Source organism: Mobula hypostoma, chromosome 7, assembly GCF_963921235.1.
Source record: "Mobula hypostoma chromosome 7, sMobHyp1.1, whole genome shotgun sequence".
Lineage (NCBI taxonomy): Eukaryota > Metazoa > Chordata > Chondrichthyes > Myliobatiformes > Myliobatidae > Mobula > Mobula hypostoma.
This window is the reverse complement of record NC_086103.1, coordinates 63157587-63267962: the sequence shown is the minus strand read 5'-3', so window position 1 is coordinate 63267962 and position 110376 is coordinate 63157587. Positions and strand designations below refer to the sequence as shown.

The 110376-nt window shown below is 40.7% G+C and overlaps 1 protein-coding gene across 3 annotated transcripts; it reads left to right on the top strand.

Moving 5' to 3' along the window:
• The first annotated feature begins 17822 nt into the window (after positions 1-17822).
• LOC134349355 (uncharacterized protein KIAA0232-like) lies at positions 17823-75163 on the top strand. 3 transcript variants are annotated; one of them, XM_063053538.1, is made up of 7 exons: positions 17823-18097; positions 24028-24110; positions 27885-27949; positions 54569-57611; positions 58743-58833; positions 71652-71728; positions 72413-75163. In XM_063053538.1, exons 4-7 carry the CDS (start codon positions 54777-54779, stop codon positions 72500-72502), a joined length of 3093 nt encoding a protein of 1030 aa, XP_062909608.1. In that variant the 5' UTR covers positions 17823-18097; positions 24028-24110; positions 27885-27949; positions 54569-54776; the 3' UTR covers positions 72503-75163. The 3 variants fall into 3 exon arrangements, with proteins under 3 accessions (XP_062909608.1, XP_062909607.1, XP_062909609.1); XM_063053537.1 differs by lacking the exon at positions 27885-27949; XM_063053539.1 differs by lacking the exons at positions 17823-18097; positions 24028-24110 and adding an exon at positions 30646-30715 and having other exon boundaries at positions 27900-27949.
• The last annotated feature ends 35213 nt before the right edge of the window (positions 75164-110376 follow it).

Genomic DNA, 110376 nt, shown 5'->3' with positions numbered 1-110376 from the left:
AATTTATTTGTTTTTTTATTATGTTTTATTTATTATTACTATCTTTTTCTGTCTCTGCTGGATTATGTATTGTATTGAACTGCTGCTGCTAAGCTAATAAATTTCACGTCACATGCCGGTGATGATAAACCCGATTCTGATTCTGATTCTAACAGCCCACTGGCGTAGAACTTTAGAACCCTTCTCTACTGTGCTCCATTCCACTTGGGGTCTAAAATTCCATTCAGCAAGAGTAGGATGCCTCAGTTTAACTGCTGCCATTACCCAAATTCATAGTGATGCATTGTGCTCAGGGGAAGCAAGGCGTTATTGATCATGTGTTGGGACAATAAGATCCCTAAGGTAGCCATCTCTCTAACAGGCTCACTCTAGTACCCTCTCATCCCATAACCATGTGGTCAAAAACTCCCCAGCCTTCTGTCTGTAGCTACCCCTAAACTTGCTAATTCCTTCGAGAATTCTCTGAGCTCTGTTGTGTTGAAGATGCCCATTACACCATCCCCCACACATTCCTGAACATCTTCCCCACGCCCCCACCCCCGAGAAGAATAAACTGTGGATAGATCCTCCCCCCCCCCCCCCATGGCAGTGGGAACTCGTAATTTCTGGCCTGGCCCGTACTGTTTCGGATACACAAGGGAGAGACCGTTCATTTCGAAGATTAAACTGAGGAGTCTACTCTACTCTCTCTCCCTCATTTTCATCATCCAACCAGATGTCCCTATCTCCCAACGCCCCCCAGTGGGATCATCGCCCTGTCTCAACATGGCTCAAACCTTAACGGGATTAGGTTCCCAATTAGACTTTCGAGCTGCCTTTAAATTCTGTACTTTCATTAGCCAACAGGCTATCTATGTATTCGTATCTTCTAACTTCGTAGCCCTACTCAGCTACCAATAGTGATCTGCTCAGACTCATGCTTAAGACTCACTATCATTTTATACTGATGTCTTACAATTGCTGCAAAAAAGCCAGAAAGCATACCACCACCACTCCCCCCCCCCCCCCCCGCCAGCTATCTTTTCTTTTGGGAAATATTTAATTATAGAAGCAATGTGATGTCCCATTAAAACTCCAGTGAAATCTAACTGGCCTGACCAATCCACTGGCATCCCATAACCCATCAGTAAGTTAGCGAGATTTCCAAAGCCTGCACTACTATCTGTCCAACCTAGGGCTCTGCATCTCTCATACTGAGGGCCCTCACTTTTAAATAACTTCTTAAAGAAATGCATTTCTCCTCAAGCAGCCATACTCTGCTCACAGCACCAAATGTACTATTGAATCAGGTTTGCTGGTCTGGCAAGTGAGACAGGAAATGCAATGACTTTGAATAGATATATTAGTCATTTATTCACAAACAATAAAAGTTTGACCAAACATTCGTGTTCCCCAGCTTACAGACGCTACAAAGCTGACTATTAAACAAACGTGTACTTTCAACAAACATAGCGGGGAGATTTGCGAAGGCTACTGAGGAGACTTTACACTAGAATGGTTGGGGAATGGGAATCAAATTGAAGAGACTAGGAGAGAGGAGGTTAGTTCACAAATAGAGAAAGCTAGTAGACAGTGTGTGAGGGAGGATAGGTAGGGGACACCTCAGACTGAAGATGTAGGGGAGAAGGAAGAAAAAGATAACAAAGTTGTTTGCTCCATTAGAACATAGAATAGTACAGCACAGTACAGGCCCTTTGGCCCACAATGTTGTGCCGAACCTCAAACCCTGCCTCCCATATAAGCCCCCACCTTAGATTCCTCCATATACCTGTCAAGTAGTCTCTTAAACTTCACTAGTGTATCTGCCTCCACCACTGACTCAGGCAGTGCATTCCACGCACCAAACACTCTCTGAGTAAAAAACCTTCCTCTAATATCCCCCTTGAACTTCCCACCCTTTACCTTAAAGTCATGTCCTCTTGTATTGAGCAATGGTGCCCTGGGGAAGAGGCGCTGGCTATCCACTCTATCTATTTCTCTTATTATCTTCTACACCTCTATCATGTCTCCTCTCATCCTCCTTCTCTTCAAAGAGTAAAGCCCTAGCTGCCTTAATCTCTGATCATAATGCATACTCTCTAAACCAGGCAGCATCCTGGTAAATCTCCTCTGTACCCTTTCCAATGCTTCCACATCCTTCCTATAGTGAGGTGACCAGAACTGGACACAATACTCCAAGTGTGGCCTAACCAGAGTTTTCTAGAACTGCATCATTACATCACGACTCTTAAACTCTATCCCTCAACTTACGAAAGCTAACACCCCATAAGCTTTCTTAAGTACCCTATCCACCTGTGAGGCAACTTTCAGGGATCTGTGGACATGTACCCCGAGATCCCTCTGCTTCTCCACACTACCAAGTATCCTGCCATTTACTTTGTACTCTGCCTTGGAGTTTGTCCATTAGGGATAAACAGAGAGCAAGAGGTGGAGAGTTTCTTAAGTGCATCTATTTTAATGCTAGGAGCATTGTAAGAAAGGTGGATGAGCTTAGAGCATGGATTGATAACATGGAAATATGATGTTGTAGCTATTAGTGAAACATGGTAGCAGGAGGGGTGTGATTGGCAACTAAATATTCCTGGATTTCGTTGCTTCAGGTGTGATAGAATCGGAGGGGCAAGAGGGGGAGGTGTTGCATTGCTTGTCAGAGAAAATATAACAGCAGTGCTTTGGCAGGGTAGATTAAAGGATTCGTCTAGGGAAGCTATTTGGGTGGAATTGAGGAATGGGAAAGGTGTAGTGACGCTTATAGGGGTGTATTATAGACCACCTAATGGGGAGCGAGAATTCGAGGAGCAAATTTGTAAGGAGATAGCAGGTATTTGTAGTAAGCACAAGGTTGTGATTGTGGGAGATTTTAATTTTCCGCACATTGACTGGGAAGCCCATTCTGTAAAAGGGATGGATGGTTTGGAGTTTGTAAAATGTGTGCAGGATAGTTTTTTGCAGCAATACATAGAGGTACCAACTAGAGAAGGGGCAGTATTGGATCTCCTGTTAGGGAATGAGATGGGCAGGTGACAGAGGTATGTGTTGGGGAGCAATTCGGGTCCGGTGATCACAATACCATTAGTTTCAATATAATTATGGAGAAGGATAGGACTGGACCCAGGGTTGAGATTTTTGATTGGAGAAAGGCTAACTTTGAGGAGATGGGAAAAGATTTAGAAGGAGTGGATTGGGACAACTTGTTTTATGGGAAGGATGTAATAGAGAAATGGAGGTCATTTAAAGGTGAAATTTTGAGGGTACAGAATCTTTATGTTCCTGTTAGGTTGAAAGGAAAGGTTAAGAGTTTGAGAGAGCCATGGTTTTCAAGGGATATTGGAAACTTGGTTCGGAAAAAGAGAGGAATCTACAATAAATATAGGCAGCTTGGAGTAAATGAGGTGCTCGAGGAATATAAAGAATGTAAAAAGAATCTTAAGAAAGAAATCAGAAAAGCTAAAAGAAGATATGAGGCTGCATTGGCAAGTAAGGTGAAAATAAATCCAAAGGGTTTCTACAGTTATATTAATAGCAAAAGGATAGTGAGGGATAAAATTGGTTCCTTAGAGAATCAGAGTGGACAGCTATGTGCAGAGCCAAAAGAGATGGGGGAGATTTTGAACAATTTCTTTTCTTTGATATTCACTTAGTAGAAGGATATTGAATTGTGTAAGGTAAGGGAAACAAGAAGGGTAGTTATGGAAAATACGATGATTAAAGAAGAGGAAGTACTGGCGCTTTTAAGAAATATAAAAGTGGATAAGTCTCTGGGTCCGGACAGGATATTCCCTAGGGACCTTGAGTGAAGTTAGTGTGGAAATAGCAGGGGCTCTGACAGAAATATTTCAAATGTCATGAGAAACGGGGATGGTGCCGGAGGATTGGCGTATTGCTCATGTTGTTCCATTGTTTAAAAAGGGTTCTAAGAGTAAACCTAGCAATTATTGGCATGTGAGTTTGACATCAATGGTGGGTAAATTGACGGAAAGTATTCTTAAAGATGGTATATACAATTATCTGGATAGACAGGGTCTGATTAGGAACAGTCAACATGGATTTGTGCGTGGAAGGTCATGTTTGACAAATCTTATTGAATTTTTTGATGAGGTTACTAGGAAAGTTGACGAGGGTAAAGCGGTGGATGTTGTCTATATGGACTTCAGTAAGGCCCTTGACAAGGTTCCACATGGAAGGTTAGTTAGGAAGGTTCAATCGTCAGATATTAATATCAAAGTAGTAAAATGGATTCAGCAGTGGCTGGATGGGAGATGCCAGAGAGTAGTGGTGGATAACTGTTTGTCAGATTGGAGGACAGTGTCTAGTGGTGTGCCTCAGGGATCTGTACTGGGTCCAATGTTGTTTGTCATATATATTAATGATCTGGATGATGGGATTGTAAATTGGATTAGTAAGTATGCAGATGATACTAAGATAGGTGGAGTTGTGGATAATGAAGTGGGTTTTCAAAGCTTGCAGAGAGATTTAGACCACTAAGAAGAGTGGGCTGAAAGATGGCAGATGGAGTTTAATGCTGATAAATGTGAGGTGCTACATTTTGGTAGGAGTAATCAAAATAGGACATACATGGTAAATGGTAGGGCATTGAAGAATGCAGTAGCACAGAGGGATCTAGGAGTAATGGTGCATAGTTCCCTGAAGGTGGAATCTCATGTGGATAGGGTGGTGAAGAAAGCTTTTGGTATGCTGGCCTTTATAAATCAAAGCATTGAGTATAGGAGTTGGGATGTAACGTTGAAATAGTATAAGGCATTGGTAAGGCCAAATTTGGAATATTGTGTACAGTTCTGGTCACCAAATTATAGGAAGGATGTCAACAAAATAGAGAGAGTACAGAGGAGATTTACTAGAATGTTGCCTGGGTTTCATCTCCTAAGTTACAGAGAAAGGTTGAACAAGTTGGGTCTTTATTCTTTGGAGTGTAGAAGGTTGAGGGGGGACTTGATAGAGGTATTTAAAATTATGAGGGGGATAGATAGAGCTGACATAGATAGGCTTTTTCCATTGAAAGTGGGGGAGATTCAAACAAGAGGACATGAGTTGAGAGTTAAACGGCAAAAGTTTAGGGGTAACATGAGGGGGAACTTCTTTACTTAGAGAGTGGTAGCTGTGTGGAACGAGCTTCCAGAAGAAGTGGTTGAGGCAGGTTCGATGTTGTCATTTAAAGTTAAATTGGATAGATATATGGACAGGAAAGGAATGGAGAGTTGTGGGCTGAGTGCAGGTCGGTGGGACTAGGTGAGGGTAAGAGTTCAGCACAGACTAGAAGGGCCGAGATGGCCTGTTTCCATGCTGTAATTATTATATGGTTATACTTAGTTAAAAGTGCGCCCAGAGGGAGACTACCTTCCCAATGGTCTCGCTTAAACAAAGGAAGAAGAGAGAGAGTCCCTTCCACTTGCAATTTTATACACCCAGGGTATTTGATACTGGACATCAGGCATGTATCCAATGAGAAAAGCAGCTGCAACTGCTAAACTAACGAATCACAACCGAAGCAACTTTTGACAATCAGAATAAAGCACACCCTGACAGGACAGCTATCTCAACACAACCTGGACCAGGTTTACTTCATTAGATTTTAAGTGAGAATATGAAACAATGATGTTAAAGTATTATTTATATTTATTTATATATAATGTGTTCAATATTTTAATTCTGGTAACCATTAAGATACTCAGCATCCAACTTTTCTGATTAGAAGAAACATAATTAGTTCTATATCTCAACCTGTTATAAAGAACTGATGCAGAATTGAAACATAACTAATTATTCACTATTGCTGTCAGATTTTTCAGATCAATAATATTTACACTAGGATCAGACTCAGGTTTAATATCACTGGCATATGTTGTGAAATTTGCTGTTTTGTGGTAGCAGTACATAATAAAAAGCTAAATTACAATAAGCATATTTAAAGGTATAAATTAAATAGTGCAAAAAAAGAGGAAAGAATACTGAGGTAGTGTTCATGGGTTCACTGTCCATTCAGAAATCTGATGGTGAAGGGGAAGAGGCTGTTCCTGAAACGTTGAGTGTGTGTCTTCAGGCTCCTGTAGCTCTTCCTTGATGGTAGCAATGAGAAGAGGGCAATGTCCTGGATGATGGGATCCTTAATGATGGCTGCTGACTTTTGAGGCATCGACTTTTGAAGCTGTCCTGGATGCCGGAGAGGCTAGTGCCCATGATGGTGCCGGCTGAGTTTACAACTTTCTGAAGCTTTTTGCAATCCTATGCAGTGACCCCTCCATTCCACATGGTGATACAATCAGTTACAATGCTCTCCATGGTACATCTGTAGAAGTTTGTGAGTGCCTTTGGTGACATACCAATTCTCCTCAAACTCCTAATGAAATATAGCTGTTGTCATGCTTTGTAATTACATCAGTAGGTTGGGCCCAAGGTAGCTCCTCAGAAATATTGGTCCTCAGGAAGTTGAAATTGCTCACCCTTTCCACTTCTGACCCCTCAATGAGGACTGGTATGTGGCCTAACTGACCTTGAGTGCAAGTTTTTTTGCTGCGATACCACTCAGCCAACTGATCTATCTTGCTCCTGTACACATCTTCATCACCGTCTGAAATTTTGCCGACAATAGTTGTGTCAGCGGCAAATTTATAGATGACGTTTGAGCTGTACCTGGCCATACAATTGTGGCCATAGAGAGAGTAGAGCAGTGGACTAAGCATGCATCCTTGAGGCAGGCCAGTGTTGACTGTCAGCAGGGAGGAGATATTATTTCCGATCTGCACAGACTGTGGTTTCCCAGTGAGGAAGTTGCAGAGGGAGGTGCAGAGGCCCAGGTTTTGGAACTTGTTGATTAGAACTGAGGATATGATTGTGTTGAACGCTAAATTGTAGTCAATAAACCACAGCCTGACGTAGGTATTACTAATGTCCAGGTGATCCAAGGCCAAGTGAGATTGCATCTGCTGTAGACTTACTGTGCTGATAGGGAAACCGCAACAGGTTCAGGTCCTTGCTTCTTAGGGAGTTGTTGATTCTAGCCATACCAACCTCTCAAATCACTTCATCACAGTAGATGTGAGTGCCACTGGGTGCCAGTCATTGAGGCAGCTGACACAGCTCTCCTTGGAGACTCGTATTATTGTCACCCCTTTGAAATACTTGGGAACCTCTGGCTGCAGCAGTGAGAAATTGAAGATGTCCCTAAGCACTCCAGTCAGTTGGTTGGCACAGACTTTTAGAGCCCCACTAGGTACACCATCAGGACTTGACACCTTGTGGAGATTCACTTTCTTGAAAGATGTGATAAACTTGACCTCTGCAACAGAGATCACAGAATGACCGGATGCTGCAGGAATTCACACATGTAGTTTTATATCGTGCGAACCGGGCCAGAGCTGACGTGCATCTGGTTCCTGTATCTATCGTGAATTGAATAAGTTTTTTCTTTGAATACCAGCCAGGCTAAGAGCTTTACTCCAACAGTCCAGATCCACAGAAAATTACTACTTGGATTTAGTAGTCAGAAATGCACCAATTTGGTAGGCAGGGTGAAATACATATTATACTAATGAACAGCAAAAGACTGGTGCTTTTCCAGGAAATACAATTTTTTATTGCATTGTTTCAGTTGATATTTGGGTCTTTATTTGCATCATGGTTGCTCAGATAGAATCACAGTTTATTTAGTGGCACACTGCACATGCTAATTAGTATTGGAAAGCAGCATCTTGGTATCCTTGCACAAGTATTGCTCAGATTTATGCATAATAAATTGAACAAATTGTAGAATATGCCCTGTTTGTGAAATCAATGAAATTGTAAGATGTCACAGTAGACATCACTACTCAATTGGCCAAATTGAAGAAAGGTAGATTATTTGCTTTTAATTAATGTTGCCTGTAAAACTTCTTTATAATTTATGTTCAATTTGTTTTTTTTTTGAATGCTGCTTATATGATGTTATAACGTCTGTGGTGCTGTTGCAAGTTCATTGCTCCTGTGCTTTGAAAAAGTATTCAGCCCCCAACACTTTGCTCACATAAATACCACAACCAGGAATTTTGATCAATTTAACTGAGAATTTTTATTTATGAATCATTTGTTCTGTTTTTTCACAGTGGAGCCAAAAAACATAGGGAAATTGTAAAGCATGAAAAACTAAAAATTCAAAACCTGAAATTTCAGCAGTTCAGAAGTATTCATCTCCCTTTCCTCAGTATATTAACATAAATTATAGGCAAGTTTTAAGGGCAACATTAATTAAAAGCAAATAACCAAGACTACAATAAGCATGTACTGTACTCCTAAAAGTATTCGTTTTTCTTCAGTTTGGCCAACTGAACAGTGATGTTTACTGTGACATCATACAATTTCATAGATTTCACAAACAGGGAGTGTGATTTGTTCAATATATTGTGCATAAACCTGAACAATGCTCATGCAAGGATACCGAGTACCTAGTTGAACCACTTCTCACAGCTATTACAGCCAATAGTCATTTTGGATAAGTCTATACTAACTTTGCACAATGTCATGGAGCAAGATTTGCCTATTCCCCCTTGCAAAATCACTCAAGCTGTGCCAGGTTATTTGAGGGAACAGCGGTGGACAGCAATCTTGAGGTCTTGCCAGAGATGATCGATCGGGTTAAGGTGAGGACTCTGACTGGGCCACTTAAGGACATCAACTTCTCTTCATTTGAAGCCACTCCATGGTTGCTCTGGCAGTGTGCTTTAGGTCATTTTGTCCTGCTGAAAGTCGAACTTGCTCCACACTTCAAACTTTCTGGCAATAGCATGAATCTACCTCCAGCATACTTTACAGTAGGGATGGTGTTACCTGGCTGATGCGCAGTATTAGATTTATACCACATGCACTGCTTAGTATTGAGGCCAAAATGTTCCACTTTAGTTTTATCTGACCGCAAGATCTCCTTCCACATCTTTACAGTATCTTGTAAGTGACACTTTACAAAGTTTTTTATGGGCAAGGATATGCTTTTTTTTAGCAGTGGCATAAATCTAATACAGCGCTTTAGTCAGGTAACACCATTCCTACTGTAAAGTGTGGTGGAGGTATCATCATGCTGTGGGAATGTTTTTCATCAGAAGGGACTGTAAATCTGATCAATATTGAAGGGAAAATGATTGCTGCTAAATACAGAGAGATCCTGGAGAAAAACCTGTTAGCCTCTGCCAGAAAGCTTAATCTGGGGAGGAAGTTCATCCTTCAGCAAGACAATGACCAATAGCACACTGTTGGAGCAACTATGGAGTGGCTTCAAATGAAGAAAATTGATGTCCTTGAGTGGCCCAGTCAGAGTCCTCACCTTAACCTGATAGAACATCTTTGGCATGTCCTCAAGATTGCTGTCCCTGCTGCTCCCCAACTAACTTGGCACAGCTTGAGCAACTTTCCAAGGAGGAATGGGCAAATCTTTTCCATTACATTGTGCAAAGTTAATAGAAACTTATCCAAAAATAATAGCTGTAATAGCTGCAAAAGGTTATTCAACTAAGTACTGAGCAAAGGGAAATGAATACTTTTGAAATGCTGACATTTCATTTTTTTGAATTTTTAGTTTTTCATGCTTTACAATTTTCCATTTTTTTGTTGGGCTCTACTGTGAAAAAAGGAGCCCGTGATTCATAAATAAATTAAATTGATCAAAATCCCTGGTTGTAATAATAATTTATGTGAACAAAGAGTTGGGAGCTGAATATTTTTTCAAGGCACTGTATACTTGTGTACATGACAGACTTGAGTTGACTTAATCACGAACTATCTTTCACTATCTTGTGAGGGGATCCAGGAGTGTCCCTATTAACTGTTTGAAGAGAGACAGAGAGAGAGAGATTCATCATTGATGGTTTATTTGGAAAGGAGAGAGAGACGAAGATTGACGGTTGGACTGACACGGGAATTAACTTTGGAGTTTTACTTTGCAGATAAAAATTGAGCAGCTCGAAGGTTGCTATAGTGACCAACAGGACATTATTGATGTTACTTCCAAGGACATGTGGCCTGCTCGCATTCCTTTACAGACAAAGGAAGGAGAGACTCTTTGAATGACAGGTAATGCTCAGCCTGGTGAAGTAAATAGGAGGTCAGATGATACAGACCTCAGACACATGATCTGGACACTGAATGAGCATTGTTGTGCCTGCAGAGAAAGTGGGTTTTGTAGGATCGATCAGGCAGATCGATCCAAATTGCTCTTCCAGTGAAGGAGAAGGGGTTGACTGGTGGGGAGTTGTCTTTGTGTCAACCCTTGCTGGGGTGATAACTCCACCACAGGAAAACCGGTCCCCCTGGTTAAAGTCACAGTCAGTGACTTGTGAAGGATTTCGGAGGACAACGAGAAAATCGACGGCAACAGCTCACCTGAAGACTCAGCTCACTCTCTCTCTACATCGCTATTCAAGAACACCACAAACTGAACTGAACTGAACTTTACTCAACATCGTAAGACTGTATCTTTTTACCCCTAGACTTAAAGAAGCTTGGTTTTTCATATATCTATTTCCACACTTACTGATTTACTTACTTATGTATGTAATCATTGCTAACCTGTTTGATTTATTTACATTGATATTTACTGTATTGCGCAGTTATTAATAAATATAATTAGTTTATAGCAATACTAGATTCCAAAGTGGTTTCTATTTCTGCTGGTTTCTTTATCCCCGTCACTGTGTACGTGACAATCTGAATGTAATTTCAAACACAAATATACCCTATCTTTATAACTTTTCACTCCCTTGCTTCTCAAAACACTATCTTACTTGTGCATTATACAACAAATCTGCTTGTATTGCCCTTTGAAGAAGAATTTCAAAGACTTATGACTCTATGAGAGGAAAGAAAACTCACCTCATCCCCATCTTAATTGGTAATTCAAGTTTTTCCCATGATCCATCTCTGTCTATCCTGTCAATACCTCCTCAGGATTTTGACGATTTCAATAAAGTTACTTCACTGTTGCTACCACAAAGCAATATATCAAGTAAATCAGTGATAATAAATCTGATTCTGGTTCTTCTACATTCTTTTCAGATAATAAGCTGAAATTAATGGCTTTGATATAAAACATTGTCCACAAGGAAAAATTCCACTACTAGTTTTTCCCAGTCCCAAATCTTCACTGTACCAATTATCAATTAGAAATGAGTGAACAGCAAATATCTCCCTCCAACCTAATGCTTATTCTAGTTAGCCCCTCTTCACCCTCCTCTATCTATTATTTCAGGGCAGTGCACTGCAATAAACATTTTAAGCCACTTTTTATAATGCCGCTTACATTGTAAATGAATGCTGCTATTTATACACATTTTATTCCATATTGATACTTTAACCTCTAAGTTTATTTTTATATAATTCCTCTCTCTGTATAATTTTTGAATCTTATTGCTGTTTGTTGCACTTCACGCCAAAAACCTCGTCAAGTCCGGTAAGGGTTAAATAGGTGGGTTGCTGGGCGGAAGGGACTTTGCCACACTGAATTTCTAAATAAAATAAATAAATAATAGATTCCCCATACATGTAAACATATATGGTGAATAAAGTTGATCCTTGATCCGAAGAAATACCTCAGTCTGAAATATTTGAATTTAATTTCAAAGTTTTTGCTATTTCTAAAGCATGCACCAGGTGGAGCACTGTGTCGATATAATAGAATAGAGATGAGAAGGGAGAGCAAAAGTAGAAGGCAATAGTAGTAAATTACTGTAAAGTCGAAATTTATATGGGAGTCCTTGTGAACTGCAACTAAATTGCTAACTGCATTGGGTATTGCAAAAATTGTCTTACTGAGATAAATCACTGATAGCTTTAATTTTCAAGCAGCACATTCCATTGATCCCACCTAAATTGCTATGGAAATATTGAGTTGAATCTGAATTGGAATCTAGTGGGATATAATTTACCACTTGCTTGTTGTTAGGCACCATGAATCACTGGATCTACAAGCTGTATATCTTTCACCAATTAGGATTTAAGAAAGCAAATGGAATGATCGAGAAACTATTGTCAATTGGATTGGGCGCATTGGAGTCAAATCTGGCGCAGTTTATAGTTGGAAGGAGATTGGATTGGATGAAGGCAAAACAAGGGGCACATCATTCATCAAATTCCCACCAGAAGCAAAGTGGTCACACAGGTAAAGTTGTTGAACTGGACCAGAGAGTTTGATTTTATTAATGATTATAAAACCATTAATAATAGCAGCAATATGGCATGCTTAACATTTAAGAGTGTGATCAGACAAAGTTTGACCATGAATTCCATGGTGTTATTAAGACTGATAATTAAACTTTAGTTGAAAATGTAAGTGATACTGGTGCAACAGGCCTGCTGTTGTGCGTGAATCCAGCAAACTAGGTTCGATCCTGACTTCTGATGCTGTCACTGTGGAATTTGTGCATACATCCTGTGAAAATCTGGATTTTCAAGAGATACTCTGGTGCACTTCCATACCACAAAGATGCTGGTTGGTAGGTTAATTGGTTACTGTGAGTTCCTGCTGGTGGATATTGGGTAAAATCAAGGTGGAGTTGATGAACATGTGAGAAAGAATAGATTACAAGGAAGTGTGGGAGAATGGGATTAATGTGAGAGCCATAATTGACTCTGTGGGCTGAATAGTCTCATGGCAAGAAAGAGAGAATCCTTGAATTGAGGTTACATCCAGAACAGATGAAAGTCCATTTCCCAAAAACACACCAGGTTGCACATGTACACTGATGACCCCTTGGTCAATTCCATGACATCTTTAGTTGCTTTCCACTGTTACAATGTTCTCCAGCTAAACACAATTAAATGCTGGGGTTTAATTCATTTCTGTTCAGGTGAAGGTTATCCTAGATAATGGTAAAAGGTCTATTATTGAGCAAATCACCGGTTTACTTCTTGGTTTGTGCTGACATTGATTAGGTTAATAGTAGCATGTAATTTCCAACCCCTGTTTAAATTCAGTTACGATAAATGGATCGGCATTCTTATTTCTGATCCCATATAATTGGGCATACATGAACACTGGCTCTCACCATTAGTGATTAGCTTTCTGTCACATTTCTCATTGAATCCTACTGAATATTGAAAGGCCTAGATAGAATGGACATGGAGAGGATGTTTCCAATAGTGGCAGTGTCTAGAACCATTGGGACAGTCTCAGACTAGAAGGACATTTCTTTAGAACAAAAATGAAGAGGAATTTCTTAAGCCAGAAAGTGGTAAATTTTTGGTATCATTGGAATTTATTCCCACAGATGGCTGTGGAGACCAAGTCATTGGTTATATTTAAAGCAGAGGTTGAAAGGTTCTTGAATAAATTATCTTTAAAACATTTGAACAGTAGTTACAATGGCAGCATTTTTTTAAACTGATGTGAATGGAACCAGGATCGCTAAGAAACATTAGCTATTGAGTGGTGAGAATGTGGAACTCTTTCCTGTAGAGTAATAGAAGCAAATATGTATACAGCACAACAAGGTAGTGAGATATATTGAAATGCCAGTCACTGTGATATATATCATCCACGTACTTCTTACATATTGTCCATATAGAATTATGTAAGCAAACAAGAATATTTAATCAAACAATATATTTAAAATATTACTGAAATATTATATACACTGCTCTCCTCCTTGCTTAGAAATAAACTCCAACTCAGTAACTCAATATAGAATAAACTCCATCTCAATTCATATATATATGAATCTATGTCGGATCTCACCAATATACAAGAGGCCACACTGGGAGCACTGAACAAGTATATGACCCCAACAGACTCACAGCTGAAATGTCACCTCATCTGGAAGGACTGTTTGGTGACACTTCACCTGTGAGTCTGTTGCAGTCATATACTGTGTTAGGTGTTCCCAGTGTGGCCTTTCGTATATCGGTAGAGACCCAACGTAGATTGGGAGACTGCTTTGCCGAGTTTCTGTGCTCCGTCCGCCAGAACAAGCCAGATCTCCCAGCGGCCACCCATTTTAATTCCACTTCCCATTCCCATCCTGATATACCCATCCATGGTCTCCTCCTGTACCGGGATAAGGCCACACTTAGGTTGGAGGAACAACACCTTATATTCTGTTTGGGTAGCCTCCAAACTGATGTCATGACCATCGATTTCTCAGACTTCCAGTAATACCTCTATCTCCCCCACCCCTTCACCACTTCCCATCCCCTTGTCCCTCTCTCATGTTATCTCCTTGCCGGCCCATTGCCTCCCACTGGTGCTCCTCCCCCTTTCTTCTTTCTTCCATGGCTGTCTGTCTCTTTCACCAATTAACTTCCTAGCTCTTTGCTTCATCCCTCCCCCTCCAAGTTTCACCTATCGCCTGGTGTTTCTTTCTCCCCTCCCTTCAGCTTTCAACTCTACACTTCAGCTTTTTTCTCTTCACTCCTGCTGAAGGGTTTCGGCTTGAAACGTCGGCTGTACTTTTTTCCATAGATGCTCCCCGGCCTACTGAGTTCCTCCAGCATTTTGTGTGAGTTGCTGAGATACATTTTCCTGCTATCATACTCAGCACGTCTATAGGATAGTAACTATAACAGGATCAATGAAAGTTCTATCAGAGTGCAGAGGACAACAAACTGCAAATGCAAATCTAAATAAATAGCAATATATAATGAGAATATGAGATAAAGAATTCTCAGAGATCATTGGTTATGGGAACATCTCAATGGATAGGCAAGTGAGTGCAGTTATCCCCTTTTGTTCAAGAGCCTGATAGTTGAGAGGTAGTAACTGTTCTTGAAGCTGGTGGTGCAAGTCCTGAGGCTCCTGTACCTTACACCTGATAACATCAGCGAGAAAAGAGCATGGCCTGGGTGGTGGTGATCTATGATAATGGATGGTGCTTTCCGACAACTGCATTTCATATAGATGTGCTCAATGGTTGGAAAGGCTTTACCCATGACATACTGGGCTGAATCCACTACCTTTTGTAAGATTTTCCATTTAAAGGCATTGGTGTTTCCTTGCCGGGCCATGATGTAGCCAACCATTTCTGCTCTTTTTAAATTTGTAATTATTAACACTCACTTTTTACAAACTGTGCCCATACATGTTGCTTGTTACTTTTGACTGTTTTCTGCCTTTTCTTTAACTCGACTCTTTTCTCCCCTTCCAAAGAAACACATGTTGCACTTCAATAGGTAGGTAGTCGTCTCAGGTTCAATTCTGAAGCTTACTCATCACCACTGTTATACTTGTAACTCCAGAAACTCATCAATGTCTGTGAGTGTCAGGGAGCAGAAATGAATGCCATTGCTATTACAAAGGAAAAAGTGCTAGGCAAACTCAAAGGTCTTAAGGTGGATAAGTCACCTGGACCGGATGGACTACATCCAGAGTCCTGAGAGAGGTTGCTGAAGAGATAATGGATGCATTGGTCATGACCTTTCAAGAATCACTTGATTCTGGCATGGTTCCAGAGGACTGGAAGATTGTAAATGTCACTACACTATTTAAGAAGGGAGGAAGGCAAAATAATGGAAATTATAAATTAGCCTAATCTCAGCGGTTGGCAATGTGTTGGAATCTATTATGAAGGGTGAGGTTTTGGGATACTTGGAGACTAATGATAAAATAAGTCAAATTCATCATGGTTTCTGTGAAGAGAAATCATGTCTTTCATATCTGTTAGAATTCTTTGAGGAAGTAGCAAATGGAGTGGACAAAGGAAAGGTAGTAGATGTCACTTACTTGGATTTTCAGAAGGCATTTGATAAGGTGCCACACATGAGGATGCTTAACAAGATAAAATCCTGTGGCATTACAGGAAAGATACTGGCATGGATAGACGAATTGCTGACAGGAAGGAGGCAGTGAGTGGGTGGCTGCCAGTGACTCGTGGTGTTTCTCAGGGGTCAGTATTGGAACCATTACTTTTCATATTGTCAATGATTTAGATAATGGAAGTGTTAGCTTTGTGGCAATGTTTGCAGATGATACGATGATAGGTGGAGGGATAGGAAGTGGTGATGAAGCAATTTGATTGCAGCAGGACTTAGACAACATGGAAGAATGTGCAAAAAACTGGCAGTTGGAGTACAGCGTTGGGAAATGTTTGATAATGCATTTTGATGAAAGGAACAATAGTGCAGACTATTATCTAAATGGGGAGAAGGTTCAAACACCAGAGATGCAGAAGAACTTAAGAGTCATCGTGCAAGACTCCCAGAAGGTTAATTTACAGGTTGAGTCTGTGGTGTAGAAAGCAAATGCAATGTTGGCCTTTATTTCAAGGTGAATAGAATATAAAAGCAAGGAGATAATGCTGAGATTTTATAGACACTAGTCAGGCTGCACTTGGAGTATTGTCAATAGTTTTGAGCCCCATATCTCAGAAAAGATGTGTTGTCTTTGGAGAGAGTCCAGAGGAGGTTCACGAGGATGTTTCCGGGAATGAAGGGGTTAATATATGAGGAGCGTTTGGCAGTTTTGGGCCTGTACTCACTGGAATTTAGAAGAATGCGGGGGGGGGGGCATCTCATTGAAACCTACTGAATGTTGAAAGGACTAGATAGGGTAGATCTGGAGAGGATATTTCCTGTGCTGGGGGTATCCAGAATCAGCGGGTGAACTTTTAGAATAGAGGTTAGGAAGATTTTTTTAGCCAGAGAGTGGTGAATTTGCGGAATGCTCTGCCACAGATTGCGGTGGAGGCCAAGTACACGGGTATGCTTAAGATGGAACTTGATAGTTTCCTGATCAGGCAGGGCATCAAAGAATATAAGGCAAGAAGGCAGGTGTATGGGGTTGAGTGGGATCCGGGATCATCATGAGTGGAGCAGACTCGATGGGCTGGGGCTGAATAGCTTAATTCTGCTCCTATGTCTTATGGTCTAATTACAAAGAAGATGCGCTAGCAGTTATACTTCATTCGGAGGTTGAGGAGATTTGATATGTCACTAAAGACTCTAGAAAATTTCTGCAAATGTACTGTGTAGAGCATTTAAACTAGTTGCATCACCGTCTGGTTCGGAGGGGTCACTGCACAAGATCGGAAAAAGCTCAGTCAGCTCTATCGTAGGCACTCCCCAGCATTGAGGACGTTTTCAAAAGGCGACGCCTCAGAAAGACAGCATTCATCATTAAGGACCCTCATCATCCAGAACATGCCCTCTTCTCATTGCTAACGTCCTGGAGGGTCTATAGGAGTGTAACGACACACATTCAAGAACTGCTTCTTTGCCTCCACAATCAGACTGTAATTTTTAGTATTTATGTATTACACTGCACTACTGCGGCAAAACAACTAGTTTTACCACATATGCCAGTGATATCAGAACTGATTCTGAATGGCTTGATTGTGGTTGTAATGATGAAGAGGGCTAAGTAATTACCGTGAAAATGTTTGGAAAGTACAACAAATCATCCTGGTGTGTCAAACTGAAATATTAGCGTTGTTTCTCTGCCCTATTGAATACATCCAGAACCTATTTTAGATTTCCGGTAACTGCGGTTTTTTTTTAACTAATTACCCTAAATTGAGATATTAACTTTATGTACCCAAGAGTAAATATTGGATATTATACAATTACATCTTAAGTTGTATTATTTTAAGTGGAATTTTATTGTCGTTTTGTAGAAAGTTGATTTGAGTAATCTGCAGTAACTTGTTTTTTTCTCTAAATCCCCTTCTTTCTAAAATAGTTATGAATTAAATTTATTGCATTCGATGTAAAATTAAATCATCAAACGTGTTCGTTCCTTCGTAGCATGCATATAGTACACTGCTGAGAAACCAGTGTACAAACCATCTGAAATTTTGAATTGTAATATATCCCGTGTAAAAGGTTGGGGTGTTCAATTGCTGTCCCTTTGTCCTGGGGTATAGGGGAATTAGCCCCGGCGACCCGCGACTCTCCCGCAAACCGAGCTGCCGCCCCTCACGTGCCTCGCCCGCTGGAATGTTCACGGGGTGGGTGGGTCGTCCGGCAGTCTCACCGCGCCGTTCTGTTGGCTGAGGAGTCCAGTGCATTGTGACGTGTGGTGCCAGACGATTCCCCCCAGCCGTGCTGCACGATTCACGGATCCGCGCGTTCGAAACGGACACGAGCCGGAGGGAGCGGCGAGGCCGAGAGAGTGGGAGCCGCGGCACTGCTGGTGAATGAGCGAGCGAGGGGGGCGGGAGGAGCCAGGCCCGGCGGCGGCGGCGCTCAGCGCCCGCCTGTCAGCCCTCGGGCCTTTGATCGGGGAGGGGGAGGGGTGAGGAGTGGCGCAACGGTTAGCCGGTGGTTTGATGTGCCCTGCTGGGGAGGAGACGTCGGAAGATAACGGTCTCGGTTGGCGGCCGGCCGACTGCTGGAGGTGTGGCTGTCCTCCCGGGCCGTGTCGGGATGAAAACTGCCTGGGATTTGCGTGGCGGTGGGCTGGGGTCGTCGGGCTGGGCGCTAGGGGTCAGTGTGTGGCGTCGCATCCTGTCCGCACGTCTTTCTCGGTCGGTCCCCGCCACATGGGGGTGGGGATGAGGAGGAGTGGGAGAGGAGGGCGTTGGAATACGCGGCCTTCCAGGCAGCTTCCCCTTCCCCGATAAATAAAAAGTTTGTCAGCCGCCGGCGCCCCTCTCCAGCCTATTGTGTAGCCGCACCCCACCAATGATAACGTGCGTCTTTTTAATGAGCCGACACGAAAATATTGTTACAGTAAGCTGGGTTCTGTGGTTCTATTGAAGACATCAGATGGAGGAGATCGTCCCCACTTGCCACTGCGGCTTTAGATACTGAATTTCAACCATTAATTCTACTTTTCTCCCCACCCGCCCGCAATTGGGTAAACTAAAATCCTTGATGTCACTTGTTTGAGATCGATTGATTTAATTCTTCAGATTGGTTTGGCCCTTCACTGTTTTTCTACCATTTGCTGCATGTGTGAAATCAGTAGCATAATTGCATGAATGATTTGTCTTCCCGTGCCTATAACAGGTGATTGATCTTTGATTTATTTTGCTTGTGGAAAAAAATATCATTTTCTGTTTACAAGCAGGAAAATCTCTAGGACATGCAGAATAAAAAAAATTAGATCATTTATTCAATTGAATGTAGCCAGTATATCTTTTTTGGAGTATCCAATTTTGACATACATCAAATCCTTTTTTTAAAAAGTAGAAAATGAATCAGCAACAGTTCACATGCTGTCCATCTCCTCAACAGTTTGCAGTTTCCTGGCCTTGACTGCCTGATTTTCACCATGAATGTCCAGTACCCGCATACTTTTATCCCCCATCAAGAAAGCCTTAAAGCTCCCCACTTGCCTGTGTTTCATTGGCTACATAGAACAGTCTGTGTTCCAAGCTTTCCCTGATAATGCTCCCTAGCTCTTCCTGTGCTACATTGACAACTGCACTGGTGCTGCTTCGTGCTCCCATGCTGAGCTCATCAATTTCAACAACTTTTCCTCTAACTTCCACCCTGCCCTTAAATTCGCAGTCTATTTCTGACACCCTTAACCCCTTTTTTGATCTATCTCCATCTCTGAAGACAAACTGCCTACCAACATCATTTATAAAACTATTGGTTCCCATAGCTATTTTGACTAGACCTCTTTCCACCCTGTCTCCTGATTTTAAAAAAATGCTACTTTTCTCAGTTCCTTTGTCTCTGCCTCATCTGTTCTCAGGATGAGGCTTTCCTTTGAAAGTGGCTAACCATTTTAATTCCTGTCCCCATTCCCATTCCGACATGTCTATCCATGGCCCTCTCTTTCACCACGATGAGGTCACTCTGTCAGAGCAGAGCAGCAATGCCTCATATTTTGTCTAGGTAGTCTCCAACCTGATGTCATGAGCATCAATTCCTCCTTCCAGTATTTTTTTCCCCTTTACCCCTTCTAGTCTCCATTCCAGCTTTTACACCTTCTCTTCACCTCCTGGTGCCCTTCCTTCTTCCCTTTCTCTCCTCTCCTATCAGATCTGTTTTTCTCCAGCCCTTTACCTTCCCCAGCTACCTGGCTTCACCTGCCACCTTCCTAGCTAGTCCTCCTTCCCTTGCCCCCACCTTTTTATTCTGGCGTCTTCCCTCTTTGTTTCCTGTCCTGAAGAAGGGTCTCAACCCGAAACACCAGCTGTTTATTCATTTCCATAGATGCTGCCTGACCTGCTGAGTTCCTCCAGTGTTTTCTATGTGTCAAGCATCTGAAGAATCTCTTGTGAAAATGGATGGCTGATCAATAACTCATAAGCAAAACAAAATTGCTCACCTCATCATCACTAATCGCTCACCTTTCTGAAATTGGATGGCAGAGGGAAAGAAGCTTCTAGGGAATACAGATCTCTTTTCTGGGTGGTAGTCAGTCATTGTGAAGACATGTAGGGATCAATGCTTGGGGCCCACCTGTCAAAAGGATGTATCAGTTATTTGGATGAGCGAATTTAATGTGATATTTCCAAGTATGTGAATGGCACAGAGCTGGGTGGAATGTGAGCTGTGAGAGGATGCAAGAAGACTCTGGTGATCTATATAAATTGGGTGAGTAGGCAAATGTGTGGCAGTTGCAGCTTAACATGGATGAAGTTATTCACCTTGGTTCTAAAAGCAGAAAGAAATTATCTGAATGATGATAGGTTAGGGAATGGAAAAGTGCTACTAGACTCCAGTCCTTTAAAAACAAGCCTCCTTGATGCAGCAAGTAGTTGGAAAGGCAAATGGAATATTGGCATTTATTTCAGAAGGAATTGAGCAAGGAACAAGGATGACTTGGGGTATTAGGGTCTTCATGAGAACCCATCTGGAATTTTGTGCATTATTTTGATCTCATTACTTGAGGGAGTGTGTTCTTTCCTTGGCAAAAATATTATGGAGTTTTGCCACACTGACTGATCCTTGGGATTACAAAATTGATATTTGGGTTATTTATGCCTATATACACTGTAGTAGAGTGAGAGGGGAGCTCATAGAAACAAAAAAAAATCTCAAACGCGAGGAAATCTGCAGATGCTGGAATTTCAAGCAACACACATAAAAAAAAATCTGATGGGATTAGATAGAGTAGATGCAAAGGGGAGATTTCCAATTGCTGGCGAGCCCAGAATCAGGTGTTACAGCTTCAGTAGTTGGGGAATGCTGCTTAGAATAGAGATTTTTTTTTCCCCGAAGTGCTGTACCTATAGAATTCTCAACCACTGAAGGCCAAGTTATTAACTATGTTCAAGGAGGTACCTATATTCATTAGTATAGGGAGAAGTTTGAAACAGGGTACCATGATCATGTTAAATGATAGAGAGGAGCTGATTGGCCTATTCATATTCTATATTTTTATTAAAACTCACAAAACTCAAGCAGTTTTAGCAATATGTCATGAAAAGACACAGCTAAGGGACAATAACTTTGGCCCAAGTCTTCTGCAGTTCCATTTAAAAGTCCTTCTGAAAACTGATCCATCTGGTCTCCTGAATTTATTCATTTATATATGCAAGTAATCAAAGGTACAGGCATGCTATTAACTATTGTTCTGACTGCTGAAAGTGTAGTATCATTAGTGATTCCATGATTCAGAAATGCATGTTCTCTTTCATATCACAGGCCCCTACACCTGTGGAACTTGGTATTATAAATCCCATTTTGATCTGGGTCTGAGGAAATTTGAGCTCAACAGCAAAGAATTCCATAGCACATTTCCCACTATCTCTTGCTCTGTTGTCACCACCTTGAGATTTTTTTAACAAGAGATGCCCCTAAAGATTCAGTGACTAGATGACGTATGAAATCCTTAAATTTTTCCAAATCACCTTTGATGTTTGTTGCTTAGAGTGGCACTAGGGCTTATAAAACTGTCTATGGTCCTCTGGGGAAAACTTTGGCCATTCCTGAAAATTTGTGTAGGGTTTGTGAGGAAAATAAAGTTCTAGAATATTTGAAACTGCTTTTCTTGTGGGTCTGTTCCTTTGACCTTTATAAATTTGCATAAAAATCCTTGCTTGGGATACTTATTTTCCCCCACTGCATGTTAAAACAATAGATTAGTCAATGCAGTGTTACTAAAAGCAAAACAATAATAAGTAAATCATTGATTTAAAATATCTAATGTGATAATTATTTTGATATTTAACAAGAACGTATGTTAAAAATAGCTGCTTTGGTTGTTAGAAATTGAGATTTGTCTGATTTCAATATGAACAATGATTCGAGACTAAATTGCATTGGTGAGGGATCTTGCAAAACTTTAATGGGAAAAAGACAGTCACTCCTCACTTGTAAAATGATAACACGCAGTTTATTAGCAGCTGCGACATCACCTAGTTTAAGTCACACATACAGATGCATTCCTGGTATTAAGTTTTATGGCCGGAGGAGGGTTAATCAATTGCTTGTGTGATTCATTAGCAGTGAGTGTAGTAGTTGGGGTTTAGTCTTTATACCTTACTGCCTTTTGATGGAATATACAATTATTCCACCCTATTGCACATGACCATCAAATAGCAATGTTCCTTCAAGCAATGCACTTAATCAAAGTTATTGTTATGTTGCAGTTTTTAAGGATGTATAAAGGTCACTTGGCAGCTGGTGATGCCATTCCCGTTTAGTCTATGTTTATACTATGTTTGCTTTTTGATCATTTGGTCAGAAGCTGCTTGTTTAGCTCATTATTTATTACATACTGCTTGTTTTTGATTGTCAACCCCTAACCTATTAGCAACTGATTCCAAATATCTTACTTGCCTTGAAAGCGTTAGATATAGAAGCAGAATTGGGCCACTCAACACATCGAGACTGCTCTGCCATTCTGTTATGTTGATTTATTATCCCCCCCAACCCTATTCTCCTGCCTTCTCTCTGTAACCTTTGACACCGTTATAAATCAGGAGCCCATCAACTTCTGCTTTAAATATATCCAATGACTTGGCTTCCACAGCTGTCTGTGGCGATGGATTCCACAGATTCACCTCCCTCTGGCCAAAGAAATTCCTTCTGATCTGTTCCAAAGTGATGTCCTTGGATGCTGAGGCTGTACTGTCTAGTCTTTGACTCCCCCACCATAGGAAACGCCCTTTCCACATTCCATTCGATCAGGGGTTCCCAACTTTTTTATGCCATGGACCAATACCATTAAGAAAGGGATCTGTGGATCCCAGGTTCGGAACCCCTAGTCTAGGCCTTTCAATATTTGATATCTTTCACTAAGATCCCCCCCCGCATTCTCCTAAACACCAGCAAGTACAAGCTAGAACCATTAAGTACTCCTCATAAGTTAACCCTTCATTCCCGAGATCTTTCTTGTGAACTTCTCTGGACCCTCTCCAACGTCTTTTCTGAGATATGGGGCCCAAAACTGCTCACTGTATTTCAAAAATGGACAGACCAGTGCCTTATAAAGTCTCAGCAATACAAAATCCTTTTGCTATGAGAGCAAAAGCTGTCCAAAGTTGGAAATCTGAAATAAAGAAATCAAAATTGCTGGAAATACTCAGCAGGGCAAGCAGCATTTATGGAGAAAGCTCTTCCAGGTCGATCATCTTCCATCATTTGAGTATCAAGTGCTCAGTTATACTGCCTTCCTGGTATTCAGTTCTGTGTAACTTTGGCAGATAACCTCGACAGCTATTTAGTGCTGGGAACTTGAGACAAATTTCTTTTGGGCTATTATTTTATTACAAGAAAAAAAAACTTAGTATTTTCCAATATTCTATTTGCTATTGAGGTGAAGGTGTAAAGATCTGATCCAAAAAAGCAGGCAAGATTATAATCAGGGATCATGTGAACACTTACAATTCTGGCTCTCCAATCAAAGTTTAGTAAGTCAATAGGGCCTGAGCATCTGCATTACTATTTTATCAATTTTGGTGTGTGCACTTGGAAATTCGCTATTTATAACCAGAACTTGCTCCATCAGAATGACCCCCATTTCATTTGATGTTGCTTACTCTATTTTGCGCATTAATTGAATGCATTCAATATTTTAGCCCAGTGAAAATATGGTTTTGTACATTTTGCAGTTATAAAATTTGATACTATTTAGGACTTTAGTCAGAAGGTTCAAATAATTACAAATTTTACAAAAGGTACAAGACTAACTAAACTCCTTGTGTTCTTTCTTTCTAGGGAAAAGACTTAATCCTGTGTAATTTCAAGTTTCTGCCAAAATACACGTGGTATTAGTGTGTGCTTTTTAGACTGGAGTTCTGGTAAGTGAAGCTCCACTGGCAATAAGTTTTAATGTGGTGGCACTGACTTTAGCAGAACATTAATAATGGGCTGTAATTATTTACTATTTTCATTATGCCACATTTGGAATGAATGCAATTGACTTGAAACTGGACCCAATCACACCTTGCTTTACACATGTAAATAACATTTTAAAAAGATGTTTTTGCATATTTTGAAGCATTTGTGCTCATTTCCTACTGAAGTATGACCAACTGGAAAATTGGATAGAGCACGTCTTCCCATGGTTCATCTTAACTTAGATGTCATTTCCCTGTATTATTTTGTAAGAGATGAAGTCAACAATGTTTCTATTAATTACTTGCCATTGAAAACTGGATCAATAACTTGTGATTTATAATCTTTGTTTTTTTTAAATAAGAATAATTTTCTGCTGAAAGTTATGAATCGTGTGATTTAATGAGTTGCTGCTGGGCTATCGTTTTTATACTTCATAAATTCCATGCCAGTCATTCTAATATACAGGTATGCATTGCTTAACGTCCACGATACGTTCTGTGAAATGGGATGTTATGTGATTTGGATGTTGTGCAAACACCATATTAAAAACTTAGCAAACCTATATGGAGTACTGTAATATACCTGTATTGACTAAATAGCCAAGAACTTACACTAAAACTGTATACTGTACACTATACACATAACGCTACTACACTCGAGACGCGTGATGCACGAGATTGGTTACATCCGCTATGTCACGTTCTCCGATCGGGACTATGGATGTATGTGCGATCGGAGGTTGTCCAAATGGACATTAAGCGGCACACACCTGTATTAAAAGTCTCACTGCTACTGTGCTGCTGTTCACAGATGGAAGTAGCTGTGAACTAACAACTGTCACATCCTGCTCCATGTCTCCTCCCGGTACCCTTCACTTTTTCCCTCGTCTATAGGATAGCCAATCTTAAGTAGTAATGACTTGTTTCCAGTCAGTTAACTCATAAATGAATAGGCAGCTTAGAATTATATTAGATATTACTTTAAATCTTGGCGATTTAAAAAAAAGAGATGATCGTCTTAGCTATTCAGTGAATGTCTACCACCACACTCAAAAGAATAGGGCTGTCCAGATGTGGTATAAAGCTGAAATACAGACATGCTGTGTATGTCTCCTTTCAGTTCAGTAGTTTACAGACATTTGGTCTGATTGAGCTCAGGGCAGAGCAATATTTTCAGTACCTGAATTTGACCTCCGTGCAATACACAGGCACAGATGTCGGGAACATACTGACATACACTGGAGCTAGCCATTAATGGCATGTATCTGAGAGGAATAGTACTGTTTTGTATAAAACCTGAAGGTTTTTCCTTTTGAGTTATTTAGCTTTCTGCTATGTGTATGTTACATTTTTACACTTTCTTGGTATACTTTCAGCTAATGTAGTATTGGAGAAACTAGACATTGAATAATTTAATTGGTTTATTTCTCATGGTGGCATAGTGGCATCAGCGTCAGACTTCAGGATGAAAGGTCCCAGGTTTGAATCCAGCCAGCCAGCTCCCCTGCACGCTTTCCATCCTTGCTGGGTTATGAGCTGGTGATCTCTTTGGAAACTCACCTGGCAGAAGGCAATGGCAAACCACTGCTGTAAGTTGCCTCGTACGCAATTCCCCACTACATCAGAGAGGCGTGGAGGGAAATCGTTCGCTAACTGGAGAAACTCCGGTTGCGACGTACCTTTCCTTTCCTATTTCTCAAGCAGTATTTAACGATTTGTTTACATAAACCCTTAGAGGTTCATTTGGTTCAGATCCCACCTGTTAAATTGTTATTTGTTAAATTCTGTAAACAAAATTTGAGGTAACGATTATAATTGTATAGTTTTCACCTTGTATTACACATATGAAATATGGAGGAAATGTGATGGGCTCTAATTGCATGAGTAAACTTCTAATATTGCTAACAGATCCCTGATAAATTATGCATTAGAATAATTTCGATAATACTGTGTAATTCCAATTTTAATCATACTTTTAAGGTGATGCTTTCTTAATCTAAATTATAATTAAATGTGAAAGATGCTTATTCTAATAGCTGCACTATTCAGTACTTCATTTACTAGCAGTTTAAAATAAACTCCAGACTTTAAATGATTATTAGGGTGATTTTGTGATGTTAGTGAGGCCTATTGTTGTATTAAATTTTTGGAAACTTAGGTTGCTGTTAACTGTCTGAAAGCAGAACAAGTAGCTGACTTAATATTTGTGTTTTTTTAGCTCTGCCTTTGTAAAAGTGTCTTCATTTCTCCTCTTCACACTTCATCAGTTTTTATCTTCTTTTGATGCTTTTGAGCATTTTTGGTCATGGAATATTTTGCCTTATTCTTGTGTTTACATTGGGCATCTTCTCAAATGCTACGTGTGCTCATTCCAGAGATTCTATTCTTTCATGTAGACCCTACCTTGTAGTTCTAACATGTAGACAAATATTCTCTTTCATATGTACACTCCTTTGCACTGTTCCCTTAGTCTAAGCCCACCATCTTTCTCTTACTCTAAAATGTGCACTAGCCTTTTTAAGCAACACACATAAAAATTCCTGGTGAACGCAGCAGGCTAGGCAGCATCTCTAGGAAGAGGTACAGTCGACGTTTCAGGCCGAGACCCTTCGTCAGGACTAACTGAAAGAAGAGATTAAGAGATTAACGTCGACTGTACCTCTTCCTATAGATGCTCCCTGGCCTGCTGCGTTCACCAGCAGTTTTTATGTGTATTGCTTGAAGTTCCAGCATCTGCAGATTTCCTCGTGCTAGCCTTTTTAAGCTCTTATTTATGCAGGTCATTCTGATTTGACCTAAATAAATACTAGAATAATTGACTTCCAAAAAATTGTACATTTTAGTGGTATTTGTTAGCAGAATGCAGCCAAACTAACTGGGCAGTTTATACCTATGCATGACAAAAGTGTTGAGTATCTTTGTTGAGTTTTAACATTCACTTTGTAGGATAGCATGTGCTGTGGAAAGAACATAAAGTACAAGAAGAACCAGTTAGTGTCACTTGCTTTAAAAGAAACTCTGGTAATACCGTCACTCTCACACTCATAGGGAGCTAAGTAACATTTAGTGCAGCAGAATCCAACCCATAAAACAATCTAAATGAATTATTGGTTTTGATTGTTGTGAGATGGGAAAAATCCTGTCCACAGTGGCCTTACAAGTTGGTTGTTTTCTCTGTCTGAGGCAAGCGAGGCTTGGTTTAAGTTGTGTGTCGAAAAGACAGTGCCTCTGATATTACGGCTTTTATCAGTGCAGCATTGAAGCAACAATCTAAGTTACCTGCTTTGGTTTTGGGAAAGGGTTTGAACTCCACATAATTCTGCCACCTTAAAAGGTTAAACCTTATTTGTTCTCATTATTTTATTCTCAAAAAACTAATAGAATCTTTTGAGAACAATAAAAGGTTTAGTCCACATTATTCTTGCCTGCAATTAGTTACCACTTTGCATAATTCTAATATGCTTTATGCCTAAAGTTTCATTTATGTTTCTTCTGATCTAGTAGTGAATCCCATGAGTGTAGTTTTCTTTCAAGCCTTGTAGTTCGAAGCATTTGATGTTTCATTTTTTTTATATATACCTGCTTTAAATAGATGAGCATTGGACTTCAGTTGCACAACTTAGGTAGAATTTTAAGTGCTTTAATCCTGTAAAAGTTACCAAAATAAATCAGATCCATGTTCAATACTTTGTTGCAAGTAGTGACTGAAGTTCAGTATATTTCACTTCATTGCAGTTCAGTTCTCAACTTGACTTTCTGCTGTGTTGGTTGACTTTTGTTCTGGCATCTTTCTTCAATTGGTAAGTAGGTTACTTTTGCAATCAGGCTAGAATACTGAAGTATAAGACCAACTTTAATTGTGGAATAATAGTGTAATGCATAAATACAAGAGACTGCAGATGATGGATATCCAGGGAAACACACACAAAATGGTGGAGGAACTCAGCAGGTCAGGCAGCATCTATGGAAATGAATAAACAGTTGACAGAGTAATGCTCCTTTCATGAAATAGACTTGCAGTAATTTGCAGTTAGCCAATTCACTAATTGGCAGTTCACTAAATGCATTAACAAAGTTTTAAAATGGCCAGTGTAAAGTTTTGATGAGAAGCCAACTTTTTCAAGTTTATTATAATCTGACTACATGTATGCCAAACAGATCAATGGGTAGAGGCCAGACTAAGAGTGGTCCACTGGTCCTCCAGGTTTGGGGGTTCAGCTCGAGGCTAACAGCCCTGACTGGTCAAAAAATTTGTAATGGAAACAGCAGCAAAGAATCCTATATCTGTACGATAGTACAAACAGAGATAGAGGACCATCATTGCTCCCCTAAACACCAATGGCGTTACAGGCATTGATTGTCATATGTACAACCAAACAAAACATTGTTCCTCCAGACCATGGTGCACCCACAATACATATATCACACACAGCACATATTTATTACTACAAATAAATTAATAAAATTTAATTCAAAATGCATGTGAAGTGTGCAGTACAGGTAAACACTGAACAGCTCACTGTCCTAGTAATGAGACCTCAGTGGTGGGGAAGAAGCTGTTGATCAGTTTGACAGTCCAAGTCCTGATGCTTCTGTACTTCCTGTCTGACAGTAATGGGTGAAAAAGATTGTGGGTAGGGTGGTAGGGATCCTCAATAATGCTTCTGGCCCTTCATATACAATGCTCCTGGTAAATGTCATAAATAGGGGGGGAGAAGAGTTTTTTTTTACTTTCATCTGTATGGTCATGTGGTTCGATGACTTGCAGCTTCCATACCACACAATGATGTAGCCAGACAAGACGTTCTCACTCCTTTGGCAAGATGGTAGAATGGGGGCAGGGAACCTTGCACTGTCATCATCTTCCCTATCTTTGTTTTCTATTTTCTTGATGGCTGCAATAGTCTGAAAGCAAGTACAAGTTTAATTATGGCATTGAATTCTGCCTCACTCTTCACCTGATCCCTACTGCTATACTTGTTATTGGGTTAATTGTCCTTTTTTCATTTATTACTTTATTTTCATTAATAGCAAGTACTTGTATATTGAATTTGTTAAATACTTAATTTTCAATATTCAAACTAGAATAATCACCACATGGTAAAATTGATGACGTGCACTCTTTTAAATTTTTTTTTCTTTTGCTTAATAAAACTTTTTGAATTCTTGCATAAATGGATTTTCAAAGTTACAATTCTAGTTTTTTCCTGAGGCAGTCCAGTTTTGAGTGACTGTTTTCCAGCTCTTGAGTACAATTGTGAGAGTAAGTGAAAGGTTTCAGCCAATTTGAATTGGTTTACACATTCCTATCTGTGTTTCTTCTATATATGGGTTCTTCTCCATTTAACACCACCTCTTTTCAGTAATAACATTAGCTGTTTTCCAGGAACTTCTCAAATTCCATTTACAGTTTGTGTACCATGTCACCAAAACATAATGTTCACAGCACAGAGATGGCAACTTATTGAGCATTGCTTTAATGTAAGCAACAAGATTGTGTTACAGATGAAAATTTTCAATGTGAGTTATAATATGCTATCTAAAATATCCACAATATTGTGCGGTTAGGCGGTTTAGTGTGTAGGGTGGGTGTGATAAGTTGCAGCTGCCATTTGAAGATCTTGTTTTTAACAAAGATTTGTCATCTTTATTTGCAGGGGAATGTTATTTATATACATGAATAAAAATAAAAATTATCTGCTAATGGCGAATGGTGATCTGTTGTACCATATAATTTCTGTCACTTTATAGCTCTGATTGTATTTAGCACTCGCAAATTCACCTAAGTATTTGAGATATTCTTCCCCTTTCAACCTTCCCACCAAAAACTGCCCAAAACTTAATGTATGTAAATGTGATGCTGTTTCCTATCCATTTTTACCCATGCCCTTCCCCTAGCTCATCATGACAAAATTATTTCAAATGTGCATCTTTCTTAGGTTTAGGTTCTTCCATTTTCCTCCTTGTGCCTGCTCATGTCCTATTGTCTTTTTAAGCCAGCTCATTCTCCCTTGATCTCATTTGTTCCTAACCTGACCAACAAAGTTCTTTCTCCTGTACTTTATGCTTGCAGATACTTTTTCAAGCAGTTTCACCACACTGCCTCTTTTTTTATCTCCCCATATGTTTCTGCTGCTTCTCTGAATTGTCCCTAAATAGTTTTACAAATGACACAGTTCTTTGTTTGTAGTCTGTCTGAATCCCTAGACATTGCTGGCCACATCATTCTTTCTCAGTGAGTTTTGTCTATAATATAACTCTGTTGGATTACCCTTTTTGTTTCCCTTTTGTCTCATTTGTAGCCTCAAGTTCCCAACAAGCTATTTCTTGCTCTTTCATCTACGTTTTTTCATTTTGGATGTATTTAGAGACTGAAGGAGGAAAAGTGAAGGGAAGTCAGCATTAACGTATATGAACAAGTCACTGAACTCCACTTTTCCTCTGCTAAATGTATCTTTAGACTGCTAAACTGATGCAATATTGTTTTATTTTTCAGTTGAACACTGAAACTATTGTCTCTAGCCCTTGACACCTACTCCCATATCTCTTCCAAGTAATTTTCTCAGGTGAACAAAACTTTATGCACATGACATTTGTTTAACCTCTGTTGAACTCCAAACCTCCACAGACCAAACTTTTGGTAAAGTTGAAAGTGTAGACATAGCTTATAAGCAACAGAACAAGGAAAGATGTGATTACATATATAAAAAAACTCAGCCTTCAAATGCAGAATATACAATGGTTAATAAATGGAGTTGATACTGTTAGAGAAATGGCAGCAGTGGGGGTGGTAGATCATATGCAAGACCCAGCACATTTGTGACCATTTCAAGCAGTTTGTTGACTTGAGGGGAGTCATGAATACCTAACAAAGCAGAACAGGCTTGGGTGTTGGTGAAAGACAAAGACAAGTCAGTGTAATATTACACACATAACTCGGTGTGGTTGCAAAATTCAGTATTATTTTGAATTCCTCATGCATCAATGTCAGCTGGTCTGTTTTTAATGGACCAAGATTTAGTTGCTAGTATGTTTCTTGTTTTATCCTTCCATTTATATGCAACTTCTAGTGAAAATTCTTACATCCATGTAAAAATGATTCTAATAAGAAAAGACCAGCAACCCCTTTGTTATTGTCTGAAGAAATGATCCTGGTGTGACTGAGGTTCTAAACACTAGCTTAGAACATCAGTGAACATATCTTTTTGATTCATTTGATTCAAAAATGTACTTAATTGTTATACCCTTGTTTGTCTCTCCATTTAAAAGATTTCTGAATATTTCTGTCAAAATAAAGCAGAAAAAACGTGAAATTAAACAATCAGTTTGCTTATGTGAAGTAATGGGAAATAACGTACACTCGTGCTACGATTTTCAGACTCAAAATACTTTAGGAATGCACCTTAAAATCTGTGTTGGGGGAGTAGGGAAGACTATTGAAACTGAGATCCACTATAAAAAGCAATCTTGTAAGAGTAGTTTAAACATGCTAGTTTTTTTAAAGAAATAATGGTCTTAAATTTGTGTCAAACAATACTAGCAGGTGAAGACTTTATGCATCTGAAGTTCCTCTCCTATTTTAGTACCTGTTTAAACTCTTCTACTATTTAGTCAAAGCTCTCAGTGCACAACTCACCTTTAAATTGGATGAGGATTTCTATCAATCAAATTGTTCTAGAATTTGTATAATTGCTTAGCTTCATGTATACAGTTCAGAACCTGAGCTGGTCCTTCATTCCACCATGTTTGGGCTAACCATGATGCCAATCTAAACTAATCCCATCTGCCCGCACACGGTGCTTATCTGTCTATTCCCTGACTGTTCATATGTACGTCTAAATGTCTCTTGATCATTACTATTGCATCTTCTTCTGCTATCTCATCCGGCAATATCTTCCAAGCACCAACCTTTTTGTGCTTTTTTAAAAAAAAAGCTTGCCTTACAAATCATTAACTTTTCCCCTCACCTTAAACCTATGCCCTTTCATATATGATATTTCCGCACTTGTAAAAAGACTCTGGGTATCTATCCTACCTGTGCCTCTCAATTTTTATATGCTGCTATTAGATCAACCCCTCAGCCACTGCAGAAGAAACAATCCAAGTTTATCTGGCTGCTCATTCTAGTTAATACTTTCCGATTTAGGCCATATCCACTTCTGCACCCTTTAAAACCACCACATTCTCCCTGTAGTGTGGCAACTAGAACTGCACATGATACTCCAAATGTGGCCTGATCAAAGTTTCATGCAGCTGCAGCATGAATTCCCAACTTTTATACCCAGTATCTCGAATGAAAGCAAATATGCCATAGCCACCTTTACTACCCTACCCACACTTGCTATGAACTGGAGTTCCAAAGCTGCATTGTAAATCAATGCTGCTCCTAAGGGTCCTGCCATGTACTTGATATTTTCCTCTTGCATTTGACTTCCCAAAAAGGCAACAGCAATGCTTGTTCAAAGTAAACGTATTATCAAAGCATGTCAAAGTGCTGGGTTAGTTTTTTTTGGACTGCAGATCATGGGTTCTTTGGGGGCTTTGCTATTGCTTACTTGAGTGGTGGGCACTGATGCTTCCTGCTAGAATAAGTGGGCAGAGGGAGAAGAGGAAGGGTTGATGCTTGTGCGTGGGAGGGGGTGGGGGGTCTTTGAAGTTCGAATGTTTTTCCGTTGTCCATTCTTTGGGCTGTTTGCAAAGAGTAAGAATTTCAGGTGTATACTGTATACCATTGAACCATATGTCAGCATATACAACACTTGAGATTCATTTCCTTGCAGGCATACTTAAATCTATAGCATAATAACTATAACAGAACTGATGAAAATCTATGCCAATTTGGGTGTTCAACTAGAATGCAAAAGGCAACAAACTGTGCAAGTACTAAAAGAAAGAATAATAATAGGAAAGCAATAAATATTGAGAACATGAGATGAAGAGTCTTTAAAAGTGAGTCCATAATTTGTGGGGAATCTTTCAATGATGGACCAAGTAAAGTTGAGTGAAGTTATCCCCTTTGGTTGAAGAGCCTGATGGTGATATCTTAAGTTCAAACTGCCATTTCTCCAGTCAAGTTTCCATTCTCTATCTCTGCTGTACCCTTAGACAACATTCCTCACTGTCCACAACTCCATTTACTTTGGCATGATCTGCAAAGTAATCAGATCACTGACATTTTCACCAAACCATTAACATGTATATTCCAGACAGCAGAGGAACCAGCACTGATCTGTGTGAAATGCGACTGGAGACAGAGCTGCAATCAGAAAAAGAGCCATCTAGCATTGTCCCTTTATTATGACAAAGGTTCAGCAAAGAAATTAAAGAAAATATGCTTGAATTCAAATAGATTGTGGACTTTATGAGACTTCATTGCTAACTTTAAGGAGTATAGTATTTCAGATTTAGTTACTTAAAAGAGCAACAATCAAGTGAGGCTCTTCCAGGTTGAGACCCCTAAAACAGTCAAGAATTATCAACTGTTCTCAAGAAAATGAGGCATTCTACAAATGTTTATCCTTTCTTAATCATGAATGGAATACAATTAAGAATTTATTAGAATATGGAGTACATGTTTAAAAAAAATGTTTGAAATGAATATTGAGCTTGCAAGTTTTAATACTGTTAACTAATTAGGCCCCAAGATATTGCTTGCCATAACTATTTTTGTGTGGATTTTATTTGCAAGTGTGACAATTACAGTCCATATTCTGGTGACAAATGAGCTTTTTTTTTACAGGCATCAATTTTGTCTGTAGTGCCATTTAATATACTAACAATACCTCCACAGTGTTGGCCATTTATTTAAAAATTCAAGAAAGAATAATTACTAAATATTGGAACTGGTTTACTATTGTCATATATGCTAAAGTACAGTGAAAAGCTTGTACAGATCAGATCATTACACAGTACATTCAGATCAAGCAAGATAAAATAATAGAAACACAGAAACCCTACAGCACAGTACAGGCCCTTCGGCCCACAAAGCTGTGCCGACCATGTCCTTACCTTAGAAATTTCCAAGGGTTACCCATAGCCTTCTATTTTTCTGAGCTCCATGTACCCTATCCAGGAGTCTCTTAAAAGACCCAATCATATCCGCCTCCACCACTGTCACCGGCAGTCCATTCCACGCACTCGCCACTCTCTGCGTTTTTTTTTAAAACTTACCCCTGACGTCTCTTCTGTACCTACTTCCAAGTACCTTAAAACTGTGCCCCCTCGTGCTAGCCATTTCAGCCCTGGGAAAAAGCCTCTGGCTATCCATGCGATCAATGCCTCTTGTCATCTTATACACCTCCATCAAGTCACCTCTCATCCACATCCTTCCTGTAGTGAGGCGATCAGAACTGAGCACAGTACTCCAAGTGGGGTCTGACAAGGGTCCTATATAGCTGCAACATTACCTCTTGGCTTCTAAACTCAGTCCCACGATTAATGAAGGCCAATGCACTGCATGCTTTCTTAACCACAGAGTCAACCTGCGCAGCAGCTTTGAGTGTCCTATGGACTTGGACCCCAAGATCCCTCTGATCCTTCACACTGCCAAGAGTCTTACCATTAATAAGATATTCTGCCAACATATTTGACCTACCAAAATGAACCACCTCACACTTATCTGGTTTGGACTCCATCTGCCACTTCTCAGCCCAGTTTTGCTTCCTGTCAGTGTCCCGCTGTAACCTCTGACAGCCCTCCACACTATCCACAACACCCGCAACCTTTTGTGTCATCAACAGATTTACTAACCCATCCCTCCACTTCCTCATCCAGGTCATTTATAAAAATCACAAATAGTAGGGGTCCCAGAACAGATCCCTGAGGCACACCACTGGTGACCGACCTCCATGCAGAATATGACTCGTCTACAACCACTCTTTGCCTTCTGTGGGCAAGCCAATTCTGGATCCGCAAAGCAATGTCCCCTTGGATCCCATGCCTCCTTAGTTCCTCAATAAGCCTTGCATTGGGTACCTTGTCAAATGCCTTGCTGAAATCCATATACGCTACATCTACTGCTCTATCTCCATCAATGTGCTAAGTCACATCCTCAAAAAATTTAATCATGCTCATAAGGCACGAACTGCCTTTGATAAAGCCATGCTGACTATTCCTAATCATATTATGCCTGTCCAAATGTACAGAAATCCTGTGTCTCAGTATCTTCTGCATCAACTTACCAACCACTGAAGTAAGACCCACTGGTCTATAATTTCCTGGGCGATCTCTACTCCCTTTCTTGAATAATGGAACAACAACCGCAACCCTCCAATCCTTGGGAACCTCTCCCGTCCCCATTGATAATGCAAAGATTATAGCCAGAGGCTCAACAATCTCCTCCCTCGCCTCCCAAAGTAGCCTGGGGTACATCACATCCGGTCCTTTTGATTTATCCAACTTGATGCTTTCCGAAAGCTCCAGTGCATCCTCTTTCTTAATATCTATATGCTCAAGCTTTTCAGTCCACTGTAAGTCATCCCTACAATCGCCAAGATCCTTTTCCTTAGTGAATACTGAAACAAAGTATTCATTAAGTACCTCTGCTATCTCCTCCGGTTCCATACACACTTTCCCACTGTCACACTTGATTGGTCCTATTCTCTCACGTCTTATCCTCTTGTTCTTCACATACTTGTAGAATGCCTTGGAGTTTTCCTTATCCCTATCCGCCAAGGCCTTCTCACAGCCCTTTCTGGCTCCCTAATTTCTTTCTTAAGCTCCTTCCTGCTAGCCTTGTAATCTTCTAGATCTCTATCATTACCTAGTTTTCTGAACCTTTCGTAAGCTCTTCTTCTTGACTAGATTTACAACAGCCTTTGTACACCACGGTTCTTGTACCCTACCATACTTTCCCTGTCTCATTGGAACATACCTATGCAGAACTCCACGCAAATATCCCCTGAACATTTGCCACATTTCTTCAGTACATTTCCCTGAGAACATCTGTTCCCAATTTATGCTTCCAAGTTCCTGCCTGATAGCCTCATATTTCCCCTTACTCCAGTTAAACGCTTTCCTAACTTGTCTGTTGCTATCCCTCTCCAATGCTACGGTAAAGGAAATAGCATTGTGATCACTATCTCCAAAATGCTCTCCCACTGAGAGATCTGATACCTGACCAGGTTCATTTCCCAATACCAGATCAAGTACAGCCTCTCCTCTTGTAGGCTTATCTATCTGTTGTGTCAAGAAACCTTTCTGAACACACCTAACAATCTCCACGCCATCTAAACCACTCGCTCTAGGGACATGCCAGTCGATATTTGGGGAAATTAAAATCTCCCACCACGACAACCCTGTTATCATTATACTTTTCCAGAATCTGTCTTCCTATCTGTTCCTTGATGTCCCTGTTACTATTGGGTGGTCTATAAAAAAAACAACTCCCAGTAGAGTTATTGACCCCTTCCTGTTTCTAACTTCCACCCACAGAGACTCCATAGATAATCCCTCCATGACTTTCTCCTTTTCTGCAGCCATGACACTATCTCTGATCAGCAGTGCCATGCCCCCACCTCTTTTGCCTCCCTCCCTGTCCTTTCTGAAACATCCAAAGCCTGACACTTGAAGTAACCATTCCTGCCCCTGAGGCATCCAAGTCTCTGTAATGGCCACATCATCTTAGCTCCAAGTACTGATCCACGCTCTTAAGCTTATCCAATTTATTCGTAATACTCCTTGCATTAAAATAGACACATCTCAAACTATCGATCTGAGCGTATCCCTTCTCTATCACCTGCCTATCCTCCCCCTCGCACTGTCACCAAGCTTTCTCTATTTGTGAGCCAAATGCCTCTTCCTCTGTCTCTTCAGTTTGGTTCCCACCCCCCAGCAATCCTAGTTTAACCTCTCCCCAATAGCCTTAGCAAACCTCCCTGCCAGGATATTGGTCCCCCTGGGATTCAAGTGCAACTCATCCTTTTTGTACAGATCACTCCTGCCCCAAAAGATGTCCCAATGATCCAGAAATCTGAATCCCTGCCCCCTGCTCCAATCCCTCATATAATGTAGAATTTATCCTCCAATAGCATAGAATAAAGCATAATAGCTGCAGAGAAAGTGCAATCCGTGGGTAAGGGGTTGGAAACTAGTTTTCCCATTCTATCGAAACAAACATGTATATACTTTGGACTTCTCAGTTTAATACTATTATGGGAGCTTGTTCGTATATGGGGTTTTCTTTAAGTCGGGCATTCATAACTCGAGTGCAGCCTGTGTGTATCACAAGGGAAATCTGAACATAAATTTTGCAAGCCTTGCATTCAGATTTTATAACAGTACGTGTTGCCTTTGCACATAATACAAACACCCATCTTTATACTGGACATGCCCTGAAATGAAATTTGTATTGATCAGCTGCCATGTCATGGACGATATTCATTATCATTTGATTAAGTGCCAAATTTTTCTGTCTATTTCCTACTTGGATTCTGAGCTCCAAGTCCTGAGCTAGCATTAAATATATTAAATGATTAGTACTGTACTTTAAGTTCTCTGCTCTCCCATGTAGATAGCACTGAGAAGACACCACCTCACTCTATTCTAAAAAGTAGCCTGTTTAAAGGTATTTCTTGTTTTTGCTAATATGAATTTAATGTAGAAAATGTCCAGAAAGCATAGAAAAGTGAGAGTTTTAAGAGAGCAGTGACTGATGTGGTAACTTGAAGATGGACAACATCGAGCAGGAAGGTTTTGGGGGATCAGTTAGAAATGAAGTTAAGGTGGCTAGTGACAATTGTCAGTTGCATAACGTTTGGTGGGAGTACACAAAATTGGAAGACTGATCATTACAGGACAAGATGTAAGACTGTTGGAATTTGTAGAAGTAATCATGGCAGTATTTAAGATACCTAATGAGCAATTTGAATTAAAAACAGGAGAGAAAATAATGCTTTGAGGAAAGAGTTCTAAGACTAACTATAATAGTGAAGAAATTGAATGGAAGTATCAAAAGTCTGGATGAAGTCTTCAAAATTAGGAGCTAGAGCAAGTAAAATTGTAGTTCTCTTGATGCACCTTGTGATATAGTTGTACTTTGTGTTTTGTTAGTGCTTAAGTGAGAATTGAGTAGCCTAGTGTTAAATAGGAATATCTACAAGCAGGAAATGGATTTTTTTTTAAAGGTTGGGGAGGGGAGGGAGCAAAACTGGTGTGACTAGGGATTGGGAATAGTGGTTGGAATACTGGAGCTGCAAAAAAGAACAAGAAATTGTGCATGAATGGTCTCAGTCTTTGAAATTCATCTGAACTGATGATTTAAGAAGTTACAATGGAGTAAGCGGGAAATGAAATTGAACAAATTTAATTGTGTCAAAAGCAGTTGCAGATTATCTTAACCCTCTGGATCCTCCTGAAGTGGTGCAAACTAGGGAAATTAATAGGTGGGCTAAAGTATTGCTTTGAAAGGGAATTGATGGACAAGATGTAGTTGGGGCAGGATGAGGGGTAAGTTTCAGATGTTAGATTGGCGGAGATAGCAACAATCAAGTTAGATATTTGAAACTACAAATGGCCCAACCTGCGTCTAGATGTAATCAGATTCAGGGAATAGACTGAATGGCAGTAGAACAAGTATGTGGATTTGTAAACCAGAGAATTAGCTAAAGCAATAAGAGCCAACAAAAGTATCATGCATTGAATTACACACATGTTGTGAAACTTGCTATGTCAGTACATTATTTTTCCCCTCGAAATGAACAGGTGTTTAATTTTCAGCTCTCAGTCCATATTATATGAGCAGGAATGGGGTGCTGGGACCCATGACTTAATATCTCAATATCACACGTTCACCAGCTACAGAGTGGTGAACCCTCGTGATTCATTTGTCTGTTACCATAAGCTGGAAGAACACCATTGACTTGTGACAAATACAGAGATGAGTAATTTTGGGTTTGACATAAGCACTGAAGTTATTTTTACCTAGACTGAGGTTGCTCATTTGATATTTAATCAGTGTACGTCTATGCTGACTGCAGTTTGATTGCTTTTTGAAAAGCAACCAGTAGACCATATCAAGATGAAACAGTTTCAAATTTAACCATAATAAATTGATTTTTTTATTGGTAATAATAACTACTTGGGCAATGAAATAAAAAAACTCAACACCTTCTCAGTGTATTGTTAACTTTAACTTTATTTTTAGTTCCAAATCAAATTAATCCATTTGATTTTTCTTCTGAGAGTTGTCATAAATCAGTGATTTGTTTTTAAAATAATGTTTGATATATTGATAACAAAAACAAGTAATGCATTGACTGATTTGTAAATGTAGTCTCTCAGTGGCATGATTGTATTTCATTTCCAATTAGTTCTTTTTAACTTTTCATATACCAAAACTATAACTTATGAAGATGCACATTTAATCTATTAATTCCTCAGTTGAATTAACCAAGGTAAATTATGTAGATCAGTTTGTTAAAAGCAGTGTTGTTGTCCTTGATATTTTAATTAAATCATGGTTCAGTAATTACATGTAAAAAGATGAGAAAATAAGACTACTGTACTCTTGAAGAAATATACACAAAAAAGTCCAGAATATGCTAGTATTTTATATTTTAAAAAATGGCTTTGTATGCTATCCCAATGAATTGATGTAGAGTTTTTATTTCACGTAAAGCAGGGGTGTCAAATTACTGGCCTGCGGGATGATTTGGTTGGGGGGGGGGGAGAAAAGTATATTCACGACCATTTATTATATATCTGTACGGCAGCAGCTCTCTCCCACCGCTGTCTGTGCCGCCTGCTGCACCGGCAGCTTGTTGTGTGTACTTAGAAAACAATAGGGGGCAGTTAACCACCCGCTGTGCATAAGCACCTGCCACCCTGCACTGAAGACCACTAGGGCTCCACTTACGTCATCAGACACAGTATAAACACACAGAGTACTCAGGTAAGTAACACCTGTAGCAAGACTGAGACTGTTTGCTGCTGTGGTTCAAAATGCTTTCCAAGAAAAGTTGATATCGAAGGTCGGATATTCAACGATAATTGGAAAGATCGTTTTTTCTTCTGAGGTCAACGGCAAACCTGTGTGTCTGATATGCTCGCAACAAGTGGCTGTGGCAAAAGAGTACAGTATCAAACGACACTATGGGATGTCACATGGAGAAAAATATGACAAGTACGCAGGACGGTTCAGAACGCAAAAGGTAAACGAGCTTGAAACAGCTCTGAATAAACAGCAATCAGTGTTCACCAAAAGTCGAGAGACTTGTGATGGAGCTGTCAGGGCCAGCTATATTATTGCGAACAAAATAGCTGCTGCGTTGAAGCCATACTCAAGAGGGGGAATTCATCAAAGCATGCATGCTGATGGCGGCTGAGCTGGTGTGCCCTGAGAAGAGACAGGCTTTTGGTAATATCAGCTTGTCAAGAAATACTGTGGCAGAGAGAATCGGGGACCTTGCAGGAGATTTGAACAGTCAACTAAAAGACAAAGTGAAGTCATTTATTGCCTTCTCTATTGCAATTGATGAGAGCACCAACGTGACTGATGTAGCTCAATTGGGAATATTTATTCGTGGTGTTGATGCATCTGTGACCGTCACCGAGGAGTTTGTGGAGATGGTGCCCATGACAAACACCACAACAGCGAACGACGTTTTCTCCAGCCTCATCGAGGCCTTGGACAGACTGGGGGTTGACTGGAGTCACGCTGTCAGCGTGGCAACAGACGGCGCACCGCCCATGGTCGGGAAAAAGGCAGGTGTTGTTGTGAAACTCCAAGAGAAAGTTCAGACGGAGAATCCAGAGCAGGAATTCTGGAATTTTCATTGTATAATACACCAAGAGGCGTTATGTAGCAGGAGCCTGAAAATAGACAATGTCATGGATGTAGTAATCAAAACAGTTAATTTTATTAGAGCCAAGGGACTCAACCATTGGCAATTTGACACTCTTTTGTCTGAAAGTAATATCGGACACGGCCTGCCCTACCACACTGAAGTCCACTGGTTGAGCAGAGGGGTTGTGCTCAAACGTTTTTTTCAATTATGCGCGGAAATTGGACTACTCATGAACGAGAAAGGGAAGCCAGTGGCAGAGTTGGATTACCCAGACTGGCTTCATAATCTTGCATTTTTGGTGGATACAACAGAGCACTTAAATGTGCTTAATGTTAACATGCAAGGCCGCAACAAAATTGTTTCGGAATACTACGACAGCATTCGTGCCTTTCAAATTAAATTAGGCTTGTGGGAGATGCAACTATCCCGGAGCAACCCAGCTCATTTCCCCTCTTTGCGGTCTGTGCGTGTCGCTCATGGGAATAGTGACAACATGGACAGGTACGAGGACAAAATATCACGACTGAAGAGTGAGTTTCAGAATCGTTTCCAAGTATTCACTCAGCTCGAGAAGGAATTCTCACTATTTTGCTCGCCGTTTGCCATCAACGCAGCATCAGTTGTGCCAGAGGAATTCCAAATGGAACTAATTGAAATTCAGTGTAACTCGGCTTTGAAATATAAATTTGAGACTGTGGGTCTAGACTCATTCTATCAATACTTGGGACTGATGTACCCCAAGATGACAGACTTTGCCTCAAAGATCCTTTGCATGTTTGGGACAACAGATCTCTGTGAGCAGGCGTTCTCCATAATGAACATTAACAAATCCAAACTGCACTCACAGCTGACACACAGACTTCTAAATGACATGAAAATCACAACTGCCCAGAAACTGGTCCCTGATGTTGACAGGCTGGTTAAAGCCAAGAGATGTCAGGTGTCTGGAAGCAGCAAGTGAAAAATGAGTGACACTGTTCAATGCACTGCGACGTGTAAGCAAAATATATTATGAAATATTGAATAGGTTTGCTACCATGGTTCTGGAGGGTTTAAACTAATTTGCAAGGGGGATGGAATCCGGAGTGATAGAGCAGTGAAAGAAGTGCATGGAGTAAAGCCAGATCTAACACAGAGAGGCTTTGAGGAAAGAGAAGCAGAATAAAGGGTGTTAAGGTAGGAATGTAGAAGGACTAAAGTGTGTAAAGATGCAAGAAGCATCAGGAACAAAGGTGATGAACTGAGAGCTTGGATACATACATGGAATTATGATGTAGTGGCCATTACAGAGACTTGGCTGGCACCAGGGCAGGAATGGATTCTCAATATTCCTGGATTTCAGTGCTTTAAAAGGGATAGAGAGGGGGAAAAAGAGGAGGAGGGGTGGCATTACTGGTCAGGGATACTAATACAGCTATAGAAAGGGTGGGTAACGTACCAGGATCCTCTTTTGAGTCAGTATGGGTGGAAGTCAGGAACAGGAAGGGAGCAGTTACTTTATTGGGAGTACTCTATAGGCCCCCTGGTAGCAGCAGAGATACCGAGGAGCAGATTGGGAGGCAGATTTTGGAAAGGTGCGAAAATAACAGGGTGGTTATCATAGGTGACTTTAACTTCCCTAATATTGATTGGCACCTGATTAGTTCCAAAGGTTTGGACGGGGCAAAGTTTAAGTATGTCCAGGATGGATTCCTGTCACAGTATGTTGACAGGCTGACTAGGGGGATTGCCATACTAGATCTAGTATTAGGTAACGAACAGGGTCAGGTCACAGATCTCTCAGTGGGTGAACATCTGGGGGACAGTGACCACCACTCCCTGGCCTTCAGCATTATCATGGAAAAGGATAGAGTTAGGACAGGAAAATTTTTAATTGGGGAAGGGCAAATTATGAGGCTATAAGGCTAGAACTTATGGGTGTGAAGTGGGATGATGTTTTTGCAGGGAAATGTACTACGGACATGTGGTTGATGTTTAGAGATCTCTTGCAGGACGTTAGGGATAAATTTGTCCCTGTGAGGAAGATACAAGAATGGTAGGGTGAAGGAACCATGGGTGACAAGTGAGGTGGAAGAAGGCAGCGTACATGAAGTTTAGGAAGCAAGGATCAGGTGGGTCTATTGAGGAATATAGGGAAGCAAGAAGGGGCTGAGAAGAGCAAGAAGGGGGCATGAGAAGGCCTTGGTGAGTTGGGTAAAGGAAAACCCCAAGGCATTCTTCAGTGATGTGAAGAACAAAAGGATGACAAGAGTGAAGGTAGGACCGATTAGAGATAAAGGTGGGAAGATGTGCCTGGAGGCTGTGAAAGTGAGCGAGGTTCTCAATGAATACTTCTCTTCGGTATTCACCACTGAGAGGGAACTTGGTGACGGCAAGGACAATATGAGTGAGGTTGATGTTCTGGAGCATGTTGATATTAAGGGAGAGGAGGTGTTGGAGTTATTAAAATACATTAGGACGGACAAGTCCCTGGGACCTGATGGAATATTCCCCAGGCTGCTCCACGAGGCAAGGGAAGAGATTGTTGAGCCTCTGGCTAGGATCTTTATGTCCTTGTTGTCTACAGGAATGGTACCGGAGGATTGGAGGGAGGCGAATGTTGTCCCCTTGTTCAAAAAAGGTAGTAGGGATAGTCCGGGTAATTATAGACCAGTGAGCCTTACGTTTGTGGTGGGAAAGCTGTTGGAAAAGATTCTTAGAGATAGGATCTATGGGCATTTAGAGAATCATGGTCTGATCAGGGACAGTCAGCATGGCTTTGTGAAGGGCAGATCATGTCTAACAAGCCTGATAAAGTTCTTTGAGGAGGTGACCAGGTATATAGATAAGGGTAGTGCAGTGGATGTGATCTATATGGATTTTAGTAAGGCATTTGACAAGGTTTCACACGGTAAGCTTATTCAGAAAGTCAGAAGGCATGGGATCCAGGGAAGCTTGGCCAGGTGGATTCAGAATTGGCTTGCCTGCAGAAAGCAGAGGGTTGTGGTGGAGGGAGTACATTCGGATTGGAGGGTTGTGACTAGTGGTGTTCCACAAGGATGGGTTCTGGGACCTCTGCTTTTTGTGATTTTTATTAACGACCTGGATGTGGGGGTAGAAGGGTGGGTTGGCAAGTTTGCAGACGACACAAAGGTTGGTGGTGTTGTAGATAGTGTAGAGGATTGTCAAAGATTGCAGAGAGACATTGATAGGTTGCAGAAGTGGGCTAAGAAGTGGCAGATGGAGTTCAACCCGGAGAAGTGTGAGGTGGTACACTTTGGAAGGATTTACTTTGTACTCTGCCTTGAAGTAAATGGCAGGATACTTGGTAGTGTGGAGGAGCAGAGGGATCTGGGGGTACATGTCCACAGATCCCTGAAAGTTGCCTCACGGGTGGATAGGATAGTTAAGAAAGCTTATGGGGTGTTAGCTTTCATAAGTCGAGGGATAGAGTTTAAGAGTCGCGAGGTAATAATGCAGCTCTATCAAACTCTGGTTAGGCCACATTTGGAGTACTGTGTCCAGTTCTGGTCGCCTCACTATAGGAAGGATGTGGAAGCATTGGAAAGGGTACAGAGGAGCTTCACCAGGATGCTGCCTGGTTTGGATTATGATCAGAGATTAAGGGAGCTAGGGCTTTACTCTTTGGCGAGAAGGAGGATGAGAGGAGACATGATAGAGGTATAGAAGATATTAGGAGGAATAGATAGAGTGGATAGCCAGCACCTCCTCCCCAGGGCACCACTGCTCAGTACAAGAGGACATGGCTTTACGGTAACAGGTGGGAAGTTCAAGGGGGATATTAGAGGAAGGTTTTTACTCAGAGAGTGGTTGGTGCATGGAATGCATTGCCTGAGTCGCGGGTGGAGGCAGATACACTAGTGAAATTTAAGAGACTACTAGACAGGTATATGAAGGAACTTAAATGGGGGGTTATATGGGAGCAGGGTTTGAAGGTTGGCACAACAATGTGGGCCGAAGGGCCTGTACTGTGCTGTGCTATGTTCTATGAGTGTCATAATATTGTGATTCATTCATTTTCTGACTCCTATTATTGTAAAGGTGATCACTTCAATAAAAATTAGAGGCTAACTCTGTTCATTGAGTTTGATTGCTAGAAGCAGGCTAATAAAAATCAGGTGCAGTTGTGTAGCCTACATTTACAATTTGTTTTGTTAAGTCTACATTTGTTTCTGCTAATGTTGGATTTCAAATGGCTTTTATTAATGGAAAAGCTGTGGCTCCCAAAACAATCTTAGCCAAAATAGCATAGTTTTTTTTCTCTCTCTCATCACAACTTTCCTGTAGCCTACTATTGTAAGTTAATACCAATCATAAAAATAATGCTTGCTAGGCAGTCTTCTTCATAAGAAATTAAATTCATTAAGTGAAACACCTTGTAGTTATAGCAGAGTCTGAGACACATGAGAGCAGGTTGAAAAAACGAAGGCAACGAAAGCTGTGGGAGCATGCGCACTTGGATTCGTGTGTGCACAACTGATCTGGCCCGCATGAAGTCGCATTTTGCCCAATCTGGCTCGTGACCTAAAATGAGTTTGACACCACTGACGTAAAGGCTATGTGGCATTTAGTAAGAGTGCAATCTGAAGAACTGTTTGAGAATGGTATTTTTGCTTTCATTTAATTTCAAACATACTTACATTCTTTAAAAAAAATGCTCCATACCGCCTCTTTCGTTTCCTAAATATTAGCTTAAGAAATGGAAGTGTAAGCTTGCCTACTTCAGAGAAGTGCTACAGTATACACTTGCAGATTTATATTTTAAATTCATATCATTAAGATCTTGAATTGTTCCATGTTACAACTCCTGTATTTACTAAGACTTCATTCTTGATGTCATCGGCTGTTTGAGATTTAAGTGATTTCTGTGTTTTCCACTGTTTTGCAACACAGTACACTGCTTGCTGTAGAGAATTAATGGCTGAACCTCTACACTTCACATGTTTATATCAGACATTTTAATGACTGTAGCTTCACATCATCAGAGGTTGTATTAAATTGATCTCAGCAAATCAGATCTACAATAACTGATGCAAACCAGGTACTTAACTGTGTAGTAGGAACAGCTCAGATGAATCCATTGTCTGTTTCTAGAAATCGTATGTATTCAGTGCAAAACATTCCTAATCAAAAATGTACATCCAAATACCCCAGGTGATATGCTAGTGGAGCAATTAATGCTGTGTCCCTCTTGGTTCCAGGGACTTGAATTCAGTCCTGACTTTGAGTGCATTCTGTCTGGAACAGCTGTTTTCCAGATGATCATATTGGTTTCTCTGGGTGCTCCAATTTCCTCTAACATCACAAAGATTAAATAGCTAAGTTAATTAGCTGTTTTAAATTGCCCCTAGTGCAGGCAAGCCCAAAGTGATTGGGGGTGGGGAGGGGGCATAGTTAATGGGCATGAGAATGAAACGTTGCAGAATGACATGAAATTGCTCTGCTGGAAGCTTTTGCAGACAGTGGGCTGAATGATAGCTTCATTAAAGATAAAAGAAAAGGCAAAAACAATTCATGGATATATTCATTCCCTCCCATTTGCAAATTCTAGATAAATATTTTTTTAAGACTTTTGACCTTTTCAGCTTCTAGATCTGAGGTTATTGTAATGAGGATTTTCATTATCTTTCCTAATAAAATCCTGAGGTTGCATCTGTTTGAAATTCCCCCATCCTCCTCTATGTTTGGGCCTTGCCCTTCTGTTTTAAGCGGCTTGAACTTGATCTTTTGCTGAATCTGATCTGTTATGAGTATCATAAAACAATTAAAGGAAATAGTTAATTTATTCAGTAATATGTCTACGTATGTCAGGTTTACCACATTGACTTCTAGTGAGATTATGAAAATAAAATTTTTACTGCAGGGGGCTGGGAACAAGAGCAGTGGGTTTCTGAGTAGAAGGATATAGGGGAAAGTGGAGCTTGGATCAAGTAAAGCTGAAATGAAGAGCAGGCAAGTCAAGTTACGGTAGCATAGTAGTTAACACAACACTATTACAGTTCAGCACACTCTGGAGTTTGGAGTTGAACTCTGGCACCAGCGCCATCTGTAAGGAGCTTGTATGTTCTCCCTGTAGCTGCGTTGGTTTCCTCTAGGTGCTCTGGATTCCTCCCACAATCCAGAGACACACCAGTTAGGTTAACTGGCCATTGTAAATTGTTGTGTGATTAGGCTAGTGTTAAATAGGTGGGTTGCTAGGTGATGCAACTTGAGGGTTAGAGGGGCCTGTCCTGCACAGTATCTCTAAATAAAATAAATAATGTTTAATGAACAAGGTGGGACTGATAGAAGTGTGATCATTTCAATAGGAGTATTACAGATAGGGCACTTAGAAGCTTTTGTTCATTCATGGAACTACAGTGTTGTAAACATTACAAATACTTTATTGAGGAAAAGGGCATGATACATTCCAGGATTGGGGTGTTTCAGATATTGGAGGGAAAGGAGATGGGGGAATTGCAGTATTGATCAGGGAGGATGTCACAGCAGCAATTGGAGAGGCATCCTGCAGTGCTCATCTCATTTCGTAAAGAAGTGTGGTAGACCTCAGGAATAAAAAAAGATGCCATCATCATGAGGAAATTATACTATTCTTAATGGCCAGCAGGAGAGAGGAAAGAGTTGTCAACAGATTATGGAGGACAGAATAGTTGTAGTGGGTGTCTTCAATTTCCACAACATTGACTAGGACTCTTTACGACACAGGTTTGGAATAGGGCATAGTTTGTTGCGTGCATTAGGAGGATTTCTTAACAAAAGAACCACATATAACATTTAGGAATCTGAAATCAGACAAAGCCTGTGAAGGAAAAGAAGGAACCAGGAGAGAGATTGAAAATATGACTGAATGGTGCCACAACAACCTCTTATTCAATGTCTGTAAAACTAAGGAGTGGATTATTGACTTCGGGAAGAGGTAATCGGGTGTCCATGAGCTATTCCTCATCAGAGGTGAAGAGGGTCAGCAACTTCAGATTCCTTATTTCGGAGGATCTATCCTGGGCCCAGCACACAAGTACAATGAAGAAGAAAGCACGGCAGCACCTCTACTTTCCTAGGAGTTTGCAAAGATTTGGCATGACATTTAAAATTTTGACAAACTTTTATAGATGTGTTGTGGAGAGTATATTGATTGGTTGCATCACAAAAAGTAGTGCATATCGAGTAAAGGTCTCCCCCACCATTGAGCACATCTACACAGTGTTGTTGCAGGAAAGCGTCGGGGTCCTCCACCACCCAGGTCATGCTCTCTGCTCACTGAAGCTCTCAGGAAGAAGGTACAGGAGCCTCAGGTCTCACCACCACCAGATTACCCCTCAACCATCAGGCCCTTGAACTAAAAGGGATAACTTCACTGAACTTCCCTTGCCCCATCGCTGAAATGTTCCCACTACCTATGGACTCACTTTCAAGGACTCTTCATTTCATGTTCTCAATATTTATTGCTTATTTACTTACTATTTCTTTTGGTATTTATAAAGTTTGTTGCCTTTTGCACAATGATTGAACTCCCAGTTCGTGTGGTTTTTCATTGATTCTATTATGGTTATACTTCTGTAGTGGATTTGAGTATGCCCACAAGAAAATGAATCTCAGGATAGTATATAGTAACATGTATGTGATAATAAATTTACTTTGAACTTTGAGAGAACTTGGCAGAGAGTCAGGAAAGATCAGGAGGGGCTGTGAAGTGTCCTTAGCAAGTAGGGTGTAAAGACATTTAGTACATATATTAAAAGCAAGAATGTACCTCAAGAGGCAGAAACACTGAAGGACAAAGGAAGGAATTTACGTTTAAAGTCAGGGGAAGTGGGTGGGTTATTAAATGAGTACTTTGCATCTGTAATTACTGGGAGAAGGGCATGAATATAGTGAGATTGATGGGGAAAGATTATGTTCATATTTTAGGCCATATTGATGTCAAGAAGGAGATGGTGTTGGAGCACATTTAAAAACATCAGGTTAGATAAGTTCCAAAGGCCTAATTAGATTCATCCCAAGTTATTAAGAGATGAGATTTGCTGGGGCCTTAAGGCATAACTTTTTATCATCTTTAGTCAGAGGACTGAAGAGCAGCCAAAGATGTTCCTCTTTAAGACGAGCAATGGAAACGAAACAGGAAATTATAGGCCGGCAAACCTCTATCAGTGTTGGAGAAATTATTGAAAAAGATACTTATGGATAGAATCTATTCTCATCTAGAAAAGCATGGCTTTGTGCAGAGGATATGTTTACATTTTTTTAAGGAAGTGACAAAGATGATTGAGGGTAGGTAGGACAAATCTGTAAGTCAGTTTAGAATTTTGAAGAAATAGATCCGGTAGTAACATTGTTGTAGCAGAGTATCCATATATATAGTAAATACTATGGTTTATGTAAGCAAATTTCATATTATAAGTGTACGACAACCAGTATTGCCAGTCAGTTTGAAGCATTGGTGTAGAGAAATTGGGTTAATTTCCTGATGAGCAGTTTTTTTGTGGCATTTTGTAAAATAAAGACACACGGTATCCTAATTTTTTTTTGGAAATGAGTTGTCGATGAAATCTCAGATAATTTAAACTTCAAAACTGTGAGAATGATCTGACATAGAAGAACTATAAAATGGAGTTAAAAATATCCAAAAACATGACATAATTAGAACTAGAGTTGTGAAGGAAAGTAGGCTTATTTATTGGTCTTGGCTGTATTAGACATGAGCAGTTATACTTTTTGTAAATAGAAATCCATTAAGCAAAAAAAGTTGCATTCCTGATTGAGATACTTGTTTTTTAAATTTCTTTACAGAATCTCATTCCTTGGTATCATCCATCTGAGGAACAAATATAATCAGATTATAGATATTGATCTTTGTTTATCTTCAGTGGTGATAACAATGTACATCTGGTGAAATTTTAACCTTTTAAAATACAATGCTTTTTTATATAAATCAATACTGTATTTGCCCAAAATAATTCTGCTTCCAGCAAAAGCAGAAATCCTGAATGCACCTGCATTCAATTTTATGTTTGTTCTTGTTCTGTATATTAGGACTAGAAATCTTCAATTGTCTTTATTTGTAAATGCTAAGGGGTAAATTTATATGCAGTATGTCATACTCTCAGTGAGGAGACATGTTTAAATTAGGGTCAACCAAAGAGAGAACTCCAGTATAATAGCATCAAATCATCAAGCTTCAATCATTACACTGGTGAATTTTATCTGTAATTTATGCTTACTATGACTTTTTTTTCTCAAGAATTATACTGGAGCAGCTATTTCATGTTGAGTTGAGATAAAATAAAATTTCTTCTTTACATTGGTATTGAAAATTAATTGCAATTTTATCAATTTTTGTAAATAGAAATCCATTAACCAAGAAGGTTGCACTTTTGATTGAGGTATTTGTTTTTGCCCATTTTTGTGTCGTTTTAGAGACGCAAAATCTTTTTTTATTGGATGTTCGTCTATTCCTGTTTTCATCCACTTGTAACTCGTTTCCTTCATACTTGGAGTTTCATTCGTTCATTATGTGCTGTGTCATATGACATGAGTGTTCATGGTCTTTCCGTGACCATGATTGTTCTTGGCAATTTTTTCTATAGAAGTGGCTTGCCTTTGCCACCTTCTGGGCAGTGTTTTTTATAAAACTGGTGACCCCAGCCATTATCAATACTCTTAAGAAGATTGTCTGCTTGGTGTCAGTGGCCACATAACCAGGATATGATATAAACTCACTGCTCATACGATCATCCACCACCTGCTCCCGTAGCTTCATGTGACCCAGATTTTGGGGGGGGGGGGCTGGGGTTTAAGCAGGTGCTACACATTGCAGGCTAGTGGAGGGAGGGAGGGCCTTACACTTCCTTTGGTAGAGACGTATCTCCACTCCACCATCTCCTTTGCAGTATTCCATTCTTAAAAACTTGATAAAATGTGTGGTGTCAGATTGAAAGACCTATATTAAGACAGCAGTAAGACACTTTCAAGGTAAAATAGGCTGCAGATGCTGGAATCTAGAACAAAAACAGAAAACCTGAAAGAACTCATTTGGTCATTCAGCATCTGTGGAGGCAGAAAGTGTTTTGTCAGTATTTTAGATTGAGACCCTGCATCAGGACTGAGAGGGAACAGGAACGATTGCTAGGATTTAGCTGTGACCAGCAGTTGGATAAAGGCTGGTAGGTGATTGAGGGGGATTCTAATGGAGTTTAGTGGGGGCAGAGGTGATGGTTAGATAGAAGCAGGTGTGGTTGAGAGGATAGGAAGACTGAACAATAGGAGAAGGAAACTAGCTAGATACGAGTGTTAGTCACTGTAAGTGTACGCACGCACATACAGACACCCACCCCTGCCCATTAACTCCTCCCCATATTCAGCCCCTTCACTCTCATTATCTAGTTCAACGTGCCCATCTCAACAACTTATGCCTTTTGCCTCCTTGGGTGTTGGTTGACCTGAGTTTAACTGTTTTGCTTTTGTTCTGTGTCTTTGTTCTAAAGGGGATTATTTACTTATTTCAATATTCGGTGATGTAAAAATAACTTCTGTTATAATTTTCAAGAATGATGTATTCCTAACATATTCATTTAAATCAGATATTTTTAAGAGATTTCATGCCATTCATGTTGCCTATGATGATGTGTTTAACTTAGCCAGACAACTCTAGGACTGAGTTAATTATTTCACCAGAAAGTTTTAGTTATGAACATTTTTCTCCTGCTATAGACTCAAAAGGTAGTGCACAAAATCTGATCTAGAAAAAACAAAACCTACATCAGCTAAAGACAAGATAGACAGTAAGTAGCCTGGTAGGCATAAGAAAGGGTGAGAATTAGAGCTGTACCTTAATCAGATGATGGAATAACTTGTAAAGGTGGTGAAAAACCTCATTTGAGGCCAAGGTTTTCATTGGAGGCCTTGGTGGGTTTTAGGATAAGCAGCCGCCTCAGGTTTTAATGAATGAGCCTAAAGCAGTACCAGAGGTGAAGTTGGGGGAGGAGCAATCAAAGCCTAAATAGGGACTTAACCTGACACAAGTCTGACACCTCTTTTGCAACACAAAACATGGTTGTTCCAAGGATTGCTTATTCTAAGGTTTTATGAAAATGTTTCACACCACCGTATGTATCAATAGCTCCGAAATTATGTTAGGATGTAAGAAGGGCTTGCGCCCATTTGAACTTCTGAAGTGATACAAGATATCCTTGAAATAGTCTTTATTGCATATCTGAAAAAATATCAATTCTCAGTTTCGCAATACTGAAAAAGTGCTTAGCTTAGCAATGAATAAAGGTTTATCTATCTAGGAATGTTCAATTAATGCATTTCAGTTTCTTCACACAACAAAACTGAATAATTGTTTTCACTTTACTAGAGTAGGAAGAAATGGCAGCAGTTCTGACTGTCTGTGATTGTAGAGCAGGGAGTAGTTTGAAGTAAGTGGTTGTGGTTCAGTGATTTCTGCTGCTTCATTCTCCCCACCACAGGTGTTCAAGCAACCCTCACTCCCTGCTGCTGTGCCATTTTCATCTTTAGCACATACTCAATAGCCTGTCCACCTGTTTAAGCTCAGTTGAGTCAAGTGCATTTGCTGCAAGTTCTTTAACTTTCCTCAATGTGTGCACTGGCATGGCTCCTGTGAGATTTTCATTTTATGGCCGTGAGATTCCAAAATATTAAAAACAGTCCATGGGAAACTTAGCCACTCATTAAGACTTGGCATGTATATAGTGCTAAGAGACATGTTTTTAGTAAGTTAATTTGTGAAGTTTTTAAAAGTTAGTTTACACTAAAATTGAAGTAAATTATAGACTTAATGGATCTGAACTTTATCAAAATTGTAATTGCTGTTACTACAACATGTTATATGGGTACTTGGTGTTTAAAAATGTACCATATCTCTTCATTCCTTCAAGCCAGTATTCAGTAAAGTTACTGGTCTGAGATATTGGCATCAAATCTCAATGAGCAATTTAATATTTGCTCATTTCTTCCAATTTTTTTAAAAAAGTTTGTTATCCTTTAAATCACATGCCACCGGGTTTGTAGTTTACTAATCGTATTTGGTTAACTACCAAACAGGAACATTAGCAAGACTTGATAGAAAATCTTTAGTCATCATTTTCAACACACTTCACATCATCATTTTTGTTTATTTTAAGCACACTACTCTATAACAAGTGGAAAGCAATTTTTTATTCCATCACACCATCTTCAGTGTGAGAAAGTGCTTTAAATTATTGCGTTTAATATATTGATCTTTACCTAGGCATGTCAGATGATTGTTGTTTCTGCATTCAGCCATTCCTGGCCAGGTTACACACATCTCTCACATTGCTACATTACTTGGTGTATATGTGAATCTAACATGACTTGCATAGCTAACTCCAGAGAGCTGACATTATGCTTTTCCTTTTAGAAGGCCCAGCCAACATTTTCCTTTCAATATGTATAGAATTTAATGGCTGACCTTTATATTTCAAAAGTGTGTGTATGTATGTGTATATATATATATATATATATATATATATATATATATATATAGCATTTTCAGTATTTACTTGCCCTATATTTATATAAACTTACTCAAATTGTCATATAAAGCCTATCTTACATTAATGTTCTTCGCTGGTGTGTCTTCAGACCCATAGGAATATCTTCTAAAATAGTTCATCAAGCCAATTTATTTAAGGGGCAATTAGTCGCAAGCAAAATTGTTCATCCCTAAAAACAAAGTGATTGAATCTGAAATGTGTTTGGTCCTTGTCTTCAGAGGCTGCATTTGTCTTTTTAAAAACGGGAAAACTAGTAAATGGCCTTTTTTGTGTGTGTGTAGTGGCTGAATTGTGATCATTGGTAAACATTTTCATCTTGTATTCATTTCACAACTACACTAGGTCACAATCTTACCCAGAATTCGTGGATACATTTTGGTTGTGATTATCAGCATGAAAACAAACTGATTTATTTCAATTTAGTGACACAGTGATACAGCTAGCAGAGCTGCCTCCTCATAGCACTACTGGCCTAAGCTCAATTCTATGGAGGCGAATGGACACTCAGTGTTCCATAAATGCTGACTGACCAGCTAAGTGCCTCCAGCTTTTCATGCATTGCTCCAGATTCCAGCATTTGTTGTATCCTGTGGTCCCAGGTTTGACTCTGATCTCCATTGCTGTCTGTTTAGAATTAGCTCATTTTTCCTGTCACTGCATTATTTCTTATGGCTACTTCAGATTTCTCCACATCCCAGCGCCGTGTGGCTTGGTAGATTGGACATGCTACCTTGTTCCTAGAGCATGGTGGAGCAGTAGAACTTGGGGGTATGGTGGCAGTAGGTTGCTTTGAAGGAAATCTTGGGAAAATAAAATAAGATAAATGTAACTCAGTATTTCATGGTTGGCACATACAATGTAGGCCAAAGGGCCTATTTCTGTGCTGTATGACTCTAGTTTTTTGATCTAATTGCAGTACCTGCACATTCCAACCCCAATGATAAGCAGAATATGATTAACTAAACTGGCATAAGTATGTATCAGACAGATAAATGGTTTTTGTTTTCCACTTGATGATCAATTTCTCTATTAAGCCATACAAAAACGTGTTCTTACTTTTGGAAATGAAACTTAACATCTGTTATATCCTTATTTTTAGGTTAAAAATAAAGCAATTCCACAATTCGCTGAGAAAATTCCTGCTTGATCATAAGGAAGAACGACTCGGGGGGTAAAATCTGAGGTGCTTTTTTTTGCAAGTCAAGGTGTAGATTATACACCAGAATAGAAGAACAAATCAAGTTTCACAAGAAACGGTCTTTTTATTTTTCCAGTGCAATTAATCTTGGTTATTTTTCAAGGGAAAAATGATGCATGGTATCCTGGGTTTTGAGAAAACAAAATCAATGCAAGATAATTCTCTTCAAGCACCAGCTCATTCAAGTTCTGTTTCTTCTGACTCCAGTGAAGCTGAAAACTACTTGTATGAAAATCCTGAGGAAATTAAAACTTCCAAAGTTCCACAAACCCAATGCAAGAGATGGGTGACAGATAGAAAACAAACACATAAAGAAAGTCATGTTAGATCAAACCTGTGCTCTGTTGATAAACCCTCATTAAGAAAGAATACAAGCAAAGTCACCGGGTTGAACAAACAACGACATAATAAAAGATGGAAAAAGTCTTCAAAAGTTGGAGGTAGAAAAAGTACAGATTTGAACATAGCACCTGAGCCAAAGTTTAAGGATCATGGGCAGGAGTTCAAAGAAGAACCACAGTGGTATACAGAGCCACTGTCAGACAATGTAACCTGTAATAATTTAAAAAGTAAATTAGAAACTGCTTATAAGAGTAGTTTACCTTCATTTGATGCTGAGCTGTTAGAAAAGTTGCCAGCATCCATTCGGGATCTGTGTATTGATGACAGTTGTCCTCAAGATCATCTCTGGACAGGTGCATTTGTTGATGGTCACTTTGTAGATTTACCAACATTACTTGATAAAACCGAGCTCAGTGAGATTTTAGATTGTTCTAAATCAAACTCTGATTCCTTAGTTAATCTTGAAAAGTCAGTGGATCTCTTCTGTGAAGAAGGTGCTAATCAATCCTTGGTGGATTCTTGTGGCTTTGATTTCAAAAAAGAAAATGAAATCCTTAACATTGGAAGGAAAAATGAAGATCAAGTGCAGTTTCAAGGAGAACATAATGTAATATTAGATGGATTACCTTTGAATATCTGGGAGGATGGCTCAACAGTGGGTGGACTAGAAAGAAGTTCTCCATTGGCTATATCCAGTACAAACCAGCTTGGTTCTGATCATGTAAAATTGTGGTTATCATCCACTACCAGTTCATCTTTAATTAATAAGACAGGAATTGAACCATTTTGCAAAGACACTATTCTCTTGTCAGACAAGGACGATGGCTGGCCTGATCGCTCGGATGCCAGTGAAACACAACCATATTTTTCAGTTATAACAGATCAGAATGATGCTCTATTTTCTTGTGAAAGTAATCGGCAAAGTGAGAATCCTTCATCACTAGAATCTCAAACTTCAGTGTTAAATGCCACTAAAGATAAGGATTCAATTCAAAATGAAACTACTTTTTCAAATATATTCAAAGAAGACTGTGGTTCTTGGTCAGTTTTGTGTAAATCTAATAATAAAATGTCCCCTTTCACTTTAAGAAATATTGATTCAGTAACATTTCCTATTGAATTAAATGTAAACATGACAACTGGCATCCCAACTGCTTGCTCAGAGGATGACCTACTTAGTTTGCTACCTGGCAGTGAGTATCTACAGTTAGATGACAGCTTTTTAATTGAACTTCCAGTCATGACTTCAAAAGAAAAAATGGACATCACAAAATATAATAATCAAGCAGACAAGATTGAAACAGGAAAATGGAATCCAATTTTTGGAATTTGTCATGAGAGCCTTTCTGAAAAGAAGGACAACTTAAATGCCAGAATAATTGAAGAGATATGGAAAGCTACACCAGAGGAAGATAAAGCAGCACCTTCCCAGGATGGGATAAATACTGACAAATGCCGCATTTGTTCCTTAGGAAAAGACACACCTATGAAACATGTGAATATTACGAAACTTAAATGCCCTCTCCAAACATCAGAAAGTAATTTTTGGGAGGATGAACTAGGAAACACCCAAATTTTGGATTCTACAAAAGTTGACATCACGATGCACTGTTGTGAGTGGAAAACTGGTTCTGATCATACTGATACTTCAGTTACAGAGAACATTCAACATTCAATGAGTAACACAAAACAAAGTGAATTTCCATCTTCTGAGAATACCTTTCTGAAACCTACAGTAACTCCTAGTACATTGCAGCCCAGTAGCTTTACTGCAGATTTAAAGTCCATGATAAACTGTGATTTTCAACAAAATGGTAATGAAGAATCTATAGAACAAAACATAATTAATGACATTTCTATAGTCTTACCTGAAGATCTGTGGGGAAATTTAAATGATTATCTAAATGACTTCACAGAGCCAAGTGAAAATTCCTTCCTCCCCTTTGAGCTCAATTGTTCTGTTCCACAAATGCTTAGTCTGACCAGTACATTAGAAATTGACAATGGCAAGATGAATCAACAACCCAGCACTATATCCCAAGTCAGTTCAGATTTAATAATAACCAACAATGAAAAATTACAGAGTCCAGTACATCAAGACCACATCAGCATAGCTACACAGACCCTTTATCCCACCTCAGAACAATTATTTACAAAAGAAGTGGTTCTTACACGATTGCAGGACAATCCTGTTCAAAACTCAGAATGTAATGTTTCCCAACATCAATGTGGTTCTGAAGTAATATCTCATTCTATTTCTGTGTTAAATAAACAGAAATCTAAACGTAGCAGAATTTCTAAACAAGACACGCAGAGTCATCAAATGGAGTGTGAAGTGAAGTTCAATAAAGAGACTGATCAGGATAAAAGCAGTTTAATATCAGTGGATGCTGATGGAGATGAACTGAAAATTTTCCAGGGAAGGTTACAGGAAAGGCATCCAGAACATGGGGATTCTAAGATGCCTCAGCAAATAGCAAATCTTAATGTTTGTGCTTCCAACTCAACAATGAAAGTAGAAGATGATCTACAGCATTTAGAAAATAAAGATGACCATGAAGTGTGTCAGGAAAGTTGTTCATTTTTGTGCAGTAATTTAGAGGTATGTAAATTTATTTTTTTAATTATTCATTATCTATTTAATGCTTACAATATTATTTTGATTTAAGTTGTCTGAATCTAAATTCAATTCTTGTTATTAATCAAAATTATCAACAATATACTGGTTCTGTAATGTTTGAATAAGTGCAGAAAACCTGAAAGACTTTAAAAAAATGTTTCATTTGTTTAAGTTAAATGCATGCATTTATTAAGAATTTGACACTAAGATAGCTTGTAAATGTAGGCTGACAGTTCCTAAGGTTTAGAGGCAGCTCAAAATGTTCCATCTGGGTTGCCTCCAACCTGATGGCATGAACATCAATTCCTCAAACTTCCGGTAATTACCCCCCCCCCCTCACCATTCACCATTCCTGTGTCTCCCCACCCACCCCCCCCAACATTATCTCTTTACTTACACATTACCTCCTTTGGTTTTCCTCCCCCTTCCTTTTCTTCCATGGTCTTTTGTCCTCTCCTGTTAGGTTCCCCCTTCTCCAGTCCTTTACCTCTTGCCAATCAACTTCCCAGCTCCTTACTTCATCCCTCTCTCTCACCCAGTTTCACCTAACACCTACCGCTTTGTACTACTTCCGCCCCTTAACCGACTTTCTTAATCTGACTTCTTTCTTTCCATTCCTGATGAAAGGTCTCGGCCCAAAATATCGACTGTTCTCTCTTTTCCATAGATGCTGCCTGACCTGCTGAGTTCCTCCAGCATTTTGTGTGTGTGTTGCTTCCTTTTTCAGAATTTGATTACAACCTGACTAATTAGAACTACAATCAGTAGTTACAGAGTTGAAGCAGCAGCGTATTAGCAGCTTCCATCTGTTGCTCTACCATACAATCACGTATTCAATTTCCAAATACCACTATCCAGCATCATTTACCACTTGCATTTGTTGAAGCATCTGCCATTGGTGTTTATAGAACTGTTAGCAGAGTTCAAGGATCTTAATTTTTCTTGACTCTCAATTACATTGACAGGCAGTATAGTTCTGAATTATGTAGGCAAGATGTAGTTTAGATGCATTCAGTTGAATAAAGTCTTAACTGTGCTGTAAATATGTATGCTTATAAATGTATTGTGTATTAGATTTTCCAAATTAAGTTGTACAAAAAAATGTTCATCTAGGTTTCTCTACCTGAATCAGAAAGACACAATGAATATCTCGGAGAAAACTGTTGCCCACTTCTTGAAGACCACCTTTCTGCAAAAAATACTGGTTAGTAGTAACTTGGCAGGTTTGTCAGTCTATTCATTTTTTAATATAACATTTGGTGAGTAAATGTCTAGATTTTTCAATAGATAGTGTTTAATGCAAAATTATACAAATTATGGAACCACAATGGAAAATAACTGGCACCATTTTAAAAAGCCTGCAAGAACCAGAGATTTTGTAGTATATGACTTTAACATAGAACATTACAGCATAGTACAGGCTGGTCCACAATGTTATGCTGACCTTTTAACCTACTCTAAGATCAAGCTAACCCTTCCCTCTCACATAGCCTTCCAATTTTCATCCATGTGCCTAAGAGGATCTTAAATGTCCCTAATGTATCTGATTCTATCACCACCACTGGCAGTGTGTTCCACCCACCCACAACTCTGTGTTTTTTTAAAAAAAAATTATTTGCCTCTGACATGCCCCCTATAATTTCTTTAAAATCATACCCCTCGCACATTAGCTACTTCCACCTGGGAAAAATGTATCTGGCTGTCCACTCGATCTGTGCCTCTTAGCATCTTGTACACCTCTATGAAGTCACCTTTCATCCTCCTTTGGTCCAAAGAGCAAAGCCCTAGCTCACTTATATGACATGCTTACCATTTGAGGCAGCATCCCGGTAAATCGCTTCCACACCCTCTCTAAAGCTTCTTTGTGAAAGGTTAAGTTGCAAAACTTTATTTCTAAAGGTCATATATCACCAAGGGCCCCATCTACAAAGCAGTTACTAAACCTTTACAAAACATGCTGTAACTGAAATATTACCCATATTTGTGATTTAAGGCCTTAGTTAAAAGATGCTATTGATTTAGTAGAACAGTATCAAGGTTAAATGATTTCAGTTACATTCAGAGTGTGGTAGTAATATTCTTAGAGAAAAGTTCTTGGAGCAGAGGTTGATTTGGTGGATATGTTTGAGATGTGATGAAAACTTCCTCTGGCAGGATATTAACAGTGGATAGGGGTAGTAAGGTTTTAAAAAAAAAGTATTTGATTACCTACAGAGATAATGATCTGAAAATTTTTTTTATTTGTTCACTAACACAGCCAAGACTGACCAATGGCTGCTTCCTATACTGTATGATTCTGTGAGAATAAGCTGTTTCTTGCAGAGTATCAACATTGCTTTTATTTTAGTTCTCACAAACCAATTATAGTTGCTCATTGTCAGTTAAACCCGTCAAGAACATAGAACAGTATAGTACAAGCACTTCAGCCCATGATGTTATGCTATCCTTTTAACTTACTCTAGGGTCAATCTGTGCCAAAGATATCACCAATCTAACACTTTCGTCCACATAGCCCTCCATTTCATCCATGTGCCTACTTAAGCAGCTCTTAAATCTCCCTAATATAGTTGGGTGCAAAAGTTTGGGCACCCTGGTCAAAATTTCTGTTACTGTGAATAGTCAAGCAAGTAAAAGATGACCTGATTTCCAAAAGGCATAAAGTTAAAGATGGCACATTTCTTTAATATTTTAAGCAAGATTACTTTTTTATTTCCATCTTTTACAGTTTCAAAATAACAAAAAGGGAAAATGGCCCGAAGCAAAGGTTTGGGCACCCTGCATGGTCAGTACTTAGTAACACCCCCTTTTGGCAAGTATCACAGCTTGTAAACACTTCCTGTAGCTAGCTAAGATTCTTTCAATTCTTGTTTGGGGGATTTTCGCCCATTCTTCCTTGCAAAAGGCTTCCAGTTCTGTGAGATTCTTGGGCCGTCTTGCATGCAGTGCTCTTTTGAGGTCTATCCACAGATTTTCGATGACATTTAGGTCAGGGGACTGTGAGGGCCATGGCAAAACCTTCCGTATGCGCATCTTGAGGTAGTCCATTGTGGATTTTGAGGTGTGTTTAGGAACATTATCCTGTTGTAGAAGCCATCCTCTTTTCATCTTCAGCTTTTTTACAGACGGTGTGATGTTTGCTTCCAGAATTTGCTGGCATTTAATTGAATTCATTCTTCCCTCTACCAGTGAAATGTTCCCCGTGCCACTGGCTGCAACACCAAGCCCAAAGCATGATCGATCCACCCCTGTGCATAACAGTTGGAGAGGTGTTCTTTTCATGAAATTCTGCACCCTTTTTTCTCCAAACATACCTTTGCTCATTTCGGCCAAGAAGTTCTATTTTAACTTCATCAGCCCACAGAACTTGTTTCCAAAATGCATCAGCCTTGTTTAGATGTTCCTTTGCAAACTTCTGACACTGAATTTTGTGGTGAGGACACAGGAAAGGTTTTCTTCTGATGACTCTTCCATGAAGATCATATTTGTGCAGGTGTCGCTGCACAGTAGAACAGTGTACCACCACTCCAGAGTCTGCTAAATCTCCCTGAAGGTCTTTTGCAGTCAAATGGGGATTTTGATTTGCCTTTTTAGCAATCCTACGAGCAGTTCTCTTGGAACGTTTTCGTAGTCTTCCAGATCTTAACTTGACCTCCACCATCCCTGTTAACTGCCATTAATTACATTACGAACTGAGGAAACGGCACCTGAAAACACTTTGCTATCTTCTTATAGCCTTCTCCTGCTTTGTGGGCATCATTTATTTTAATTTTCAGAGTGCTAGGCAGCTGCTTAGAGGAGTCCATGGCTGCTGATTGTTGGGACAAGGTTTGAGGAGTCAGGGTATTTATAAAGCTTTGAAATTTGCATCACCTGGCCTTTCTTAACGATGACTGTGAACAAGCCATAGCCCTAACAAGCTAATTAAGGTCTGAGACCTTGGTAAAAGTTATCTGAGTGCTCAAATCTCTTGGGGCGCCCAAATGTTTGCATGGTGCTCCTTTTTTCACTCTAAAATTGTACAAAACAAAAATAATACTCTATTCTTAAAATGTTGAAAAGAATGTTTCATCTTTAACTTCACACATCAAAGTTGCTGGTGAACGCAGCAGGCCAAGCAGCATCTATAGGAAGAGGCGCAGTCAACATTTCAGGCCGAGACCCTTCGTCAGGACTAACTGAAGGAAGAGTGAGTAAGGGATTTGAAAGCTGGAGGGGGAGGGGGAGATGCAAAATGATAGGAGAAGACAGGAGGGGGAGGGATAGAGCCGAGAGCTGGACAGGTGATAAGGCAAAAGGGGATACGAGAGGATCATGGGACAGGAGGTCCGGGAAGAAAGACGGGGGGGGGGGGGTGACCCAGAGGATGGGCAAGAGGTATATTCAGAGGGACAGAGGGAGAAAAAGGAGAGTGAGAGAAAGAATGTGTGCATAAAAATGAGTGACAGCTGGGGTACGAGGGGGAGGTGGGGCCTAGCAGAAGTTAGAGAAGTCAATGTTCATGCCATCAGGTTGGAGGCTACCCAGACGGAATATAAGGTGTTGTTCCTCCAACCTGAGTGTGGCTTCATCTTTACTGGGAGACCGCTTTGCTGAACATCTATGCTCTGTCCGCCAGAGAAAGCAGGATCTCCCAGTGGCCACACATTTTAATTCCACATCCCATTCCCATTCTGACATGTCTATCCACGGCCTCCTCTACTGTAAAGATGAAGCCACACTCAGGTTGGAGGAACAACACCTTATATTCCGTCTGGGTAGCCTCCAACCTGATGGCATGAACATTGACTTCTCTAACTTCCGCTAGGCCCCACCTCCCCCTCGTACCCCAGCTGTTACTCATTTTTATGCACACATTCTTTCTCTCACTCTCCTTTTTCTCCCTCTGTCCCTCTGAATATACCTCTTGCCCATCCTCTGGGTCACCCCCCCTCCCCCGTCTTTCTTCCCGGACCTCCTGTCCCATGATCCTCTCGTATCCCCTTTTGCCTATCACCTGTCCAGCTCTCGGCTCTATCCCTCCCCCTCTTGTCTTCTCCTATCATTTTGCATCTCCCCCTCCCCCTCCAGCTTTCAAATCCCTTACTCACTCTTCCTTCAGTTAGTCCTGACGAAGGGTCTCGGCCTGAAACGTCGACTGCGCCTCTTCCTATAGATGCTGCCTGGCCTGCTGCGTTCACCAGCAACTTTGATGTGTGTTGCTTGAATTTCCAGCATCTGCAGAATTCCTGTTGTTTGCCTTCATCTTTAACTTTATGACTTTTGGAGATCAGTTCATCTTCTACTCACACCATTCACAGTAACAGAAATTTTGACCAGGGGTGCCCAAACCTTTGCATACCACTGTATATCTGTCCCAACCATCACCCCCAGCAATGTGTTACATGTACTTACCAGTCTGTGTAAAATAAAAACTATCTCTGACATCCCGCACCCCCCACCTTATAATTTCTTTCAGTCACCTTAAAATTATGTTCTCTTGTATTAGCCCTATTGTTCAGAATCAGGTTTATTATCATTGACCCATGTCATGTAATTTGTTGTTTTGTGGCAACAGTACAGTGCTTAAAAAAAGTACAAATTACAATAAGAAATATGCACACAGTGGTCATTTTATTAGGTACCTTATGTACCTAATAAAATGGCCGCTGAGTAAATGTTAATGTTCTTCTGTTGCTGTTGCCCATCCACTTCATGGTTGGATGTTTTTTGAGCACTCAGCGATGCTCTACTGCACACCATTGTTGTAACACATGATTATTTGAAATTCTGTCGGCTTCCTGTCAGCTTGAACAGTCTGGCCATTCTCCTCTGACAACTGTCATTAATAAGGTCTTGTCACCCACAAACACTGCTCTCTGGATTTTTTTTTTGTTTTTCATACCATTCTCTGTAAACTCAAGATTTGTCCATGAAAATCCCAGGAGATCTGCAGTTTCTGAGATACTCAAGCCTGGCACCAACAATTATTCCACAGTCAAAGTGACTTAGATCACACTTTTTTCCTGTTCTGATGTTTTCTGTGAACAATAACTGACTCTTGACCATGTATGCATGATTTTGTGCATTGATATGCTGCCACATGATTGTCTGACTAGGCATTTGTATTAATGAACAGGTGTACCTAATAAAGTAGCCACTGAGTGCAAGGTTTAAAAATTAAACTAGTGCAGAAGAGAACAAAAATAGTGAGGTAGTGTTCATGAGTTGGTTCGTTGTCCATTCAGAAATTTGATGGCAGAGGGGAAGAAACTGTTCTAAACCATTTAGTGTGTGTCTTCAGGTTCATCCTCTCTGAAGGTAGTAATAAAAGAGCATGTCCTGTGTGATGGGGGTGCTTCATGATGGATACCATCTTTTGAAGATATTTTCTATGCTGGAGAGGCTAGTGCCCATTAAGTAACTGGTTGAGTTTAAAACCCTCTGCAGCTTTTTCCAATCTTGTGCAGTGGCCACCTCATACCAGATGGTGATGCAACCAGTTAGAATGTTCTCCACGGTAAATCTAAAAATTTGTTAAAAGTCTTTGGTGACATTCAAATCTCCTCAAACTTCTGATGAAGTACAGTCGCTGCTCCACCTTTTTGTATAAATATGATAGAAGAACTTGTTAACTTGACTCTGGGTAAATGGGATTAGCTTAGTTGGGAATCTTAATCTCGAGACCATTTGGGCAGAAGGATATGTTTCTGTGCAGTATGACTACATAGTTCACAAAAATCCATTCATAGGAACATTTTAAATAAGAAACTGAAGCCTCAGAAATCTACCATACTATCAGGATTCAGATTATCCACTGACATAACATGGTACCATTCAGTGTTACTGGCTCATGGGCAGCTAACAACACAACAGCTCTGGCATCCTACTGTGCCTCTTTGCCCTTTGAAAGTGTTAGCCAAAGGTTCCCACACCCACATTTCTCCTCCATAAGTCTACAAATTCCTCCCTGTCCAGTCATATTTTGAAAGTTCTTGTTGGGATCAGATTCCATCACCTTTTAGTCCATTCCAGAACTTAACAATCCTCTGTTTAAAGTTAAAACTGCCTGTGCTTTTGCCAATTATTATAAATCTGTGATTCTGGTTACTGATCACTTGTACAGGAAAAATATATACATAACTGTACTGATTCTAAGAAAACCTCTCATAATTCTGAAAGCCTCCATCTGATCTTTGTTTTAGGAGTCTCTGCTCTGAGAGTAGCATCAGAGTCTCTCATTCCTCCACATAAGGATGAGAAACTGCAATTAATATTCTGATAAACTCCTGTATCCTTGCCTAGACCATGACGACCTTTCTGAGGCATAACTAATTTCTTTAGCAAATGACTAATCAGTTACTTGTTAAAACTTATCACAACTTTGTTTTTGTATTTAGTGCCCAAAGTATCCCAAATTCTTAGCTTCCTTACTAAATTGTTCTGCCATTGTTAAAACTGTAAACATGATTGCTTGTGTGTAACCAATCTTAATTGAGTTTTGCAAGGAGGATACCAGTAAAATTGATGAAGGAAGGTCAATGGATGTAGTCTACATGGATTTTAGCAAGACCTTTGAGAACGTCCCACGTGGGATGTTGGTCAAGAAGGTTCATTAAATTGAAATTCAAGATGACATAGTAAATTGGATTCAACATTGGATTTGTGGGAGAAGCCAGAGAGCTGTGGTAGATGGTTGCATCTCTGACTTCAAGCCTATCTATAGTGGTGTACCGCAGGGATCGGCACTGGGTCCATTGTTGTCATTTAGTGTATCAACGTTCTGGATGATAAAATGGTAAATTAGATTAGCAAATTTGCAGATGATGTCAAGCTTGGAGGCATAGTGGACAATGAAGAAGTCTATCAAAGCTTGCAGTGGGATCTGGGCCAGCTGGAAAAATAGGCAGAGAAAAGGAAGATGAAATTCAATGCAAACAAGTATGAGGTGTTGCACTTTGGGGGGAAATAAAACGGGTACGTCTTACATAGTGAATGGTAGGACACTGAGGAGAGCAGTAGAACAGGGATCTGGAAATACAGATCTATAAGTCCTTGAAAGTGGTGTCACAGGTAGATAGGATCGTAAAGAGAGCTTTTTGTACATTGGCCCTCATAAATAAAAGTATTGAATACAGGAGTTGGGATATTATGTTGAAGTTGTATAAGACATTGGTGAAGCTACTTCGGAGTTTTTGATGCAGTTCTAGTCCCTTACCTACAGAAGAGATATCAATAAGATTGAAAGAGTACAGAGAAATTTTAAAAGGTTGTTGCCAGGACTTGAGTTATAGGGAAAGATTGCAAAGGTTATGACTTTATTTCACTGGAGCATAGAAGAATGAGGGGAGATTTGAGAGGTACATAAAATAATAAGGGGTATAGATCAGTTAAATCCAAGCAGGCTTTTCCACTGAAGTTGGGTGAGAGAAGAACTAGAGGTCATCAGTTAAGGGTGAAAGGTTAAATGTTTACAGGAAACATGAGGGGGGACTTCTTCACTCAGAGTGGTGAGAGTGAAATGAGCTACCAGCGGAGCTGGTGGATGCAGGTTTGATTTCAACATTTAAGAGAAGTTTGGATAAGAACATGGTTGGGAGGGCTATGGTCCAGATGCAGGTCAATGGAACATGGCAGAACATTAATTTGGCACAGACTAGATGGGCCGAATCTGTTTCTGTGCTGTAATTTTCTATGACTCTGCTTCCTTTATATCAGTTTCCTTTACCACACTCAACAAATTAGCTTTCTTTATCTCCCCCAAGTAGCTCATATTTATGTGCATTAATTCCAGATGCCTGCTCAGTTCGCCATTTTATGCCATCCTGAAGTCTGCCCTATCCTGTTCACTGTTTACTACATTGCTAATACTGCTTCATTCACAAGCAAACAGTAATATAATTTATCTGAAGTACATAAACAATAAGAACAGTGGTCGTAATGGAAATCTGTAGGGACCTGCTGCACAATAGTCATGTTTCAATTTCCAAATATATTCTGATGTACATTTCTTGTATCCCTGTTGAAAGCCCAAAAAGTAATGTGTGTTTAAGGGACGCGAAAACTGTATAAGTTTTCATTAGCATCAAGAAACACTCAAGCTCTTGGAATTTACTGGTGCTGAAAAAATAATATCCCAGCATCAGAATTTCAACTCAGTATTAATGCCAAATTCAATGCAAATCATATACAGGTTGCCCCTAACTTTTCCAAGGAAACAAACTGCTCTAGTAACGGGACTACCCTTCTTGAGCTATTCAGCTCAGGTTTCAGTTGGGTGGAGTGGCAGTAGTGAAAGATAATAGATGTTTCAAGTTCTGTAGCACAGAAACATCCCCTTCACCCTAACTTGTCCGTGTTGACCAAGTGGCCCATCTATGCTAGTCACACCTTGCCTACATTTGGTCCATTTAATCTAAACCTTTCCTGTCAAAATGACTTTGAAGCATTATAATTGTATCTGTCTCTACCATCTCCTGTGGCAACTTGGTCCATAAAAACACTACTCTCTGAAAAATTTGCCCCTCAGATTTCCTTTAAATACTTCCCTTCTCATCTTAAATCTATGCCTCTTAGTTTTTAGGCTCCCCCGCCCTGGAAAAAAGACTTGCTTTCTGCCCATTTTAATTTTATAAACTTCTATAAGGTCATCCCTTAGTGTGCTTCACTCCAGGGAAACTGTCCCAGCCTATCCTGTTTTCTTATAACTCAGGCTCGCCGAGCCCATATTCTTGTGAATCTTATTAGCACCCTCTCTAGCTTAATCACATCTTTTCTGTAGTGTGGTGACCAAAATTACACACACTACTCAGAGTAAAGTGTAGCCTAACCACCCATTTGTACATGATACTCTGATTCCTATACTCCATGCCTCAGCTGCTGAATGCAAACATACCATACACCTTCAGCATCTGCAGATGCTCGAAATCAAAGTAATACACAGAAAATGTTGGAGGAACTCTATTCCTGATGAAGGGTCTTGGCCCAAAACATCAACTGTTTACTGTCTTCCTTAGATGCTGTCCGGCCTGCTGAGTTCCTCCAGCATTTTGTGTGTAATACTCTACATCTTTTTTGCCACTCTGTCCACTTGTCAGGAAACTATTGACTAGTATGTACCCCAATTTATCATTGTTCAAAAACATTCCCCAGAGCACTGCCATTCACTGCATATATTGTTCTAGTTTATCTTCCAAAAATATATTCCTTATCCAAGTTAAATTCCATCTGCCATTCCTTTGCTCACCTCTCCAGTTTATCTAGATCTTGTAACCTAGACAGATTTCTTCACTGTCCTCCATATGCTAATTTTGTAAATGTTAAACCATTGCCACCTATATTCTCTTCCAAATTATTAATGTATACAACAAACAATAACAGTCTCAGCACTGACCACTGTGCTACACTATTGGTTATAGGTTCCTTATCTGAAAAGCTACCTTCCATAGCCAGCCTCTGACTCCTACCATGAATCCATTTACTGTCTTGCCCTGGATCCCATTTATTTGTAAAATTCTGACATTGAGTGCAAGGTTGTTGCTGCGACACCACTCAACTAGCAAGTATATCTCACTCCTGTACGCTCTTTCATCTCCATCTGAGATTCTGCCAACAATGGTTTTATCATCAAAAAATTCATAGGTGGCATTTGAGTTATGCCTCGTCACACAGTCATCCACCACTTTATCAGGACATAGCCTTGGCCCAAATTTCCCCACTGTGGAAAGCTGGCACATTGCTTTAACACCAGAGGCAGGAACGTCCTCCCACTCTCCATCTATGCCCTGCAACTCATGTAACTTCGTGACAGTGCACCGACGTCAATGTTCTGACTCCGTGGCTGAAACCATAAGCAAACAACACCAACACAATGATCTGTGGCGTCCAACTTCGCCATGATCAGAATATACAGTGGTCAGTTCATTGTTTTCAGTCCTCACCTCAAAATTGTCCACCATGGCTGATTTTAATGCCAGAAACTCCAGGGTAGTTTCATTCGGATGGTGATGGACTCCAGCTAAAAAAAAGCAACAGGTGTCAACCCTTTACCTTGGTCTTAATATAGAACACCACCTAATCGCTTATGGCTGGTATCTGTGTGCAGTACATGCAGCAACTGGGGAGTTGAAAAAGGCCAGCACAGGTGCTTTAGTCAGCAACTCTTTCAGCACCTGAAGTGCCTCTTCACACTCTGAAGGTTTATTGTGGCTCTTGCCTCCTCTTGTTCTCCTCCCTTTCTTCCCCAAGGGAGGGTAACCACTTAGAAACTGATTCAAAGTGTGGCTTCACAAATCTCCGGTATTACCCACAGGACCCAGGGAATGAACGTAGGGCACACACATTCTTGGGCCTTGGCCATGTGGTTACCACCTTTATCTTGGACAGATCCATAGCCACTCCATCCTGAGAGACTAGGTGACCGACATAGTTGACTGACATCTTACAGATCCGGCACTTGTGCGGTAACAGTTTCAAACCTTCAGCTTTTAGGCTGGCTAACACCTTCAGTAGCCTCGTCTCATGCTCCTCCAGTGTTGACCCGAACACTGAAATCATCCATGTACACCAGTACCTTAAGCAGGTTCATGTCCCCAATGGTCTTCTCTAATGACGCGTTGAAGAGTAGCTGGTGCTCCTGATGTGCCCTGAGGCATTCTTTCAAACTGAAAGAATCCAAGTGGACATATGAAAGCTGTCTTCTCCTTATCAGCTTTACTCATGGATATCTGATGATGCCCACTCCTTGGATCTGACACTGAACCATTTTGCTCTGCTCAGGTGGACAGAGCATCCTTGATCTGTGGAACAGTAAATTGCTCTGGGACCATATTTCTGTTGTGTTTGATAATAAACACACATTTGTACGTTCCCATTATTCTTCTTCACCACCACTGTGGGTGACTCAGTGATATTTCCAGCTTCCTTCTGTTTCAGCAGATGCTGCCGAATATCTTCAACCTCCACTGGTGCTCACCATCAAGACTTATCTCTGAAAGGAGTATCCTCCATCGCTCTAATCTCTAATAGTGTTCACCAGAAAATTAATGTGTCTTACACCAGTATAAAAATTATAAAGAAATATATTTACCAAATTTAAAGTTACAGGAAAAAAAAAGAGAAATGCAAGGGCCTATTCCAGCTAATACTGTTCAAAGTGCACATAAGTATTATAGAGTCTGTTTCTGGAGTAGTCAGGTGTATTGTTTTACTTGTGTGCTACCCCATGGTCTGTGTGAAGGCACCTTCCACAGTCCAGATTTCCCTCAAAGACCATCTCGAACAAACTGGCTGTCTCAGGAGTATTAGCCCTTCCTCCTTGGACCTATTTATCTGCACAAAGCACTTCTTACAACAGGGACTTCCCTTTGAGCGGCATTCTGCAGCATCTTCCCTTGTGCCCTGCTCCACAGCTCCTACCACAAAACAAAAAAAAACGCCCTGAAGCCAGACTGCTGTCCTTCAGAAAACTGCGCCTTCCCAGCACTCCACCCCCCACCCCCCCAATGTTCCACCGGGCAGAGTTACAGCACATACCAAGACTGACACCACATTCCTAAGTTGGGCAGCATGGCTTCTTTATCTTTAACTGAAGCCAAAGTACTATTACTAGCAGAACACACCGGTTTTACAGAAATTTGTTAAAATAGAAGTACCACACAGCATAGCAGTAGAACTCTTACCCAGGGCAGTACAAAATAATGTTTTACTAAAATCAGCGGACCGGTGCTAAAGGTGATAGGAACAGAAATCTTTTGTGGGGAGAAGGAGCACATCACATAAAGATGGCAGTTGCATTGTTAGTTTTAACTACAGATACATATGTATTCATTGAAAGGGGTACCAGAGCCTTAGTTTAAATATCTTCACACCTGGTGAGTTATTTTTGAAGTATAGTCATATTTGCAATATAAACAAACACTCTGGCCACTTTATTAGGTACCTCTGTACCTAATAAAGTGGCTCCTGAGTGTGTGTAGTCTTCTGTTGCTGTAAACCATTCACTTTGAGGTTCACCTTGTGTGTTCAGAGATGCTCTTCTGCACACCACTATTGTAAAGTGTTGTTGCCTTCCTGTCAGCTTGAACCAGTCTGGCCATTCTCCTCTGACCTCTCATTCATAAGTTTTCACTGGATGTTTTTTTTTGTTTTATGCACCATCCCTCTGTAAACTCTAGAAACTGCTGTGTGTGAAAATCCCAGGAGATCAGCGGGTTTTGAGATACTCAAATTACCCTGTCTGGCACCAGCAATCATTCCACAGTCAAAAATCACATTTCTCCCCTGTTCTGATATTTGGCCTGAACAACAACTGAACCCCTTGTCCATGTCTGCATGCTTTTAAGCACTGAGTTGCTGCCACATGATTGGCTGATTGGATCTTTGCATTAACAAGCAGGTATACCGAATAAAAATGACCACTAAGTGTACACAGCGGGTGATATTTAATTCATCACCTTCCACGAAAAGCAAATGAGATGAGTAATTATTTGTATTGTCTACGTATGAAATACTGGCCAAGTTCTTGGGAAACACCTATCTTCAGCTACTGTAGAAAAATGAGGTCAGATAAATGAATGACTAAAATTGCACCTTCCAATTCAGAATGTGCTGTTATGAACTAAGTCGTCGTTTTTCAGTCCATAGTTATCCCTAGTAGCATTGTAAGTAATTGCAGATCAATTGATTCTACATTACACATGTCTGATTAAGATTTAGGCCTATTTATTGAATTGTCTAATCTCAGCTGAGAAATGTTTGAGTTGCTGCTGCTAATTGCAGGAAAAAGCTGCAATACTGCTAGCTTCTGACCCCTTTAAGGAAAAATGTCCAACCGTATTTCAGGGTTAAACAGAGGGCTTCAGTTCTCAATTTATTGGTATTCAATGTGTAGTTTCACATAAGAAACTTTTATTTTTGCCTGTATAAGTCTTGGGTAGATATTGACCTTTGCAACATCAGCAATGATTAATATCTGCAAGAAGGAGAAAGTTAGTTTACCGGAGGAGAATGGAGTACGTTAAGCTCACCGATGTTTTTTCAATTCAGATTGCTGCAGAAATTCCAGTATTACTGCAGCTTCACTGGTTGCTGAGTCCTCGCTACATGAAGAACACAAAGAATTGGTAAGTCCAATGATTTTTGAAAGCTTTCTGCTTTCAGTGATTTTATGCTTGGGATAACAAACCTCACCGTGGGCCATCATTTGTTGAAGCAGTAGAATTATTAATATGTAGCATTCAATGACAAACACCCCTCAAAAATGTAACTTGCATAATCCTCTAAAGAGAGATGAATAGATGTATGTGCAATGTGTAAATTGCACAGTTTTTAAACAGAAGTAGTCTTCTCAGTGGCATAGTTTAACTCAGAAATTGTCATAGTCCTCTTGTGCTTTAATTTTCATATGTATAGAATTGTTAATACCAATACTGCACAATGAATATCTAGAATCTATTCAATGCCTGCTTCTCATTTGAAAGGAAACTGAAATTCTTCCATTGCATTTGCTCTGTGGCGTACAGAGAAATAGCCTCTCACTTGTTTACTGACCATTAGCTGCAGCTAAGAATTGTAACATGTTTAATGTGTGTGGATTTGTTCAAAACCTTAAGTGCTGTTTAGTGAAACAGGCCCATTGCTTAAACTTAGTTGGGCATACTGAATGCCATACTGCATGAGTATGTGATCTGAGGCTTGCCTTCTAAAACTGACACTTCTGGCACATTTTAAAACATTAATTGAGAAATTGTACATTTCTCCTTATGGAAATACAATTGAAACATCTACAATTTTGTATTTTCTTCCAGCTTACAAGATGTAATGAAACAGATGTTAACCCAGAGGATCCGAAAACAGATCAAAAGTTCTTCAGAAGTGTGAAAGACTGTAAAACATAGGGCTACATTAGAAGAACTCTGGATAGTTATATTATAATTTGGTTTATCTTTTTCCCCAGCAGAAAGAACAGCTTCCGTTAAAGGGGCTACCTATTGAGGTCAAAGAAACACCTTGTATTGTTCAGGGTTTCTATTGTTTCTTACTGAATCTGTAAATGATGCAGTTCTAAATAGTGTGATACCTATCACTGAATGGGGTGAAAAAAGGGGACAGTTCACTTTGCTGCATGCAGTACTTGTGATTGTTTGGTCGGTCCAGAGTGGTTTTTGTATTCAAAAAGGTTTCTCACAACTAAAGTAAAATACGTACTACAACTTAAAAATTCTATGTCAACTTAAGGAGATGAGGTTCTGGCAAAATACGATTTTATTTATTAGTGCCAGCAAAGGACTTAAAAGTTTAAATTGCTGGTACAGTTAGTTGCGTATATTTATGAGAAGTAAATTGGGCTTCTTGGTAAGGATATTTGTAATAAATCTGCAGTCCAAGAACTACATTAATTATCAGATATATTTTAACTTAACAGTTGCACCACAGGATGCTTCAAATATACTTAAAAGAAACATGCAGAATGCCTCTCAATTCTCAGTGCATTACAGGTGTTTTCACTTATATAAAAGACATCCTGTAATTATTCTGGCTTGTTGAAATTGTGATTTATAAAAATTTCACACTTGCGCAAAAACCTACATGCTGCAGCGTCATGTATTTTATTCATTTTATACTTCTAAAAGTACTAAATAAAGAGTGAATTAATAAAAAGCTATTTTAATCCTTTAGTCATTTGCTGGTTCTAAAATGTAAATCTTAAAAGATTTACTTTGTATTAGTATTTTTAGATGTGTTCTGTCATTTTGTCATTTTCATCTAGGTTATATTTGAGTAATATATTTTTATACTGTGTTCAGTAGCTGAGTGGTACATGGATAAATATACTTGATAATGTAGTGTCACATACAGTATGTTAACTTTTATTGTAGCTGTGCTTAATTAAGCCATGAACCTAAACTAAATTGAACTTGGAAGCTTCACATTATCCTATCTTTGTAATCCATTGGCATTAAATGTATGAGAAGAATTGGCAATTGCATAAGTGCGGTACTCAATACCCATGCCTCTTAGACATTATTTGGCAAAGTTGCCACATTGTGAGTTTCCAATAAAGTTTGTAGCAAAATGTTGAACTGCTTAACTTATTTGGCATGTGTTATACAATATCTTCCTACTTAGGTTCAATATTCAGGTTGTAATTTTGCTAACCTGATAGTACGTGATTGAAACAAGTGCCCATACTTGTATTCCTTAATATCCTTTAATGGTGCTTATTTGTCTTCCATCAGGGAAGAAAATACAGGCTTATAGCTTCATGCCTAAGGACCCTTATCATCCACATATAAGCTAGTAATTCTGTATGGTTCAAATTGTAAAAGGTTTCTTTTTTCATTGAACCATATTCAGTGACAATTTCTTAGTGCCTTTTTATTTTTTTAAATTTTTCGTAAATACTTTATACAAATAAATGCATGTTATTGCTGTTGTGGGAAACTATGTGGGTGTGGGGGAGAGACTTGCCTTCCCCTGGCTCATGCTGGTGATTCACATTTTATACATTTCATCAAATCCTGACAACCTTCTGTCACTTCACTCATTCAGAGCTTCAGTGGTCTTGATGATGTCATTGGACTTTTTGACATAGAGGACTTTGCAGCTGAATCCATTGGTGGCCTAACTGGCACACACATGCACTTTCCAGTCTCAGTGGCAAGATTACCTATTTTCCCTCTTCTCACCTTCTAGATCTGCTGAGGTGCTGAGTCCAATTGGAGCACTTGTACTGCCACCTCACAGAGGTCAGGGTCAGATAGTTCAGCACAATGCCAAGTTTGAACAGAGCCTGTCTGGTTAAATTTCTATTTAATAGTATCACTTTTAATGTAATATTGCCAGCTGTTATTTATTTACACAATGGGGCTGTGCTAAGATTAAGTGGTAGTGAAGTTTTCAAATACTTTTAATGATTAAAAAGTAGTTAACAATGTACTTTATAAAATGATGTGGTGGAAGTTGATTTGCATTTCTATTTATATTAGGTTTCATCACTGACCAATTTTATGATTACATTGATTAAAGACATCAGAATGCAGATTTTCTTTAAAAATCTGAGTGAAATCTTAAGACCTTGCATTTTATTGGAAGGAAAATCACAGAAATCTGCATTTACTAATTCTGCATAAGTGTGATATTGGCAGAACTGTAACTAAAGGTTGTAGATAGATGCTGGTAAATAATGGCAGAATGTTTTTGAACGCAGAGCTGATCCTACATTATCAGCTAAGGAAAGCAGTGTAAGTATATAGAAACAATTCTACATAAAGCAAGTTATTTATACAGAAAATTCCTTAACTTCTAGCTGCTTTTCAATGCTCTGACTAAAGAACTATTTGCCAACAGTTATTTTCTGAATTTTTAGTTTTGTAATTTAGTGCCACAGAAGATTGTCCATTAAATGCATCATCCATTAAGGTGACGGTTATACACATACAAATGCCTGTGTTTGATTTTATATCTTCTTAGGATGTGCTGATTGTATTCTGTGGAATTTTTATTAAATGCATTTTTACTTGGATACTGTTTCATTGTCAAACATTTTGCATAACAAAATAAAATCAGTGTTAACTAATGTTTGGTAAGCCTTGTTTTTAATAGCAACTAGTTTCATTACAGTTGATGTTCGTAAGTATTTATAACATGATCATTATTAGCTCAATTCTGTTCCTTCCACTTCCTGCTGGCTATTCTAAAACAAGAAAAATCTGGGAGCATAATTTATAATTACTTTATTCAGGGTTGAAATTGATAAAGATTTTTTTTTCATTTGAGTAAAACTAATCATCCAGCACCCTAGTGCTTGCAGGAATCAACAATTAATACCCCAGCACTTTTTTTGTTAAATATTACAATGGCATATTTTTTTCAGTGAACCCTGTGAGTTTCAGCTTGTATGTTCCAATTCACCAAAACAAGCTGAAACGTACAAGTACCTCCACTCCTGCAATCCTGTACATTTTCTGAACGCATAGAGCAATCGTCATGTTTCAAGTAACATTTCGATTACAATTCTAATTGTTTTTAGAGAGATGTTCACAGAAGTTTCTAGCATTTACTAGATCTGACTTATAAATATATTTGGCTCCCTTCTTTTGATTTTGGGATACATCACTGTAAAAATATTGCTGGACAGATTGAAGCATTCAGTCACTAAAAATAAAAGCAGCCAGATATCCATATGAGTTGATCCAAATTCATCAATGTTGATCTTATTCTCTAGGAATTAGTGGAACAGCATCTCTACTGGTATCATCCTGCACACACACAAACTATTTCATACCATCAGAACCTCTGATATACCCTACCCATCCAGAATCTGATGTTCATGGTTTAAGCCTAATCCTCATACCTTTCGACCCAGTGATGAACCCCAGTTCGCTGATACATTAAGGTGCTGAGTTTCTACATTGGGATAAATCAATTTTATGTGTAACCCGCAGGTTCAGCCAGCTGCATTAATCTAGGTGGAGAAAGCCTCCAGGCCGCCCGAACTTGAGAAATTTTGTTTGGGTGGATGCTGTGAGATGTGTTCCCCTGTTACAAATCAGTACCACAAAATAGCAAACAGTACACAATATGCAATTAAATGATTGAGCTTTATAATTAATTTGACTATACGGTTACTAAAACAAAGAAAAAGGGCCCATTGTAATGCACACAGAGCTCACTGTTCTCCTGTCCCTTCTCCATTGATTTCCTCTGGCCATTGTCAACTCCTGACCCCATTCCAGGTCCGCTCAGTCCTGCAGTCCGCGACCTCTCCCTGGTCTTCCATCTTCTCCCAAACAAAAGCCTGCAAAATCCCTCCTCTTGGGCCCATAAGAAAGAAAAACAACTCCCCTCATTGGCCAGCACACATTCCAAAGCCCTCAATATCTCTAGTCATAACCCAAACACTGCAGCTACAGAGAAACCATTACATTAGCAGTGAACCCTTTCCCATGGTGTTACATATGCTTTTACACCAGGTCTCCTATGGGCTGCAAGGATAAATGCACAGCCAAGTGCAGCCTTGGTTACCACCTGAACCTTTATGTAAGTCACTGGCATTGTAAAGAATACTTGAAGGCCTTCCCGATCAGAATTGAAGAGTTAAGTTTTCAGACAAAGCCATGAGTAATCGGTTGAAAGAGTAAAAGCAAATCAAATCCAAAATACTAAAACATGGTAACTGCAAATAGCTTCTAAAGAAGTAAATACTTGGTTTGAGTTGATAAATTCTCGTACATTATTCCATCGTGCCCTGCAAAAATTTGAACCTAAAGCTAAATGATAAGATTCAAGATTCAAAGTGCGTTTATTATCAAATAATTTATAACTTGTACATCCTTGAGATTTGTTTGCTTAACAGGCAGTTGCAAAGCACGAAACTCCAAAGAATGCAATTTTAAAAAATAAGACCAACCTCCAATGCCCACAGAGAAAGAGAAAAAAGCATCAAAACAAATCATGCAAATAATAGAAGCAATCAGCAACAACAACAGCATTCCAAACCAACATGAGTCCCTAGATCCAAATCCCCGGTGCAGATCAAAGTGGTGTCTAGTTCATCGTATTAGCGGGGCAAGTCCCAGCAAAGTTTGGGTAACTGATTATTTCTCTTGTTTTCCTGTTTTACCATTACTTTAAATGATTCTATGGAGGACTTACTGTACATGTTCGCAAAGCATGTTGGAGAGAAAGATCTTTAGATTTCCAGTTTTTAGTTTTAATTTGCTTTTTAGTTTCATGAACAGTATCAAGTTTCTTTAAAAACTGCACCACTGTTGTTGGCATTGTTATGATTTAAAACAAATAAAAACAACTAATCATTTCAGAAATCACATCAAAGAATACAAGTCTTATATGCTCCTCTCGCAACTTCAAATTTCTTAACTTCTCAAATTACAGGAAAAATTGGTTCAGTTTTAAAAGTAGTATCAATAGCCAGCAGTAGAAAACTCACAGATTAACTATTCCTACATGGGAAAAGAAGCAGCTTCAGAACATGAAGTCAAATATTCCAATCATGTCAAAAATGGCATCCAGTTAATCAGAGGCTGATAGAATTTAGTCGTTAAATGCATTAATTGTTCGTACGCATGTGCATTTATGTTTTAACCTTTAAGTAATAATTTAAATATTTTTAAAGTTTCAATGTATTAATTACACAAATATTTTACGGTAACAACTTTGAACCTAGAAATATTACCACACAGGTTGCCTAAGCCAACCTACATACTCAGTTCTCCACTTGTACTCATGAAACCTTCGCTGGAATCTCGCATTTTAAGTCCTTGTTCAATAACGTACAGAAGAACCACTCAAGCCAGAAACAGGAACCCTCCTGAGCTGAGGGAAAAACAGTGGCATTTGGAGCTGTAGAGGCCAAGCCTGGCTAACTCAACATTTCAGAATTAGGTTTAATATCACCAGCATATGACGTGAAATTTGTTGTAATGCAGCAGCGGTACACTGCAATACATAATAATTGAAACTGTGAATCACATTAAATATATGTATGTGTGTGTTGGTTGTCCGTCGCTATCGACAATGATGGAGCCTGCACAGGAGGAGTTTTATAGAGGAAAAAGCCTTTGCACTGGTGCAGTTACACGTTTTCGGCCTCAAAAGTCTTGGTCCAATGGGACGAAAAATCGTCAGAACTGGAGACATCCGGGCTACAGTGGATAGCCATGAAGCCTTCAGTGCTTTGTCATGACCTTCACTCTCCATGAAGCCTTGCACCACCGCCTTCTTGGCTGTTGAATCTTATCTGCCCAGTTTGCTGGAACTGGTTTCGCATGCTGTGCTAGGCATATCCCTATCTCTCCGGGGTTGGAGGCTTCCGGCTACCCTCAACTGATTTAGCCCTCCTGTTGAAGTGGTGTACCAGGATCTGGCCACTGTCACATGTAGGTAGTTACTCGGAGCCACAGGCGAGAGCAGGATAGAAACATAGAAACATAGAAAATAGGTACAGGAGTAGGTCATTCGGCCCTTCGAGCCTGAACCGCCATTTATTATGATCATGGCTGATCATCCAACTCAGAACCCCGACCCAGCCTTCCCTCCATACCCCCTGACCCCCGTAGCCACAAGGGCCATATCTAACTCCCTCTTAAATATAGCCAATGAACTGGCCTCAACTGTTTCCTGTGGCAGAGAATTCCACAGATTCACCACTCTCTGTGTGAAGAAGTTTTTCCTAATCTCAGTCCTAAAAGGCTTCCCCTTTATCCTCAAACTGTGGCCCCTCATTCTGGACTTCCCCAACATCGGGAACAATCTTCCTGCATCTAGCCTGTCCAATCCCTTTAGGATTTTATAGGTGCCAATCAGATCCCCCCTCAATCTTCTAAATTCCAATGAGTACAAGCCCAGTTCATCCAGTCTTTCTTCATATGAAAATCCTGCCATCCCAGGAATCAATCTGGTGAACCTTCTTTGTACTCCCTCTATGGCAAGGATGTCTTTCCTCAGATTAGGGGACCAAAACTGCACACAATACTCCAGATGTGGTCTCACCAAGGCCTTGTACAACTGCAGGAGTACCTCCCTGCTCCTGTACTCGAATCCTCTTGCTATAAATGCCAGCATACCATTCGCCTTTTTACCGCCTGCTGTACCTGCATGCCCACTTTCAATGACTGGTGTATAATGACACCCAGGTCTCGTTGCACCTCCCCTTTTCCTAATCGGCCACCATTCAGATAATAATCTGTTTTCCTATTTTTGCCACCAAAGTGGATAACTTCACATTTATCCACATTAAATTGCATCTGCCATGAATTTGCCCACTCACCCAACCTATCCAAGTCACCCTGCATCCTCTTAGCATCCTCCTCACAGCTAACACTGCCGCCCAGCTTCGTGTCATCCGCAAACTTGGAGATGCTGCATTTAATTCCCTCATCCAAGTCATTAATATATATTGTAAACAACTGGGGTCCCAGCACTGAGCCTTGCAGTACCCCGCTAGTCACTGCCTGCCATTCTGAAAAGGTCCCGTTTATTCCCACTCTTTGCTTCCTGTCTGCTAACCAATTCTCTATCCACATCAATACCATACCCCCAATACCGTGTGCTTTAAGTTTGCTCACTAATCTCCTGTGTGGGACCTTGTCAAAAGCCTTTTGAAAATCCAAATATACCACATCCACTGGTTCTCCCCTATCCACTCTACTAGTTACATCCTCAAAAAATTCTATGAGATTCGTCAGACATGATTTTCCTTTCACAAATCCATGCTGACTTTGTCCAATGATTTCACCGCTTTCCAAATGTGCTGTTATCACATCTTTGATAACTGACTCCAGCAGTTTCCCCACCACCGACATTAGGTTAACCGGTCTATAATTCCCCGGTTTCTCTCTCCCTCCTTTTTTAAAAAGTGGGGTTACATTAGCCACCCTCCAATCCTCAGGAACTAGTCCAGAATCTAACGAGTTTTGAAAAATTATCACTAATGCATCCACTATTTCTTGGGCTACTTCCTTAAGCACTCTGGGATGCAGACCATCTGGCCCTGGGGATTTATCTGCCTTTAATCCCTTCAATTTACCCAACACCACTTCCCTACTAACATGTATTTCGCTCAGTTCCTACATCTCACTGGACCCTCTGTCCCCTACTATTTCTGGAAGATTATTTATGTCCTCCTTAGTGAAGACAGAACCAAAGTAATTATTCAATTGGTCTGCCATGTCCTTGCTCCCCATAATCAATTCACCTGTTTCTGTCTGTAGGGGACCTACATTTGTCTTTACCAGTCTTTTCCTTTTTACATATCTATAAAAGCTTTTACAGTCAGTTTTTATGTTCCCTGCCAGTTTTCTCTCATAATCTTTTTTCCCCTTCCTAATTAAGCCCTTTGCCCTCCTCTGTTGAACTCTGAATTTCTCCCAGTCCTCAGGTGAGCCACTTTTTCTGGCTAATTTGTATGCTTTGGTATTGATACTATCCCTAATTTCTCTTGTCAGCCACGGGTGCACTACCTTCCTTGATTTATTCTTTTGCCAAACTGGGATGAACAATTGTTGTAGTTCATCCATGCAATCCTTAAATGCTTGCTATTGCATATCCACCGTCAATCCCTTAAGTGTCATTTGCCGGTCTATCTTAGCTAATTCACGTCTCATACCTTCAAAGTTACCCCTCTTTAAGTTCAGAACCTTTTTTTCTGAATTAACTATGTCACTCCATCTTAATGAAGAATTCCACCATATTATGGTCACTCTTACCCAAGGGGCCTCTCACGACAAGGTTGCTAACTAAGCCTTCCTCATTGCTCAAAACCCAGTCTAGAATACCCTGCTCTCTAGTTGGTTCCTCGACATGTTGGTTCAAAAAACCATCCCGCATACATTCCAAGAAATCCTCTTCCTCAGCACCTTTACCAATTTGGTTCACCCAATCTACATGTAGATTGAAGTCACCCATTATAACTGCTGTTCCTTTATTGCACACATTTCTAATTTCCTGTTTAATACCATCTCCGACCTCACTACTAACTACTACTGTTAGGTGGCTTGTACACAACTCCCACCAGCGTTTTCTGCCCCTTAGTGTTACGCAGCTCTACCCATATCGATTCCACATCTTCCCAGCTTATGTCCTTCCTTTCTATTGCAGGATGGCAGGTAGGGACCAAAGGTGGATGAGCTGCCCCTGGGCAGAGCCCGACAAGCCCGCCACCAGAAGTGCTACCCCTCCCTGGACACCCCATACAATATATATGTAGAAATGTGTTCATGTCTTTTGTGACAAACCAGATCTCAAACTCCTAATTGAAATATAGCCATTGTTGTGCCTTCTTTGTAACTGCATCATTATGTTGAGCCCAGCATAGATCCGGTGAGGTGAGGTGAGGTGAGGTGAAGTGCGGGTTTGTTTCCTTATCTTACCCATTCTGAAGCTCAGGCACTTCACCTGACTCTGCTCTTTCATATATGTATTTAATGAAATAACAGATATATGGTAGCTTGCAAAAGAAATAGAACTAATGTACAGCTGAACCAGATGTAAGATGTTTAATTCATCAGTCCAAACTGCACTCAGAATCATTTCTCTGATGTGAAAAAACTATAGTGGGATTAAATAAATTATTAGACTTAAAAAAGACTTGCACAAATTTCAGGTAACACACATCAAAGTTGCTGGTGAGCGCAGCAGGCCAGGCAGCATCTCTAGGAAGAGGTACAGTCGACGTAAGAGATCTCTTACTAGCTCTTCCTTCAGTCAGTCCTGATGAAGGGTCTCGGACTGAAACGTCGACTGTACCTCTTCCTAGAGATGCTGCCTGGCTTGCTGCGTTCACCAGCAACTTTGATGTGTGCTACTTGAATTTCCAGCATCTGCAGAATTCCTCGTGTTTGCGTGCACAAATTTCATCTTGGAATTGCTCTGCTGCTAAACTCTGCTCAGCAAACAAACTTAGACAAACTCCTGTAGAAAATGTAAGACAATTGCTTAGGTTAGTGGTCACCAACCTTTTTAAGCCCAAGGTCCCCTACCTCGACCTCAGTGAAAGGCAAGATCTACCTACTAAATCGTTTAGAGAAAAAACAGCTCAGATTGTACATCCAATTTGAGGCCTTTTATTTGGGCGAATTGTATTTGAATTACACAAAATACTTTTGTCAAACTTTCAAATTAATTCAAACAAGAAAACACTATAACTAGCATATCAAACAGGCCATAGCTGTCTTTCTTTAAGAATGTTACAATACTTCACACCTTTAATTCTAAGTTTCATTATTTAATTTTATTTCAAAACTAAAAATAAATTAATAAAAATTGACTGTTGCACTCAGTGTGATGACTGAGGCTGAATACTTCCTGCTAGTTCCCCGAAATTTGGCTCATAACTATAGACAGCCAGTCTGAGACAGTCTGTGAGGTGTAAGGTTGCCAACTGTCCCGTATTTTCCCCGCTAAGGTACAGCGTTCCTATGAAACCTTTCATGCCGAAATGTTTTACGCTGAAGAAGCAATTACCATTAATTTATATGGAAAAAATTTTGAGCCTTCCCAGACCCAAAAATTAACCTACCAAATCATACCAAATAACACATAAAACCTAAAATAACACTAACATATAGTAAAAGCAGGAATGATATGATAAATACGCAGCCTATATAAAGTAGAAGTAATGAAAATTAAGCCAAAACCGATTCATGGGGTAAAGAAAAAAATCGGCACGTAAGCGCACGCGCACACAGGTGCCCGCGCAAGGCTTCATGGTCATTGTAGTCTTTCTCAGGGTAAACACAAATGTCCCGGGATTTGACTGCTACTTTTGTCCCTTATTTGGGAGTGAGAAAGTTGGCAGCCCTAGTGAGGTGTCTGTCAGTAAGTCAGCTCCTGTACTTAGATTTAATAATCTTCATCTGTGAAAATGCAATTTCACATAGTAGTGACCTGAAGTAGGCACTGACTTTCAGTGCTATAAAACTAACACACAGACCGCGCATTGTTCAACCCCATCAGTAGTAATTGCCACCAGTTTATGAACGGGGATGTCATTTTCACGGACAAATTTTTTAAACTCATTGTAAATATCCTCACTTCTCCTTCTTTCCTTTAATTGCAAAAGAGTGAGGAAGTCCTCCTTTGTTCTAAAATCCTGGAAAGTCATTCTGACAAATACAACAAGCTGAGCTGTTTGCATTACATCCAGGGATTCATCGAACTGTAGTGAAAAATATTCACGTCCTCTGACGGTGACTCTACCCTCCTTGTCACTGTTGCAGGGCCAAGCGGTGTATTATGTATTGTGGTTGTGATGCAGTTTTTTGTTTTTAAAGCCATGAAAAACAGTCTCTGCGGTAATGACCATTGCTTCCTGAATAAATCGCCATCTGTAAAAGGCTTCTTGTGTTTAGCCAAAAGATGACTTACACGAAATGATGTTTCAATAGCAGCCTTATTTTGAGCAGCATGTTTTGTGGAAAACGATTGCTGGGCCTTCAACCCTGATTTCAGCTCAACTTTCCAGGCACGAATTGCGCTCTTTGTGGGGTAGGTGTCTTTAAATTCCTGGTGGTTGGTGTTGCGGTACCACTCCAGATTCCCTCTTTTAGTCAGTGCTTGCTTGTGTTTGGTGGCACAACATACATACACACTTGTCTTTCACCAAGGTAAATAGAAATTCCTCTTCCCATTCTGGATGGAATTTGTAAGTTTTCGCTGCCTTTCGTGGAGCCTCTGCTATGCTATCAGGATATCACGAGCGATTGCCGATTGCGTCGCCTCTGATCTGAGCCAACATTCACCTAATTAATTAGCTTGTTTATTTTGGCTTTTTTTCTTAAAGGTGTGCTGTGTGCATCCCGACTACTGCTGCACCCCTGCCTGCTTCGCGACCTGGAGGTTGGAGACACTGCCGTATATTGATGTTTGCGATAGTCTGTACTGTTATCTAATCTAATTGGTCACTTTGATGCAGCACAGGCTACGCTGAAAACGCGGTGCATGGCGGGGAAGCTACACACATGCGCACTGGGCAGAAAGAACAGAACTAAACCCCCGCAACCCAGAAACAATCTCTCTTTACAAACAGCTTTTTAGTGAAAATATTGCCATATTACCATTATCCTAATTAGTATTACTTACTTTTATAATGCCCACATTACAATAGTATTTGTGTATTTATTTTTGATTTTTCTTTGGGATCTACTGGGAAAGTCTCAAAGATCGACCGGTCGATCATGATCGACGGGTTGGCGATCCCTAGCTTAGGTGGTTGTGTGCAGACTAAAACAAAACTTAATCTACCAGATATATGGGCATTACAATAAAACAGACACAGCTGGCGATATAATCTTAGCCACTTAACATGAAAAGACTCATCTACATACTCCCTGCTGGGTTAAGGGTTGTGGACAAGATCCTGGAATGCATATTTTAGAAATATTTTTAAGTTATGGTCATGAATTCCTGGTAATATCATTCTTAGAAGGACTTGGCTATGCTGATCAAACTGTAATAATTTGCTTATAGGGTTCGACTGGAGTGAGTAAGTGTGATTCCCGGCTCCTACTGTTCTTTCTTTGAAATTTACTCCCTTGACCTTACTGCAGAATGCCAGATACTGGGGAGCAACAGGGAGCATGATCTGAAGTCCCCAGGTTTGCCTGTTTATGTTCGCTGATGAAAAATCTTGCCCTGGTGTCTGCTATTGCTTCCTGCAGCAACACCGAGCTTCTCTTTTTAATTCATTCCATTCTTGGTGCTCATTGTCTTCTTTTTGTGGCCCCAATGGTCCACACTGCAAAGACCATGGTCTAGAATTTTATTCCCTAATGCAATGAAAAATAATCTGCAGCTGAAAATGGGTTTATCCCATAGCAGAAGAAATTTGCATCCATTTCTAGTCATCAAGAGATTCCACCAGACTTTCCAATGGCAACTTTAAGAGCACTAGAAACAGGTTCCCAGTGGGAAATTCACCCCACTAATGTCAGCATGAATTACAACCATGCAATTCTTGTTTACTCATAGAACAATCAACTTTTACTGAAGCCATTGATATGAAAATTCAGCTATTTAAATAAGCAATACTCTAAACATTTTGTTTGCCAGGCTGCTTCATAGCACTCTGTCTTACTGCTTAAAAATAAATATGGCCTCCATTGAGCCTTTAATTATGTTCCTGGTCTCAAACCCTTATTCAAACAGGTATACATAGAACATAGAATAGTACAGCACAGTACAGGCCCTTTAGCCCAAAATGTTGTGCCGACCCTCAAACCCTGCCTCCTACGTAACCCCCCACCTTAAATTCCTCCATATACCTGTCTAGTAGTCTCTTAAATTTCACTAGTGTATCTGCCTCCACCACTGACTCAGGCAGTACATTCTACGCACCAACCACTCTCTGAGTAAAAAACCTTCCTCTAGTATCCCCCTTGAACTTCCCACCCCTTACCTTAAAGCCATGTCCTCTTGTAATGAGCAGTGGTGCCTTGGCGAAGAGGCGCTGGCTATCCACTCTATCTATTCCTATTAATCTGTCTATACTTCAATGACCTCACATTAGATAGTGTGGAAGTGGAAGATAGTTTTGGGGGATTCAAACAAGGAATCACGGGGCCATGTGGCAGGAAGCGTTGATGGACTTTCTTCTTATCCATCCAGTTCAAACTGAGATATAGACTTCACAGACGAGCAATGCCTTCACGTGCCATACTTCACCAGGAGCATCTTCAGCGTGACCTGCTAGGAAACAGGCTTGCAAAAACTAGGCTGCTCTAACAAGCCAAGATCATTGTTACTTGTTTTCTAGTCACTAGATCATTATAGGCCACTGCAGCTGCTCGCTCTGACTTCTCACAGATTGCTGCACAAGGTGGACTTAGGAAGCCACTTAAGCTCTTAAGCCAAAGATACAAGGAAAGAAGACTTAAGCTTCTTTTCCCGTAGCCTCAAGGGTGAGGCATGTAGGAGTCTTTGTATTGCTGGCAAGTCAGGTTTCCTCAAGCAGTCCTCCTGCTAGAACTGTCACCTTAATTGGCCTTTTGCTGCCTTGGACATTTAGGACCTCTTCCCTCCCCCTGCAGGTGTAGGCTCCTGTCAGTAAATCTTTAAGGCTGCCACAATCTTTAATTAATTTTAAACTTCAGTCATGGGGACCAAGTGTGAACAATAGCTACACTGACCTGACTGAAAAAGATATCACCACAGACAGGTGTTGGCCATCATAGATCCAGTGTTATACATTGACAACTGCATTGGTGCTGCTTCATGCACCCATGCTGAACTCGTCAATTTCATCAACTTCGCCACCAACTTCAAACCTGCCCTTAAATTCACTTGATCTACTTCTGACTCTTCTCTCTCCTTTCTCAATCTCTGTCTCCATTTCTGGAGACAAACTGTCTACTGACACCTTTTATAAACATATTGACTCCTACGGCCATCTTGGCTATACCTCTTCCCATCCTCCTTCAAAATGCTATTCCTTTTTCTCAGTTCCATCGTCTCGGCCACATTGTTCCTAGGATGACGCTTTCCTTTCTGGGACACCAGAGATGTCCTCCTTTATCAAAGAATGAGGTTTCCCTTCCTCCACTATTGATACTGCCCTCACCCACCTTTTTTCTATTCCCCAGACATCATCTTCCTGTCACCTTATCAGGGATAGAGTTCCTCTCGTCCTCACCTACCTCCCCCCCACCCCGTGAGCTTCCACATCCAACTCACTAATCTCTCCAACTCCTGCCATCTTCAACTGGATACTACCACCAAACACATGTTTATCTCCCCCACCCAAGTCTCTGCTTTCTGCAGGGATTACTTTGTCCGTGATTCCCTTGTCTATTCATCACTCCCCACTGATCCCCCTCCTGGCACTTAACCCTGCCAGTGACAGAAATACTACATCTGACATTACCTCCACCTTACCTCCATTTAGGGCCTCAAGCAATCGTTCCAGGTGAAGCAACTCTTCACCTACAAATCAGTTAGGGTTGTCTGATGAATCCGGTGCTCCAGATGAGACCAATGTAAATTGGGGGACCACTTTGTTGAGCACCTCTGCTCCATCTGCCAGAAGAGGAACTTCCCAATGGCCAAACATATTAATTCCAGTTCCCATTCCCATTCTGACATGTCGGTCCATGGCCTCCTCTTTTGCCATGATGTGGCCACTCTCCTCAGGTTCCATCTAGGTAGCCTCCAACTTGATGGCATGAACATCAATTTCTTCTTCAGGTATTTTTTTTCCTTCCCATTTCCTCATCTTCTATTCTCAACTCTGGCCTTGTAACTCTTCTGCTCACCTGCCTAGCATCTCCTCCTTCTTCCCTCTCACTTATTGTCCACTCTCCTCTCCTATCAGATTCCTTCTTATCCAGACCTTTACCTTTTCCACCCACCTAACTTCACCTTTCACCTTCTAGCTCCTCCTCCTTCCCCTCCCCCACCTTTTAATTCTGAAGTCCTGAAGAAGGGTCTTTGCCTGAAATGTGAACTGTTTATTCATTTCCATAGATGCTGCCTGGCCTGCTGAGCTCATCCAGCATATTGTGTGTGTTGTTCTGGATGTGGTGAGTGTTATCTTTAAAGCTGAAAGGACCAAAAAATTCTCCCAATAGACATTGGTGTTCCTTAGAGACAGAAGAATCCAACAAATAGACATCAGGTAATCAAAGCCAAGGTTACAATAGGGATACTAGAGAGCTGAGGAAGTGACAATAGACAATAGGTGCAGGAGTAGGCCATTCAGCCCTTCGAGCCAGCACCACCATTTACTGTGATCATGGCTGATCATCCACAATCAGTACCCTTTTCCTGCCTTCTCCCCATATCCCTTCACTCTGCTATCTTTAAGAACTCTAACTCTTTTTTGAAAGAATCCAGAGAATTGGCCTCCACTGACTTCTGAGGCAGAGCATTCCACAGAACCACAAACCTTTGTGTGAAAAAGTTTTTCCTCAACTCCGTTCTAAATTGTCTACCCCTTATTCTTAAACTGTGGCCCCTGGTTCTGGACTCCCCCAACATCAGGAACATGTTTCCTGCCTCTAGCGTGTCCAATCCCTTAATAATCTTATATGTTTCAATCAGATCCCCTCTCATCCTTCTAAATTCCAGTGTATACAAACCCAGTCGCTCCAATCTTTCAACATATGACAGTCCTGCCATCCCGGGAATTAAGCTCGTGAACCTACGCTGCACTCCCTCAATAGTTAGAATGTCCTTCCTCAAATTTGGAGATTTTTAATAAGTGATATTTAACCAGGGTTAAATGTCTAGGACTGTGAATGCCAACTAAAAAGACATAACTAGGTTTAGCCATGGTATTCCCACCAGTAAAATTCCTGCTGATACAGCCTGTAATTTCAACTAAGAAATGGCTCAAATGAGAGGTTGGTTAGTCCTTACAGTACTATATAGGAGTTTAGAGACATTCCTATAGAGAGGGGCTGAGATTTTTTTCTCCATTATCTTTCCAAGCTTAAAAAAGGCAGAAATAGTGTTGAGAAAAGTTGAAGCACTTGTTAACAACCAGACCATGAAAGCTCTATTTAATTGTAAACAAGCAGCAAATCCAGTTGTTTGTTGCGTGTCAGAACTGTCTGTAAAAGTAGCAGCTTGGCCTTTGCAAAGACCTCTGAGAAATCAATTCAATGGCTGAAAAACTAGGCAGAAAAAATTACTCAAGAATCTAAGATAAAATAAAGAACAGTAGGAAAATGAAAGGAGATTAGTGCAAGTCCATTAAATAGGAGGGGAAAATTGAAAACCTAGCCCGGAAAAATATATTTGTGAAACATCATGCAGAATGGTTAATGAAGGAAATGAGCCTTATAAATAGAAGCACCTAATTATGGACCTTTATACATGATTCAAGATTCAAGTTTACTTATCAAGTGTACATCGAACATTTAGTGAAATGCATTGTTTTTCACCTAAGGATATGTTGGGGCAGCCTGCTAATTTTGCCACATATTCCAGTGCCAACATGGCAATTATCCCTGCCTTTACCATCTTTTCTGGCAACTTGTTACATTTACCCACCATCTCGGTGTGTAAACTAGCCCTACAAATCTTTCCACTCACATCTTAAACCTATGTCCTTTAGCATTACCACAGGAAGAAGAGTACCACTATTTACCCTGTGGTCCTCGTGATCTTCCATCTATCAATAAGATCACCACCCCAGGAAAAACAGTCCCAGCCTATCCAGTCAACACACACAAATTGCTGGAAGAACTTGGCAGGCCAGGCAGCATCTGTGGAAAAGATGGTTCGGGCTGAGACTCTTCGGCAGGACCTACCCAGTTTCTCCATAGGACTAGAGCCCTCCAATCTAGAGAGGATCCTTCCAGTAGTATGGCAACCAGATCTGCACACAAAATGTGCTGGCGGTCCAAATTTCTGTACAACTACAATAGGCCATGTGGTCTAACCAACCATTCTCAATGAAAACATTATATTCATTTAAAGGATGTGGGTAGCACTGGTAAAATCAGCATTGTGGCTGACCAAAATTGAGACACAAGCTGGAACTGGGAAATGTAAAAGTCTTTATATACACAGCAGCACAGCAAACCCAAGAGAATGTCACTCTCCTGACACAATCAAATAATTGATCAAACCACATTGTTCTATTATGTCGAATATTTATTTATTTAGATATACAGCACGGAATAAGCCCTTCCAGCCCTTTGAGCCGCAACGTCCAGAAAACCCCGATTTAAGCCTAGCCAACACATAGGGCAACTTCCGTAGATAAATTAAGCTACAAACTGGTACGTCTTGGGGCTGTGGGAGGACCTGAGAAAACGTACGCATTCCACAGGGAAGACCGTACAAACTCCTTACCGATGATGCTCGAATTGAACTCCGAACTCCGAACTCCGACCTCCGACCCCGCGAGTTGTAACAGCGTCGTGCTGCAGTGGTGATTCTGTTCACCTCGCTGGCGGATGGTTGCAGCGAGGTTGCATGAGGGACTTCAGCAGCAAGGCCAGAGTGCAGAGGTCAGCGCAGTTCACTTTTCAGTAAAGCAAACTGAGTGGAAAGTTGGCTGAGGTGTACAAAGAGAAGGTGGTTTACCCTATTACTAAATAGCTTGAGAATAAGAGACAGTTTCAAAATGATGGGCAAAAGGAACAGTAGAAATAGGTAGGAGAGGGGAAATGTGGGCAAAATCTTTCTAAGTATGAATAGGTTTGATCTGGAATCTCTTCTGGCAGTGGGGGTGGAAACAGGGTCAGCACCAACCGGAGCTTTCAAAAGAGATCAGCAAGAGGAACTGGCACAAAAGAGACAAGTGAAACACACAATAGGAATGCTACTGCTGATGACCTTTTGTAATGTAAGTTTTGGAATGATCAGTAATCGCACTGAAAAATAAGATTTTGAGTGAATATTGATACAATGGGGGTTTTCCTGCTGTTGGGTGTATCTGGAACTTGGGTCAGAGTTTTGTGATGAATATACACCATTTAATACTAAAATATTAGTGAAAATTCTTCTCTCAGAAAGTTGTGAATGCTGTGAACTCTTTATTGCAGAGGTTTGTGGATTCTGAGTCATTAGACCAGAAGAGCATAAAACATTGGCGCAGAATTAGGTCATCAAGTCTGCTCAGCCATCTGATCAATGGCTGATCCATTTCCCTCTCAGCCCCATTCTCCTGCCTTCTCTCTATATCCTTTCATGCTCTGACTTATCAAGAATCTGTCAACCTCCGCATTAAATACACTCAATGACCTGGGCTCCACAGCCACCTGTGGCATGAATTCCACAGATTTACCACCCTCTGGCTAAAGAAATTCCTCATCTCCATTCTATATGGACATTACTCTATTCTGAGGTTGTGACCTCTGGTCCTGGACTCCCCCACTCAGGAAATATTTTCTCCGTCTCCAACATTCTTTCAATATTCAATAGGCTTCAATGAGATCCTCCCTCAATCTTCTAAGTTCCAGCAAGTGCAGTCCAAAAGCCACCAAATGCTTCTCACAAGATAAGTCTTTAATTCCCAGAATTATTTTTGAGCCTCCTTTGAACCCTCTCCAATGTCAGCACATCCTTTCTTAGATAAGGGGCCCAAAAGGTGCTCACAATACTGTACTCCAAGTGAGGCCTCACCGGTGCTTTATAAAGCCTCAGCTTTACATCCTTACTTTTGTATTCTAATCCTCTCGAAATGAATACTAACATTGTATTTGCCTTCCTCACCAATGACTCAACCTGCAACTTGACCTTTAGGGAACTCTGCACGAGGACTCCCAAATACCTTTACACCTCAGATTTTTGAATTTTCTCCCCATTTAGAAAATTCAAGCACATTCAAGGCCATATTGTCTACTTAAGCACCCGGTCAAAGAACATCAGAGCCATGGTAATAAATGCAGTCCTTACTTTTCTTTTAGTACCTGCACCTTGCTGCAAGAGTTTTAGATTATGAAGACACACAGTCCCCTTTTATTGTCATTTAGTAATGCATGCATTAAGAAATGATACATTATTTCCTCCGGTGTGATATCACAAAACACAGGACAAACCAAGACTGAAAAAACTGACAAAACCACGTAATTATAACATATAGTTACAAACAGTGTATCAATACCATAACTTGATGAAGAAAGTCCGTGAGCACAGTAAAGTTCAAAGTTTCTCAAATGTCCCACCTCTCACGTAGACGGGAGAAGGAAGAAAAATTCTCCCTGTCATGCCAACCACAATCCGACTCTGAGTCATCCGAAAACTTCGGGCTCTGATCAGCTCTCCGACACCAAGTACTGAGCGGCATCTCTGCCGAACGATTAGACCTCCTTCTCGGTCGCCAAAAGCAGGCAAGTCCGGGGATTTTGAGGCCTACCCTCCGAAAGATTCCCGACCACACAGTAACGACAGCAGCGGACGGGCGTTTCAGAAATCTCTCCAGATGTTCCTCTGTGCTTTCACGTCCATTCTCCATCAAATCAGAATTGTCCACGGCCCCTATTTAACAGATACGATATCATTTTCACCGGAGAGCTGCGCACGCGCAACGCGCTGCCATCTTCTCCTCCTGCCTTTTAAAGTACATTGAACAAATGAAAAGCTGATTGGGTATTTATTCCTATCTTTATTGCTGAAATGTATGCAGATGGATAAGTGAATGATAGCTGCGCAAATAATCTAAGTGACCCAAACCTCGGGTAACAACTCCCAAATCTAATTTCCAGTTACATCTCAGAACTCAAAAGTAACTAGATATTGAAGGCACAAGCACTTTTGCTTTGAAAGAAATAAAGCCACAATAAAGCCATCCTGTCATGTAGCATCTGCTGAATTCAATTAAGAGTTATGGTCATTGAAACAGAGAAGTAATCAGGAGAACCTCCAATGTAATTCTATTATTGTCGAGCTGAAATATTAATACATATACATACAAACACTATTTTTCCTTCTTCATTTCTAAAGGCTTAGCAAGTGACATTATTAAAATGAAAGACAATATGTTTAAACATTGGTGAGTTTTTCCCTAGTTAAGACAGTTTTGACAGACCTTGAATATCTCCGTACTAAAGAGGATACAAAAACTATAAACTAGGTGTCCATTTCTAATCTGCTGTTCTTCCGGGGAATCAGCATGTGCATTCTCATCCACAGATTTGGCTCAGTATTAAAAATAATCAAAACGCCTTTTACAACTTGGAAGGTAAACCGACTAATGGGAAATCATTCACCATTTTCTGAAGAGATGCTTTAACCAAAGGCAAATTTCATTGATTTCACAAATGCAGTACATTGTAGAAGGATTACAATTTACATTATTTTAAAAATCTGAGAGTATTATGAAAGAGTGACATCCTATTGTGGAGCTGGATGTAATTTAACTGCAGGAGGTGATTAATTCCATTTTGGGAGTCTCTCCTTCTCAAAAAGATGTTCTTTATTGAGACCTTCTCGCTTCTGAAATGAAACTGATAGCATGAATGAATTCCGATACTGCATCAGATATGCACTAGTACATTATGTACAAATTTTGCATGGCGATATTAGTCAAGAATCTGGATGAGAAGAAACATGTAGTCAAGATGCAAATTAAAAACCACTGTTCAATAAAAATGTCAAATATTTAATCAATATTGCTCTCAATATTGGTAATCAATGTACTATGAACTAAAATTAAATAATGCCATAACGTTTTCTGCAAACATTCAGCTTTATTTGAGTCTTGGGTTTTGTATCCAAAATGCAAAGCAAAATCTCAATGCCTCAATGAAGTCACACTCTGCACCTCACACAGCAGCAAAATAATATACAGACACAAAGGAATATCCTGCAGCTCTTAAGTAATTCACAGGAGATTGAAAATAAAAATTAACATAAAATCTATTGCAACAAGTTTGAGTATCAGAATTCTTATTTAAGTATTTCTTGGTTCTTTCACAGAAAATATGACATTTTAATGTGTCACAGAGTCATATCTCCAGCTTGTTACACAGCTGCATGACTATGGTAAAATATTCACCACATTCCACATCAATCCTTTCTAATGTGTGGAGAATATCTTTTTTCAACTCCTTCTCCTGCCTGCCTTCCACTTGCAACATGTTGTGTACATTACATTTCTATATGAGCAATGAGCGTACCAGTTTTAGACATAAAAGTGCTTCTAAATTGAAATCCTACCTTTTAGTACACTTTTATTAGCAGGTGAGTAATTTTTTGCCGCGCACCTAGCAGAAGAAGCAGGATCTCAGTGGCCACCTATTTTAATTCCACGTCCCATTCCCATATGTCTGTCCATGGCCTCCTCTCCTGTCACAATGAGGCCACACTCAGGTTATAGGAACAACACCTTATATTCTGTCTGGGTAGCCTCCAACCTGATGGCATGAACATTGATTTCTCGAACTTCCGGTAATGGGCCCTCCCACTTCCTTCACCATTTCCCATCCCCTTTTCCTTCTCTCACTTTATCTCCTTGCCTACCCATCACCTCCCTCTGGTGCTCCTCCCCCCTTTTCTTTGTTCTATGGCCTTCTGTTCTCTCCTATCAGATTCCCGCTTCTCCAGCCCTGTTACTTTCACCAAGCAACTTCCCAGCTCTTTACTTCATCCCTCCCCTCCCATTTTCACCTATCACCTTGTGTTTCTCTATCCACTCCCCTCACCTTTTAAATCTACTACTTATCTTTCTTTCTCCAGACCTGCTAAAGGGTCTTGGCCGAAAAAAAAGGAAAACCTACAACACAATATAGGCCTTTCAGCCCACAAAGCTGTGCTGAACATTAATTTACTTTAGAAATTACCTCGGGTTATCCATAGCCCTCTATTTTTCTAAGCTCTGTGTACGTATCCAGGAGTCTTTTAAAAGATCCTATTGTATCTGCCTCCACTACCATCGCCGGCAGCCCATTCCAAACACTCACCATTCTCTGTGTAAAAAAATTAGCCCTGACATGTCCTCTGTACCTACTTCCAAACACTTAAAACTGTGTCCTCTCGTGTTAATCATTTCACCCCTGGGAAAAAGCCTCTGACTATCCACACGATCAATGCCTCTCATCATCTTATACACTTCTGTCAGGTCACATCTTATCCTCTGTCGCTCCAAGGAGAAAAGGCCAAGTTCACTCAACCTATTCTCATAAGGCATGCTCGCCAATCCAGGCAACATCCTTGTAAATCTCTGAACCCTTTCTATAGTTTCCACATCCTTCCTGTAGTGAGGTGACCAGAACTGAGCACAGTATTCCAAGTGGGGTCTGACCAGGGTCCTATATAGCTGTAACTTTACCCTTCGGCTTTTGAACTCAATCCCACTGTTGATGAAGGCCAGTGCACTGTATGCCTTCTTAACCACACAGTCAACCTGTGCAGCAGTTTTGAGTGTCCTATGGACTCGGACCCCAAGATCCCTCTGATCCTCCACACTGCCAAGAGTTTTGCCATTAATACTGTATTCTGCCATCATATTTGACCGACCAAAATGAACCACCTCACACTTATCTGATTTGAACTCCATCTGCCACTTCTCAGCACAGTTTTGCATCCTATTGTTGGTGACCAGTGGAGGTGCCTCAGGGATCTGTTCTGGGACCCCTTCTCTTTGTGATTTTTATAAATGACCTAGATGAAGATGGGGTACCTTATCAAGTGTCTTGCTGAAATCCATATACACTACATCTACTGCTCTACCTTCATCAATGTGTTTAGTCACATACTCAAAATATTCAATCAGGCTCGTAAGGTACAACCTGCCCTTGACAAAACCATGCTGACTATTCCTAATCATATTATACCTCTCCAAATGTTCATAAATCCTGCCTCTCAGGATCCTCTCCACCTACCTACCTACTACTGCAGTAAGACTCACTGGCCTATAATTTCCTGGGCCATCCCTACTCCCTTTCTTAAATGAGAGAACAACATCCGCAACCATCCAATCCTCTGGAACCTGTCCTGTCCTCATTGATGATGCAAAGATCATTGCCAGAGGCTCAGCAATCTCCTCCCCCGCTTCCCACAGTAGCCTGGGGTACATCCTGTCTGGTCCCAGTGACTTATCCAACTTGATGCTTTCCAAAAGCTCCAGCACATCCTCTTTCTTAATATCTACATTCTCAAGCTTTTCAGTCTGCTGTAAGTCACCCCTACAATTGCCAAGATCCTTTTCCGTAGTGAATACTGAAGCAAAGTATTCATTAAGTACCTCCACTATTTCCTCCGGTTCCATACACACTTTTCCATTGTCACACTTGATTGGTCGTATTCTCTCATGTCTTATCATCTTGCTTGTAGAATGCCTTGGGGTTTTCCTTAATCCTGCTCACCAGGGCCTTCTCATGGCCCCTTCTGGCTCTTCTAATTTCATTCTTAAGCCCCTTCTGTAATGTATTGTGTGAGTATTCGCAGTATCAGAGTGCGTATGACATCAGGACGTGGAAAAGGGTTTAAAAAAATTGAAGTCTGGTGAATAAACGTTGGTTGTTCAATCTACACCGGTGTCCGAGTCACATCAATATTACATGGTGTCAGAAGAAAACGGGAAAAATAAAAAGGAAGAGAAGACCCGTAAAAGATGTCACAGTTACAGCCACTGTCAAGTTTAAGCCTACAAGGTCATCTTGCTGAGAACTGGAAAATATGGATCCAGAAGTTTTTGCTGTTTTGCAACACTAGCGGCCTAGCTGAAAAGACGGAGAAAGTGCAATGTGCTACGTTTCTGCACGTAGCGGGAGCAGAGGCAATAAGGTTTGCAACACGTTTGTCTTCCAAGATGATGAGCAAGAAAAAATTGAAGTGTTGAAAAAAAAGTTTCAAGATTACTGCCAACCGAGAAAAAAATTACCGTTCAACCAACACCGGTTTTTCACGAGGGCTCAAGGACCAACAGAGACCATAGACGCCTACGTAACAGTTTTAAAGAGCAAGGCAACAGACTGTGAGTTCGGACAACTGCATGATTCTTTAATACGTGACAGGATTGTATGCGGCATACGAGATGATCAAGTGAGAGGCAGGCTATTGAGAGAGGCAGATCTTACATTAGAAAAGGCGATTGATGTTTGCAGTGCCAGCGAGATCACGTTAAGTCAGGTTAAAGTGCTCAATGAGGAGATTGAAGTGCACAAAGTAAAAACTGTGAAAACTAACAAGAGTAGGACAAAGCCAGCTCCACAGGATGATCAAAAGGAAGTTAATTGCAACAGGTGTGGTTATAAACATGGATACAGAAAATGTCCAGCCTTTGGTCAGACATGCAAGTTATGCCAGAAAAGAAATCACTTTGCAAAGATGTGGAAATTGAAGGAGCACGCAAGGAAAATGCATGCTGTGAAACAGAGTGAGAGCAACAGTGACATGTTCATTGGCACAGTTGAAATGGAACAGGAGGTATGCATCAAGAATATTGACAATGCAGAGATGGAGGATGAAGATGATTAGACCCAAGATCTGATAATAAACAGGAGGAAAGTGACATTTAAGCTTGACACTGGGGCAAAGTGCGATATAATGTCGGCAGAAACATTCAACTCAATGGACATCAGAGGAAGACTGGAAAAATCCACCTGCAAGCTTGTTGCATATTTCGGCCACAAGACGGCGCCACTGGGCAAAAAAGCACTCACCTGTGAATACAAAGGTCAAAAATACAAGATCGAGTTTGAAATAGTGCAGCAACATGTTTCAGCAATACTGGGCAAAGCAACATGCACAAAGCTAGGCCTGGTGAAGTGAATCTATGGTGTTGAAAAAGAAAATGACATTCTCAAAGACTTTGATGACTTGTTTTCTGGATTAGGATGTTTACCAGGGAAACACCATATCAGGATTGATCCAACTATTGCACCAGTCGTGCATGCCCTGAGAAAGATTCCAGTAGCTCTAAGGGATTGAGTAGTGGAGGAGCTACACAGAATGGAACAGATGGGAGTCATAACAAGACAAATAGAACCGACCGACTGGGTGAGTAGTATGGTGACAGTGGTCACAGAAAAAAAGACGAGGATTTGCATGGATCCACAAGATCTCAACCAAGCCATCAAAAGAGAGCACTATCCGCTGCTCACGGTTGAAGAGGTTGTCTCCCACATGCCTAATGCAAAATACTTTTCAGTATTAGATGCAAATCAAGGCTTCTGGCAGATCAAGCTGGATGAAGAAAGTTCCAAATTATGCACTTTCAACACGCCCATAGGGAGATAGCGTTTCCTGCGCCTACCCTTTGGGATATCTTCTTCATCAGAGGTATTCCAGAGATCCGTGGCACAAATGATTGAAGGCCTGGACGGGGTGGTCAACATCACATTTGCTGATATGGGGTGACACAATTAAGGAACATGATCAGAGACTGAGGAAACTCCTGGAGAGAGAACGTGAGTACAACCTAAAACTGAACAAAAGTAAATGTAAGATCAGAACTACAGAGATTAAATACATAGGTCATGTGCTCAGTGCTGATGGGCTAAAACCAGATGATGAAAAGGTCAGAGCTGTGGTACAGCTACCACCACCCAAAGACAGGCAAGAACTATTGAGGTTCATGGGCATGATACAGTATCTTGCCAAATTCATTCCCAACTTATCAGAGGTCAGCACTCCACGCCGAAAGCTACTAGAGAGCAACACTGAATGGCATTGGGAAGACAAACAAAAGAAAAGTTTTGACACATTGAAGCAGTTGGTTACCAATGCACCAGCACTCAAGTTCTATGATGTCAATAAACCAGTGACGATGTCTGTGGATGCCAGTTCGGAAGGAATAGGAGCTGTTATACTGCAGGATGGGAGGCCTGTGGCGTATGGATTGCGAGCACTTATGGACTGCCAACGCCGATACGCTCAAATCGAGAAGGAATTACTCGCCATAGTTTATGGATATGAGAAGTTCCACCAATATGTATATGGCAAAGAAATCCAGGTTGAGAGTGATCACAAACCACTTGAGAGCATCTTCAAAAAGCCACTCCACCAAGCTCCTATGAGGCTGCAAAGGATGCTTCTCAGGCTACAGAGGTACACTCTCACAGTCACCCATAAGCCAGGAAAAGAACTGTACATCGCTGATGCTTTGAGCCGTGCTCACCTCAAAGAGCAAAAGGAACAGTTGCTAGGAAGAGAGCTGGAGGTCAACTGGGTTACACCTCAGCTACCCATCTCTGAGGAGAAGTTGAACATGTTCAGGAAAGTGACTGCAGATGATCCTGAAATGCAAATGCTAAGAGACATTACAATGAATGGATGGCCAACAGAAAGAAAAGATGTTCCAAAGGAAATGCAGAAATACTGGATATTTAAAGAGGAAATCAGCTATGCATCAGGGCTAATGTTCAAAACGGTAAAACTCATCGTACCAAACCAAATGAAACAGGAAATGCTCAACAGAATTCATGAGTCACACCTGGGGATAGTGAAATGTAAAGGAAGAGCAAGGGACATTCTCTATTGGCCAGGCATGTCAACTCAGATAGAAGACATTGTGTCTCAGTGTGCTGTCTGTAATGAAAACAAAAACAACAATCCAAGAGAGCCTCTGCTTCACCATCCACTACCAGGAAGACCATGGGAGAAGATTGGCACAGACCTCTTTCACTACAATGGTACAGAATATCTGCTTTGTGTGGACTACTATTCAAAATATCCGGAGATCACCAAGTTAAGTGACACGTCCAGTCGAGGTGTCATTACCGCAATGAAATCGACATTTGCAAGACATGGGATTCCTGATATCGTCGCACAATATGCCAGTGGTGAGTTCAGAGGGTTCTCAGAAAGCTGGGAATTTCAACATGTTACTTCCAGTCCAGGGCACGCTCAGTCTAATGGACAAGCAGAGAGAACTGTACAAACTGTCAAGAACATGCTCAAGAAGGCACATAGCAGCAACGGTGACCCTTACATTGCTCTGCTTGAATACCGCAACACACCGATTGAGGGTGTGGGATTCTCTCCTGTGCAGCTGTTGATGGGACGTCGTCTGAAGTCCAAACTGCCAACATCCACAACTCTACTGACTCCTGAAGGTAATGCTCAAGTACATGACAAGCAAAGGTACAAGCAAATAAAGCAAAAGAGCTACTGTGACAGACATACTATACAGTTGCCAGATCTGCATACAGGTGAAAATGTCAGAATACAGAGAGGGGACACTTGGCAACCAGCTGTGGTTGTGAAGACATCAACAACCAAGATCCTTCATAGTTCGCACGCCCGATGGAAGAGTCTACAGGAGGAACAGGAAGCATCTGCTGAAGACAGGCCAGAGTGAGTTTCCACATACAGATGCACAGGACATTTCCACAGATACAGACATGGAAACAAACGACACCAAGAATGATGCAGACCACAGAAACACAGAGGTCACTCGAGAGACTGACACAGATGAAGGTCAAGCACAGTCACAGTTGTATCACACACGGTCTGGGAGACAAATCAAACTTCCAGCTAGAAACAGAGACTAGACATACAGTTTGAGGCAAAGTCACACATGTCATAAGTTCCAAGGTGTGAAATAAAAGGTTTATTAGTCTATGTTAGTAAAAGAAAATACACTGCTGTTAGTATTGTAAAATACAATGCAGAATACAGTACAAGGTGGTAAGTTTTGTTTAGTTTATGTCATAGTTGCTGCACTGTAAGAAAGGCATACCTAGAGGCATTGTTTTGGTAATTCACAGTGTTGTAAAAAAAAATCTTGAGAAGGGGGATGTAATGTATTGTGTGAGTATTCGTAGCATCAGAGTGCGTATGATGTCAGGACGTGGAAAAGGGTTTAAAAAAATGGAAGTCTGGTGAATAAACGTTGGTTGTTCAATCTACACCAGTGTCCGAGTCACATCAATATTACACCTTCCTGCTAGCCTTATCATTTTCTAGATCTTTATCATTACCTAGTTTTTTGAACCTTTCGTAAGCTTTTCTTCTTGACCAGATTTTCAACTGCCTTTGTACACCACGGTTCCTGTACCCTGCCATCCTTTCCCTGTCTCATTGGAACATACCTGTGCAGAACGCCACATAAATGTCCCCTGAACATCTGCAGTACATTTCCCTGAGAACATCTTTTCCCAATTTATGCTTATAATTCCTGCTGATAGCTTCACATTTCCCCTAACTCCAATTAAACCCTTTCCTAACTTGTCTGTTCCTATTCCTCTCCAATGTTATGGTAAAGGAGATAAAATTGTGATCACCATCTCCAAAATGTTCTCCCACATAGAGACCTGACACCTGACCAGGTTCATTTCCCAATACCAGGTCAAGAACAGCCTCTCCTCTTGTAGGCTTATCTACATATTGTGTCAGGAAACCTTCCTGAACACACCTAACAAACTCCACCCCACCTAAACCCCTTGCTCTAGGGAGATGCCAATCGATATTGGGGAAATTGAAATCTCCCATAACAACCCTGTTATTAGTGCACCATTCCAGAACCTGTCTCCCTATCTGCTCATCAATTTCCCTCTTACTATTGGGTGGTCTATAAAAAACACCCAGTAGAGTTATTGACACCTTCCTGTTTCTAACTTCCACCCACAGAGACTCAGTAGACAATCCCTTCATGACTTCCTCCATTTTTGCAGCTGTGACACTATCTCTGATCAACAATGCCATGCCCCCCTCCCTGTCCTTTCTGAAACATCTAAAGCCTGGCACTCTAAGTAGAAATTCCTGCCCCTGAGCCATCCAAGTCTCTGTAATGGCCACAACGTCATAGCTTCAAGTACTGATCCACGCTCTAGGCTCATCTGCTTTGTTCATGATACTCCTTGCATTAAAATAGACACATCTCAAACCATCGGTCTGAGCACATCCCTTCTCTATCAGCTGCCTATCCTTGCTCTCACACTGCCTACAAGCTTTCTCTATTTGTGAGCCAACAGCTTCTTCCTCCGTCTCTTCAGTTCAGTTCCCACCCCCCCCAGCAATTCTAGTTTAAACTCTCCCCAATAGCCTTAGCAAACCTCCCTGCCAGGATATTGGTCCCCTCTCGGATTCAAGTGCAACCTATCTTTTTTGTACAGGTCACACCTGCCTCAAAAGAAGGCCCATGATCCAGAAATCTGAATCCCTGCCCCCAGCTCTAATCCCTCAGCCACGCATTTATCCTCCACCTCACTCTATTCTTACACTTACTGTCGCAAGCACAGGCAGTAATCCGGAGATGACTACCTTTGAGGTCCTGATTCTCAATTTCTTTCCTAACTCCCTGTAGTCTGTTTTCAGGACCTCCTCCCTTTTCCTATCTATGTCATTGGTACCAATATGTACCACGACCTCTGGCTGTTCACCTTCCCACTTCCGGATATTGTGGATTCAATCAGAAACATCCTGGACCCTGGCACCTGGGAGGCAAACTACCATCATGTTTCTTTCCTGCGTCCACAGAATCGCCCGTTTGACCCCCTAACCATAGAGTCCCCATCATTGCTGCCATCCTCTTCCTGTCCCTATCCTTCTGAGCCACAGGGCCAAACTCTGTGCCAAAAGCTTCCCCCAGGTAGGTCATTCCCCCACCCCACCCCCAACAGTACTCAAACAGGAGTACTTATTGTTAAGGGGGACAGCCACAGGGGTACTCCCTAGTATCTGACTCCTGCCCTTCCCTCTCCTGATTGTTACCCACTTATCTGTCTCCCAAGGCCCCGGCGTGACTACTTGCCTATAGCTCCTCTCTCTCACCTCCTCATTTTCCCTGACCAGACGAAGGTCATCGAGCTGCATCTCCAGTTCCCTAACCCGGTCCCTAAGGAGCTGCAGCTTGACGCACCTGGCGCAAATGTGGCCGTCCGGGAGGCTGGGAGTCTCCTGGACATCCCACATCTGACAACCAGTACAGGCCACCGGCCTCACAGACATACCTCCTGTTCCCACTCTTCACAGGCAACTTACCTTGCCTCGACCCGTTATTGCCGAAGCCCTGTTGAATCAAAGCCCTCTACTCTGTTGCCCGCTCTATAAAGCCGTCTTCTTTTTAAATTCTTCCTGCCGGTCTAACGCGCTGACATACATGCGCCTGCGCAGTCGTGCCTCGATCCGTCGACTGTACTCTTTCCATAGATGCTGTCTGGCCTGCTGAGTTCCTCCAGCATTTTGAGCGTGTTGCTTAGATTTCCAGCATCTGCGGATTTTCTCATTTGTGATTGAATTCAAAAATTCAACAGCCATTGATCTGGGATTTGTACGCACATGTTCTGGAAAGTACAGTAACATATGGAGAGACTCTCTCCATCACATCCTTGAAAAAAATCTTTAGTGTGACAAATCATCAGCAGTAAGGTTATTTTATTCCTATTTTTATGAGACTGAGAAATTGTTGCATTGTCATTTATTGCCAACTTCATGGTTTTTCCCATCCGGAGTACTGGCACTAAATCTTTTTGAATGAAACCTTGCACTTGCTCTGTGTCTATACATTTTATTCCAACAGGAGTCAGTCCCTTCGTTCCCTTCCCTAAGTGTGGAGGGGACATAAAATCTGGCTAATTTTTCCACTGATTTTGCCACAAATGCTAAAGTCCCAAAATATTGTAAGTAAGGAAGAGCTTATGCTTTATCATATATCGTAGCAGGAAAAAAAACTTCCATGCTTTCAGACATAACAGTATTCTCTTCATTCAATAGAAATAAAGGTCTTTGCCACATTTAATCCAAAAAGAATAAAAGTTTGCTAAGTAAATGTTAAGGATAGCTGAACAGTCCGTATTTTTAAACCTGATGACCACATTGAATTATAGAACATTGATAATAGATGGCCCACAATGCTCAATTCCACATTGATCAGGGCGAGAGCATGACAATTAAATATCTTTGCAGTAAAATTAGCTAGTGTGCCTAAGATAATAACCAGCCCAGCTGTCTCTCAAACACCCTGTAGATGCACTTGTCACACAAGGCCTCTGTGGTGCCCTCAACAGGATTATTGTTTGCCCCAGATCTATCCTATGTCAGCACCTTACTCAAGAGACTACACAACAAAGTAGTCTTTCACATTTTGACTCACTTTTGTCCAAGAGAAATCACATGAGCTTAGTTCACCATGAACTTTCTGGGCATCAAGTTAAAGGATGTTTATCCTTGCCTACAATTTGAATCACGTGGTGCTCAAGAAAAATCACTCTTAACAATCTAATTTCAGTCTTATATGGAGTTCATCATTCTACTGTTCTTTTCTGGATGAAGATGCCACTCTCACTTAAACAGCGCAGATATCTACTATTGGGATTCACACCAATGAGTCTGTGCTTTTATGCAGCAACCGGAAAATATGCAAAGACATCAGAAGTTCAGTACCAAGCATTTCATCTTGTGTTGACAACAATTTAAATTTAACTCCAGATATGTCACAAAAAACACTGAACAAAGACACCAAAATTCTCAATAAACTATGAATTAGAGGTCTTTCCTTAGAGTCAGAGTGATACGGTACATAAACAGGCAAAAGTTGAACAAGTTTCCCATCTAAGCTAGTCCCATCTGCCCACATTTGATTCATTTCACTCCAAACCTTTCCTATCCACATACCTTCAGTGGGATGTAGCTTCCATCTCACTTATCAGACTCTTGAACAGAACTTGTTTATGTTAAGATGGACTTTTGCCCTCACAAACTACCTTATTATGATTTTGCACTTTACTGATTTCCTGCACTGCCCTCTTTCAATTGTTTTTGCACTTTATTCTGCATTGTTATTGTTTTACCTTATTTGAGCTCAATGCAATCTGTAATGGTTTCATCTGTAAAAAAAAGCATGCAAGACAAGTTTTTCCACCGTATCTTTCTTTTTTGAAGAATAAGTCTCACGATGCTCTGAACACATCAGCGATGTAACCTGAGTGCATTGGGTGTTTCTTGTCTTTTAACATCAGACACCCTCACCCAAGCAACCCAGCCATGGTTGACCAAGCCACGACTTGTGTTCAGGTGGCATGTGCTGCAGATCTCCATGGACCTGCTCTCTTTATCCAGAACCATCTTGAGGTTTGCTCTGCTGCCCTCTTGCACCAGTGTTGGCCAGTGTGCTGAAGACTCTCTAAAGAGACTGTTCAGCAAAGCCCCAGTAGCCCTCTTCAATGGCATGCACTTTGCCTTCCACCCCTGCCTATGACAGTTGCTGACCAGTTCCTCACACCTGGCAAGCTACCTTTCATGGGGCTCCTCCAGATGGTCCTCCAGCAGCTTGATGTGTTTTTACTGCCTCTGAGACCAGGAGGATGTCTGGTCTCAAGGTGGTCTTGAAAAAATGCAATGGGAACTTTCAAAGAATCCCTGTGGGTGGTTTTACTCTTGCTTCTGGGTGTTCTCCAGCTCTCACAAAGGTGATGGCTCAATTGCAGGATTGAGCACGTTTGCTGTTACTGATTAAGAAGATTGCTTCTGTGAAGGGTCTTCAATACCTGGTCATGTCTCCAGCAGTATTGGTCCCTTCCAAGAGCTTTTGGGCAGCAGCTCAGTATGTGCTCCAAGGTTCCTCTTCCAGAACACAACAGACAGTCTGGGGCATCAACCTTCCCCCGACTATGGATGGGCTGGGCAAAATGTCATACACCGCCTGGACAAGGAACTTAATTCGGTGTGGCTCTGCTCGCATGTCATTCTCCTTTCGATGGCCTTCTCCCACCTGGTCCAGGCTCCCTGCAGCTTCATGCCCACTGCTTCAGTGGATCTCACTTCATCCACGGCTGCTCTCACTTCCTCCTGGGTAAGCTTATGCTTCTTCCTCCCCTCAGCTGTGTCATACCTGGGGAGTGGGAAACTTCCCAGGCTAGCTCTTCCACACGTCACCACTCCCACTAGTACATTGTGGGATAGCCGTGATTCAGCCTATTGCATGGCTTCTTATGCTCTATGCTTTCTCCTGTTCTTCACAATGACCCCTGCCAGGGCCACCTACCTGCACAGCACTCTTTCAATAGCTGTTATACTTCATTCTGCATTGCTATTGTTTTACCTCACTTGAGCTCAATGCAATGGATATGAAAATATAGTATGCAAGACGAGTCTTTCCACTGTATCTTAGTACACGACAATAATAATCCAAGTGCAGCACCTTAAAAAATGTTGTTAATGTATCTGCCTCAACCACTTATTCTGGCAGCTCATTCCATATACTGACCATCCCCCAGTTTAAAAATTTGCTTCTCAGGTCCCTATTAAATCTCCCTCCTCTCAACTTAAGTCTATGCCCTCTCATTCTTGATACCCCAACCCTGGGGAAAGACTGTACTTTCACCCTATCTATGCCCTCAATTTTATACACCCGTCATCCTCTATGATCCAGTGAAAGAAGCCATAACCTGCTCAACCTTTCTCTGTAACACAGGTCTGAGTTTCAGCAACCTTGTTGTAAATCTCCTCTGTACTCTTTCCAGCATAATGGAATCTTACAAGGTGGCCAAAACTGAACTTAATATGCCTCGAAAATGTCTTGCACAATTGCAACACAAGATCTCAAATTCGATACTCAGTGCCCTGATTGATAAAGGCCAGCGTGCTAAAAGTCTTCTTCACCACCCTGGCTACCTGCCACACTTTCTTCACTGATCCATGTCCAAAGTCCCTCGGCCCTATAACACTCCCCAGGACACTTATTGTTCACTATCCAAGTTCTACCATGAGTTGCCTTCCCAAAATGCACTTATCCAAATTAAAGTCTATTTGCCATTCCTCGGCCCACTTGTCCTGTTGATCAAGATACCTCTAAATCCAGATTAACATCATCACTGTGAATGTCATATGTAAACTTACCAAAATGTCACGGTATACGCTGGCAAAGATAGAACCCAACTGCAGAGGAAAGACAGACCCCCACATAGAGACAGCAAACAGAGATTGAGAATATTAGTGGCACAGCCAAGCGAAACCGCAAGATGAGACATTCTCAGAACTAGGACCCCGCAATATATTTCGATCAGTGAAGTTGAACAGTGGCTTGGACATCGGTCAGCTGGAATCAAGGATGCCATCTATTCCAAAGTTCACAATCCAAGTTCACTTTCTGAGCTTCTCTGGTCTATGTCCAAGCTTTATTCCAAGGTTCTCAAGGTTAATTAGGTTCGCTAGGTCTTCCCATGGGCTTTCATGTTCCCAAGTTTATTCAATGTTTCCAAGATTTATTCTATGTTCCTGATTTTTTTTCTCTATGTTTTTGAGGTTTATTCAATCTCTTGAGTTTACCAGCCTTGTCTCAAGTTCCCCAGGGTGGGGGCAACCCCAATGAGCTCTCTGGGCCTGGGTGGGGAGCTGGAGAGCCAGAGCCTTGGGCTCCACAGTTCCTACTGTAATGAGCTCTCCAGTTCTGGGCATGGAGCTGGACAGTGTTGGGCTCCAAAGTTTGTTTGATTTTCCCAAGTTTTGTTCAATGTTCACAAGTTTTCTTTGATGTTCCTGTGTTTTATTTAATGTTCCAGGTTTTATTCTATCTATGTTTCCTAGGTTTATTCAATGTCTCGAGTTTACTAGACCTATCTTAAGATAACCAGGTCTGTCTCCAGCTGACCAGCCCTGTCTTCAGGTCACCACAGGTCTGTCTTAAGTTTACCAGCCCTGTCTCGAGATCACCAGGTCTGTCACCAGTAGTCCCTGGATCTGGAGTTCCCCAGGTCTCCCTGGGCTGTCAGGTGAAGCCTTAGGCAGGGGGCTAATGTATGAGCTCTCTGGGCCTGGGCGAGAAGCACCTTAACTGGTTAATTGTTGTTTAACCAATATCATTAATTGTTTTACCTTGAGTTTATTTTGACAGGCTCAGAGGTTCAGGGTCACATGTACTATTTTAATGGATGTTCCTTTGCATTTGCAGCGGGGTCCTAGATTTGAGAATGTTTCATCTTGCAGTGTTGATGTTCTGTTAAATTCTGTACAAATTCCATGGGAGTCTGTCTTTCATCCACACTTTGATCCTATTATAGCCTACAAAAACCGTAACAATATACATAGCTTGATAATAAATCTGGTTTGACTTCGAAGATAAAATTCTATAGACCTACAGTCTAGTGGTCAAAATATTCTATCAACTATTTTTCTCTGCTCAGTCATACTTCATTGGAAGTACGTCAGTCCATCAAATTGCCCTTCCTGGCTCAGACATTCCCGCACGTTGTAGTGGCATCAGACCACTCAAAGCATTTGGGGAGGGGAGGCTTGGGGGGGGGGGAACGGGGTAACTGAGTTGCAACAGCTACTGATGCTACCTCAGTTCCAGCAACCCAGGTTTGATCTTGACCACCTCTATTGTCAGTGGAGTTTGCACATTTTCCCTGGAAGCGAGTGCCCTGATGTCCTGAGGCCCTCCCACATCGCCAGGACACACTGGGTGCTGCAAGTCACCCCTGGTGCAAGTGCACAGCAGGAGAATCAGTGTAGAGTTGAATTGCACGTGAAGAAGATTAGGTGATGGGGAAATAGTGGGGGTATGGAATTACTCTGTGAGATGGTATATACCCTGTGGTCCTAACAGTCTATGCTGTGGAAAATTATGAGACCATATCAGGGCATTGAATGTTATGTAATAGAGGCTACACTCACAACACGCTGGAGGAATGCAGCAGGTCGGGCAGCATCCGTGGATACGATCAGTCAACGTTTCGGGCCGGAACCCTTCGTTAGGACTGAAGAGGGAAGGGGCAGAGGCCCTATAAAGAAGATGGGGGGGCGGGGAAGAGAGTGGGAAGGAGAAGGCTGGTAGGTGCCAGGTGGAAAAACCAGTAAGGGGAAAGATAAAGGGGTGGGGGAGGGGAAGCAGAGAGGGGATAGGCAGGAAAAGTGAAGAAGGAATAGGGGAAAACACAATGGGTAATAGAAAGAGGCTGAACCATAAGGGAGGTGATAGGCAGCAGGAGGAGGGGGCAGAGTGAAATAGGGATAGGGGAAGGGAGGGAGAAGGAATTACCGGAAGTTGGAGAATTCTATGTTCATACCAAGGGGCTGGAGACTACCTAGCCGGTATATGAGGTTTTGCTCCTCCAACCTGAGTTTAGCTTCATCATGGCAGGAGAGAAGGCCATGTATGAACATATCTAAATGGGAGTGTGAAGCAGAGTTGAAGTGGGTGGCTACTGGGAGATTCTGTCTGTTGTGGCGGACAGAGCAGAGGTGCTCGATGAAGCGGTCCCCCAATCTGCGTCGGGTTTCACCGATGTAGAGGAGACCGCACCGGGAGCACCAGATGCAATAAATGACCCCAACAGACTCACAACTGAAGTGCTGCTTCACCTGGAAGAACTGTTTGGGCCCTGAATGGTGGCAAGAGAGGAGGTGTAGGGACAGGTGTAGCACTTACACTTACAGGGATAAGTGCCAGGTGGGAGATCCGTGGGGAGGGATGTGTGGACCAGGGAGTCGCTAAGGGAACGATCCCTGCGGAAAGCGGAGAGGGGTGGAGAGGGAAAGATGTGTTTAGTGGTGGGGTCCTGTTGAAGGTGTAAGAGGCTGCAGACTCCACTGCTCCCTGCTTCCTTTCTCCTCCACATAGCTGGCACAGAGAGCAGCTCTTTAACGTCTGTCAGCTCAGTACAGACAGGACTTTCGTAATTATGCTCTGCCACTCCCATTATGTAGCCGGTTGATGGCGTAGTGGCATCAGCCCCGGACTTTGGAGTGAAGGTTCCTGAGTTCGAATCCAGCTGGCTCCCGTTAATACTTTCCATCCGTGCTGGGTTGAGTGTTGAGCTAGTAACTCGGCCTTGTAAAAATAAGAAAGCCTGCTAAAAAAAAAAGCCATCATGACGGCATCCCGATGACTCCACTCGGAGTTAAGGGCTTTCTTTTCCTACTCCCATTATGAATGGGTTAGGACATAATGGTTCATTAACAGCGAAACAACATCAGGACAACCACAAGAAATTCTCCAAATGCAGGCAATCCAAAGCAACATGCACAAAATGCTGCAGGAACTCCTCAGTCAGGCAGCATCTATGGAAAAGAACAAACTTCTTCAGTACAATTTTACTCACCTTTGAAAGGAAATTTGTAAATAGACAATGAAAGGCAATTGAAACATTATCTGGCACTGGCATTCAAATTCAAAGACTTCTCAGTGCACATAAACAGGTCCAGCCCAACATCTCACATATTGTTGTAGATCAATACAGTGTTACAAATAATAATTATGGTGCAAAAATCTTTAATGATCTAGCTCCTGATACCAGATATAAAGAACTTTCCTATCCTAACTAATTTAAATTCACTTACACCTCAAGTTAAAAAAAATCAGATGTAATTAAGTAGCACTACCTGCAGGGTAAAACCATGAAGAGGGGAAATAAAGTATTTTCACTTTACCTACAGCAACCTTCATGAGCTTAGGACATCACAAAACATTTTATGAACATCGAAGCAGTTGGGAGCTTTCTTTCAAGTGACCACATTTCACAATGTGAGGATCTGTTTTGTGATAAGTATTGAGAAATAAATATAAATCAGTACAAGAAGAGGTCCTTTGTTCTTCTTCAAAATAGAGTCACTAGTACTTTATCTGAAAGACAACATCTTCAGTAGCTTTAAAACATGACAAAGCCATGGACCCTGCCATTTGAGGCCTGACTGACACTTAAACTGTGAAAACTTATTACTACCTTAGTTGCAAACTGTGCTTCTGCCACATTCCACTATACTTGCTGTGATTTTATACGGCGATACTATAGATAGATGAAATCTTAGTTTAAACTGTCACTGTAAAACATTAGAGGTGCGCTCCTAGGACTCCAGAATGCCAAACAATGCGATTATTATTTCAGTTAAAACATATACACAATTCAGTGAGCCACAAAACTAAGTATTTTTCAGGTTTTATGAAAAAGTGCTTTGTACATTTTGACATTGTTTAAAATAT

What these genes read in the sequence shown, in the direction of transcription:
- LOC134349355 (XM_063053537.1), top strand. Translation starts at nt 54,777, where the DNA reads ATGATGCATGGTATCCTGGGTTTTGAGAAAACAAAATCAATGCAAGAT. An exon ending in TTTTGTGCAGTAATTTAGAG is followed by an intron (nt 57,612 to 58,742) that starts GTATGTAAATTT and finishes ATGTTCATCTAG; the next exon opens with GTTTCTCTACCTGAATCAGA. An exon ending in CCTTTCTGCAAAAAATACTG is followed by an intron (nt 58,834 to 71,651) that starts GTTAGTAGTAAC and finishes TTTTCAATTCAG; the next exon opens with ATTGCTGCAGAAATTCCAGT.